General features: G+C 40.3%; 1 protein-coding gene across 2 annotated transcripts; it reads right to left on the bottom strand.

The window, feature by feature from the left end:
* Positions 1–57,210: 57,210 nt before the first annotated feature.
* On the bottom strand, positions 57,211–143,096 carry CEP152 (centrosomal protein 152). Of its 2 annotated transcripts, XM_084884788.1 has the most exons (28): positions 142,973–143,084; positions 142,543–142,767; positions 136,448–136,541; positions 124,054–124,157; positions 123,757–123,829; positions 123,397–123,675; positions 121,966–122,131; positions 118,117–118,257; positions 116,672–116,811; positions 112,384–112,584; positions 108,079–108,226; positions 104,243–104,334; positions 103,440–103,603; positions 97,086–97,290; positions 91,529–91,657; positions 90,845–90,954; positions 89,962–90,090; positions 89,674–89,806; positions 83,505–83,786; positions 81,309–81,440; positions 75,133–75,783; positions 69,891–70,005; positions 66,835–67,002; positions 65,430–65,526; positions 63,859–63,962; positions 61,653–61,809; positions 61,311–61,414; positions 57,211–58,534 (listed from the first exon to the last, which is right to left on the bottom strand). In XM_084884788.1, the coding sequence occupies exons 2-28, from the start codon at positions 142,563–142,565 to the stop codon at positions 57,507–57,509; spliced, it is 5,169 nt and encodes a 1,722-aa protein (XP_084740914.1). In that variant the 5' UTR covers positions 142,566–142,767; positions 142,973–143,084; the 3' UTR covers positions 57,211–57,506. The 2 variants fall into 2 exon arrangements, with proteins under 2 accessions (XP_084740914.1, XP_084740915.1); XM_084884789.1 differs by lacking the exon at positions 142,543–142,767 and having other exon boundaries at positions 142,973–143,096.
* Positions 143,097–144,179: the final 1,083 nt, after the last annotated feature.

Here is a 144,179-nt window from a genome sequence, read left to right as displayed (position 1 = left end):
TTCTCTTGGGGAAATGTGGGGTGGGGTAGAGTCTACTTAAATACAATCAACCAAAAAGCTTAAGCTCAAAAGCTTAGACATGAAATTGTATCAGACTGTATCATAGTGTAGTACAGTGTGGTATAGTGGAGTAAAATAGAGTATATCTTTTACAGTAGATAGTCTATAGTTCCTGGCCAAGGGGCTTTGATTTATTTGGGGAGATGGGGTTGATATGTGAAACAATGAACAAATCATTAATGACTAATGTAAATGATTGCTAAACACTACAGACAAACTTTAGACCTGAGGAAGTTCACAGGGGGGTTCTGAGTTGGTCAGTGAGTCTATGTGGAGGATATGGCACTATACTCTAAGTGATTGATACATGATCTACGTAAGCCAGAGGAAGAATAGGCTGCCAGGCTGAGGAGGAAAAGCATGAGCATACACAGAATGAGCTCTGTGCGTCTGAGGGACATTGAGAGACTTACCTGACTAATAGCAGAGTGTATGTGTAGAGGAAAATGGAAAAAGCTGTTGGTAATGTAGAGGGAAGTCAGACCATGGAGGGCCTTGGAAACCTGGCAAAGGATTTATGTTTGATAGGAGGGAGTGGTAAGATGAAAGCAATGTTTAAGGAACATTCATCTGGTGTCCACGTGCAGGGTAGATTAGAGCAGGGGAAGCTGAAGTCAGGGAGGTTCCCTGGGAAGTTGATGTACTGATCCAAGAGTGAGCTGGAGAGGAGCTGGGGCTGGGGGTGCAGGGCAGTTACAACAGGGAGACAGAAACAGACGTAAGGAACAAGATGAAAGAAGTCAGAGAGCTGACTGAGGATCAGAGATATCAGAAGTGACTAAAGACACGTTTTCAAACTTAGAAAATTGGAGAAAAAAATATGTTGATAACAGAGATATCAAAACCAGGATAGATAGATGGTTGTGGAAAAACCAGTTCATTTATGAACATCGCAATTGTTCATGTGGACATCCAAGAAGTATTATTAAACTCTATATATAAATCAGGGTGTTAACAAACAGATTGTCAAATTACAGCAGGAAGGCTGGGGAGAGTTGGGGAGGGGGGAAAAGGAGATCAACCAAAGGACTTGTATGCATGCATATAAGCACAACCAATGGACACAAGACACTGGGGGGTGGGGAGGATGAGGGCATGTGGCAGGGGGTAGGGGAAGCTGGGGGAAGGTCTATGGCAGGGGGAGATATATGTACTACTATATGTAATACTTTAAACAATAAAATTAAATTTAAAATAAAATAGATAAATAAAAATTAATCAGGGTGTTAAAATCCTACCTTTGGCATTCAGAAGTCAAGAGTGAAAGTTAAGACTATGATAGTCAAGCATTGAGGTTCTCTAATGGTTATAGGATTGGAGGAAGACAATGAGCCATAGAATCTCGGAAATCATATTTTTGTTCTTTGCAATCATTGTGGGTGTGAGAAGAAAAGTGAGTGGTTGCATTTGACTCTTAGTATCCTTTAAAATGCCATCCAAGAGACTGTCAGGCAACTAAGAAGATATTCATAAAACTTTAGATCCTTTTAAGATCCATACAAACTTGTCATCTATTGCATAAATAGAACATGTGAGCATAAGATATCTTTTTCTTGATCTGTTCATTCATGTATGCTAAGCACCAGAATAATGTCAGTACATAGTAGATCCTCAATAAATATTAGTTGAGAAACAGGAGTAAATGAATAAATGAAGAGATCAGGAAGATGATACACGATAGAACTGATGTTTTGTTGCTTGGACCACACAGGTCCTTTGACAGAGCAAACCATGCAAATCACATTTCCACTGCTTAGGAACAAGAAGTATACCCTTTTTGGATCCAAGGCCAGTATCCTGTGGGCAGGGGGCCAGCGGAGCTAGAGAAAGAGCTTCATTCTTCAGGGCAGGGGAAAGGCTCCCAGGGATATTTGAAATCATTGCTTTTTCTAACTCCCCTGTTATAGATAACAGGCTGTGTGAAGAAAGCCCAGCACAGCCGGGGTGATCTCATACTTAGTAAAATTCCCTAAAGCATGCATAGTCATTGTTTCATTCGAGGCCAATATCTGCAGCCAACATCGCTCCTCCCAGCACTAAGCTTCAGATTGGATCCACTGGGACGCCGCCATCCCAGAAAACATGGGGTTGCAGCTTTCTGCATGTGTGATGAAGGGGTCTCCCCGAAAGGGTGAGATGTAGCTTCAAGGGGGCTTTCATTCCAAAGCCTAAAGGGGTGAGCCCTCTTGATCTTGCTGGGTGGCTGTCTACGAGTTAAATTTAATAAGCTGAGGCTGTCTTTAGTCAGACTTTGGCCTCTCTGGGTTAAGATGACTAAACTTTTGTAATTTTTCACTTCTCTCTGATTTGATGGGTGGTATTTCTGCCAGAAAGGGACAAAGTCAGACCAAAGGATTCTCTTTTCCCATCAGAAATCCTGTCTGCTTGTCTAAAGTGTGAGGGGAGAAGACTCGGGATCAGACACAGTTAGAAGGGATCTTAGAGATCATGTGGTCTAGGGTCCTAAATGCACGAGAAGAAGGGCCAGGCAGATGACAAAAAAATAGTGAAGGGGAGTCACGGGGTATGTGTCAAACTGGGGATGTAATAACCCACCCCAAGGACTCACACTGAAGGACTTTACAACCCCATGCTGGCCAGACCAAGCACATCTATGCACTGGTTAGGCCCCTGACCTAACTCAATCCCTTATTTTATAGATGAGATAGCTAAGGCCCAGATAAGGAGCAAGAACATTTTGTGGTAGAAACACTGACCCAAGAATCATGAGGCCTGAGGTTCTAGACCTGACTCCACATACCAAATGACCTTGAATTAAGGTTGACCTCTTAGAATCTCCTTTTCTTATCTATAAAATGAAGAATTTCCCTATGACCTTGTGCTCTAAAATTCTAGAAGTCCCTAAGGATACCCAGTTAGTTAGTGCTCATGGCTTGTGCAGGTTGTGAAAAAGGAAAGGGAGACTCAGAACACCTTGGAGTCACGTGTGGCTTCTCATGCTTACTGAAACATCTCTGAGTGTCCACTTATCCCGAGCAGGCCTTTGAAGATGGGGTCTCAGAAGATCTGAGTGTATCTGCTCCTTCCAAATGGATGGATCCAGCTGGGAAGAGACATGGATCTCCTTGTTTTGTTTTCGTTTGAGAGAACTTCCTACCCTGTTGGGCAGTGGAGAAGTACTAAAGAACTATTTGTGAACCTCTGCTAAAGCCCAAGGCAAATCCTCTCTCACTTCCACTGTCTGTTCTTATCCCTTTTATTTTTCTATGTAAGGAGGTCCGTATTAGAAGAAATTATCTTATTTGTCTATTTTTGCTAGCACCCTTTTGAATGTGAGTTTGATGAGAACAGAGACTCTGTCTACCTTGTTTGCTATCATATTCTCAGTGTACCAAACAGTGCCTGGTCCATAGTGAGCTAGAATAAATATTTGATGGATAAATTACTGCTCCAATTTTCATAGATAATTAGTGGAGGAATCAGGTTTTATACCAAAGTCACCCAATTTTCAATTCTTTTCCCTAAACTACTAGGCCTCAGAGAAGTAGGTTCGTCAGTGAAGTTTCAGTGAAAGGAGGTACTAGATCTGGGCACCAGGACAGCATGAGAGAAGGAAGAGCCAGTTTACCAAAATTCTAGTCCAAGCTCTGCCACCAATCATACAATGTTAACTTTAGATTAGATCTTAGAGATCACCCGATCCAAAGACTTTAAACATGGTTAAGGCATCAGAAACCTTTTTTTTGAAATACCTTACACAGAACCCCAATATATAAATCAGATAAAACAGTGCTATTCTGGTAAAAGCAAAGGAGGGTCCAGGCCTCTACTTAACCCATTCAGATCACCTCTAAAGCAACTCCATAAAACACAATTTGAAAACCACTGAGTTAGTCCAGCCGCTATGGCTCAGTGGTTGAGCGTTGACCTATGAACCAGGAGGTCACAGTTCAACTCCCAGTCAAGTAGCATGCCCAGGATGTGAGTTTGAGATCCAGTGAGGTGCATGCAGAAGGCAGGTGATCAATGGTTCTCTCTCATCATTGATGTTTTTATTTCTCTCTCTCTCTCTTTCTCTCTGAAATCAATATATATATATATATATATATATATATATATATATATATATATATATATAGTTTTTAAACAACTGAGTTAGTCCAGTTGCCCACCAGTTCAAGAATCCTTAGAATCAGGGCATTAGTTTCATCAGCAAAGCCCATTCTATCGTTTCAACCATTATGAAGAAGTACAACATCTTATTAGCCCAAAATATCCATTTAACAAAAACAAAAGCTACCCCTCTTCAGTTCTATGTCCACTCTCAAAAGAGTTGGGGAGGGAGGGAAAGATATACATAGTCTCTGTCTTGAATAAGACATACCTGAGTTTGAAGAACAGCTACAAGCTGCTTATCTTATCTAGCCTTAAAGTACCTCGTTTGTAGGTTGGGGGATGATATTTGACCCATGGTAAAGACTATGGTAAACATTAAGGACAGTGATGTGAAATAATTAATACAATGTCTGATACAGGTAAGAACTCAATAAATTTTAGCTCTTTTTGTCTGGATCATCATCTTTGTCATTATCTATGACTACCTCACCCCTTGCCGCCGCCACCACCACCACCACCACTATTACTTCTCAGGAATATACAGGCTGCTTGAGGAAGTGGCTTAGTACTAAGTAAGATGAAGTTCATCTTGGTCAGTTATATTATGGAAGTCTTAACCAAATTTTTTTTTAAATATTAGCCTATAGCATCAAGGATACTAACTGAGCAAACATATGATGTCCACTTATTTTCCAGTATGCCTTGAAACAGTCTCATTTTTCCTAACCACACTATTTGGAATCATTAGTGCCCTATAAGATCTTATCACACATTTCAGCATCAGTATCCTCTGGAAACTCATTGGAAATGCTCCACTCTGAACCTATCATAGCAGAATCTGCATGTCAATGGAAGCTCCATTTGTTTTATAGGTACATTAAAATTTGAGAGGTACCACAGGGTTCAATTTCTTCATCTGTGAGATGGAGAGACAACTATTTGCTCTGCCTACCTCATGAAAGAACTGAATGGGGTGCACAAAAACACTTTAGCACAAAATCAACTGTGAATTCCTTAGAGCCTACCAGATTCCTTTACAAATAGAACTTGTCCAACACTAATTGACTTATGGAAGGACTATGTCAGCAGGCCATGCTATTTGACCTCTATATCAATTATTAAATAGCTGAACCTTCATACTATTTTTGTCTTGTAAACTACATATGTTCTCTGTGAACCTCAGGAAATTCCATTAAAATGATTTCTGTCTCAGACTATATCCATGTTCTTGAGCCTTCCTGGTCCCTGTGTGGTCATCTTTCAGAATTCAATTTGACCTACAGTTATTACTCCCACTCTATTTTATGGAACACTTTCAGCCAGCGACATGATTTAATGGTTTTAAACACATCATTATTGCCATTATTTCATAGCTCACATGCCTAAAATAATACATGACACATTTTTAAATGCATCTGAAGACATTTTAAAATTTTATTATCTAGGAATTAATCAAATATACTTATTAAATTTTGCCACCCAGGATTTCTAAGTCTTGGTTCTAATTGCAATTGGGTGGTCAAAAAAAATTTAAGGGGGATTTACTCTGAGGTATCATGAGAAGACTTGAAGCCAGACCCCACAGGGGAAAGTGAAAATTTAGACATCAGTATAGCCAATGCCCTCTTAGGTGGCCCAACATAAAAACAAATGATTCAACAGTGCAAAGCCCCCAACTGATTTCACAGAAGTGACCAATGAAGGCATTTAGTATAAAATGTTCCTCAAATTCTCTAGAGGGCCAATTATGAGTTGTGTATTAATAGAGAAATATGAGGAAGTGGGAAGGATCCAAGGCAAAGTCTCATAAAGTCAGAATAAGAGGCCATCCCTACAGGCACTTAGACTGGCTCTCACCACCCCCTCCGGCCTTCCCTTCATTATAAAGTGCTGCAGAAATAAAAGCAATTACATAAATACCAGAAAACCATGGGGAAATGTGCCATGTTAGGGTCACCCAAATGATCATCTTCCCATGGTCTAGGGATCCTCTGATCTATTACAACATACCCCCTTGCCTCTGATCACTTCCTAGAATGGATAATTCTACCTGCCGTTTCACAGCTAGCCTTGTCCTGGGGCCTTTGGCCACCCTATTTGAGGCATGGTGGGGTTGTTGTCAGTAGTAACTTATCTCTGTGGAGACACTGCAAATATTCTGGCTCTGTTGTGACCAGAGTGGTACCTAGCTCTCTGTGGCCTGGTACTCAGAAGATGGAAAGCAAAAGTTGGACTGAGGAGCTGCTGGCCTACAGTCTCCTCCTCTTGAGCTGTTCTATCTATTATCTTACAGTCCCTATAGCTGGACAGGATGTAGAGTTCATTTAGTTCAAACTCTCATTCACATATAGCTTACTCTCTGGGGTCCACAAATGTGTCATGTCTGCAATCTTATGTTTCTGAACTCTGTAACTTCACAGAAAGCTCAAAATTCTCCTTATCATCAGCCATTATGCAGATTCTGAACAAGCAAAGCAATCCTTTCTTTATATAAAAGTTTCCTTTGCCTCTGGGTTTGCTGTAACTCTAATGAGAAACTTTTACATTGTTTTTAATATTATGGAGTATCAGGAAACCAATGATGTAATGGTAGTATAACACAAATTATCCAGTTAGACAAGAATATAACAATGATTTTTATGCAAATTGTAAATCCTACTAGAGGCCAGGTGCATGAAATTCGTGCATGGGGGGATGTGTCCCTCAGCCCAGCCTGCACCCTATCCAATCTGGCATCCCTCTCACAATCCAGGACTGATGGCTCCCAACTGCTCTCCTGCCTGCCTTCCTGATTGCCCCTAACCACTTCTGCCTACCAGCCTGATCACCCCCTAACCACTCCCCTGCCAGCCTGATTGATGCCTAACTGTTCCCCTGCTAGCCTGTTTGCCCCTAACTTCCCTCCCCTGTAGGACTGGTCACCCCTAACTGCCCCCCCTTTAGATCTGGTCTCCCGCAACTGTTCTCCCCTGTAGTCCTGGGTCCCCCAAAACTGCCCTCCCTTGCAGGCCTGATCCATCCCAACTGCACTCCCCTGCTGGCCATCTTGTGGTGGCCGTCTTCTCTCCACATGGGGGTAGACATCTTGTGTGTCGGTGTGATAGTCAATTTGCATATTACTCTTTTATTAGATGTGATAGAGGCCTGGTGCACAAGTGGAGGCCAGCTGGTTTGCCCTGAAAGGTGTCCCAGATCAAGGTGGAGGTTCCCCTGGGTGTGGGGCGGCCTGGGTGAGGGGCCTGTGGTGGTTTGCAGGCTGGCCATGCCCCCTAGCAACCCAAACAGAGGCCCTGGTATCTGGGATTTATTTATCTTCTATAACTAAAACGTTTTAGCCTTGAGCAGAGCCAAGCCTCCTGCTCGCTCTGTGGCCACAGCCATATTTGTTGGAATTTATTTATCTTCTATAATTGAAACTTTGTAGCCTTGAGTGGAGGCCTGGGCTGGCCAGGGTGTACGGAAAGCTTGGCTTCCTCCATTGCCAGGGAAACCCAAGCCTCCTGCTTGCTCCGTGGCCTCAGACATCTTGGTTGGGTTAATTTGCATACTTGCTCCTGATTGGCTGGTGGGCAGGGCTTGTCGGTATAGCAGAGTGGTGATTAATTTGCATATTGCCCTTTTATTAGATAGGATATCCCTGTGGAAACCATAATAAAAGCTCTTGTCAACAATGCCTCCCTTTCCCTCTGCCTCTTAAATGATCCTGGTGCTTCCACATGTGTCCCCCAACCCCTGCTGTAATGTGGTTCACCCCCTCTTCTTGGGAATATAAGTACATAATAAACTACCTTCTCAATGGTAATCACTTTCTGATGTGTTGGTCTTTTATATCCCCAATTTTTTATTAGTATGTTATATTCTTAAATTTTTTTTATTGATTTCAGAGAGAAAGGGAGACGTTGAAACATCAATAATGAGAGAGAATCATTGATTAGCTGCCTCCTGCACTCCTCCCACTAGGGATCAAGCGTACAACCTAGGCATGCGCCCTGACCAGATATCAAACTTTGAATTCCTGGTTCATAAGTCTCTGCTCAACCACTGAGCTACACCAGCCAGGCTAGTATGCTGTATTTTTTAATATAGGTCAAATTTGAGCCCAAGTTTGATTGCAAATAAAAGGACTTACCTAAGGAAAGGAGTAGTTAGTCCTGCCTACACCTCTCCTGGCAAGGTGCTGAGAAAGGTGCCGACCTGAAGAAGGTCCATAATGCCCATCAGGTCACCTGCTGTTGTGTTGCCATTTCCCTGGTCCCCCATATTGGACCCGGGCTCCAGAAGCAGGCTGCTGCAATAGGTGTTCCCTCCTGGGCCCTGGCTGACTCATGCTCCGAAATGAGATTTCATTCAGAGTGTAAGGATCTGGGCCATGTTGGGTGGAATCTTCCAGGACCAGAAACCATTCCTAAAAGAGAAGTGTGCGGGGATGAGGTAGACCAGCAGGAAAAGTGAATATTGAGGATCTGATCCAGGAGCATAAGCCTGGGCTTGTTGTGGAAAAATGGTTCAGACCACACCCCTCCCAAAGCACACACATACACACACACAACTATTTCTCTTCCCTGTAAGAAAACTTCACCATGGTTTGAAAATGGGTGGCAGCGGCCCATTTGGCTTTCTCAGACCTTTCTCATTGTTACTACCTTCATAAAGTCAGGGTCAAGAAGCCTAGATTATACCCCCCCCCCCAACTATTTTGAAAACCAGAGATGTAGTATCGCCTTTAGGCAAGTCATCTTGCTTTCTAGGTCACTAACTCCTCATCCACATGTACATGGTGCAGCAGCTGCGTAAGAGCAGACAGCAGGAAGTCAGGCAGCACCATCTCTTAGAGCCTTCTGTGAGCAGCATGAAGTGTTTGGGAAGATTCTTATATGGAATTGGGGGCATGCTTCTTTTTATTTTGAAATCGTTTTAAACATTACACAATGTAAGAATAGTAACAAAACAGCCATATACATTAGCTCTGCCAATTATTAACATTTTGACTAATATGCCTTATCATTTTCTCCTTATCCCCCCCATCCCCTAATATAGAAGAGTCCTATCAAAAAAAAAAAAAATCAGGAGCAAACCCAGAGATAATGAAAACTTTATGTAAAGATAGAATGGCTATGACCACTCACAATCTGCATATCAGCCCCACTTCTGTCCATCCTCTCCTAGTTAAGTTAGAATGGATCTAAAATCAGCAAACAGCCAGACAGGTAGGGTATAACCCTTTAGAAGCAAGAACATAATGGCGAAAGGTAGGGTTGTCCTCCTCTGTGTTGAATTTAAAATATTTAACTTAGAATTTTTGAGGTTTGGCCAGACCATGGGCTATGTGGAATATCAGCTTTCAAGGAAGAAGAAAGAGGTTGCAGACTTGACGAGGACAAATATTTATATGTGTTGAGGGAAACTGTGTTTCTACATTGTATTTTCAAGTCAATGCGCTTTAGCCATTTTTATATGGAAGGTAAATTTTGTAAGAAGGAAGGCCCTTTAGATCAGGGGTATAGTCTTTTTATACTGGTGGAGTTAATTTATACAGTAAACCAGTCAAAGCATAAAATTAGCCTCATAAGACATGGCTATCATTTTAACTGAACAGTTTTCCACATACACATTTTAACAAGTGTAGTTCCTATAACAAGCATTCATAGTCACAATTCAATAGTCCTAAAGAATTACAACAAAAATACTTTTGCAAACAGATTTAAATAGAAACTTGGCCTTATGATAACAAGATATAGATTTACAATAAATTAAATTTTAAGGTAATTAGTATATAAATATTCACTATCTTTTCTCTTTAAAAAATCTAATTACTAACCTAGTGTTTTAATTTTTTTTTAATGATTAAGGTATTACATATGTGTCCTTATCGCCCTATTGCCCCCTCCCCCTACTAATGCCTCTACCCCCCTGTTGTGATTATTTTTTTATTACAACTTTTTTTTTTTAATTTAATAAATCTTTATTGTTCAGATTATTACAATTGTTCCTCTTTTTCCCCCCCAAAGCTCCCCTCCACCCGGTTCCCACCCCACCCTCTGCCCTAACCATCCCTCACTGTCATCCATAGGCGTACGATTTTTGCCCAGTCTCTTCCCGCACCCCGCACTCCCCTTTTCCCCAGAGAATTGTCAGTCCACTCCCTTTCTATGCCCCTGATTCTATTATATTCACCAGTTTATTCTGTTCATTAGATTTTTTATTCACTTGATTTTTAGATTCACTTGTTGATAGATATGTATTTGTTGTTCATAATTTTTATCTTTTTTCTTCTTCTTCCTCTTCTTAAAAGCATACCTTTCAGCATTTCATATAATACTGGTTTGGTGGTGATGAACTCCTTTAGCTTTTTCTTATCTGTGAAGCTCTTTATCTGCCCTTCAATTCTGAATGGTAACTTTGCTGGGTAGAGTAATCTTGGTTGGAGGTACTAACCATTCATCACTTTGAATATTTCTTGCCACTCCCATCTGGCCTGCATAGTTTCTGCTGAGAAATCAGCTGACAGTCCTATGGGTGCTCCCTTATAGGTAACTAATTGTTTGTCTCTTGCCGCTTGTAAGATTCTCTTTTTGTCTTTTGCCTTTGGTATTTTAATTATGATGTGTCTTGGTGTTGTCCTCTTTGGATTACTTTTGTATGGGGTTCTGTGCACTTCCTGGACTTGTAACTCTATTTTTTTCACCAAGTGGGGGAAGTTTTCTGACATTATTTCTTCAAATAGGTTTTCAGTATCTTGCTCTCTCTCACTTCTTCTGGCACCCCCATAATTCGGATGTTGGTATGCCTGAAGTTGTCCCAGACGCTTCTTACACTATCTTCAACTTTCTGGATTCTCTTCTCATCTTGCTTCTCCTTTGCCTCTTTGTATTCCAAATCTTTGACTTTATTCTTGTGTTTATTACAACTTTTTTAAAGAGAAGTTTTAGGTTCACAGCAAATTGAGGAAGAAGTCAAGAAATTTCCCAATACCCCTTCTGGCTCATGCATAGCCTCCCACTATTAGCCAACACACACACACACCCCATGGTATCTTTGTTTCTATATCACAGTTTATTCTTGATGTTGTATGTTCTGTGGGTTTGAACAAATGTATAGTGAATATATAGCCATTATTATGATATCATATAAAGTATTTTCACTGCCCTAAAAATCCTCTGTGCTCCACTTATTTGTCACCTGTCCCACTGTCAGCCACCAACCTTTCCACTATCTCCATAGTTTCCCTTTGTCCAGAATGTCATGCTTTGAGTTTTTTTAAGCATGTTGCTTCTTAGTCTTAAAGTTTTTTCCTTGAAATATATATGGCTCTCGCTTTAATTTTAATCAAAGCTGAATTAAAGATATTTGGAACTTTTAAAAATGTATTTGTGTAAGAGGTTTCTATATGCAAAATTCTAATCTAGACATCTTATATATTCTGAAGACAGACATCATCCCTGATTTAGGAGGGAACAAACTAAGATTTGGGAAGGCCAAGGAACTTGTCCCAAATCACACTACTTGCAAACAAGTCATTTTTTTTTTTTTTTTTTTTTTACTCCAAAGCTCATAATTGTTTGCTACATGCCCTTAGCTTCTCAGGAGTGCATTCACCAGATAAACAGTCCATGAGGTCTAAGGCGATGTGATTTGTTCCACACGAACCTGCCGAAGTGTATAACAGCAACTTGGGTTAGTGGTAGTCAGCTTGTCTTGGAAACATACTCCAGGAGAAATGTATTCTTCCCCGGTAACCACTTGTGGGCTCTCTCTGGGCCACCTCCATTCCTCTCAGCAAGGAGTCTGAATCAACTGCCACGGATGTGTCTCTTCCTCTTGAGTCTGAGATAATAGGTTCCCATAAACTGTCAATACCTGGGAAGGAATCTTAATAGTTTGGAGCAAGAGTGGCTGCTGCTGCTTCATTTCTGGGTGTTCTCTCTCTCTGGACCCAGCTTCTCTGATCTGTATACATTTGTGATGTTATCTCTTTTCTTCTTTTCTTCCTTTCACATCCCCTTGACATATTTCCAACTTCCAAGTTCTTTATCAAGAATTTCTATCTCCTCCTGCCCCAATCTTCTTACTCTGAGTATTTGATCTCTTCTAAGAATCTCTTCATATCTTCAAATAAGCCAGAATATTGGTTGTATCCTAAACCTTACCATGTTATCTTCTAGTTCTATCCCTACATAACTAGTAATTTCCTCAGGCACAAAAACAAACACAACACAGATTACTAAGGAAGTGTTTTATGTGTGTCCAGACTTCTTGAACTGTAATGTATCATCATGTCTTCCCTTAAAAATGTCTACTAAAAACTAACAATAAAACTGCCTGTTTACTGCTAAACTAACCATGCAGGGACTTCTAGCGAGTGTCCTAATTAACATTGCCCAGATATTTAACAACACTTTCTATAAATGTATTATGAATATTGGTATTCATAATCTTTTAAAGTTATCTTAATACAATTTCTCAAAAATATTTTAGTAAGATATTTTTGTGGCAAACTATTAATATCCATGGAACATCAATTTAGGAACTGTTACTCTAATTGTATGAAAACAGTACATTAAAATGTGGGAAATATTTTAAATGTCTTCCTGGGAATTTGGAGTTATCATATTTTACAATGATAATTTACAAAGATAAACATGTGATGGACCTTTGAAGGCAAATGAACTAACCAGTATTTGTTGAGTGGAAAATAAAGGCAGATCCTATTTTTTGCCTAACAGTCATTCTTGGAATCCCTAGGAAAATTTGAACAGTGAAAACTGGAACTTCTGTCACTCAGGAATGTTGTAACCCTAAGCAATCATCTCTCAGTACTAGAGAGCACAGTTACTGTCATCAAGTTAAATGCTAATTCTATAAAAGGCATGAACAATGAATCTAATTTGGTGACAAATCTGAGTGAATCACGTGCATATTTTAAAGTGACAAAATAAGCATATGTTAATTTTACAGTCAAAGTTTATTGAGAATTTTAGTAGAGAAAGATGGGTGGAAAGGCATCAGGGAAAGGTATGCCTGATGAGAAAAAGCATGGAGATCTTTCTGAAGGCCATTCCCTTGTGAGAGTCCCTTCACTTCCTCTATATAAATCCCATTATGTCAATTGACTTTGTTTATCCAATGACTACTTATTAGGTCGATATCAAATCTTAAAGCTTTATGGCATGTGCCTTATAGCAAAACTGAGATTTGATCAATGCACCTGGAAATTAGACTGTTCCAGTGGGGAAGGCAGGCAGCCAGAACTTGCTTATTATTCTTATGAGTTAACAATGTCATGGAATTCTAAAATATAAATCATTTCCCCAAGGGTTTATTGTCATTGCTATATATATTAGCTTTGTGGATAATTGAGTGAGACATCTTTGTTGTAAAGGCAGGAGTGACAACTTCTAAGCTTTTATATTCACAGCTAAAGCTGCAATGGAAGCTTCATTTTGACAAGTACATCAGAGAGCCAACAGATACCATCTGAAGAAATACCAGACTTTTTCAAGCATCTTTCTCACTTTGAGACCAATTAACAAACACTTGGAAGAAGTTGATTATAAATAACTTACCTTGGTTAGTCTGTAAAACAAAATCCCTGAAGAGCATTTCTAAGCAGCCCTGATTCAATATCTCTGAAACAAGTTTGGAATTTTTTATCCTCACCAGAGCATATGTTTTTATTGATTTTTAGAGAGGAAGTAAGAGAGAGAAAAAAAATGAGAAACATCAATGTGTAAGAGAAACACTGATCTCTTGTCCCCTGCCCATGATCCAACCAGGGATGGAACCCACAACCTTTTGGTGTATGGGATGACACTGCAACCAACTGAGCCACACTGGCCAGGGCACAAGTTTCTTTAATATTCTGCAATTTAAACTTTTTACTCTTTCTGAATTGTCTTTTCCACCATTTGCTTTCACTTAGTGATGACAGTGAAGATTTAATTGAAAAGATGTATGTGTCTGCTAACATTTGCCTGGACAAATATTCAAAGAGCATTCAAAGAAATGAAACATTTAGTACTTTAGCTATTCTTTTTACAGTTTAAAAAATGTGTACAGATGGTAGTAGAAATCACACACACATAGAAATTCAAGAGTCAGATGGTCAAGCCAAATGAAAGCATTATTAATCTGATACTATCTTCATAAAACATTCAGTTCTTACTGTACATAGCCCTGTAGTTGTGTTATACAAACTTGATTTCATTATTTGCCCTCTAAGCTATTGATGGAAAGAAAAATCTGCCATTTCAACCTTGCTTATAAGAGAAAAAACATCAAACCAAACCACAAAGACAGTAAAATTTTTACATCATGTTTAAACCTAGAAGTGTATAAGGGTAAGAGGAAGTTCAGTTTGGAAAACCCAATCATACCTCATAAAAGAGTAATATGCAAATTAACCATCACTCTGCTACACCCACCAGCCACGCCCAGCAGCCATGCCTACTGGCCCATCAGAGCGAGTATGCAAATAAACCCACCCAAGATGGCTACACCTACAGAGAACAAGAGGGAGGCTTGGGTTTCCCAGGCAATGGAGGAAGCCAAGCTTTCTGCCTGCCCTTGCCCGCCTAAGCCTCAACTCAGGCTACAAAGTTTCAATTATAGAAGGTAAACAAATCCAAACAGAAATGGGGGCAGCCACAGAGCTGGAGAAAGTAGGCTAGGGTTGCCCCTGGCAATGGAGGAAGCAAAACTTTCCACACATCCTGGCTGGCCCACTTTTCTACAAAACTTCAAGAAAGAGCTACCTATACCTGCTATCTTCAGAACTTCTTTCATTCGTTCAATGCCATTACTCCCCTAAACAGCTCTTACCATAAGTGTCAACATTTTCAACAACATCAAATCTATTGGTTAATTCTCAGTTATCCAACCCATCCTGTCAATCTCTAGCAGTATTTGATGTAGTTGACCTCTCACTCTTGGTTGCGGGCACATTCCCAGTGGGAGGTGTGCAGGAGGCAGCTGATCAATGTTTCTCTCTCATCAATGTTTCCAGCTTTCTATCCTTCTCCCTTCCTCTTTGTAAAAAAGCAATAAAATATATTTAAATAAATAAATAAATAAATATCAATGGAAAATATCCACAGATGAGGATTTAAAATAAATAATAATCTTCATAAAAATAAAAAGAAAATCAGATCATATAACTCCTTTGATAAGCGCTCTATAATGTCTCACTTTGAATAAAGGTAAAGTCCTTATCAGAGCCCATAAGCCCCTGTAGCTTCTTGCCCTTCTCTTTACCATTTTCCCCTCACTCACTTCATTTCACTTACATGGGCCTCCTTACTGTTTCTCAAAGAAGCCAAGTGCACTTCTACCTCAGGGCCTTTATACCTGTTGGTCGTCAACCTGGAAAGTGTTACCCTGCATTCCCATAGGTCTTTCTCTCTCTCTCCCTCTCTCTCTCTCTCTCTCTCTCCCTCTCTCTCTCTCTCTCTCTGTGTCTCTCTCTCTCTTTCTCTGTTTTTATGTCCTTGCTCAAATGCCATCCTATCATAAAAGTCTTTCCTAATCACCCTAGAGAAAATAAGTTACACACTCACATACATATACAGCTGTCACTATTTCCCATTTTTGCTTTTATTGTTGTACTTAATTCCACTTTTCATATTATATACTAGTGACCTGGTGCGCAAAATCTGTGCACATTAAAAGGGAATTAGAGAAAATATTTTAATATTTTCTTTATAATAGACTAGAGGCCCAGTGCACAAAATTTGTGCACAAGTTGGGGGGTCCCTCAGTCCAACCTGCACCCTCTCCAATCTGGAAGCCCTCAAGGAATGTCCTACTGATGGCTTAGACCACTCCCCATGGTTCTCTGCTCTCTGCAGGGCCTGCCTGCTCCACAGCACGTGGTGCAAGAAGGCCCTGCTGGGTGCTGTCTGCAGGCCTGCTTGCCTGCTCTCGGGTCACCACAGTTAAGGCCAAGTAGACTCTACTGTCTGCTGTCAGGCTGCATGGCCACCCTCACCTCCTAGGGCCAGCGATGGTCCCAGGAAGCTGTGGGCTTGGCGCCTGTGTCCAGGACCCAGGCTACTTGGTGCCACCCCATCCTTGGCCACTTGGTGCCTGCGTATGTACATTTACCCACCATCTTTGTTGGGTTAATTTGCATACTTGCATACTTGCTCCTGATTGGCTGGTGGGTGTTGCAGGGGTATGGTCAATTTGCATATATTTTATTAGTGCAAAAGTGTCAGAGATGAAAGAAAATTGGTAAAATGTATATGAAAATTTCCCTCCTGTCAGAGTGTGCCACAGGACCCAGAGTCAAGTCCCTGCCTTGAAATCATGCAAGACCCAGACACAGCTGGCCCCACCCCATCAAGTCCTTTAGGGCAGGGGGCACAGCTTCAGGTCACCAGCCCTGGCGTGAGGGCGGGAGGGTGTGACAACAATTTGCATATTAGCTCTTTATTATATAGGATGTCAAATATAAATTGAATTGTTTATCTCCTCTAATGAGAAGGGACTTGGTTAATATTCCCAATGCCTAGAATTCTGTGTGATACATAGCAAGTACTAAACAATTTCTTAAATAAATGAACAAGCAAACTAACGAGGAATACTTATGCATTCTAACCATAAATGAGCACTTAGAGAATAAGGCAAATGTTTCCAAGCAATTGCCATCTGAAGGGGAAGTTTTTCTTGGCCATCCACATAGGTTTTTTGCAATTATGGTATATGAACAGAGACCATCAACCACAGGAAAATTAAAATGAAGCTCAGGCCACAAAGAAGCAGAAAGCAGTAATTAAGGGCAAGGGGAAGGATTAGACAATTAGTCACCACTTGCCTTGCCAGAGTGGTTAAGAGCATGGTTCAGGAGTGAAACAAATCTGGGTTTGATTCCACACTAGCTCTACCACCTTGAGCAAGATAGTTACTCTCTCTGAGTCTGACTTTTCTGATCTATAAAATGTAGTTAAAACTTTGCAGAGTTATCCTAAGAATTATATGGCAAAATGTTCTTAGTTCAGTTCCCTGCTATATAATAAGATATGCCAGCTTTATTAATTTATTTTATTTTATAATTTATCTTTATTGTTAAAAGTCTTACAGATGCCCCCTTTTTTCTTCATTGACTCCCCTCTATTCCTCACCTGACACCACTTTACTACTGTCTGTTCCCAAGGATTATGCATATATGCATATAAATTCATTGGTTAATCTCTTCCCACACAAGCAATCTCCCACCCACCTTCCCTCAGAAATTTGTTAGCCTGTTCCATGCATCTATGTCTCTGGATCTATTATGTTCATCAGTTTATGTTGTTCACTAGATTCCACATATTAGTGAGATAATACGATACTTGTCTTTCTCTGACTGGTTCATTTCTCTTAGCATAATATTCTCCAGGTTGCTCCATGCTGTCTCAAAGGGTAAGAGAGCCTTCTTTTTTACAGCTGCATAGTATTCCATGGTGTAAATGTACCACAGCTTTTTAAAAATATATATTTATTGATTTCAGAGAGGAAGAAGAAGAGAGGAGAGAGAGAGAGAGAGAGAGAGAGAGAGAGAGAGAGAGAGAGAGAGAGAGAGAGAGAAATGATGAGAAAGAATCATTGATCAGCTGCCTCCTGCATGCCCCCCACTGGGGTTCGAGCCCACAACCCTGGCATGTGCCCTTGACTTGAATTGAACTTGGGACCTTTCGGTCCATAGGCCTATGCTCTATCCACTGAGCCAAACCAGCGAGGGCAACCACAGCGTTTTTATCCATTCATCTTTTGATGCCCACTTGGGCTGTTTCCAGATCTTACCTATTGTAAATACCACTGTTATGAACAGAGAGGTACGTACATTTTTTTTTTTTCTGATTAGTGTTTTGGGATTCTTAGGATATATTCCTACAAGTGGGATCACTGAGTCAAATGGCAGTCCCAATCTTAATTTTCTGAGGAAACTCCATACTGTTTTCCACAGTGGCTGCACTGATCTGCATTCCCACCAGCAGTGTACTAGGGTTCCCTTTTCTCCACATCCTCGCCAGCAGTTGTCATTTGTAGATTTGTTGATGGATAGCTATTTTGACAGGTGTGAGATGGTATCTTATTGTCATTTTAATTTATATCTCCCTGATGATTAGTTACTTGCAGCATTTTTTCATATGTCTCTTGGCCATCTGTATGTCCTCTTTGGAGAAGTATCTATTTAGTTCTCTGCCCATTTTTTTAGTTGGTTTGTCTTCCTTGTGTTGAGTTGTATAGGTACTTTATATATTTTGGAAGTTAACCCCTTATCAGATGTATCATTGGCAAATATGTTCTCCCATATAGTGGGTTCCCTGTTCATTTTATATTGGCTTCTTTTGCTGTTCAGAAGCTTTTTAATTTGACATAGCCCATTTGTTTATTTTTTCCTTTGTTTCTCTTGCCCTAGGGCCATGGTTGGCAAACTGCTGCTCAAGAGACACATGGAGCTCTTTGGCCCCTTGAGTATGGCTCTTCCATAAAATACCACGGCCTGGGGGAGTCTATTTTGAAGAAGTAGCATTAAAAGAAGTTTAAGTTTAAAAACTTTGGCTCTCAAAAGAAATTTCAATCGTTGTACTGTTGATATTTGGCTCTGTTGACTAATGAGTTTGCCGACCACTGCCCTAGGAATGCATCAGTGAAAATTTGGATTTGTGAGATGTCTAATATTTTGCTGCCTACATTTTCTTCTAGGATTTTTAAGGTTTCACAACTTACATTTTAGGTATTTTGTCCATTTTGAATTTATTTTTGTGTGTGGTGTAAGTTGTGGTCTAGTTTCATTTATTTATTTATTTATTTATTTATTTATTTATTTATTTTGCGTGTACTTGTCCAATTTTCCCAATACCATTTATTGAATAAACTGTCTTTACTCCACTCTATACTCTTGCCTCCTTTGTCAAATATCAATGAGCATAATCACTTGGGTCAATTTCTGGGGTCTCTGTTCTGTCCATTGATCTATATGTCTGTTCTTGTGCCAGTACCAGGCAGTTTTGATTACAGTGGCTTTATAGTATAACTTGATATAAGTATTGTGATTCCTCCAACTTTGTTCTCCTTTCTCAAGATTGCTGTGACTATTTGGGGTATTTGTTCTAGATCTGCAAAATATGCCATTGGTATTTTAATAGGGACTGCATGGAGTCTATAGATTGCTTTGGGTAGTATGGACATTTTAACAATGTTAATTCTACCAATCTATAAATGTGGTATATTCTTCCATTTATTTATATCTTTTTCTATCTCTTTTTCAACATCCTGTAGTCTTTTACTTCCTTGGTTAAGTTTATTTCTAAATATCTTAACTTTTTTGTTGCAATGGTAAATTAGATTTTTTTGTAGTTTCTCTTTCTGAGAGTTCATTATTGATGTATAAAAGTGTTATCGATTCCTGTGTTTTAATTTTGTTTCCTGCTACATTGCTGAATTCATTTATGAAATCTAGTAGTTTTTTGGTGGAGTCTTTATGGTTTTCTATGTACAATATAATGTCATCTACAAATAATGACAGTTTTACTTCCTCCTTTCAATTTGGCTGCTTTTTTATTTTTCTTCTTGTCTTATTGCTGCAAGTAGGACTTTCAGTACTATGTTGAATAAAAGTGGTGAAAATGGACATCCATCTTGTTCCCGTTCTGAGGGGAAACAGTTTTAGTTTTTGCCCAATGAATGTGATGTTGGCTGTAGATTTGTCATACATGGCCTTTATTATGTTGAGATATGATCCCTCTGTTCCCACTTTGTTTTGAGTTTCTATAAAAAAAAAAAAAAATGGGTGTTGTTGCCAAAAACGGTTTGGCTCAGTGGATAGAGCATCGGCCTGTGGACTGAAAGGTTCCGGGTTCAATTCCGGTCAAGGGCATGTATCATGGTTGAGGGCACATCCCCAGTAGGGGGTGTGCAAGAGGCAGCTGATGGATGATTCTCTCTCATCGATGTTTCTGTCTATCCCTCTCTCTTCTTCTCTGTAAAAAGCCAATAAAATATATATTTTTAAAAATGGGTGTTGGATTTTGTCTAATGCTTTTCTGCATCTATTGATATGATCGTGTGATTTTGAGCTTTTAATTTGTTTATGTGATTAACTCATTTATTGATTTGTGTATATTGTACCAGCTTTGCATCCCTAGAATGAATCCCAGTTGGTCATGGTGTATGACCTTTTTAATGTATTGCTGGATCAAATTTGCTAATATTTTGTTGAGGATTTTAGCATCTATGTTCATCAGAGATATTGTCCTATAATTCTCTTTCTTTGCAATGTCTTTATCTGATTTTCGAATTAGGATAATGCTGGTCTTATAAACAAAACTTGGAAGTTTTCCTTCCTCTTGGGTTTTTGGAAAAGTTTGAGAAGGAGAGGTGTTCTTTAAATGTTTGGTAAAACTCCCCTGTGAAGGCATCCGGACCAGGGCTTTTATATGCTGGGAGTTCTTTAATTATTATTATTACTGATTTGATTTCATCAGTTGTTGTTGGCTTAGTCAGGTATTCTAATTCTTCCTGATCCAGTGTTGGATGATTGTATGTTTCTAGGAATTTGTCCATTTTGTCCAGATTGTCCAATTTGTTGGCATATAGTTGTTTGTAATATTTTCTTAAAATTCTTTGTATTTTTTTGGTGTCAATTGTTACTTCTTCTCATTCATTTCTGATTTTCTTTATTTGGGACCTCTATCTTTTTTTCTTCATGAGTCTGGTTAAAGGTTTGTCAGTCTTTTTTATCAGCTGTTAGTTTCATTGATCTTTTGTATTCTTTTAAACTCTAGCTTGTTTATTTCTGCTCTGATCCTTATTAGTTCCTTTCTTCTACCCACTTTGGGATTTGTTTGTTTTTCTTTTCCAGATCCCTCTAAGTGGAAAGTTAGATTGTTTGTTTGGGATTTTTCTTGTTTCTTAAAGTAGCCTGTAATGAATTTCCCTCTTAGGGCTGTGTTCATTGTGTCGCATAGATTTTAGATTGTTGTGGTTGCATTTTCACTTGTTTCAAGGTAACTTTTGATTTCTTCCTTAATCTCTTCATTGTTTTGTAGCATGTGAGTTAGCCACTTTGTCTTGGTTTGTTTTTCAGCTTTTTTTCTTATGACTAATTTCTAGTTTTATACCATCGTGGTCAGAAAAGATGCTTGATAAGATTTTAATCTTAGATTTATTGAGACTTGTTTATGTCCTAACATAATGATCCTACAAAATTTTACATGTGTACTTGAAAATATGTGTATTTTTCCCCTTTGGGGTAAAATGCTCTGAAGATATCAGTGAAATTCATCTGATCCAGTGTGTCATTTAAAGCCACTGTTTCTGTCTGGAAAATCACGTATTGATATCAATGGGGTGTTAAAATCTCCTACAGTTCCAACTTTCTAATGATGATACTGTAGCTAACTTGCATAACCTATCTCAAATGTAAAAACTTAGCTGTAAAGAAGACTGGGAAATGTAGTTTTTACTTCCTAATCCTAGAACAGAAAGGCACCGAAAAGATGTTTGCAAATATAATAGATAAGCAGAACCGAAGGATGAGAAGAATGAATTAACATGCATTCATTCCAGGACTTTGTACATTGTGTTTTGGAATATGTGTCTGCTAGTCTTAGTTCCTACTCTAGTAGACATTTACCAGCAAAGAAAACAAAGTATAAAAAAATAAAATAGAAAAATAAATGTTGTTTTACAAAATATATGTTTTGGTTGTGTGTGTGTGTGTGTGTGTGTGTGTGTGTGTGTTGTACTCTAAATTGTATTTCTTAGCGTAGGTCATAGTAAAAATGGTCAAAAAATGTTTCCTCACAAGTAACTCCCTCAATTCCCTGGTATTTTAAGTCTGGCTGTGGTACTTCTGTGTATTGAAGAGAACTCTGTAATTCACTCCTTATAATTCCACACACGTTCAATATCTGTGCTCCTCATTAGACTTTGGCTCCCAGAGGAGAAGTCAGATACTGTGTTGGTCTTGCTTTCTGTTACCTTGCCATGAGGTCTGTCATGTAGTAGCTTTTTTTTTTTTTTCACATTTGTTGAATGAATAAAGGAGAAATTTTTTTTTATGGACTTTTGTGTTGCTTTGCTGTTCCTAGGACTAATGCGTAGACTAGAGACTTTGAAAAAGTGCATAAACTCAAAATAAGGTTTGCAACAGGAAACTTAAGCAAAGAAAAGATATCCTAGCACAATCAACCAGTAATAGTACAAGAGCATCATGGAACCTGAAGAGAAATTTTGACCTGATTAGCATAGAGACTCCCCACTTGGCCTCGGGGCAAAGACTTGTCACTAACTCCTTAGTGAAGCAGAATAGGAAGCATATAAGACACACATTCCAAGTAAATATGTGTAGTTTACTGAAATGATATATATTCTAAGTTTGGGTTCAGTTATTTTACATGCTCCTTAGTAAGTGTGAATTAAGAACCTCTTAATGCCATTGTATGTAGATTTCTGTGCTGAATGTACCTACATAATCATAGGTAATCTTGTGAGTAAAGCTAAACTGTCCCCTACTCTAGGAATAAATTTAACCAATGATATAAAAGACCTGTACTCAGAAAATTATAAGACACTGAAAGAAGAAACTGAAGAAATTGCCAATAAGTGGAAGTATATACCATGTTCATAAGTAGAAAAAATTAACATCATTAAAATGTCCATACTACCCAAAGCAATTTATAAATTTAATGCAAGTTCTATCAAGATACCAATGGCATATTTCATGTAACTAGAAGAAATATTCCAAAAATTTATATGGGATCACAAAAAAAAAAACAACAAATAGCTATAACAATATTGAGAAAGAACAAAGTTGGAGAAATCATACTAACTCACATTAAACTATACTACCAGGCCATAGTAATCATGACAGCATAGTACTGGCATAAAACCAGACATTTAGATTAGTGAAACAGAATAGAGAGACCAGAAATAAATCTATGTCTTTATGGTCAATTAATATTTGATAAAATGAGGTAAGAACATATAATAAGGTAAATATAGTCTATTTAAAAATGGTATTTGGAAAGTTGAACAGATAAATGCAACCAAAAAAAAATGAAACTAGGCCACCTTTTATACTATTTACAAGAATAAACTCAAAATGGATTAAAGGCATAGATGTTACACTTGAAACCATAAAAATAATAGAAGAAAACATGCAGTAAAATATTGGCATTTTTTATAGCAATATTTATTTCTGATATATCTCCTCAGGCAAGGGAAACAACAACAAAAAATAAACAAATGGGACTACATCAAACTAAAAATGGCCAAGGCCAGTTTGGCTCAGTGGTAGAGCGTCGGTCTGCGGACTGAAAGGTCCCAGGTTCGATTCCGGTCAAGGGCATGTACATTGGTTGTGGGCACATCCCCCAAGAGGCAGCTGGTCGATGTTTCTCTCTCATCAATGTTTCTAGCTCTCTATCCCTCGCTCCTCCTCTCTGTAAAAAATCAATAAAATATATTTAAAAAAAAAACCCACAAAACTAAAAATGCTTTTGCACAGCAAAAGAAACCATCAACAAAATGAAAAGACAACCTTTCGAATGGGAGAACATATTCACCAATGTTACATCTGAGAAGGGGTTAACATGTAAAATTTATAAAGAATTTACAAAACTCAACACCAAAAAAAAAAAAATCAAAACAATCTAATTAAAAAAGTGGGTAAAGGATATGAATAGGCACTTCTCCAAAGAAGATATTCAGATGCCCATATACATATGAAAAGATGCTCAATGCCACTAATCATCAGATAAATGCAAATTAAAACCACAATGAGATATTGCCTCACACCTGTCAGAATTGTTACCATCAACAAATCAACAAACAACAAGTGCTAGGGAGGCTTTGGAGAAAAGGGAACCCTCCTGCACTGTTGGTGGGAATGCATATCAGTGCAGCCACCATGGAGAGCAGTTGGAGTTTCCTCAAAAAATTAAAAATGGAGCTCCCATTTGATTCAGCAATTCTAGTTCTGGAAATATATCAGAAGAAACCCAAAACATTAATTCAAAATAATATATGCACCCCTATGCTCATTGCACTGTTATTAACAATAACCAAGATTTAGAAGCAGCCCAAATGTCCATCAGTAGAAATTTGGAAGCAGCTCAAATGTCTGCCAGTAGACAAAAAAGCAGTGATACATTTACACAATGGAATACTACTTGGCCTTTAAAAAGAAGGAAATCTTACCTTCTTACCATGACAGCATGGATGAACCTGGAGAGTATTTTGGTATATGAAATAAGCCAGTTAGAGAAAGACAAGTACCATATGATTTCATTCGTATATGGAATCTAATGAACAAAAACTAACAAACAAAATAGAAATAGACTTATACGTAAAGAGAATAGACTGACAGCTGTCAGAGGGTAAAGGTGATGGGGAACTGGGTGAAAAAATTGAAAAGATTAAGGGGAAGAAAACAACTCATAGACACAGACAACAGTGTGGTGATTACCAGGGGGAAAGGAGAGCTGGGGGAGGTAGAAGAGAGCAAAGGGGGGATAAATGGTCTTGCAAGGAGGCTTGACTTGGGGAGGCGAACACACACAGTACAATATATAGATGATGTATTACAGAACTATACACCTGAATCTGTATACTATTATTAACCAACTAGAGGCCCAATACACACAGATTCCCTCCAGAATGGGCCTTCCTTCCTTTGGCTGCCAGCACCACCTTCGCTCTGGCCAGAGCCGCCTTTCTGCCTTCCCACACTGCCAGAGGTCTGGAACTTCTGGGGTTGTGCGGAATGCCCCATCTGTGGCCGCTCAGGGCCTGCATATGCAAATTAACCTGTCATCTTCGTTGGGTTAATTTGCGTACTCACTCCTGATTGGCTGGTAGGCGTCGCAAAGGTACAGTCAATTAGCTAATTTAATAAAAATTGTAATAAAGTTGAAATTGAATTGGATACCACTTGCTCTAGATTTTGGATGGGCCCAACTAGAAGCAAGGTCTTAAGCATATGTGTCTCCTGATATGGGCCAGGCCTGGTGTTCTAGCCACTGGCTTTGACTGTGGAGAGGCAATTGTGCTCATCATGGCAGCAGCTTCCCTGGATTGTGACTGTGGTAGTACAGCCTGAAACTCAGTGACAGCCTCTGATTCCTGCTTCCTTTCAGTAATTCTGAAAGCACCTGGTTCTCTGTGTTAAACCTATTTCTTCTTAAAATACTCAGAGATGCCTTGAGTCATGTTTACCTGAAGCAGACCCTGATAGAAGGATTACCTGAAGCAGACCATGATAGTGCATGTGATTTATTAAGGAAGCGGTTGCCAGAGAAACCATGAAGGGAGTGATGGAGGTGGAACTGGGAAAGGGAAGAAGCCAAGTGAGGGTGCAATTTTAGTCATAGTTCCAGCCTCATCCAGATCCCACAGAAGTGCTTACCACAGGAAAAATTAATTTACCTCAGGAAGCTAGTTACACCTCAGAGGTTGACCTAAGTTGAGACAAGGGAGCTGGGCCTTCAAAACTTCCCACCATCTTCCACTGGCTGTAGGCCACACCTTCAGGATATGGGAATCCCCTGTGCTCACAGACAACGTGGCTCAGGAATCCCAGGGCAGTTTTCTGGAAAGAAAAAAAAGTGGTTAAAAGCAAAGGCCTATACAAACTGGGGGGAGGGCGCACAGAAATATTAAAAGAGGTCCTCAGAGGAACAAGGAGGACTGGGTCCTCTACTTATGCCAAACCCTGACAGATAAGATCAGCAACAAAGTTCTCAAGGTGCTGGTTGCTCCCTGGGCAGGTAGTTACGATTACCCACACTAACAATGCTATTCAAGTTGAACCTGTGACTAAAATGGGTTTCCAGATTGCCATCATATATGTAACTGTTATTAACCATAGGCCAAGGTTCAGCTCTTTAGACTTCAGATTTTCTACCTCAGACATAAAATATTTTTTGAAATGTATTGGCTTTCTCTCTCATTTTCATAGACATTTAGCCAGAAAGGAAAAAAAGAAAGTGGCCTCTGCAGTTGAATGGGAGCTTGGCTTCCCACCACAGAGTGGAAGGGATGCAGCCATATTAATCTCGACTCCAATTACCAAGCCTGCACACCACCAGGACCACTGGTGGCTTCCTCCATGAATATGCAATGAACTAATTCTCAGAGAGAGATGGGAAAGTAGGGGGAGGAAAGAGGAAGAGGGAGAGGGAGACAGAGGAGAAGAAAGGGGAGAAGGGGGAGGAGAGAGAGAGGGGAGGGGGGAGGGGGAGACGGAGAGAGAGAGATCTGAATAATTTTACTTTCTGTTCATTTATTTCAGATTCTAGTGAGGATTTATTTACTGTCCCACAATACTTATTTCTCTCAAAGCACTTTCCCTTCTTCAAATCTTCAATTTGACAAGCATGGTTTGCCACAGGCCATTAATAAGCCATTACTAATTCTCTTCCCTTCTCCAAACCTTTCATTTTAAAACCCAGCAAAATTGGATAAAATGTGTTTTGAAATATCAGCGGTAACAAAAAGAGAGGATTTGTATTATTGATAGTGGGAAGGACTGAAGTTCTTTTTTTATTTTCTGATGGACATTTCACACCCAGTCTTTAGCTAACAAAGATGGGACTAGCAGCAAAAATATCCACTGGGACCAGAGCAACATATACCAAGAAGGTAACGTGGATAGAATGCAGTAGTTTGAATGTACGCATGGGTATCTTGTTGACTACTGGTTATGTCATTAGAAAGGGTTGTTGGGTTATTTGTGCCTAAGCCTCTCCTGAGAAGCCATGACTTTCCAGTTAGCCACTTAATAGGGGAACTGTTTAGCTCTCTGCCCAGCACAGCCTCGGTGATAGACCCACAAATCCCACACACAACTGTTATACCTATTGATACCTGATGGTTAAATTGCTGTCTTTCCCCAAGTGATAAATACCAGTACTATCTTCCTTATATTCCCATGGATAGGGATGAAGGGATGAGTAGGGGTGGGGACTGGAACAACATTCAAGGAGTCTTTGTTTTCTGTGTAAAAGCCCATTCAGAAAGAAAAGAAAAAGAAAAAGGAGCCTGCTCTTGCTCTCTTCTTTAACTAAACTAAAACATTAAGGCAACATTATCGACCAAGACGGACGCTCCCCGGCCTTCTTTTCCCTTTCTGCTTATCCTGGCAATTCCATCAGCATTTCTTGAACTGATTTCCTATGATCCCTTTCTAGTTTTATGATTCTCCTCTATAATATTATAGTGAGTCCTCAAAGTATTACTGAAACCCAACCTATAAAAATTCTCACATTTTACTAATCCATAAGGCTAATATGCTTTTGATTGAAAGTCAAGGGGTTTATTTTCAGAAAGTAATACTATCCCAGGCCACACAAAAAAAAATAAAAATCTCAAGTTCTCAAAATTGTAAAGACCATATTCTCTAACCACAGTGCCATAAAATTGGAAGTTTATAACTAAAGGACAGGTAGAAAAGAAGTCAAAGACACTTAAAAGCTAAGAATTTATTTTGCCCTGACCAGTGGTTAGAGGGTTGACCCAAGCACTGAAGAATCACAGGTTTGATTCCCAGTCAAGGGCACATACTGGGTTGCAGGTTTGATCCCCAGCCCTGGTCGAAGCCCGTACCAGAGACAACCAATCGATATGTCTCTCTCATATTGATGTCTCTCTCTCTCTCTCTCTCTCTCTCTCTCTCTCTCTCTCTCTCTCTCTCTCTCTCTCTCTCCTCTTTTTCTTCCTCCCTCCCTCCTTTTCACTCTCTCTAAAAATCAATGGAAAAAATCCTCAAGTGAGAATTAACCAAAAAACTTAAAAATTAAAATAAAAACTGCGAATTCATTTTTAGCCCTAACCGGTTTGGCTCAGTAGATAGAGCATCGGCCTGCGGACTGAAAGGTCCCAGGTTCGATTCTAGTCAAGGGCATGTACCTTGGTTGTGGGCACATCCCCAGTAGGAGGTGTGCAGGAGGCAGCTGATCAATGTTTCTCTTTCATAGATGCTTCTAACTCTCTATCCCTGTCCTTTCCTCTCTGTAAATATCAATAAAATACATATTTTTTAAAAGAATTCATTTTTATGTAAAGTTTAACACAATGAGTGTCCAGCCTGTCTTACAAATGGAAAGTATAGTGTCAGTCACCGGTGAGTGTCTGGGTGCTTAGGTGTTAATGAAAACAGAAAAAAAAGTGGCTAAAGCTACCAATTTAAATGTAACAAGATGCAACAAAATGACAATGTCATTCCTTATAATGTGAGTTTCTGGCAAAGCTGAATCCAGGGTAAAGGTAAAATCTTAACGCATTTTTCAAATGTTTTTTATTGATTTTAGAGAGAGAGAGAAGAAGAGCTAGAAACATTGATGAGAGAGAAATATTGATTGGCTGCCTCCTGCACACTGCCTACTGGGGATTGAGCCAGCAACCCAGGCATGTGCCCTCACTGGGAATCAAACTGGTGACCTCTTAGTGCATGGGTCAATGCTTAACCACTAAGCCACACATTTTTTTATTAAATTAAAAAATAACACAAATAAAAAAGGAAATATGTTTTTAATATAAAATGGCCACTCAGTGTATATCCTATATAATAAAAAGCTAATATGCAAATTGTCCCCTCAACCAGGAGTTTGACCAGCATGCAGGCAGGCCAACAACCCATGTCCCCTCCCCCTGGCCAGGCTGGCTGGACCCCACCCATGCACGAATTCATGCATCAGGCCTCTGATACATATACTGACTGGCCAGATTATTATGCGTTCAGAGATCATAATAATCTGGCCACTCAGTGCATATGTAAAGTATTTAGGAGGGGATTATTTGAAAGTACCAATAAAGGAGACAAAACTGACTAAAACACAGACTCATACACAAAGGCAACAAGTAAACACATTAAAATTAATAAAGCAGGTAATGGCCGAAACCGGGTTGGCTCAGTGGATAGAGCATCGGCCTGTGGACTGAAAGGTCCCAGGTTCGATTCCGGTCAAGAGCATGTACCTTGGTTGTGGGCACATACCCAGTAGGGGGTTTGCAGGAGGCAGCTGGTCGATGTATCTCTCTCATCGATGTTTCTAACTCTCTATCCCTCTCCCTTCCTTTCTGTAAAATATCAATAAAATATATTAAGGAAAAAAATGTATGTTACAATATTGTTTATAATAGCAATAACATGCATACACATATCATGGACTATCATACACCCATTAAACATCATTATATAGCTCTACCTTACCCGGCTGCACATCAAAAACATCAGGGGAGGCTTCCAAAAATGTGCATCTTGGACTCATTTCTTGAGAGTCCTACTAATTCAGTAAATCTGGTGTGTGCCTGGGAATCAGAACTTTTCAAAACTTCCTAGGTCATTCTGGCAAAGAGTTTCCCTACTGGACACAGGTTTATTTCGAAGTTACCTAAATTATAACAGTGCATGATATTGGTACCAGAACTATAGACACTAATGGAACAGAATAAACTGTCCTGAAACACTTACATTTAAGAAATTACTCTGGGAATTGGGTAGGGTTTTATACCTTTGGAGAAATGATGGTTTATTCAATATAAACCACTATGACCACTGCCTGACTACTTGGAAATATTTCCAAGGACCAAAGATTAAATGTGAAGATAAAACCTTAAGAGTGCTAAAAGAACACACACACACACAGACACAGAAAAATAGTTACATAAACTTGGAGGAAGATCACTGCTTAGAACCTCTTCCTAATGAAAAAAAAAAATCATCCTATGTACATCTGAATTCCCAGAGAATTTATATATATAATTTAAAACTTTAAAATAATGCCTTTAAAATATTATACAATTTCTTCATTTTGTTCAAAATGTATTTTTTTAAGTTAAAATGCAAGTGGGCAAACTTCCTTGGGTTATAGGGTTGGAAAGGCCTCTTTTTTCCAACTTAAAGTATTCAACCTGAAAGACTAGCATAGTAGATAATAATTTATAACTTTCTTTCCTTGTACCTTCTGAGGGAAAGAAAGCTGATTAATTCCAAATAAGTCTGTCTGTTCAACTACCTTCTTGCATTTCTCCACAATCATCCCAAAGAAGCAGAAAATATCTGAAATACTTACTGTTTAATTGTAAAAAATGTAAAGATGGCTTTCAACAGTGCTCTGATGACAGAATACCTTCCAGGTTCCCAGAATAAAAACATCTCTGTATGCTCTGGATAAATGGTCTTTTATCCAGAGAATGGGATTTTCATATATAGGTAAAACAAAAGCAACCAGTGTAATCACCTCCATCCTTCTAAGCCTAGTGGTAAAGAAAAAAGGAGAAATAGCCAAGTGGGGGCCCAGTGGGTCACAGTTTCTAGCACTTCTTACAGGGCATATGCTGATCAGATGTAGCGGTGGAGTTGGCTAATAGTCTATGCATCCTCAAGGAAACCAATTTTCGCCAGTTTTGTCAGTGGTGTGAAATATGTATAAAAATGGAAAGTACTTCCAATGTTCCTGACACATCCACAGGAATCCATAGAAATCGCTAGGCACATGAGCGGAAGTATCATGGACCAGGTTCATGTCTTGAGGCTTCCTCTGTCTAAGGGACCAGCTGGGTACAACCTGGACCCTTCTCAAGAGTAGCCAGGATCCTACAATATTTACTTTAACATTTCAAACATACTCAAAGTCACACTAGTGTATTACAACCTAGTTGCATCAGCCAGCTTTATAGTCACAAACCAAAGTCCTCATTTAGGGGATGGTGAGATTACTAATTTCTCCTGGTGAAATCTCAAATCTCAAAAGGAGTTGTCTATGGGTCCCCACCAAAACGCATCTTAGAACTTGTAGGTTAGCTTTGTCACTTTATTCCAGCCTCGATTTAGGATTTTTCATAGCGTGGGATGTCTTTACAGATTTATAGCCAGCTAACGATCCCCAAAAATTCTGATCTCACTCTCCTCAAAACCATTTAGAGTATCTTTCCATCTCAGTGAGTAAGCAATCCCTCTCAGAGGTAAATCCGATCAACACAGCCTGTTTTCTATCAGCCAAGACAACAATAAGAGTATTTTAAACCGGAGGGTTTATCTCAGTGTTCTCCACATGACATATTTCCCAATATTGCTGACCAACAAACAAGAGGTGAGCCCACCTAACAGTGTTCTCTACCTTATTAAGGCCAAGTCATTACTATTCTGAGAATTCCATGAGTTTCATTTTCTAGGACAGTAGTTACTAGGTGGAAAATATGTTAAGACCCAAAGTCCCCAAATTACTATATTTGCTTCCCCTTCACTCTAATTTTAACCAGAGGTCATTCTCATTAAAAAGCCTCCGGGGTCTTTGATAAAATGTAAGTTGTCCCCTCGCTGAGAGCTCTGTGGCCCCTTCCTGTGGCTGCAGGCATGCCAGTCATCCAGCTGCTCTCAATTAACATTCCATCCGCTCCCCTGTCAGCGCGGGTTAGACCTGATTGAGTCACAGGTACAGTCTGCTTGGCAGCATTTCTATCTCATGGTGTGCTTACCATCGACGAGCTAGAATCCTTATAGAAGTTGCGCTCAAAAACCAAAACATTTATTGACCACTATTCTATGAAAGGCACTATAATTTGACCTCATTCCAATGACATAGACTCCTTGTCCAAATTAGTGTTGGCTAACCTAATTTTTATAAAAGAGGTCATTAAACAATTATTCTAAGTGAGACCAAGAATAATCTTTTGGCCCTTGTTGGGAAAGTACATGAACGATAGAAAGAAAAAGTAGAGGAAATGAACTGGGGGGTGGAGGGGAGGAGAGAATAAAACAAAGGAAAAAAAAAAGGAAAAGAAACATAACAATAAAGAGACAAGAATGTGAAAAGAAATAAAATGGCCAAGGACAAGTGAAAAGAAAAATAGAATGACCAAAAAAAATGGAATAGTGAAAATGAATAAAAACAAGAAAGTCAACAGAGTAGACAGAGAGGGAAAGAGGAAGGGAAATTTTTTAAAAAGTCAATAATGAAAGGAAGCAAAGTATTTCTATTTTTTTCAATATGCTGAATTAAATAGCCAGCAATTTTCTCCTAGTAGAGGACACTTCAAAATATCAGATAAAAAGCATATACGTATGTTTTAAATACAGTAGGAGGTCTTTACAGATGTACAGCCAACTAATGACCCACACAAACTCCGATCTTATTCCCTCAAACCCAGTTAGAGTATCTTTCAATTCCAGTGAGTAAGCAATCCCTCGAGTCATTAAATAAATAGTTTATGTGGCAAGAAAGTTAGGAAAATCCTCAGAAGCCCCGAATCACAAGAAAGCATGAATTGAGAGAGTGAGCCAGCAGTGAAGTCAAAGGTTGCAGTAAAAATATTTGTCAATCCCTGGCGGCCTCTGGGAAAAGGGGGCACAGGAGAAACAGCACAGCGCCCACGCAGGGAGTCCGATCAGATCCCCCACATAAAGCGAGACCCCTGCAGGGTAACACTCTCAGTGGGCAAAATGGAGAACAAAGAAACAAAAGCCCCATTGAAAGACATTTGCCTATCTCAGACTGGCCTCAGAGGAAATAAAATTTATCTCCTGAAATTTCTAAAATTACAGCATGGAGTTAAATTTCTTTTTTCTTTTTTTAGTTAGTCCTCACTAGAGGAAATGTTTCCATTGATTTTTAGAGAGAGTGAAAAGGAGAGGGAGAGCCAAAGAGAAACATCCATGTGACAGAGGCACATCGATGGGTTGCCTCCTGCACAGCACCCTGACCAGGTGCATGCCCTTGACCGAACTGAACCCAGAACCCTTCAATCCACGGGCTGACACTCTCTCCACTGAGCCAAAAAGTCTAAAGCCAAAAACTTTTTCTTTTTTTTTCATTTAAAGGATTCTCAAGTTGTAAAGGCCCTATACATGCTGCAGAAGCAAAAACAGTTCTTTGCTGGTAGCACACTTTAATTAAACCAGGATTCAGTGAATCCCAAGAATAAAGTTTCAAAGCACTTGAGTTCCTCCTAAAAGAAAGAAAGAAAAAAAAAAGTCACCAAACTTGACGAAAGAATATACTTTAAAATTAAACCTACAAAAAGTGGATACGTTAGAATATTTTTTTAAATAAATATAAACTATCTTTGCTTACAATGTTTTAAAACTATCAGAAATATGTCAAGGAATAAGTGTTTATCAAAAATAGCAAGAAATGATTTCTTGAAAAGTACATAAAATGTTTAGAAATTAAAATTAGAAATTCAATGACAGATGAAACAGCAGATCAGATGTAGCTGAAAAGAGACTTTGCAAAGTGAATAATAGGGCTAAAGGAATAACTAGAATACAAGTCAATAAATACAGACATTAAAAATGTGAAATAGAACATGGATTGAGAAATTTGAACTACAGTTAATCCAAGTCCTAGTGAAGGAGGTAATAAGGAGAGGCAATATTTTGGAGAAATTATAGCTGAGATTTTTCCAGAATCTATTAAATTCATGAATCTTCAGATCCAGGAACTATAGTGAATCCCAAGCAAAATGGATACAAACAAATCTTGACTAGACATATTATAATGACAATAAAACATCAAGTTAAAAAGATGATGATCTTAAAAGTACACTACACTTTCCCTTAAAAGTACACTACACTTTCCCCTAAAAAGAGCAGCCAGGAAATAAAACAACAGATCATTTTCAAGGAAACATCAATTAGCCAAAACTGGTTTGGCTCAGTGGTAGAGCATCGGTCTGCAGACTGAAGGGTCCCAGGTTCGATTCTGGTCAAGGGCATGTACATCGGTTGCGGCCACATCCCCGGTAGGGGGTGTACAAGAGGCAGCTGGTCGGTGTTTCTCTCTCATTGACATTTCTAGCTCTCTATCTTTCTCCCTTCCTCTCTGTAAAAAAATCAATAAAATATATTTTTTTTTTTAAAAAAAAAGGAAACATCAATTAGACAAAAGCTGATTTCTCACCAAGAAAAGCATGACAATGGGATAATGTCTCAAAGCACTGAATGAAATTGTCAATTTATAAATCTGGACCACATGTTGTCTATTAACATTGAAGTAAAAAAGAATTTTTAAAAAAATTTTCAGACAAACTAAAATAATTATTTCCAATATTTACCAAAGGAACTTCTAAAGCAAAAAAAAAAGTCTCAAAAGGAAAGTCTGAAGTACACGAGGAAATACTAGTGAGAAAAATAATAAGAATTTGGATAAATTTCAACAAACAATAACTGCATATAACAAAAATAATATATAACTTGTGGGATTACTTTTTAAGTGAACTAAAATTCTGCACAACAAAAGCATAAAATATAAAGGTTGAAAGTAGAAGGATGAAAATGATATACCAGTCAAATACTAATGAAAAAGGAATCTGGCATTGTTATATAAACTTTAAATGGAAGGTGAACACTTCACAAAAGATAATGAAGGCCACTAGGTAGATTTTTTTTTTCTTACATTTTAGTAAACCAAGAAGAAATATTAGTTCTAAATGTATATGAACATAAGATAGCTACAAAAATATATAAAGAAATTTTAAGACCACAAGGACAAATCGATGCATTCACTGTCTTCATGAGAGATTTCACATACCTCTTAAAATAACTGACAGACTGAGTGAATAAGAAATTCTAAGGGCATAGAAAATTTAAACAAATGCATTTGTCAAGCTTAATCAAATGACCACATATAAAACAAGGGCCTCCAAAATAGATAACATGCATTATTTTAAAACACACAAGGAATATTTGAAGGGAAATGGGAAGATACTGAGTATAACTCAACACTGACAGAAAAAGTAAAATCATTGCCTCCTCTTCCTGGGTTCTAATCCTTACTTACTAGTAAATAGTAGCCTGTAGTCATTCTACAAATGGAATTCCTTCATAGAACCTCAGGGTAGAGCACTTCAGAATTGCCTACTCCCACCCTATACCTAATTGAAAAGTCCCAACAACCTTCCCTAAAACAGTAATCTAGTTTCTATTTAAATGTATTCATGATGCTTGGCCAGTGTGGCTCAATGGCTGAGAGTCAACTGACCTATGAACCAGGAGGTCAAGGTTTAATTCTCAGGGCACATGCCTGGGTGGCAGGCTCAATCCCAAGTGTGGGATGTGCAGGAGGCAGCCCATCAATGATTCTCTCTCATCATTGATGTTTCTGTCTATCTCTCCCCTCTTCCTTCCTCTCTGAAATCAATAAACAAAATATATTTTAAAAAATAAAATAAGCCCTAACTGGTTTGGCTCAGTGGGTAGAGCGTCGGCCTGCAGACTCAAGGGTCCCAGGTTCAATTCTGGTCAAGGGCATGTACCTTGGTTGCAGGCACATCACCAGTAGTGGGTGTGCAGAAAGCAGCTGATCAATGTTTCTCTCTTGTCGATGTTTCTAACTCTCTATCCCTTCCTCTATGTAAAAGGAAAAAAAAAATCAATAGATATATTTTTAAAATAATAATAATAATAAGTAAATAAAATAAAATGAATAAATAAATGTATCCATGATGGGGAACTGTGGTTCCCCCTGTCATGCCCAGCCCCTCCCAGATTTTAACCAGTTGGCATGCCTGCAAGTTAGTCATTCTTTCACAGCAGCAATTCAACTGTACCTCTGAGATAACCAGTCATTATCTTAGAGTCTGTCATAAGATGAGTCTGTTAATGATGTAAGAAATTCTACCCAGAATCCAAATATTATACCTAGGTGACATGGCTTACTGAAAGCAGTTTTATAACCAGGCAAGGCAATTATGTGGAATGTCAGAACAATGTGGTTGGGCTTTGTAAGCCCTATTCAGAGCTTCCTACAACCTGGACTAGCAAAATACATACACTTCTCCCATTAAGAGTTCTAAAATTTATAATAAAAAAATAAATGTAATAAAATCCTGCCCTATCTTTCCCTACTCCCAATTCTTGTCCCCCAGTGGCAACAACTTTCAATTCTTTTGTCTGTGTTTTCTTAAAATTCTTAATAATGTGTTTATGTTAATTTTTCTTAAATTTTTTAGTTTTATGTTTTATTTCTACTATCTATATATAGAAAAGCCTAACCGATTGAACAACCAGTGGACCAGTCACTATGATGTGCACTGATCACCAGGGAGCAGATGCTCAATGCAAGAGCTGCCCCCTGGTGGTCAGTGTGCTCTCAAAGCCAACTTCTGCAGCTGGCCAACCTCCCATGGTCCCTCCCCAGCCAGCCAGAGGGATCCCACCTGTGCACGAATTTGTGCACCAGGCCTCTAGTATTTAAAAAACAAAACAAAACAAAAAAAAACACTTAACTCTTATAAACCCAATCTGCACCCTATCCAATCTGGGATCCCTAGGGAGATGTCTGACTGCCTGTTTAGGCCCAATTCCACAGGGATCCACAGATGGACATCCCTTTCACAATTCAGGACTGCTGGCTCCCAACTGCTTACCTGACTGCCTGATTGCCCCTAACCACTCCCCTGCCAGCCTGATTGACACCTAACTGTTCCCTGGCCGGGATCATCCCAAACTGCCCTCTCCTGACAGCCCGGTCACCCCCAAATACCCTCTTCTCCATATTTCCTCTTTATTAGATAGGGTTATTTCTTTAACATATTGGACAGTGTGCCTGCCGTGGTCTTGACAAACCAGTAAAAATGTAAACCCAAACTAAAAGTGTCATAAAATAAATTCCTTAAACAGGAATTTCATGGGACCTTAGAAAGGTGATATCATGTGTTTGTTGGGCTTATATTGGTAAAAGTAGAAGGTTTATAGGTGATTTCACACTTTTTTATATTTTCTAAAAGTTTCCTTTTCTTTTATAAACTATACACATGTAATCAACTGTTCATCTTTCCCTCCAAAAATTATTTTGAAAGGGAAAAGTCAATTGGAACCAAGTCTGTTAAGTAATGTAGATGTCAAGATGGAAGGCTTTTTCACACAGAGGTCTACTAACTCTGTACTTACCCATTTTCTCACAAACTTTTGGCCCATTTTTCCCCTTCTGCTAGAAATACTCCTTCCAAGATGCCTTTCTCCTCTTACTAATCTCAATCCTCTCTTCCTATGAAAGATCTACTGGGCCCTTTGAGGGTTGGCCAAGTCTCTGTGGCCCTCTTCCCATCCTTGCAGCCAGATCTGCCTGCTCCTTCACAGTGTTCCCACAGTGCCATGGGCACAGCTCCAGCACAGTCCACACATGCAACCAGTTGTCACCATTTTCCGGGAACGTCCTGTCCTCTTCCCTTCCCTTTACAGGAGTTTTGCAGGTTGGGAAGAAGCTGGCAGCGGCTGAAAGCGGAATGTGCCTAGAGGGGTGCAGATGCCTCCCAGCCAACAGGCTTACTGCCTGGGCCATGGCTGGGAGTGAGAGGCGCACCCACAGCCCTGATCACAGCTGGGAACAGATCGCACTGGAGAGGCGCGGCTGCCTCCCAGGCCCACAGCCATGGCCATGGCTGGAAGCAAACCGTGCTGAGAGGGGCACGGGCACCTCCCAGCTGACAGGCCTATAACCTGGGTCACTGTTGGGAGCAGATAGTGCCAGAGGATGCAGATGCCTCGCAGGCCCATGGCCAGGGGCCAGGGCTGGAAGCGGATCTTGGGAGGGGGGTGTAGGGGTGCAGGAGCCTCCCAGGTGGACGGTCAGGGCTGCGACTGGGAGCAGATAGCACCAGGGATGCACAGGCCGAGGCTAGTAGCAGATGGTGCCCGGGTGTGACCACCTCCCAGGCCTACAGCCTGGGCCGTGCTGCCAGCTCTTATCGGCAGCCCTCCCTGAAACTGGGGGTTTCCAGTGGGCCTGAGAGGACTTAGCATCACCATCTTGTATCTATGGGCACCACCATTTTATCACGGAGTGATTGTTAATTTGCATATTTCTCTATTATTAGATAGGATACATATGTGTGTGTGTGTGTGTATGTATGTATGTATGTGTGTGTGTGTGTGTGTGTATATATATATATATATATATATATATATGTATGTATATCCCTGATTATTACAATATAGCTTTTTACTCTTTTTGCTTAAATCAGTATAAAGTACTTACATTATTATAATACAATTAATATTATTCATGATTGAGCCTATAGTATACAATGATAAGGTTTCTTTCCATATGCAACTTTTCTTTTCTAGAGGAAATACTGCCTTTTTATTTCCTCAACTTTTTATATACTTACTAATGACTTAGTGCGCGAAATCACACGAGACCCAGACCCATGGGAAATCACACGAGACCTGGGACCCCAGACCCCACCGTACTGTGGGACTCTGAGTCCCGCCACACTGCGAGAGCAAGAGTCAAGTCCCTGCCCACCCACATGTGCCTCGCCACACACACAGCCTCCTGGTGACTGGTCTTTGGTTGTTATGGCATTAGGGCCACTGGGTTTTTATTATATAGATCTCTTATTACTTCATCCATAATTCTTCAACTAAACTAAAAATATTCTCTCAAGTTCAAACTCTACAAGGTATTCTATAAGTTTTCTTTTTCTTTAAGAACTCACTCTCTTGGGTATCTCCATCCTTTTCCATTAATCTAGACTGATTGCACTGCAGATCTGTTGTACTGTTGGGACTTCTCTTCACAGCCATCCTGGGAATTTCCTTCCTTTTCCACTGTGTTCCATTGGGTCCTTGTTCCCTGGATCCTGTGTTTTCCACATTTCTTTGTCACCTTGTTTTGGCAATGCACATCCCATAATTGTTTCTTAAAAAAATGAGTAAATTTTAAAAGATATTGCAACGTACATCTTATTGACAGGATGAGTTTTGAATTATGAACTGAAAATTTTTTCCATCAGAATTTTAAAGGCACTGACTTCTAATTTTGTCAATTGCTATAAAAAGGTCTCATGTCCATTTGATTATTGATTATTATTCTATGACCTCTTTTTCAAAAATATGTTTTTATTGATTTTTAGAGAGAGAGGAAGGGAGAGGGAGAGAGACAGAAATTTCAATCAGCTGCCTCCTGTATACCCACCACTGGGAATGAGCCCACAATCTGGGCATGTGTCCTGATTGGGAATCAAATAGGGGACCTCTATGGGACTGTGCTTAATCCACTGAGCCACATGGACCAGGTTCTACGATCTCTTTTTATGTGAGCATTTATGTGAAAATTCAAAATCAAGGTATGTATGTCAAGTAATAGATGTTATTAATTTTGGTATCTTCATATAATTTAGCCATTAATTATATGAAGATACCAAAATTAATATCTATTACTTGACATACATTCATTGTTTGTCACAAATATTTAATGTCATAATAAAATAACCATAATAGAAAAGATAATATATTAATGTTTTTAAAAACTAAAAGATAACTCACCAAAGTATTAAAAGTAGCACTGCTGGCCGAAACCGGTTTGACTCAGTGGTAGAGCGTCGGTCTACGGACTGAAAGATCCCAGGTTCGATTCCTGTCAAGGGCATGTACCTGAGTTGTGGGCACATCCCCAGTAGGGGGTGTGCAAGAGGCAGCTGGTCGATGTTTCTCTCTCATCGACGTTTCTATCTCTCTATATCTCTCCCTTCCTCTCTGTAAAAAATCAATAAAATATATATATATATTTTTAAAAAGTGGTACTGCTGTATGACAAAATTTTGGGTTCCCTTTTTTAGTAACTTTTTGTTATAGACTAATGAATGGTTGTGTCCCCTGACCCTGAATTTAAAATTGAAGCCCTAAACTCACAATGTGATTGTATTTGTGGCTGGGGTCTTGGGAGGTAATAGGTGTAGATGAGGTCTTGGGGGTGCAGCTCCCGGGATGGAATGAGTGTCCTTTTAAGGAGAGGTAAAGACACTAGAGCACTCTTTCTCTTCACGGCCATGTGAGAACATGAGAGAAGGCAGCCGTCTGCAAAGCAAGAAAAGGATTCTCACCAGGAACCAAATAGTCCAACACTTTAATCTTGACTTCCCAGTCTCCAGAACTGTGACAAATTGATGTCTCTTGTTTAAGCCACCTTGATATAGCAACTGAAGCTGATTAAAACACTTCTATACTAAATAAATGTATGGAACCTGTATTTTTAGTATATGTAATTGGGTTTTAAAAAGTGTTCTAATGTCATGTTAAAAATCCTCTTTCAACCAGAAATAAATATCATTATTACTTTGGAAAAACCAATAAAGGAGCATAGTAATAAAAATATTTGCAATTATAATTTTAATCTCCTATTTCCAACATCTTATAATAAACATTTTTAACACATAGCAAAGTTAAAAGAATTTGTCAGTTAACAACTGTATTCTGACTGCCTAGATTATAGCAATAACATTTTGCTATATATGTTTTATCACATATCTATCCACCTATCCATTTCTAGACATACATTAATCTCTCTTACTTTTTATGTATTTCAAAATGAAATATAATAGTTCTCTTTAAATGTTTCAGTATGCATATTATTAACTCGAGTTCAATATTATTTATAGTAATTTTGGTTAGAAATAATCCTATATAATAAAGAGGTAATATGTAAATTGACCTTCACACCCTCACATCACAAGATGGCTGCCCCCACATCATCACAAGATGGCCACCCCCACATTGTCACAAGATAGCTGGCAGGGGAAGGCAGTTGGAGGGGACCAGGACTGCAAGGGAAGGCAGTTGGAGGTGATCAGGCCAGCAGGGGAGCAGTTAGGTGTCAATCAGACCAGCAGGGCAGTGGTTAAGGGGTTATCAGGCAGGCAGGCAGGCAGGCAGGCAAGCGGTTAGGAGCCAGCAGTCCAGGATTGTGAGAGGGATGTCTGACTGCCAGGCCTATACCGGCAGTCAACATTCCCCAAGAGGTTCCAGATTAGAGAGGATGCAGGTCGGGCTGAGGGACACTCCCCTCCCCCACCCCCCGCCGCCCAGTGCACAAATTTTGTGCACTGGGCCTCTAGTTTTTATATAAAGTAAAATATACAAATATGAAATATAAATTCACTGAGTTTGGGTAAATGTATATATCTGTGTAACTCAAACTAATATCAAGATATATAACTGTATCACTCCATGTAAAAAGTAAAACCCTTTCAACTATATAGGTCCACTTATCAGCCACCTCCAGCCTTTATGCTGTAATTGTCATATGCATTATATCTATATACATTTTAAACTCATGAGACAATGTTACAAGGGTTCCTTTAAACTGTCACATATTTTATTTTATTAAAAATATATTTTATTGATTTTTTACAGGGAGGAAGGGAGAGAGATAGAGAGATAGAAACGTCAATGAGAGAGAACCATTGACCAGCTGCCTCCTGCACATCCCCCACTGGGGATGTGCCCACAATCAATGTACATGCCCTTGACCGGAATTGAACCCGGGACCTTTCAGTCCACAGACCGACACTCTACCATTGAGCCAAACCGGTTTTGGCAAACTGTCACATATTTTAAAGAAATTAAGAAAAAAGTAATATTTTATTTTTACTAGTTCAGATGTTCTTTCTTCCTTTTTCCCTACTTCTCTCTTTCCCTCTTTTTCTGAAGAACCAGGTTTCCATCTGGCCTTACTTTCCATCAGCCTGAACTTTATTCAACATATCTTCAGTGTAGTTCTGTTTAAAATAAGTTCTCTGAATTTTTTAAATCTGAAAATGTCTTTATTTGCCTTCATTTCTTTTTTTTAAAATATATTTTATTGATTTTTTACAGAGAGGAAGGGAGAGAGATAGAGAGCCAGAAACGTCGATGAGAGAGAAACATCGACAAGCTGCCTCCTGCACACCCCGCAACCCAGATACATGCCCTTGATCGGAATCGAACCTCGGACCTTTCAGTCCACAGACCGATGCTCTACCACTGAGCCAAACCGGTTTCGGCTGCCTTCATTTCTTAAACAACATTTTTGTTGATATAAAAATTTTAATATAGTTTTGGGCAAACAGGTATTTTTCCCCTCTCTTATAGTTCTTTAAAGATGTTGGTTAGCTGTCTTCTATCTTCATTGTTTCTGAGAATTTTTAATACCAAAGTATTAAAAGTGGCACTGCTGTATGATAAAATTTGAACTTATTCAAATTATTTTACTCTTATATGTAATGCATTGCTTGGTTTTTCCTGGCTGCTATCTAGATTTACTTTTTATACTTAATTTTAAGCAGTTTTACTGTACTCTGATTTGGGGCTTGCTAAGCTTTTATAAACCGTAAACTTATAATTTACAAAAAATTGGGGTATTTTGGCCATTATATTTTAAAATGTTTCTTTGTGTTGTATTTGCTTTTTCTTCTTACTTCTGAACCTCCAATTATACATATGTAAATGTTTTGATATTGTACCACAAATCCATGAGATACCATTTCTTTGTTTTTAAAGTGTTTTTGCTCACTGTACTTCAGATTTGATAATTCTGTTGATTTATCTTCAAATCCAGTGGTTCTTTCTCTGTCTTCTCCTTTCTGTTGTTAAATTTTATATTTCATGTAATTTAATTTTTAGTTCAAGAATTTGTTTGGTTCTTTTCATGTTTTGTTTTGTTTTTCTTGCTGAAATTTCCTATCTTTTCATTCATTTTAAGCATTTTTTTCCCTTTACATAATTGTGCATAGTTATAATAACTGCTTTAAAATCCTTTGACTGATAATTACAAAAGCTGGCTCATATCAGGTTTCATCTTTTTTATTGTCATTCTTCTCAAAAGTATATCATATTTTTTTGTTTCTATTATGTTAAATAAATTTGGATTGTATCCTTGATATTGTGAACCTTATCTAGGGAGACTGGATTACATTACATTCCTCTGAAGAATATTACTTTTTGTTTTGTTTTTTATTATTGTTGTTTTGGTTTGGTTTAGCAGATAAATAACTTAATTTAAACTGCAAATTTTTGTCTCTTGGGCACTTGCCCAAATCTGTTATTTTATCCTGAGCTAAGCTACTTAAAATCTGACCCACCCTTAATGAGTACACAGAATTTTTGGTTCCTCTCTTAGGATTTGTCATTGCCAGAATTCCTCCCTCACTTCCCAGAGGCCATGAGAGCCTTAAGCTCTGCTCTCTGAGCCTTCAGGCTAGAAAGACTATTGGTTTTCTACAGGTATTTTAGCTGCCCCATGTATTCAACTATAAAAAAACAAAAAACAAGCAAATAAACAAACAAAAAAATCCTCTCCATCATCTGTTTAACTCTGTTCAGCCTTCATGGCTTTCAGGAAGTCTTTGTTTGTTCGTTTTCCCATTTTTTATAGTTGCTATCTCTGAGAGGGGCATTCTAGAAGTAATCAAGAGTTTCTTTTATAATCAAAGAACTTATTTTTTATTATATAACTATCCTATATAATAAAACCCTAATATGCAAATCGACAGAATGATGGAACAACAGGATGAATGACCAGTCGCTATGATGCTCACTGACCACCAGGGGGGCAGATGCTCAGTGCAGGAGCTGCTCCCTGGTGATCAGTGCGCTCCACTGACGAGCGCAGTGATGGTGGCAGGAGCCTCTCCCGCCTCCGCTGCAGGTGAGCAGTAAGGAGCAAGGGGTCCCGAACTGTGAGAGCCCCAGACTGCGAGAGGAATGTCAAACTGCTGGCTTGATCGGGCCTAAGCCAGCAGGCGGACATCCCCTGAGGAGTCCCCAACTGCGAGAGCCCCAGCAGTGTTTCCCGAAGTGTGGTACGCGTACCCCCAGGGATACGGGAAGAGTTTGGTGGCGGTACACATTGCACCGGAGTTTGGTGGGGATATGCACTGCACCGTGCTTAGCTGCACCTAATTCTACGTTCTCATGAGTATGAGGGGTACTCAGCGTTACGAAAATTATAGAAGGGGTACACATATGTCAAAAGTTTGGGAAACACTGTAGCTAGAGGAATGTCTGACTGCCGACTTGATCCGACCTAAGCCAGCAGGCGTCCACTGAAGTGTCTCCAACTGTGAGAGGGTACAGGCCAGCCTGAGGAACCCACCCAATGCGCAAATTTCATGCACTGGGCCTCTAGTTGTATCATAAGCAAAAACTTTCCATTAAAACAAAAACAAAAAAAAAGAAAGAAACTTTACATTTATATAGAGAACAATGGGAAGTAGACTTTGGAGAATGATAGCAAAAATTTTAGGAGAATGAAGCAGAGCTAAAAATTACACAGCAAGAATTCGAACTGTGAAATAGGAAAGTCTCTAAGACAAAGGATACCTCAGTGCAGGTTTAGCACCCATCAACGTTAGCAAGGAGAAAGGAAAACCAGAGCTTACTTGGTCAGTATTTTCATCTCCAGGTATCCTTGTTAACAGTTACTTTTCCCTTCCTGGTGTAAGCCTCTCTCACCCCAGAGTGACCAGAGTCCATAATGCATTTACTGAATTTGATTTCCAACTTCCTCCAAAGCATACGTCTCTCCTCAGTTGAGGAGCACCTGAGTGGACAGGTATAAACTTTCTAGTCCCATGGAAACCATACATTTATATGATCGATATCATCATTTGTGATGAGATCTGATTGAAACCAACTATGTGATCTTGAGTGAGTCATTTCCCCTTCCTGCCTTAATTTCTTCACTTACAAAATGAGCAGTAAACTAATAGCACTTCAAGTTCAATTTTTTTTAATCTTTAAATTCTATAGAATTAGACAGAAGGTCTATAAAACACAAATACGCTTTAAATATATTTTTAAGTTATTTTTTCCCCTCTAAAATCTGCTATCCTATATAAAAAGCCACTAGAGGGGAGTAAAACATTAGATGAGGACATACCACAATTCAACTTGGGTATCTTGTATAAAATGTATTTGCAACTGTTGCCTAACATGTGTTGTTTCAATCAATCATATTTGATTGCTTTAACATACAAAGATGTGAGGGTGTCACCATGTCCGTGTGGAGATCTTCTGCTTTACGGAATACAGCCCCAAGCCCTGTACTCTTTAAAGTCACTGGTTAATGGAACAAGATCAGTTCTTTAGAACAAGCATGCCCATTCCATTTCTAGTTTTCTATTTATTTACAACTGAGTTACAGCAACCAAAAAGATCCCCCAATCCTTATGAAATAAGAGACACTTCATCCTAACAACTAATTCTTACTGAGAGGCAGGAACACCAGTGTTCCCAGCCCTTGAGTGTTTAAAGAGACCGCAGAACCTTGTCTGCGTTCCAAGTTCTTTGCACCCAAAGCCTGAAAGACCCTTTAGGTGGAATTTCTCTCACATTAACATGATTAGAGACCCATGGCCTCGTATTTTAATACTTTTACTTTGAAGAAATACAATCTTAATATCAGTTTCTAATCTTCTCTTTCAAAGTTAGGTTTTAAAAGGAGAAGGAGGCCTGAGCCCCTGGTTTTTCTCCGGGAACCAGCCTCAGAGGAAAAAAAGAGCAGAAGCAGAAATAGCAAGATGGTGCCCTAGTGGGGCTTCACTGGGAAATCAGGCAGAGGACTCGGAATGTACATACTGGTTCTTTGAATTCTACTTGGGGGGGGGGAGGGGGGGGAGTCTTAATGTCTTTGTTTCCCAGTAGTTGCTGATGATAAAGTAGAGAGAGCATTCATTTTGGAGTCACTTGGACAAATTCTAGGTTGATGAACTGACTTCTGTGTGACCTGGAGCTATTTACATAACCTTTTCTGCACAATATGTGAAGCAGGACTCTTGGTTACAATGAACATTAATCAAATTCAAATTAGGTTATCTATATAGACAATGTCATCAGGTCTCTCTCTCTCTCTCTCTCTCTCTCTCTCTCTCTCTCTCTCTCTCCTTTCTCTTTCCCTCTATTTTTCTTTATATTTTTATTCTAGAGTTCCTGAATTTAATTCTAATAGTATTGCCTACTTTATTTAACTAATGGAAAAGGATCTAAAAAATGACATCCACCCCAGAAAGAGTCTTTCTTTCAACAGTCATATATACAATCCTAGAGACAGGCTGATTGCCTAGCTTGAGTCTTGTGCCCATCTCTGTGCTAACTCATGTACCTAAGATTAATCAATATACCAACAATGTAGCCACTAAGATTAATGACGAGGGTTGCCAGAGAAAATAAAGGATTCCTTATTAACTCTGAATATTAGATGAACAAATAATTTTTTTAACAAGTCCCATGTAACTTCGGACATACTTACATTAAAGGAGTATTTGTTGTTTACCAGAAATTCAAAGTTAAATTCTAATAGTCCCTTATGATGTTTAGAGCATTCTTACCTGACCTGCATGTGAGCTAATGTAGGAATATTTAGGAGCTCCCATGTATGTCAAATAAGCTTCTGCTTGACATTCTGATGCCTACATGGTTTATGCCCCGCCAACATCCTGGGGCCTACACTTCCTTTGCATATTGTTCGAGAGAGCAGCTGAGTGTGCTGCCTTGTACTGCTGATGTCCGAAGAGGCTCCTGTGAATCAGCTTTCAGTGATTACATGTAACCGCACAGTCCCCACTAGAAGGTCACCCCCACTCCAGTTATAAATATCTGTAGAGGATCACCCCATACTTATAAGTGACTGATCTTTTTTTATCCAGTTTTCACTATTTTCAGGTTTTCATTATTTTGTAGCAATAGAGGCTATTTATATGCACATGTGTACATAGACTCGGAGTAATCGATTCTGCTTCGAAGATGCAAAATGGGGGGCCTGGGGATCAGAGCTGGGAAGGAGGCTTTTCACTATACATCTTCTTGCAATGTTAAACTTAACATCTAGAAGTTTCGCTTACTATTCAAGTTTAACTTACCATTAATAATTTTAAAAACAATATAAACTCGGTTGTGAACAATTTTTACGTATAGATCGATCATTCTGTCTGCTGCACTTAAAACACAAGTCTGCACGGAGCAGCCAGCCACTGCTGTCCTCATCTCTTCCCCTCGCTTCCCCAGAGCCCAGCCTGCTGGGACCTCAGAGAACTACTCCACATGCCCCTCTTCTTCCTCGGCAAGCACGTGACTGTGCCCGTTAACTGCATGGGCTGTAGTGACCACGCTCACCATTGGTACAGCCACCCACGCATGTGCTTTGTGGGAAAAGGAGAAACCCCAATAACATATAGTAACAACCAAGATTTCCCAACTAACATTAGTGAAAACTGTGGAGCAAAACAAATACGTGTGAACCCATTTAATGCTTAGGATGGGAATCTTGATTAAGAAAACAAAGCCACGCCCACCACGGAGGAGGCAGTACATGTGAGATACAGCACGGAGGGGGCTCTCTTGCTCTCTTTTTTCACTAATAGGAACTTGCATTTGTGGGTTTGGCCTTAAACAATGATCTGTAGTCTCTAAAACTGTGGCAGTAGAGGGGAACCCACATCAACCTATTTTGTGTTTTTAAAAAACCCACAGCGAAGCTTTGTGTGATTACAAAGCCACGAATACGAAATGAGAGAGAGATTTGCCAGCTGGAGCCACGGGGAAAGGGCTCTTCGTGGTAAAGCTACTACGTGTCTAGAGAAAACAACCAGCATGTGTTGCAGGCCCAGTGGAATGTGTTTAATAAGTTGCACATTTGTCATTGTAGGTCAGTTCTTTGGATGCCAGAAGACATAACTTCTCATTATATAATGAAATATTTGTCCCTGCTGGAAAATGAGCGCCGTAGAACTTCTATCACTCAGCCGTTTCCAAAAGCCTTTCTCTGGCCAATTGGGTGTTTTGCATTCCGCATGGAGCCCATCATAGGGGAGGTTTTGAAAGCTATGCCTGGCCTTGGGCTTTGGCTCCTCTGCCACTCATCTCTGCACCTACTCGGGGAGGCTGGCCTGGCCTCTCTAAATAGGCTGATGGGAAAGGGGAGGAGAGAAGCAAGTGGAAGGTCAGAGGTTTTCAGCTTACAGGTTTCTATATATTTGGCCATAGATTTTGTCAGCTACGGAAATATCTTAATTACTCTGAAGGACTTGTGAGACATTTCATTTTTTGAGGTCTTTTTTCATCTTATAGTCCCCATATCCTATGTGTTTGGCTCTAAAATCTTTGAGCTCTGGCCGGTAGCTCAGTTGGATAAAGGGTATTCCCCATATGCCAAGATTGCAAATCCAATCTCCGGTAAGGGCACAAACAAGGATCAATCAATGAATGCATAAATAAGTGGAATAACAAATCTATGTCTCTCTCTTTTTTTCTCCCAAAATTCAATTAAAAAATAAATAACATAAAAATTTTGAAGACTTCTTCCAAGAACAACAAGACTTTTCATTTATCCTAAGGAAACCTTTGGTTAATCTTACATTTTTTTAAAAAATATTTTTTATTGATTTTTTACAGAGAGGAAGAGAAAGGAATAGAGAGTTGGAAACATCAATGAGAGAGAATCATCGACGAGCTGCCTCTTGCACACTGCCTACTGGGAATGTGCCCGCAACTAAGGCACCTGCCCCGGACCGGAATTGAACCCGGGACCCCTCAGTCTGCAGGCCGACGCTCTATCTACTGAGCCAAACTGGCCTTGGCTAATCTTATATATTTTGATTTTGAGCCAGTTCAGAATTTCTTCTTTCGTCTGTTTTTGCTTCAGTTGGACAAATCCTATCTAATAAAAGAGTGATATGCAAATTAGCCATCACTCTGCCACACCCACAAGCCATACCCACCAGCTAATCAGGAGCAAGTATGCAAATTAACCCAACCAAGATGTCTATGGCCATGGAGTGAACAGGAGGCTTGGGTTTCTCCAGCAATGGAGGAAGCCAAGCTTTCTGCACATCCTGGCCAGCCCAGGCCTCCACTCAAGGCTACAAAGTTTCAATTATAGAAGATAAATAAATCCCAGTTACCAGGGCCTCTGCTTGGGTTGCAGAGGCGGGGGGGGGGGGGGGGGGGGGGGGGGGGGGGGCGCGCCAGCCTGCAAACCACCACAGGCCCCCTGCCCAGGCTGCCCCATGCCCCAAGGGAACCCCCACCCTGATCTGGGACACCCTTCAGGGCAAACCAGCTGGCCCCCACCTGTCACCAGGCCTCTATCCTATCTAATAAAAGAGTAATATGTTAATTGACCATCACTCCAATACACAAGATGGCTGCCCCCATGTGGTCAAAGATGGCTGCCCCCATTGTGGACACAAGATGGCTGCCACAAGATGGCCAGCAGGGGAGGGCAGTTGGAAGGTACCAGGCCTGTAAGGGAGGGCAGAGGGGGGCGATCAAACTTGTAGGGGAGGGCAGTTAGGGATGATCAGACTGGCAGAGGAGGAAAGTTGGGGACGACCAGGCCTGCAGGGAAGAGTAGTTGGGGGTCAGGGGAGGACCCAGGCCAGCAGTGGAGAGCAGTTGGGGGGGACAAGGTCTGCAGGGGATGGCAGTTAGGGGCAAACAGGCTGGCAGGGGAGCAGTTAGGCATCAATCGGGCTGGCAGGAAAGTGGTTAGGGGGTGATCAAGCTGACAGGCAGAAGTGGTTAGGGGTAATCAGGAAAGTAGGCAGGCGAGCAGTTGGGAGCCAGCAGTCCTGGATTGTGAGAGGGATGTCCCAAATTGGATAGGGTGCAGGCTGGGCTGAGGGACACACACACCCATGCATGAATTTTGTGCACAGGGCCTCTAGTACATGTAAATAATTAGATGTGCTCCAGAGAAAAGACCTTTCAGAGTAAACTTCCTACAATATTTATTCAGGTGACTTGAAGAAGATAATTTGCTTCCAATAGGTAAGACATCGAGGAAGTGGATCTCACCACCAATCTAGTAGTTATACATTTGTCATTATAGATCAGTTCTCCTTTCCAATGAGGAAGGACATGCAGTTAGGAACATTTTCCAGAAGCTCTCCAGCCCTTCCCTTCCATCAGTGTCCCACAAAACTGAGCCGTATGTCCACCCCTAAACCAATCCCTGGCAGCTGGAATTGGGACCACTGTGATTAGCTCATGCCAACCAGGAGTCAGCTCTGCAGGTGGGACTGAGTCATAAGGGAAGGAACAGACACACCTGCCTCCTTACTCTGCCAACAAGAACTAGGTAATCATGTTGGGTACACAAGCAACAGTGTCAGCCACATATCCCCACCTTCCAGATGTGGGGTGTAGGTTCACTGGTAAGTGATGGAATAAAAATACAAACCATATTTGATTCCAAAGTTCTGATCCCAATCACTACCTCAGTGTCTAACTGGAGAAAAGTCTGCTTTGTACTAACTGGATATGAGCTTACAGCACACACCTAATCTAATTTTAGGGAGGTTTTTTTGTTTTTGATTTTTAAGGAAAGTGCAGCAACTCTTAACTGTCTTTAGTATGAAGACTTCTTATTAATGATACAGTAGCATGCACATGTATTGTTTCTGCGAGGGAAGCAATATCAATGCTAGAAATGTATGGCTTTGGGTTAAAGACGATGTTCGCTGAGCATATGGGTTCATATCCACCTTCGCATTTATGGCCACTGTGGTTACCTGCTCAGCCACAAAGTCCCTGTGCAACCCATATGCTCACCTTTCAAGCCTTCCTCATCTGTCAAATGAGCATAAGAAGATGTACTTTGAAGGGCTGTGGAAAGGATTAGGACAAAATATGTTTATGGAGCTTAATATGATGACTGCTCCATTACAGGTATCCAAAAAAGCATATATCATTATTTTGTGTTTATACCCAGGCTGAACTTTAAGAAACATAACAGGTGAGAATTTTGGTTTGGGTGGTGGGCACATGGTGCAATGTACAGATCTTGTAACATAGAAAGCCACACCTGAAACCTATATGTTCATGTTGACCAATGTCATCCCAATAAATTTAATTTTTTAAAAAAAAGAATTTTGGGAAATTTTTAGCCAATTAAAACAGAAACCTGAATTCATGGAAAAGTCAGAAATAACTTAGAATCAAAGAATCAAAGTAACTAACAATAATCAAAGCCTTGTAGACTTTGCAGATAAATTGTGAAATTGAACCACATTTTCAAAAATCTCCAGAAAACTCATTGGCAGCCAATAAAACAACTAATACCTATAGGCATTATGCATAATGTGATCATGCATAAAGTGGGTTCACTCTATCTCCTTATACAAACGAACTATGACTCTAGGAAGCACCGGAGGAGAATTTGGTCAGTATACTATGTACACAATATGATTAATAAAATTGTGAAATCAAACTTATTCTGAGAAAACAAAATCTTTCCAACAAGGACTATGCCTGAATCCAAGCAAGATACTTTTAAAAACCACATTTTTTTGTTGGTTCTATTTGACTTACTCATCAGACATTTCTAAGAGCACAAGATTTAACAGGTATACCAGTTAATAATGTGGATTTTTTTCAATAGATGGAGTTACACATATGTTTATATGCGATTTGATATGTATCCTATTTTGTTGTATTGACAGCAAGCTTCAAAATTTCATGTCAAATTTTCTGAAGGTGTTAACATCACAGATATTTTTACGCTTAAAAATGTCAAATTTCATGCCCAAAAATGAGCATTTGCAGGAAGTTTTAATTTATTACTTTATTTTGGAGAAAAGTGCTGCTGAAAGTTATCATATACTTCAGAAAGCTATGGTGAACCTGCTCCATCTCAAGATACTTGTGAGCTCTATTTTTTTGTGTTTTTTTTCTCTCCAGATTTTTAAAAATTATTTTATTGATTACGGTATTACATGTGTCCTCATTCCCCCCCCCCAATACTTCCCCCAACCCCCTTACTCATACCCTCACCCCCCTATTGTCTGTGTCCATTGGTTAGGCATATATGCATGCATACAAGTCCTTTGGTTGATCTCTCGCCCTTACCCCACCCTCCCCTACCTTCCCTCTGAGGTTTGACCGTCTGATCAATGCTTCTGTGTCTCTGGATCTGTTTCTGTCCATCAGGAGAGTATTATACTAAATGAAATAAGCCAGTCAGAGAAAGATAAATATCACAAAAAAAAAAAAAAAAAAAAAAAGCGCTGGTTTAAATGCTTTAAAAGTGATGATTTCCATGTGAAAGACAAAGAATATCCAGGTCAACTGATAAAGTTTGAAGATCAATGATTACAGGCATTATTGGATGAAGATGTGTGTCAAACTCAAAAACAACTTGCAGAAAGACTAAACGTTGCTCAGCAAACAATTTCCGAATGTTTACAAGCAATGGGGAAGATTTTAAAGGAAGTAAAATAGGTGCCACATCAACTAAAAGAAATGGGAAACCGAAAAGTCATCAGTAAAATGTTGCTTCAATGGCAAAACAAGGAAGTCTTTTTTGCATCGAATTGTGACTGGCGATGAAAAGTGGATTTATTTTGAGAATCCCAAATGCACAAAATCATGGGTTGATCCAGATCAATCATCAACATCAATTGCAAGGCCAAATCGCTTTTGAAAGAAGACAATGCTCTGCATTTGGTGAGGTCAGGAAGGTGTGGTGTATTATGAGCTTATAAAACCAGCTGATTATTACCAACAACAAATAATCAATTTAAACCATGCTTTGATGGTAAAACTAGAATGGGCCAGAAGACACGGCAAAGTAATTTTACTTCATGATGACACACCATCACACACTTCAAAACCAATTAAAGACACATTAAAAGATCTTGCCTGGGAAGTATTAACCCATCTGCCATATTCACCAGACCTTGCTCCTTCAGATTACCACTTTTTCCGATCAATGGCACACGCACTTTCTGGGCAGCACTTCAAAACATACGAAAAAGTGGAAATTGGGTCTTTGAATGGTTTGCCTCAAAACAAGAAAAATTCTATTGGGATGGTATCCACAAATTACCTGAAAGATGGGGAAGTGTATAGCTAGTAATGGACATTACTTTGAATGAAGAAGCACTTTTGATGTTTCTTTTGAAATTATTGTGTTTCGATGACAAAAATCCGCATTATTAACCAATACATGTAGTAACTCAATCTGAGTTTTCATATTATTGTTGAACTTTATGAAAGAATTCCTTCAGTTTATGCTCCTTTTGCAAATGAAGTTTCTCTTTAATGTATTACTATTCTGATTTCCAATTAATTTCCTGTTCTGGTCCTTAAGGAAAAATGTTGTTATAATAATATCAAGAAGCTTTAGAATGGCGTATTTACTGCTAGGAAATTTCTAAATGTCTTTTATTTTTTCTTTTTAGATGAACCATATTGGTTGAATTTTAAGATTACAAAAGATGATTCTAGTATATTATAGATTTTCCAGTTGTGTTTGTAAATTCTGAGTTGCAACACAACCTCCACATGTCATATTCCATAAATCTCCACTAAAGAGTAAGATCTTTCTTTTCCCCTATATTCTACCAAGAAGGCAAGTTAAAAGGATTTCACATGTGGAAAAGCCTGCTGAACTCATTTTCCTTCTCAGGAGCAGTGGAAGGAGAGGAAAAAGGAAAGAACTCCCCTTTTAAAGTGAATTCCAGCTCACCTAAAGCCAAGCCAAATAGACAGGATAGGGATTAAGACCATGGGCTCTGAAGGGGGGGGGGGGGGGGGAGACGTCGGTGAAATTGGTTCCTTAGTTGTGGCAAATACATCACAGTGATGTAAGATGCTAACAATAGGGGAGTCTGGGTGAGATACATTTGGAGGCTCTCTGTAATATCTTCTAACTCTTTTGTAAACCTAGTACTATTTTAAGTGAAACGTTTATTTAAAAAAAGAAAAGAAAAGAAAAAAAGACCTGGGTGTGATTTCTGGCTCTGCCCAAGTAGTGTTAGCTGTGTTAGCTTTGAGCAAATTATTTAACCCCTCTAAGCCTCAATTTCATTCATCCAAAAAGTGTCATATGGAGCCTGCTTCAAAGACTGCTGTGTGTATTAAATGAGCTAATGAAGTACTTGGCACAATGCTCTGCCTGCAGTGAAGTGTCTGTAAATTAGTTCTAACATGTGTGTGTGGCCACCAAAGCACCAGGCGTTGTCGTAGTGAACGGAAGGTACGTCCAGTTAAATTCACCAGGTCCCATGTTCTTCCTGACTTCCCAGTCTCTGTTGATGAACAGCACAGTGATCTTCACAATCATTCCAGTCCTCATCCTCTTCGGATGCTGCTTCTGCTCCGGACCTTGTATTCAGTCAGGCGGCAGGTCCTGTTCAGCTCAGAGCTGTGATATTCTCCTTCTTTCCTACCATTGCCACCCTGGCTCTGGCCTTGTTCCTGCCTAACTGACCCAGGACACTGCCCTCCTGGCTTCCCTGCCTGCTTCCCCTGATCAGCATGGGAAGCCCCCCTGCAGCATTGTCTCACTTGAAAGGAGAAATTTTCACATTTTTTATAATTAACAGAATAGGCACAAATCAGCAAAGCTATCACAGACTTGAACACCACTATCAACCAATGACTTGATCTGACCTTTTTTCTTTTTTTTTTTTAATCCTCACCCAACCACATTTTTCTATTGATTTTTATAGAGAGTGGAAGAAAAAGGGAAAGACAGAGAGAAACACCAATGTGAGAGAAACACATCCACATCGATTGGTGGCCTCCTGCACAGGCCCAGGCCAGGGAGGAGTCTGCAACCGAGGTACATGCCCTTGACCAGAATCAAACCCAGGACCCTTCAGTCTGCAGGCCGATGCTCTATCTACTGAGCCAAACCACTAGGGCCTAATTAACAGTTTTTAATACTCCATCAAACAAGAGTATACTATACATATGCTTCTCAGATGTAACCATTCTCCAAGATAAACTAAATACCAGGCCATAAAACAAGTCTCAAGAAATGTAAAGGGATTTAAATCATTCAAAGTATATTCTCCAATGACAAAAAAATAAACAGGAAATTTTGAAAATCCTTAATACTTAGAAATAAAGTTATATATATCTATATAATCCATGGGTCAAATAAATCACAAGGGAAATTAGAAAATATTTTGAACTAAATGGAAAAAAAAAAAAAAAGCACAACATATCAAAATTTACATGACTTAAATAGTACTTAGAGGTTTAAATAGCTATAGTAGCCGAAACCGGTTTGGCTCAGTGGATAGAGCATCGGCCTGCCGACTGAAAGGTCCCAGGTTCGATTCCGGTCAAGGGCATGTACATTGGTTGCGGGCACATCCCTGGTAGGGGTTGTGCAGGAGGCAGCTGGTCGACGTTTTTCTCTCATCGACGTTTCTGGCTCTCTATCTCTCTCCCTTCCTCTCTGTAAAAAATCAATAAAATATATATTTTTTAAAAACGTAAATAGCTATAGTAGAAAAGGTATCACATCAATACTCTAAGCTTCCATTTTAAGGACAAATAAGAGTAAATTAAACCTAAAGCAAGTATTAGAAAGAAAATAATGATCAAAGGGGAGAAAAATCAATTAAATAGGAAATAGAAAAATAGCAGGGGGATGGGTGTGTCAAAGAAATCAAAATTTCACATAGTAATCTATCCAGTATTTAACAAATAATACCAATTCTATACAAATTCTTTCAGAAATCAGAGGCAGGAAAACACCCTCCAACCCATTCTATGAGACCAGTATTGCCTTTTTACCAAAGCAAGACAAAATTATCACAAGAAAACTAGAGACTGACACCCTTTGTGAGCATACACATGGAAGTCCCTAACACAATATTAGCAAACAGAACCCAGCAACACATAAAAAAGATTAAACACTATGATGAAGCTAAATGTATGTGACAGTGTCATCCATGGAGCTCCTGTGTCCTTTCTGTTCTGACTTCATCCTTCAGATGCAAATCACTGTGCTGGTTTGGCTGTGCAGTCCCTTCATTTGCACAGCTGTCTGTGCATACCTTCCTTGGTGGTTGTGTGTAAGGTGTTTGAAATAAAGTTACTTAATCCTATTGAATAGAATGAAATATGGGTATAAAAAATTAAGTTGAGCCAACACCGGTTTGGCTCAATGGATAGAGCGTTGGTCTGCGAACTGAAAGGTCCCGGGTTCGATTCCGGTCAAGGGCATGTGCCTTGGTTGTGGGCACATCCCCAGTAGGGGGTGTGCAAGAGGCAGCTGATCAATGATTCTCTTTCATTGATGTTTCTAACTCTCTATCCCTCTCTCTTCCTCTCTGTAAAATATCAATAAAATATTTTTTAAAAATTAAGTTGAAATTATGATATCAAAAGAGATCAGACACCATAAAAGAAGCAGAAAGCATGATCTCCAATGTCAATCTTGATGCTGAGGATGTCAATACCTGACAAGGTTTTACAACAAACAAAAGATGAAAAGGTAGGTGAGCAATGAGCTAGAATTCTCAGTTCAGTTACACACAGGGCTTCAATGGATCAATCACCAGCCAGACCCACAAATTCAGATGGTTTAGGAGTTTTCCTAGAGTCAGAAATTCCAGCCAAACTATTAGACAAGGGACACTGATCCTTGGGAACAGAAGTGAGACTTGGAAGAGATGCCGTGTTCCTACCCCTAACTGCCTGTCAACACAGCACTGAAATCCCGGCTAGTTTTCAGGCTTCTCCCTCTACATCCGCTCAGCAGTTGAGATGACATAGCTTTCCAAACTCCAGAAGGTTCCGTTCCAGGTTCTTGCTTTTAAAGATGATTCACAGCAGGAGGAGGATGCATTTGCCACCCATCCCACCAACACCCATGTTAGCCTGGTTCTGGGTGGAAACTATAGTGAATATCCTGTCCAGAACATGGTGGAGGGTGAGAGGTTTGAGAGAAGCACCTGCATACACCTAACACCTTCATACGCAGCTCTAAGAATCTGCAAAACAATCTCTCTAAAAACAATAGTATTCAGGTGGTCATTCATTTCTGCATGGTTTAAAGTTATGACCTTTGACACATAGCATTAATAACTTAGCCAATTTCTATTCTATAAATAAACATAAAAATCTAATAGCTAAAAATTATTTGCTACATCAGAAGGCCTATCATTTCCTTTTTTTAAAAAAGTGGTATTTTAACTAAAAGCAAGACTAAGAAACCAAAAAGGAGACAAAGAAAGTCTCTGGATGTCCTAGGAGACATGAAATAATGCGAATGCCAAGTAAAAAATGTATACTATTATTCTAAACAATAAAACCAGGACACTGCTACATATTTTGTGGCGATCCTTACAAAACCTCTTCTACAAGTTGAAAGCAAGAATAGATATTTTGAGAAGATACGTCCAGGAAAGGTATGTGTAGAGTGAGTATATAGCCTCATTAAATATTGCCAATTTTAAAAACTGAATTTGGCTGATCATACACACAGATCATCGAAGTTTACATTTTTTTTTCCTAGATGAATTTCAAACACAAAGTCAATATAACATTTCTATATCACGAGCTCCAAAATAATTCGTAACAACTCTATATATCGACCATATGCAAGTTTTATTTAAATAATTTAACAGTGCCCAGATAGCTAATTTATAAGTATAAAAAAATAGATGGTTTAGCAATCAAATATAAACACCACACGGAAACAGATTACACAGACACTATCAGGCCTTTGGGAGATTAAGGCGACATTAATATCTCAAGTACTTTTATGGGAATACTTTACTCATAGCATAGATGTTATGAAAACATCTCCAAATATTTTTCAGTGTGAAGTCTTCCCTTCCAGTTTTCTTGTCAATATACTCTTCTTAAATACTGTACAACAATTTCAGTCAAGATTGACGAAGGGGCTGTCAAAGCCGCTGTCCTGCTGGCTGGACGGAGGAGCCACCGGCCTCCTCGCAGGCTGCCGCTGCTCCGCGCCGCCCAGCTTTCTGAAATCCGACCCATCAGCCTTAGGAGGGGCTGGGTGTCCAGGAGTCAGGCTGACCTTCCCCGGCTGGGGACACAAGGCTTCTTCGAACAGGCCTGGGATGCGACCGGTCCGACATTTCATCGGCTGAGAATGCTTAGGATGTCTCTCTTTATGGGAAAGGCAATCGGCTGTGAAGATCTGCTTGAAATGCCCAGCCTCGGAGAGCACATCCAGGGTCTCTCCGCGGAGGAGGGACGCCTCCCGGCCGCCGCAGGACGGGGTGGCACCGCAGGGCAGGGTGGCACCACTGGACCAACTTTCCAGGGAGGCGCCCGGGTCTGTGCCGTCCTGGACCGGAGCTTCCTGCACCCCCTGGTGCTCCCTCTTCTCCATCGTGGCGTCCTCACCTTCACGGAGGGGGACACGCGTGTACACATGGAAGCCCGGTCTCTCATGGGGACTCCAACAGGCTGCGTGTGCAGATCCGGGTTCGGAGGGACCGGGGCCATGTCTCGAGGAGGATTTGCTCCCGAAGGGGCCTCCGGGGAAGGGGTACTCGGCTGCATGCGGACAGTGTTCCGGGACGAAGCCGGCGTCACCCGGGAGGTCCTTCTGGTGCAGCCCGAAGCCCCCTCCGCCTTCCCAAGGAGAGAACGCGGGGGAGACGGTCCGTGGCGCCCCGTCCAGATGCTTGCGGTCCTCACCCTGGGAGTCCGGATGCGACCCTTTGGGACCCGCGCGCTCTGGGTCCCCGAGCTCCGCCTCCGCCAGCCGCCTCCGCAGGTCGCAGGCAGCCCTCCCCTTGGGGACCGGGTCGCACAAACTTCTGGGGAGAGTTTTCATACCGTTTGCTTTGCTTTCTGTGTGGCCCGGGAGAGTCTGCTTCACGTCATGACTTTTTGATTTTTCAACACCAATGACCTCTGAAGTCGGGGGCAGTGCTGCAAGATACAAGAAAACGCAAAATTAGCGGAACGTAAAAGTCGGAGAAAATTAACATTGAAAGAGAGGGGCAGAAACTGCATTTTTATGTATTCCCAAAGAAGGCGTATTTATTTTAACCACTCTCAAAAATACATCAATGTCAACATGTTAAAATCCTTTTTTTTACAGCCCAAACCAGTTTGGCTCAGTGGATAGAGCATCAGCCTGCAGACTGAAGGGTCCCAGGTATGTTGGTTGCGGGCACATCTCCAGTGGGGGGTGTGCACGAGGCAGCTGATCGATGTTTCTCTCTCATAGATGTTTTCTATCCCTCTCTCTTCCTCTCTGTAAAAACTCAGTAAAAAAAAAAAAAAAATATATATATATATATATATATATATATATATAAAATTTTTTTTAAATCTTCTTTTATATTTTATATATATCCATTAGAAAAAGGCAGGCAATTTTTGTTATTGAAATCTGATACATTACTATTGCTACCCACCGGGTCTATTATTTTCTGCAACAGATGTTATGGCATTTTAAGAGCCAATTACCACGTTTCCAGTCCTGTTCTGATAGGGAGTTTCTGGTGAAGAAAATTGACTGGAAGAACCCCACTGCCCAACACTTATGCCATCCCCTCCCCACCACCACACACACACACACACACACACACACACACACACAGCACAAACTAGTCGGAGTCTCTCATTTAATCAGCGAAGGCGTTAAATCTGACCTGAGGCAAAGGAGCCACAGGGCACAGCATCAGAGGCCGCCAGCCTCAGAAGAGTCCAGCATGGTCCCCTCAGGCCCTGAAAGGGGCTGTGACTGGGAGGGGACACTGTTTGCACACTGTTGCTCCAAACCCAGACAAATCTTTTCTTATTATATGCCACTGCCCTTTTCTACCCAAGGTTCACGTTACCATCCCAAAATGTACCCAAATAATCACACCTACCAACATCAGACTCAGCTTCCTCAACAATTTCTGCCTGAAGCTTCCCAGAGTCCAAATCCGCCCCCCTGCCACCCATGTGGAATTTATATAGTAGAAAAAGAAACCATTTATATAGCTTCTTGGAAGGCAACTCCTTTATCATGACCTTTGATTCCTTTTAATGCTAGAACTCTGTAATTTACCTAACATTGCATTTAATTCTATAATTTTTCTAATATCAGCACTGCATTTACTAGGTATGTCACCCTCCATCCCTTTACTTTGAATTTTAAATGTTCTTCCTTGAAAAGGACATATGTCTGGATTTTTAAAAAACTATTTGCAAGCTGTGGTCTCTTAGTGAGTTTAAGCTATTCACATTTGGTGTGATTGCTGATATTTCAACCAATTATTGTTTCCTACTTACCCATGCTTACTAGTTGTCTTTTTCCTCTTCTTGATTTTGTGAGATTAAAAACATCTCCTTCCAAGTTTTTCCCCTAGCAGTTTGAAAGTTACATACTCTATTTCTATTTTTCTATTAGTTATCCTTCAATTTCAATACACATACTTAAACCTATATTTTTCTAGCAATGGCTAGAATTACCAGTATCTATATCCTCTCCTTAAAAATAATAAAAATCTTAGCATACTGTTAGTTTCCGCTATAACCTTCTCTTACATTTTTCTGAGAATACTATACTTTTCTAACATTCTCAGATCCTGCTGTTTTGTTCTATGAATTCTATTTCCTTAGGTATAAGTTCTGTTTTTTTGTTTTGAGTTTGGTGCCTTTTTTCATGGTACTGGCTTTCTATGAATATGGGATGGCTTACCTTTTGCTGTTGGCTCAAAGGAGTTGGGAATGGAATGGGAAGAAATGAGCTGCAGGGTAGAAAGACCTAAAACCTGGTACCCTGGCCCTGGCTGGTTGGAGCACTGTTCTCTACACCGAAAGGTTGCAATTTGATTCCTAGTCAGGGCATATACCTAGGTCATGGGTTTGATCCCCAATAGGAGTGCATTTGGAAGGCAACTGATCAATGGTTCTCTCTCACATCAATGTTTCTCTCTTTCTCTCTCTCTTCTTCTCTCTCAAATCAATAAACATATCCACTATTAAAACATTAAATTAAAACATTAAATTAAAAAGTACAAAAGCTGGTCCCCTGAGTATGTGGGCTCCCACCCTGCGCCTTGGTGTGGTGGCCACCCAGAACGCTGCCCGGGTTCCAGGCCCTTCTTCCTGTTGCTCTGGCCCAGCCCAGCCCAATACTGGGGTTGGAGAAGGAAGAGAAGAAAGAAAGAGGGTGCCCCCTCCTGGCTCCTGCTGTCCTAGAACCCCCACGGGCTTTCTGGTTGGGATCACCCAGGCTTACTTCTCCTGCAACACAACCACCTCCGCCTGCGGGACAGTCTGACACTGCTCCTATGGCGGCTGGCAGCTCTGGCAGTTCTGAACTGAGGCTCTCTCCTCAGTCTTCTCCTGTCTTCTTTCTTTTAAGATTTCTCATGGCTTCCGGCCTACCCATCACACTTTTCTAAGCCCAGTTATTATTTCTTCTTTATAGTTGCTGTTTACAATCTTTTCTATCATTTCTAGGGATGGAAGCAGCAACAAGAAGCGGATGGGTTTGCTGAGTCTGCCTACTTGAGCTGGAAACAACACTGTTTTGCACATTTCCAGTTTAAGTAAAAAACACAAAGAAGTTAATAAATTACCTCTCAATCTCTACATTACCTGTTGTGTGGGTTTTTTGTTTGTTTTTTTTCATTTGAAAAATATTAAGTATCAAAAGGGAAAAAAAAGAGTGAGAAAACCCCTCAAGTGACTCATGTTGACATACCTGATGCTGTGGTTTTGCTCTGGGATCTGTTTGCAATAGGCGTTTCCAGCAGCTTTGCCATTGTAGCAAGTTTGCTAGCAGCATTCATAATCTTTTTCTCAGCTCTGTGGGAATTCCAGAACATTAAATTAATATAGTTTAAAGGAAAAAATGAGTTTCCTTCACCCCAGGGCTTCTGTTTTCCTATTAGCTCTGCCAACATTAGGGCAGCACAGCCTTTGGGCCTCTCTTAACCCACAATGGCTGATCACGTAGAAACAGTTAACAGCGTGATTAAGCAAAATGCTTAGGAAACAACATGCGTCATGGCACTCTAAGGACATGATGTTTGTTTAAACTTACCCCTCCTGTTTCCCATTATCCTGCAGGATCTGCTGAAGGCAGGTCAAATAGTACGTGCGCATCTTACGGATGGTTTCTTGACGTTCTCGCAACACCTCTGCCTTGACCATTTCCGCAGCTCTCTCCTTACTCTCCCGGATGTACCGCAGCATGTCACCTGCGGGAAGGGGTGGAGGATGTGTGTGTGCGTGTGTGTGCAAGCGCAGAGAAATCCCCACAGTAGCACGTTTGTTACCAATTCTTTAAAAACAAGAGAGGCAGACTTCAGACCAATATTCTAAGAGATGAACTGATTACAGGTATAATTTAAATGCTACTTTTCCACAGTCACTGAAATGGAATATTTCCGATGACTATTTTGGTAGACTCAAAGGCTAAGAAATCTAAAAGTCTTTCCAGAATGATGACAGCCACATATGGGAAGGACACAGAGCACATTCCCCAGGGAGGCTCTGTCCTCTTCTGAAACACTGAGGTAAGAAAAAGACCATAAACACAGGGTGGGGCAAAAAGTAGGCTTACAGTTGTTCGTATGGAAAATGCAATCATTCAGAAATAATAATGCAAAGATAAACTGTCACATACAACTGCAAACCTACTTTTGCTCCACCCTTATCTATTAGGTCTCATTAAAAGAGAGAGAAAAAGAGGCAGCTGATTGATGATTCTCTCTCATCGATGTTTCTAACTCTCTATCCCTCTCTCTTCCTCTCTGAAAAATCAATAAAATATCTTTTAAAAAGAGAGAGAGAGAGAGAGAGAGAGAGAGAGAGAGAGAGAGAGAGAGAGAGAGAGAGAGAATATACAGGAAAGGGGAGCCAAAAAGGAGAAGATAGCAGATACAGAAGGAGGCAAAAGGCACTGAAGAGACTCATTCTTCTGTTTACTTGTGCTCTGAAAATCCATGTCTCATCATATATTCGATCCTTTCAGCACCGGTGAGCCTCCAACTACATGGAATCTCACCAACCACGAGAGAGAGGTGCACAGTGCTATTGCAGGGAAAGGAATGGGACTCACATTGCCTTCTGAAATTCACATTTAAAATAGTCCACAAGCTTTCGAAATCTCTTTTTATCTTTAACTGGGCACGCTTTGATTGGGAATGCCTTTAGCTAAGGTTGACTTTGTTACCAAGCCCAGGCCTGCATCCTCCATCTAGAATATCACCACCCCTGTTATATTAAGGATTCCAGAGAATTAGGAATTATATTGTTATAATTAAGAATTATAATGTTATATTAAGAATTACAGAGAACAGTAAACTTGTCCTGAAAATCACATGTTCTCTGAAAAATACTGATAGATTACTTTCCACTATCTGAAGTGGGGAAAATGAAAACAAAGTACATGTCAACAAAAAATTTCCAACTAACTTCTAAAATGTAAACACACGCACACACAAGTTATATTAAAATGTCACTTCCCAATTAATATGATTGGTAACAAAAATTGCCTGGTTTGTAGTAATAGAGCCTCTGTTAACATAAGTGGTAATAGAGAAGCAAATCCACTTAAACTGATACTAAATGGGCTTTTCAACATCTATACATGATTCTCATGATCTACCAATTATATTCGGATCTTAAGACCTGCTCCACTCCTTTTGTTAAAAATAAATGCAATATCAGGACGCAGAAATACATTTCTTCTATATAAGTGCTGGTTATTATTCTGGGACACACACATTCTATGCAATATTTACTGTAATTAAAAACCTGGAGATACCCGTGCTACTGGGAAAACATGACTGAAGAAACACTCTGTGGGGTGCGCTGCACCACCTAGGACACATTGGCAAACAAATGTGTGTCTACAACTTAGTCAAAATAATGAAAACAGGAGAACGACTCCTAACTACATCTGTCTTCCATGGTCCTTAAAAGTTGATGGTAGTAAAAAATCATTTAACACTCAGGTGACTGTTTCTTTGCTACCAGTTAAAATATTATAACATTTTTAATTTCATATCAGTGTCCAAAAAAGAAACAAGATAACCAACAATATAAAAACTCTATCCTCATATGTCACCTCCAAAAGAAATTACTTGGGCAAAATGATCCATTACTGTTTAATTAGGAAAGGTATCAAAGTTGTCCTATACAAGCTGGTAAGAGTCTAGGATAAAGTAGTTAGAAAAATTCCCCAAAATTCCTACTGCTAGTAACAAAAAGGCCCAGACCACTTGAAAAGCGTGGGGACTTACGCTTGATTTTTTTCACTGCTTTAATGTACTGCTCACGCAGCTCTTCCAAGGCCTCCTGACCGCACGGCAGGCAAGTATGTTCAATGGCCCCTTCTGACAATGACCTACACACAAACGGAAGGTTGCAAAAGCATAGGTTGTAAGTGAAAGACTTCAGTCTATACTTTCCAATAAAACAAACTGAAATGTGCTTAAAAGTTCACATAGGAGAATCTTTATTATATAGTTATTTAAAATAGGAGAAAAACAAAAACAACTGAAATGTTATTGTTACTTAAGTAAACTGTAGTACACCCACATAATGAAAATCTATGCAGCATATTATAGAGTATATGATGAGGTGGGGAAATGTTAATAAAGATTACAAAACAGCTTTTACAATATTCTCAATTTTTAAAACATGTGCACATGGTATGTGTACACAAAGGAGCCTAGATGATATAAAACAATAGGTTAAAAGAGGGTATCCCAGGGATAGGATTTTGGAAGATTGTCTTCTTTTTTTAATACTTTGTGCCACATAGTTATGCACCACTTAATGATCAGGGTAAGTTCTGGAAAAAGTGTCATAGGGCAATTTTATCATTGTGCAAGCATCGCAGAGTGACCTTCCACAAACCCAGATGGTACAGCCTACACACACGTAGGCTCTATGGCGTAGCCTATTGCTCCTAGGCTACAAGCCTGTACACCCGTCACTGTACGAAACAACATGAGATCAAATCAAGCACAAGAAATAATGATGCAGCCAGGAAACATAATAAACATAAACCAGTAACACAGTTATTATCATGACCAAAGTATTATGCACTGTACATAATTGTATGTATTATATGGTTTGTTTACACTAGCATCTCCACAAACACGTGAGTAAAGTGTTGCATTTCAACAGCTATGAGGTCACTAGGAAGAGGAATTGCTCAGCTCCATTATAATCTAATGGGGGCTACTATCATATATGAAGTCTATCATTAAGCAAAATGTTGTTACATGGCATAGGAATATATAACAATGACAATAATTGATTTTCTTTTCTTTTTTTTTTTAAATATATTTCTTTATTGATTTCAGAGAAGAAGGTAGAAGGAGAGAGAGAAACATCAATGATGAGAGAGAATCATTGATCAGCCGCCTCCTACACGCCCCCTACTGGGGATCGAGCTGGCAACCCAGGCATATGCCCTTGGCCAGAATCGAACCTGGGACCCTTCAGTCTACAGGCCGATGCTCTATCCACTGAGCCAAGCCGGCAAGGTCAGTGGTTGGCAAACTGTGGCTCGCAAAGTCACCTATGGCTCTTTGGCCTCTTAAGTGTGGCTCTTCCACAAAATACCATAGCCTGGGCGAGTCTATTTTGAAGAAGTGGTATTAGAAGAAGTTTAAGTTTAAAATTTTTGGCTCTCAAATGTCAATCGTTGTACTGTTGATATTTGGCTCTGTTGACTAATGAGTTTGCCGACCACTGGACTAGGGCAATAATTGATTTTCCTGGTATATTATCGACACGATTGATGTAAATAATTTAAAGATACCTAGAAATAAACAATTTCTTTAAAATAGTAAAAGTATACCTTGGTGGAAAGTTATGAAAGGTTTTCAGTGCTTCCAATTTATTCTTCATGTCATTGTTTTCTTCTATTAATTCTTCAACAACTTTACTGTTCTCTTCTAAAAAAGAAGTTGATAGCATATTGATCAATTAATCTTTTTTTCTCAGCCTCCTGTTCCCTTATGTTCACAACCCACATGGTTATAGAGGAAACTACAGGATTTCCAGTTGCTCCCTGTGCCATTCATTCCCTGATGAGCCCTAACCTGACCACTCCCATTCTGTTTTCTCAGCACATTTTTCTAAGTATCTGTATTTCACATTGAGGACCACATCCAGCCCCTGCTGGGCTTTAAGAGTGTGGTGATCCAATTTACTTTGTAAAAAATTGCTCTTAGCTACCTGAAGAGAACATATAAGAGGGACAAGAGTGGAAGCAGAAAGACTCAGGAAGTGACTGTGGTTGCCCACGCAAACAAGAGGTGAATGTAGAAAAAAACAAAGTAAGTCTATCCACCTGGTCTTTTATGGATGATGCAATTATTTGGAGCCCATGGATTGAGGCTTTCATTCATTCAGACATTTACTATTGTCTGGTATGTAGTGGGCACCAGGACAAGGGTGAATAAGACAAAACATTCCTTATCCTCAGGGTACTTACAGCAGTAAAAGAAAATTCCTGACCAGTTCAGGAATCTGAGCTATTTCAGATGTAAAGAATACAGGGCATGGAATGTGAGTGAGTAGTGAAAGGTAAGAGGGTGCACCCTCATAAGCTCAATAGCTTCCTTTCTTACAAGGGCAATAGGAAATGGCAGAAATGCCCCTTTTAATAATTTCCCCGAAAACACTGGGAAAAATGGACTGGAAGGCGACCAAGTCAGACCCAGGCACCTTTGTTCATGCCTTTGCCCTCTGCCTAGAATGCTGTTCTCTTTGGCAAAGACCTTCACCTTAACTCAAAACAGGAGAAAGAGTTAATGAATATCTTTTCTTCCGAGTTGGCACAAACATACTGCCTGTAGCACTCAATGCTGCAATTATTGATTTTTTTTTTTTCAATTCTCCTCACTTGATAAGAAGCTTCTTGAAGGGAAAGAACAGTCTTGCACATCTCCATCTAAACTGGAATTCTGCCTGACGCACTTGCTGTGGTATCGATAGTGCCTACAATGCTGCCTGACACGTCATGGGCACTCAATATCTCTTTGGTCAAAAAAAGAAGAAAGGAATGTGACCTTTTCATCAGGGCTCCAATTTTCCCCTTTTGAGTTCAGTAATAATTTGGTTAGTAAAAAAAAGGTCCAAATTAGTTTACATGAACTCCCAAAGAGAATCAGTGCCTGTTAACTGAAATGTCACATCTGAACATTTCAACAAGGATCAGAGAGATTTCCACTGGTAGCAGTGCTACCTTAAATGCCTACCTCCGATTTTTTCCACTACCGCTTTGTGCTTCCTTTCTAAATGCTGAAGATGCCTGCAGCATTTCTCCAGCTTTCTTTTCAGATCTTGACATTCCTGCTTTGCCTTTTCAAGCTCTTGGAAGCTGTGTCCACAGCAAGAACCTTTAATTTCAGGGATCTTTTTCTTATCTGCAAAAATTAAATAGTAGCAAACCTTTATATCAATTTAGACTAAGAACTACAAGGGAGAGTTTGAGGGAAGGAGGGAAGGACGGAGAGGGGAGGAGGGAAAAAGGAGAACAAATGACATAACTAAAAGGCCTAGGGGTCTTCAAACTACGGCCCGCGGGCCACATGCAGCCCCCAGGGGAGTCTGATCCTGCCCGCCAGGTTTTTTGGGCAGTGAGCGCAGCCAAGGTGTTACAGTAGGAATTAGTAGTTCATATAGTCCGGCCCTCCAGCTCTCTGAGGGACCGTGATCTGGCCCCCACTTTAAAAAGTTTGAAGACCCCTGAGCTACAGTATAACTAGGAAAAGTATGATGCTTAAGGGAAAGACCTGGGTTTAAGTCCTATTTCCACTATTTACTGGCTGTGTGACTCGGAGAATATTACTTCACTTCTCTGAGACTTAGTATTTAAATGTGCAAAATTGAATAAAACCATCTATTTTAAATTGCTATGAAAAATAATGCTCAGACTTTAGTATTGAATATCATTCCCCATTAAAAAGGACCTGAAATCTTCAAGAAATGGCTGACTCTAGTACTGGGAGCAGGTATATACAAGATGAGGCTAGAGTATTTTGCTATACCAGAAAGTAAGAAATTACTCAAATATATAGCATGTCACGAGGACATGAGAGCCAATTTGAAGAGGCTCCATTAGCTGAATTTGAACACCAAATATAATAATGAATTATAAAATATATTTTAGCCCAGCTGGTGTAGCTCAACGGTTGAGCATCAACCCAGGAACCAAGAGGTCACCTGGCACATGCCCAGGTTGTAGGTCCATTCACAGTATGGGGCATGCAGGAGGCAGCTAATTGATGATGGTCCTCTCTCATCAATATTTCTATCTCTCTCCCTTCCTCTCTCTCTAAAAAGTCAATAAAACATTTTTAAAATATATATGTTTTTAAAAATATGAATTCATGATTCATACCAGTAATCCTACCAAAAATGGAATAGATGGATGGTGGATGGATGGATGGATGGATGGATGGATGGATAGATGGACGGACAGATAGGTAGGCAAGTTGGTAAGTAGATAAGCAGATGGACGGGTTGACAGACAAATAAACAAATATATAAATAACTACACAAACTGGAGGGGAGCAGTCTTTAACAATATTGGTAATGTTCTATTTCTTAAGTCTTAAAGTCGGTTCCTGGTTGTCAGCCCTCATTACTTATAGAAGCATTACATGTACTTTTTGTATGGTGTCAAGTATTTAATAATTAATGTTTAAATTACTCTTAAAAATAATGAGATGTTAGAAGACTATAACCAAACAGTCAACAGGAGCACTCTGGGAGAGGGATGTAAAGGACTTTATCTCTTACTATATGTTTTGGATTATTTAAGCCTTTCTAATGAATTTGTTAATGTGTTTGTTTTTAGGGGAAAAGACTGAAGAAAGAAAAATAAATTTGTTTATAGTCTGATTTGACTTAGGCCAATTTCTCTCATATTGGCAGGATTTCCCAAAGCCAAACTACTCATTTCACACACAAAAATATGATTCTCAGGCCATTCCAAATATAACAACAGACATATAATGACACTGAAAAATAAGAAGCAAGATATAAATTAAGGTGGTATTACCATGCACCTAATTAGCAATTAGATATTCTCAACCATCTAGAACCTTGAAGTAAGAGGAAAAGATCTAGGCACAATGAGAAAAAAGATCTGTTGACTGACTTCTTAGGCAAGGCAAAGGTTCTCTAAGGTTCCTGGTAATACTGCCTACTGAATTAGAAACGTGTGGAAACTAAGGTTATTGGCTTAGTACGTATGATTTGCTCTGGCAATTCTTAGTTCTTCTCAGGTTACAGAGAGAGTGTGCATGTGTTGTGTGTGTGTGTGTGTGTGTGTGTGTGTGTGTGTGTGTGTGTGTTTGGGGGGGGGGGGCAGGGGGAGGAGCAGGCTGCAAGGAGTCAATCTCCTATAAGGGATGAAAGCTACTAAAAGACATGCCAAGCCTAGCTCCAAAGCTCAGTGAATATAAGCCCTGTGACCTCTGAAAACTTCAAGGGGCTGCAGTACAGCACATTAATTCTTTTTCATAATGACAATTCTAAGTCATTAAGGAAAAGTCAAACTGTCAATTCTCAAGAAAAGCAAATTCTGTGTCATTCACTCTGTGTTGGGGAGGAAGAGATAAAAACACTGGCCCTGCCCACAAGAAACTCACAAATAAATCAGCAAAATCCTAATCAGGAACATTTCCATTAAAAAAATGGTTGAGCCCTAGCTGCTTTGGCTTAGTGAATAGAGTGTTGGCCTGTGGACTGAAGAGTCCTGGGGTCGATTCCAATCAAGGGCACATGTGCAGGCTCGATCCCCAACAGGGGTGGGAGGGGAGGGCTGCAGGAGGCAGCCAGTCAATGATTCTCTCTCATCACTGATGTTTCTACCTCTCCCTCTCTGAAATCAATAAAAATATATTTTTAAAAAAGAAAAAAATGGTTAAAATAAACCAGTAATGTGAATGAAAAACTATCCAGTATTTGTCAATGTTCTTATGTGAAAACCTTGATTTCTCAATAAAGACAGGGAATAAAAAAACATGAAAGTGCCATTAAAATTCTCATTATTCTCCTTCTGAACAGAATCACTTCTGAATGGAGGGGAAGCCATGAAAAATAGATGTAAGAGGGCCTACGGCAACTTTGTCTTCTAAATGCAAAATGAAATTTAGGGGGAGGTCACAGATCAAGTAGGAGTAACATTACACATTTGTTCACTCAAAAACTATATACATCTTTGCTCTCCTTTTATCTTCAAAGCAACCCTCTGGAACTATGGTTACGGATGTTACAAAGATCAGTAGAAATCAAACCCCATTACCAGCTTCTGCTTCTGTTTGTTTTGAGGCCGAGGTCTGAGCATGGTGTCCAGACGTGGGTGCAGGAAGGTCAATGAGGGTTCCAAAGTCTCCTCGCCCAGTGACACCCATGTTTCTCTGAAACAAATTAGCTTTATAGTTAATGCCTGCTAAAAGTCTTCACACAACTCTCTATTTAACATGCTAATATTAAAACACATACACATACACATCACCCTGAAACAAATCTTGCCTATACTATCACCAATATTTTTCAATTGTGTTAATGTGAATACTGTCATTACTACAAACTATCTCTCTAATTTTACAAATTAGATACAGGGATCCTCTAACTTTTTAAAGTGGGGGCCAGATCACGGTCCCTCAGAGAGCTGGAGGGCCGGACTATATGGACTACTAATTCCTACTGTAACACCTCAGCTGCGCTCACTGCCCAAAAAACCTGGCGGGCCGGATCAGACTCCTCTGCGGGCCGCATGTGGCCCGCAGGCCGTAGTTTGAAGACCCCTGAATATTATCTGGCAGAGGACTGGTAGCCAACTATGAGACAGATAGGAGATACAGATGAATTTGAAGTATTTTAATAGTTTATGGACAGACTAGGTGAAATCAAAATTGCTCTTGAAAATCCAGAACATTTTCACTGCAGCAGGAATCAAATTCATTAGAAACTACAACACTGATCTTTTGCCTTCCATGAATTAAGTAAAATAACAACAGTAAAAAAAAGTTTTTTTTTTAACTTACATAAATATGCTATGTTTCTAAATATGCTAATACATGCAGCCATTTTGAAAGGAAGGCCAGCTAAATCCCAATGTTAAAAAGAGAAACTGAGGCTCTCCTAAATGAAGCACCTTGCACAAGACCATTTCCTCACTAATATGTATTGCACACTTTCTGCATTCTAATCCAGTTACAGGCAATACAGCCACTAAATTAATTCGTGGTGAGACATTCTTTTAAGGTAGTACTTTCAGATTTTGGACAACTACTAAATCCCAAAGAATGATTTTGAGAGGGCTATCTTGTTTAATTACTTAAAACACATTATACTATTATAGTATATGCTTGATACTAGAAGCCTTTATTTTGATGATGAGAAACTCATTTAACTGACTGTCAGGAAACCTACCTAAGATGCCCACCACGAGCAGGGATCAGCAAGTAAAGAGAAGAGGCAAATTCCAAGCATTCAAGAGGACACAGATGAGGCTGAGGCCAAAAGGAGTAATAAAAGTGGAGCCCCCAGTCAATGTTCCCAGTTTCAAAAGTGGAGAAAAGCTAAGATAACAAAAAAAAAAAAATTTAGGAAGCACTTTTTGGTCTTACCTTTGATTTGACTTTGGTGGAAAGAAAAAATAGAATGCACATCCTTAAGTCTGTTTGAAATTTTTATTCCAATTGATATTTCTCTTTTCTTTTATCAACTATGAAATGTTGTGTTAATATATTTTGATATGTGCATTTCCTTGAACACTTGATTTTTAATTCATTTCATCCTTTCCATTGTATTTATTTATTTATTTATTTTGTTTTTAAACATTTTTATTGATTTCAGAGAGGAAGGAAGATAGAGGAGAGACACAAACATCAATGATGAGAATCATTGATCAGCTGTCTTCTGCATGCCCCCTACTGGGGATCAAGCCTACAACCAGGGCATTTGCCCCTGACTGGAATCAAACCTGGGACCCTTCAGTCTGCAGGCCGATGCTCTATCCACTGACCCAAACCAACTAAGGCCATCCTTTCCATTTTAAAAAAAACCCTTTGATCATCTAAATTATTTTTAATGAGGCTTATTTAATATATACCTGTTGATCAGTGTTCCTATTTTACTTTTCATGAACAGCTCTAAAAACTATAAATCACCAATCACAGCTCTTCACATTTATGGCACCTATACTGCAAATTTATAATCACTGCTTTACCTCAAGGTTCTGAAATGAGTTAGCTTTAAAAGAGCAAAAGTCATTATTACTCTGTGACAAACGCCAGATTAGGCATTTCAAAGCCACCCTTTTCTTGGGAATGGAATCTGATCCCACCCAACTAAAGCCGCAAAAGTCTAAGTTCTTAGCCAAATTACGTGATTCTGTCTCCAGAGACATGTTAGCCACATTGAGTCATACAAATGATCTTACACTGTTTGCACAATTATAAGCCCTATAAAGAGACCCCGGGTTTGATTTCATATTAATGGTAGAAGAAAGGTGTTACATTTTCTTGGGGGAAGGAGTCTCACCCAATTATTCTTAAATTAAAAGCAACTAGTAGGTAATAACATCTTTTGAAATCAGTAATTTAAAATATCAGATTTGAGCTATAGAGAGGATGGTGGCTTAAGTAAACATGGTACTCACCACCTCCCACAACCCATCAGAATTACAACTAAAATATAGAACCACCATCATTCAGAAATGCCTAAAATCTGACTGAATGAAAGGCCTCCAACTAGAAAACTTAAAGAAACCACACTGAGACTGGTAGATGGGGCAGAGGTGCAGAACGGCTGGTCCAATGCGTGTTTTCAATTGGGATGGAGATCTTGGCTGAGAAGGCCTCCTGTGAGGAGCAAGGGGTCCCAGCTCCACATCAAAGCTGTCAGCCCAGGGTTCCAGTGCAGGGAAGAGAAGTCCCCATAACTCTGGTTTGTAAAAACCAGCAGGAATTGTGGCTAAGTGACACAGCACAGACAGAGAAGCAGGGAAATTAGCCTCTCTCTCTTCCAGAGGTCAGCAGTTCAGCAGCTGGCCAGCAGCCTGGGGTGCCTGCTGATCAGCCCCGCCTCTATGATCAGGCCCGGAGATGCTGACTGGCATAGAAAATGACCAATCAGATTCAAATCTGGGTGAACTGCAAGGAGCCAGTGGCTGCCTAGGAGGTGGAGCTTTTGATACTGACTGGCATAGAAACGGACCAATCAGAACCAAATCTGGGTCAACTGTGAGGAATCAATGGCTGCCTAGGAGGCAGAGTTTTTGACACTGAATGGCATAGAAATGGACCAATCAGAACCAAATTGGCTGGCAGAGGAGGGCAGTTAGGGGTGATCAGGCAGGCAGAGGCACTTAGGGGCAATTAGGCCTGCAGGGAAGGGCAGTTGGGGGCGAGATCAGGCCAGCAGGGGAGGGCAGTTAGGAGCCAACAGGCCGGCAGGGGAGGGCAGTTGGGGGTGATTGGGCCAGCAGAGGAGAAGTTAGGTGTTAATCAGGCCAGCAGAGAAGCAGTTAGGGGGTGATCAGGCTGGCAGGCAGAAGCAGTTAGGGTAAGGTGACCAGACATCTTGCTTTTGGTGGGACAGTCCCGATTTTTAACAATTTGTCCCTCGTCCCATGGTGTTTTAAAAAATCGGGACTGCTTTAAAACGCCGTGGGACACAGGACAAATTGTCAAAAATCGGGACTGTCCCACCAAAAGCAGGACGTCTGGTCACCTTAGGTTAGGGGCAATCAGGCAGGCAGGCAGGCAGGCAGGCAAAAGGTTAGGAGCCAGCAATCCCAGATTGTGAGAGGGATGTCTGACAATTCCTGGGGGACTGGGTCTAAACTGGCAGTCAGACATCTCCTGAAGGGTCCCAGATTGGAGAGGGTGCAGGCTGGGCTGAGGGACACGCCCCCCCCCACCCCACCCTGCACAAATTTTGTGCACCAGGCCTCTAGTAGTAAAAGAATTAAAAATATCAACTGGAGCCTGGCTGGTATGACTCAGTAGTTTAGTGTTGACCTATGCACCCGGAAATCATTGGTTTGATTCCTGGTCAGGGCGACATCCCCATGTTGCAAGCTCAAACCCCAGTGGGGTGCATGCAGGAGACAGCCAATCAATGATGATGTTTCTCTCTCATCAATGTTTTTAACTCTCTCTCCCTCTCCCTTCCTTTCTGTCTAAAATCAATAAAAACGCATTTAAAAGAAAAAACAAAAACAAAAAAATGACAGGAGTGAAATGGGGACTGATCTCTCGGGTTTCTTCAGCTCTACAATTCTGGAATGCAGAAAGGCTGAGCTGCACCCAAGGGATCTGCACTTTCTTTTTCAGGTGATAAACAATACTATATGATTACCCAAGATAATAAGTTAGTTATCCCCATGCAGGGGACTGGAATTCAGATTTCTTTTCCTAGCTTATGTCTCTTTCCAGGAGGTATTAATACCAAATGTTCAATTCTTGCCTTGAAAATATTTAATCACGCTATATGACAGAATTAGCTTATATCTCAACTCTTCTATCAGACAAACCTTATAATACTGGTTTGTTTTTTCTTCCTCTAAGTACAAATGTTGAAACTGGCTGATCACAATGCCTAGAATATTATTCTGAATTTTTCACTCATACCAAATTTCTTCAATCATAAGGGAGCAAGACTGTGATTTTATCACCTGTTCCCACAAACTCAAAGCTGGTGTCAGAGAGTACTTACACAGTGAGAAGGATACGATGATTCCATTACACAGTACACCAGCCAAACTGGGCTTCCGAGTGTGTGTGAGCAAGCCATGCCCCCACTGGCTTGTTTCTACATTAATATTCTTTATACCTGTTTGGCACTTTTTTGCCTACATGAGATATAAATCCCTTGAGGGCAAGAAATAGGTTTCTAAACTCTTTAGAAGCTCTTAAGAAACCCTACTTTATTTATTTTTTTTAAAATATATTTTATTGATTTTGTACAGTGAGGAAGGGAGAGAGATAGAGAGTTATTAATAGAAACATCGATGAGAGAGAGTCATCGATCAGCTGCCTCCTGCACACCCCCCCACCGGGGATATGCCCACAACCAAGGTACATGCCCTTGACCAGAATCGAACCCAGGACCCTTTGGTTCCCAAGCCGACGCTCTATCCATTGAGCCAAACCGGTCTCGGCAAGAAACCCTACTTTAATATGATGCATATTTCTTGGAGTGGCAATGCCGAAAAAACAAAATAGGAATGAGAGTTATTCAGTTTCTGAAATCTCAGGCCCTTACAAAGAATAACATATATTTTTTTTTAGGAAAAAAAGATGTCTGGGGGTTAAAACTCTGCCTTATATTTATGGCACTATGAAGAAGTAATATTATTTTTTGGGGGGGGGAAAGGATGCAATGCTTTGGATTTGTTACAAAAAGTTTTTAAACCACTGGTTAAAAAACACACAAGTATTTATTACACCTGTAAAATGAAAGGAAAAAATACCGTATGCAACTTCTACAATCACCCTTGGTTTAACAGCTCTTTTCACTTCCTGGGCACATACCTTTTCCCATCCTGAGTTGGCATTTTCCGTAAGTAGGGAGAGCATATCTTGAAGTGCTTTCTGAATGCAGGCCTTTAGTTTTTCAAAATATCGCACGGACGCCCACTTTGAAGAACACGTCGACACGAGTTCTGAGAGTTGCTTGTCCTCTGAACCGGAGGCTTGCTCCTTTGGGGTATCCTTTAGCAGAAGCTCAAGGGCAGTCAGAATGTCCTCCTCATACTGACAGATTTCCTGCTGGACCCGCCTGGCTTCCTGCACAGTCCACTCCCTGCGACTCTGGTCTAGACAGGTTTGCAATTCTGTCTCCTTCTGGAGCAGCAGTTCGGCTTTCTGTTTCAGAAAGTCGTCTTTAGCTGCTGCAAGCACCTCATTAATTTTATTTCGATGATCATCTAAAAATTGTCTGTAATCTTGCTCATTTTGTTCTTGAATTCTGTGGATTTCTTCTTGCTTTTCTTTGTTCCATTCACTCCGGGCCTTTGCCAACTCGGCCCTGACAACCACAGGGACTTCCTCGTCCTTCAGTTCCAGCTCTCTCTGAAGAGAATGAATCTTCTCCTCCAATTCCTTTCCAGGCGTTACATTTTTCTTCATATTTTCAAGCTCGCTTTTCCATTTCTCTTTAGCTTCAGAAACAGCAAACAATATCTAAAGGACATAATGTACATTTAAAAACCTTTAAGACTCTCCTCATTAATAAAAACAAATGAAAGTAATTATTTGGGTTAACCTTTGAACTTAGTAAGAGATTTAGAATCAAAATTAAGGGGAAACAGTGAATTTAGATATTATTCCTAAAACATTCTTACAATATACTTAAGGATCTTTTCCTTCATTTTAAGACACCTAACATTTTATCTTACATTATTTAAAAAAACAAAATATCTGGCCTGGCTAGCACAGCTCAGAGGTCAGATCATCGGCCTGCACACCATAGGGTCAGGGGTTTTATTCCTGGTCTAGGGCACATACCTGGGTTTCAGGTTCAATTTCTGGCCCTGGTCTGGGTACTTGCAGGAATTAGCCAATTGATGTGTCTCTCTTATATCATGTTTCTCTCTCTCTCTCTCTCTGTCCCTCTCCTCCCTTATCTTTCATGCTCTCTAAATAATCAATGGAGCCCAGTAGTTGAGCATCAACCTATGAACCAGAAGGTCACGGTTCAATTCCCAGTCGGGACACATACCCAGGATTACAGGCTCAATTCCCAGTGTGGAGCAATGATTCTCTCTCATAATTGATGTTTCTATCTCTCCCTCTCCCTCTCCCTTCCTGTCCGAAATCAATCAATATATATATAAAAGGAATCAATGGAAAAAATGTCCTCCGGTGAGGATTAACAAAAAACAAAAACTAAACTAAGCACAGTTTCTTTATGAAGAATTAGAACTTTAAACTGACCAAAAATATGCATTTGTAATTGTTTACTCAAAATCAATTTTAGGAAAATTCTAATTGACTGCTAATTTTTAGGAAAAATTCCATATCACTTGTTTTATACAGATGCAGTCTCAAATTTTATTTAAACCCCCAAAACAAATTAAGCATCATTTACATAAAGCAAAAGCAGCCTCATAAGGAAATCTTATTGTTATTTAGGAATATAACACATACCTGCATAATTACTTGCTGACAAACATAATTGTATTTGAATGCAATTTTAATGGTAATGCAGTTCATTAAATGACAATAGCAAACAGAAAAGATTAGCCGCCCCCCCTCCTCTTTTGGTTAATTTTCTTTTGTAACAGAACAGAAATAGTAGATAACAGAAAATAGAGTGTGTAACCAAAAGGTAACAGCAAATCAAAGCGCCTCAGCTCTAGCTCTGATCCTGCCCAGTACAGCAGAGTGCTTATCAGAAGGGGCTCTGAGGCCAACTGCCGCGGGATCTCAGGAATTGGCTTTGGGACCTTAGGCCCATTCCTCAACTTCTTAGAGCCTCAGTTTCCTCAGCAATAAAATCAGGATAGCCTTGGCCGGGCTGCTCAAGTGATTGGAGTGTGATTCCAACACATCAAAAGGTTGTGGCTTCGATTCCCAGTCAGGGCATATACAGGAGGCAACCAGTCCATGTTTCTTGGTGAGCATTACAAGCTAGCTAGCTAGCTAGCTAGCTAGCTAGCTAGCTAGCTAGATAGATAGATAGATAGATAGATAGATAAACAAAATGGGACCCTTCAGTCTGCAGGCCAACACTCTATCCACTGAGCCAAACTGGTTGGGGCATATTCCCTCATTTTAGATAGGATAGCAAACATTATAAACCCATTATATATCTTTATTCAATTGTATGCTCTTAAATAGTTGCATATGATAATTTAAAATTTTGAAGTCATTGCATTTGAATTACTTTACTAAAAGGAACCCACAAAGAATTCACAGTAAAATTCTTCTGCTACCAGCAGAATGGTTCAGTTGTGTATGAAACATGTTTAAAGAATGCTTTAGAGAAAACAGGTCATGTCACAATGGATGCTTGGAAATCACTGCCAGGTGGCAGGGGAAGGTAGTGGATCCTACGGAATGTGGGTAGCCGGCCCAAGCTCACTAAAAGCACACATCCTCTCACAGGAAGTTTTACAAGGAGCATCGGACAGCATTTGTTGACTCAGTGGTTCCCAACTTTGCTGCATATTTGAGTCACCTAAGCACCTTCTAAAATCCCCGACGCCTGAGCCACACCCCATACCAAGTAGAACATAAAGTGTGGGAGTGGGAGCCAGGCAACAATATATTTTTTTAAAATCCTCAAGGTTTTCCAATGTGCAGCAAAGTGTGGGGACCGCCAAACCAACCTGACTACTTCTTGACTCTGGGAAATGGCTTTAAATTTCCACACAGTTGATGAACACTCTAATCCTGCAAAAACTTGCCTCTCTAGCCAGTGCTAGGAAACTGGACCTTGCCTGCCCCCTGTGGTTTGAGGATGGATGCCCAACACACTAACATTGTTCTGTGGCTGAATAATTATCTCAATCGAGCAACTTCCACCCACGTGTGGTCCAAAGACCAGCAGTGTCATGTTAGTGGGGAGCCTGTCTGAAATGCAAATTCTCAAGTCTCACTCGAGACCCTCCAAATCAGATTTCCAGGAGAAGAGCCCAGGAATCTGCTTTAACAAACCCTCCAGGTGACTCTTGTGCCTGCTCAAGTTTGAGAAGCAACACACTGTCCTCTCGTCTCTATATTTCTGCATCCACATATGTGCAGGGCTCTGCGTTCTTAAGGAATGACCTCTTTTCTGATTTCTATATTCTACCCAACTTTATTACTCTTCAGCTATGAGACACATATGCATAATATCCTATTACTTCCTCTTTCTCTCTGCCTCCTAAATTTCCTTTCGAACTATTTCAACAAAGTGAAAAGTATAGAGAATAATGTAACAAGCACCCAGGTACTGCCACATGACTTAAAGCTAGATTAAAACATCTTATTTATGTTGGATTATTTCCTTAAGGAATTCATGGAATAAGATTGCAAATACAATGTGTGAATCATTTATAATGTCTGTCATGCACATTATTATCCAAAGTGGTTGTGACATTGGAACAGTAGCACATGCTTGATACTACAATCCGTGATGTTTTGTGTATTACAGCTAAGAAGAGAGGATCTATACACTTGGCACAAAATGGCACCTGAAGTTTGGCTTAGTTTGCATGTTTCCAATCTTGTGGGTATGAATGTTTTTTCCATTGGTTTTTGCTGTTTGGAATTCTCAAGAAAATGATTTGTTCACTGGAGATCCAGTGCACGAAATTTGTGCATGGGAGGGGTGGGGGTGTCCCTCAGCCCAGCCTGCACCCTCTCCAATCTGGGACCCCTCGAGAGATGTCCGGCTGCCCAGTGTGATTGGGCCTAAACAGGCAATTGGACATCTCTCTCATGATCCAGTACTGCTGGCTCCCAACCGCTCACCTGCCTGATTGCCCCTAACCGCTTCTGCCTGCTAGCCTTATCCCCCACTAACCACTCCCCTGCCAGACTGTTCCATGCCTAACTGCCCTCCCCTGCCAGCCTGGTCACCCTAACTACCCTTTCCTGTTGGCTCGGTCACCCCTAACTTCCCTCCCTTGCCAATCTGGTTGCCCCTAACTGCCCTTCCTGCCAGCTTGGTCACCCCTAACTGCCTTCCCCTGCCGGCCTGGTTGCCCCTAATTATCCTCCCTTGTAGGCCTGGTCGCCCCCAACTGTCCCCCTCTTGCTGCTCCAATCACCCCTAACTTCCCTCCCTTGCCAGCCTGGTTACCTCTAACTGCCCTCTCCTACCAGCCCAATTGCCCTTAACTGCCCTCCCCTGCCGGCCTGGTCGCTCCTAAATACCCTTCCCTGCCGGCCTCTTGTGGTGGCCATCTTGTATCTACTTGGGGGCAGCCATCTTTAACCACATGGAGGTGGCCATCTTGTGTGATGGTCAATTTGCATATACCTCTTTATTATATAGGATTATCTTTGGCACACTTATTCATGGATGCTTTTTTTCTTAACATATACTATTATAGTAATAATGCTGCTCCTGTTTGATTCATTTATTTTCCTCATTTTTTATCATCTTTTTTGTTATTTTTTATTACAAGTAAAAATGTTTTAAAGGTTTGCACGTATTTTATCCTATTTGTCTTTGTTACTGAGTCTGTTGCCTCAAATTTTATTATGATACTTATCTAAAATATCTGATTTAATTTTTAAAAATAACTCCTTACCCCTGGCTGGCATTGCTCAGTGGTTAGGCCTGAAAACCAAAGGGTCCCAATAAAGGGAATGTACCTGGGTTGCAGGTTTCATACCTGCTCCCAGTTGGGGTGTGTACAGGAAGCAATCAATCTATGTGCCCTCTCTCACATCGATGTTCCTCTTTCTTTCTCTCTTTCTCTCTCTTTTCCTCTCATCTACCCTCTCTAAAAAGCAATGGAAGGCTTGGGGGGTAACAGGTGTGGAGTGGAGGGATCAATGGGGAAAAATAGGAGACATCTCTAGTACTTTCAACAATAAATATAAATTTTTAAAAATCAATGGAAAATAAAAAAACAAAACTCTTTAATCAACCTAGATTTTATGGTAATGCAGGGTGTAGGTAAACTTAACTTTTCCCAAGTGTTATCTGGCTGTCAGAAGAGTATTTATTATAATATTATTTATCATTCTGTTGTTTTTGAAATAATTTACTTATGTTTTATTCACAGTTGGGCCTAACTCTGAAGTCTGTATTTTACTAAATGAAAAAGAATGTTGTATTTGTGACACTTTACTATCAGAATTATTGCTTTCCAATATATTCTATGTTAGGGTTGGACTACTATTTCTTTTCTAGAACATTAAAAAAATATATCTGGTCCTTTTAGTTTTCCAATAAATGTTAGAATCATAGGGTCAAATTTCAAGACTATGTTCAGTTTGATGGCATTTTGATAAGAACTGATTTACACTAGGAAAATACAAATTATTACAGTGAAGGAACATGAGATCTTTGAAAAGGAGAGTTAGATTGACTGTTTATCAAGAAGAACCCTATATAATAAAAGGGTAATATGAAAATCAACCGACGACAGAATGACCAGTCACTATGATGAGCACTGACTACCAGGGGGCAGCTGCTCAGTGCAGGAGCTGCCCCGTGGTGGTCAATGCACTCCCACCCACAAGCTGGACTGACAGCTGGCAAGCGCAGCGGCCGTGGTGGGAGCCTCTCCCGCCTCTGCAGCAGCACTAAGGATGTCCAACTGCAGTTTAGGCCCACTCCCCTCAAGCAGGGCTAAGGGACCACCCCCCCCCTTCCCCAGTGCACGAATCTCATACACCGAGCCTCTAGTATGTTATAAGAAGACTACTACTTATACAGAAAAATAAATAAATAAATAAATCTTTAAGCAGGTGAAAGGACTTTGAATAGCTAGTAAACAAATAAACACCTGTCCTCAATTTCTCCTAAAGATCTGGCAAGACAGAGTGCAACTGAGTTTCACAGGTAAAACTTCCTGATTCTATGAGTTTAAAGATTTCCTAAATACATTCCCTCTCCCTGAGCAACTTGATGACAAGGAGAACAGGGACCATTCAACATGCATTATCTCATTTAACCCTCCAACAACCCTGTGACTCGGCACCAATTTCCAGGGCTGAGATGAGAGAACAGGGCAGGAGGGGCCCTTCCCAGGAGGAGTTCTTACCCGTTTGGCCACGAAGACCTCTTGCTGTTCTTCCCACCTCTTCTGTTCCGCTCTGACACGTGCTTTATACTCTGCAAGCTCAGGCAGTTCTTCCAGCCATCGATGGCGAGCATTTTGCACAGCTGTTTCTACCTGCAGGATATTGCAAGAGAAAGAGGTTAAAGGGGGTTATAAAACTTCAAAAGGACCCCATTTGCAAATAGCAACTATGATGGCATGTGTATGTTACACTGCACTGTACTACATCACAGTTACAACTGGCTTCAAGTACCTCCCCTAACTCCAAAGAGAGGAGTCTAATCCATCTGTTCTAAACTTCCCGTACTGTCCCATGCAGATGCCACAACAGGAAGTGAGGGCCTATACATGTTTGGTGGCCAGTACTATTTTAGAAAGCTCTATACAAAGTACCAATTGCCATTTCCCTATGTATCTTAGGAAAAGGAGAAGACAGACAGAAGGGCTGCTTGGTACTAGCTACTGTCCAATCAATACACCTACGCCCTTCTCAGTCCTCACACCATACACACACACACACACACACACACACACGCACACACACACGCAAACACCAATACAGTTTAGAGCCTTATACCTGGCATACTTTCCTGCAGTCAAGAATGAGTTTGTGACTAAAGAATAAGGGTAGTACATCAATTCAGGCAAAAATCTAAGACTTGATGAATTAGAAGGCTAATCTGCTTATAAATCTATTACAAGATCATTTATTAAATAAACATTCCTTATTCTTGTTTTGAAACACACAGATACACACACACATACAGTATATCCACACATACACACAAAAGTGCTCCTGATATAAGAAGCTGTATTCCTCACTAAAATGTCAAATACAGTTCTAGGTAAATTCCAAAGAGTTAAAAATATGGGGAAAAGGTAAAGTACCTATAGAAATTTATATTCCTTAAAAAGTTCATATGCAATTCCCTTTCTACTATACTATGCTATTTGCTTTTCTTGAGCTATACTTGAGCTTGATCTATAACTGAACCCTTAAACATGTCTCTTTGCTGACAGAGTATTTTCTTGCTCTGGTCAAGTCTTACAGTAAACATTTCAGAAAATTATTTTAACTGACGGAAGATATCCTTGATACCATTACATGTGTTTGCCTATGCTTCCAGGCTTTAAGGATGCCCTGCAACATCATGTAGAACAATTTATCAAGCAGACAGAATTTTCAAGTATTCAGAAAAAGCTGAATATGTTTTTCAAAATGTTACTTCAGGTTACTATCTTAAGACTTTTAATAATAGTTTTAAATAATAAATACACAATAAATAATCCTATCTAATAAAAAAGCAATATGCAGATTGACCATCACTCCAACATACAAGATGGCTGCCCCATGTGGTCAAAGATCCTGCCCCCATGTGGACACAAGATGGCCAGCAGGGGAGGGTTGTTGGGAGGGACCAGGCTTGCAAGGGAACACAGTTGAGAGGAACCAGCCCTGCAAGGGAGGGCAGTTGGGGGCGATCAACCCTGAAGGGGAGGGCAGTTAGGGGCGACCAGGTCAGCAGAGGAGGGAAGTAAAGGTAGCCTGGGACCAAAAAATTCAAGAAGTGCTGTGATTAATAAAACAAACAGCTCATCTTTATTCTGTGCACACAGAGCTGTCCTTTTCTTGGTATGACAGTTCTTGGAAATGAAGTGACCAGCCCCAGTTAACAGTGAAACAGTTTTCTGGGTGTGTCCCAGGGGAGGGAAGGGCACCACTCTGGGGCAGAAGATATGATTTGCAGACCACATCCCTGCTTATTTAACTCCACAAGTCTCAGCACAAACATGGTTAAACACTTTTCACTTTACGTTAGTTTATCTACAGCTACCTGGTGGAATGTTTTCTATACAGTTAGACAGGAAAGATGCATAATTAAATTGTGTTTAATTCAGCTGAAAAAAACAGCGTGTTTAACCTTAGCTTTCTGAATGCTCAGAGTAACCTCAGAGGAGCAAACATTTTGTCAACAGAAAGAATATAGAGAAACATTGAGGGGTAACAGTTTTTATAACAGAAACATCATGAGGACAATTTTAGGAACCGCATAGGTATTCACTACCCTAGAATGCACAAACATTTAAAAGTATATGAACAGGTGCAGTGATAGCATTTGATAGGCTTTTGCTAATAGACAAGCAGTTCCAATAATTGTACTAAAATAAACCTATTACCTGTTTGGCAACATTTTCACAATATTTGAGTTCCAATTCAACCTCGAGTTTCTTCAGGGCTGCCTTGATAGCTCTGTCCTTTTCCTGCTCTAGACCCTGCTGGGCCCCCTGCTCCTGTACTTTTGTCACCATCACCATCTCTTCTTGGGAAACAGCATCTTTGGCAGCTACCTGGTCCGTCTGACTGTAACAGTCAGAGGTTGTTTTTTTCATTGGTTTTGCAGTCTGAGCCAGCTTAGCCTGCCACTCCTTTTCAATCTGTTGAAAAAGTTCTTCTTTCATCTGTTTTCAAAAGAAAAATATTCAAATCATTATTAGTAAAAACTAGAATAGATAGCCAAAAAAGGCAGCCACAGCTGTGTTTGAAAACCATCTAGACATTGTTGTGATAATTACATGAGGTTTGGAAATGAAGTCTGTGGAAATATGTTCTCAAGTAATTCCTGAAAATTATTCTTTGACCTTATCTACGTGACATAAATCACATGGAAAATTTAAGTACGTCAGGCTTTCTTGCTCTCAAGATGCAACCTGCTGGAGGCTTTGGCATTGCTGATACCAAGATGGCATGATAGGAAGAAAGGAATAAGAAGAGAAATAAAAGAGAGGGAGAGAAGCAGAGAGGGAGAGAGGGAAAGAGAAGAGGAGGAGATGAGAGGGGGAAGAAGGGAGGGAAGGAAAGAGAAGGGGAAGGGAAAAACTTTTGCTATTAATATGTGTTTCCCATCAACACAAGGCTTTCCACAAAGCAGGCACTCTGCACGCTAATTAATAAGCCTAATTTTACTCACTAGAACACATGAGAATTTTGTTTGTTATATTAAACTAGAGGCCCGGTGCATGAAATTCATGCACAGGGGTTGGGGGAAGAGGTGTCCCTCAGCCCAGCCTGCACCCTCTCCAATCTGGAACTCTCGAGGGATGTCCAACTGCCTGTTTAGGCCCGATCCCCCTGGGCCTATCCAGGCAGTCGGACATCCCTCTCACAATCCAGGACTGCTGGCTCCCAACCACTCGCCTGCTTGCATTCCTGATTGCCTCTAACTGCTTCTGCCTGCTAGCCTGATCACCCCCTAACCACTCCCTGTGGTTAGCCTGATCAATGCCTAACTGCTCCCCTGTTGACCTGATTGCCCCTAACTGCCCTCCCCTGCCACCTGTCCTCCCCTGATGACATAGTCACCCCCAATTGCCCTCCCCTGCTGGTCATCTTGTGGTGGCCATCTTGTGGTGGTCCACATGGGGACGGCCATCTTGTGTGTTGAAGTGCACCCAAATTGGAGAGGGTGCAGGCTGGGCTGAGGGACACCCCTGACCCCCGTGCACGAATTTCACCGGGCCTCTAGTTTTTTAAAATAAAATTGGTCTAAGCTACTAATAGCCCAATTCTGAAAAGTATAATGAGTTATTATATATTTGTCAATGAAAAGTTCAGGACATGTTTGTTCAGGAAAAATTCTCAAAAGTTAATACTACATTTTTCAAACACGGTGACTAGAAAGAAATTTTAACCTACACCTCTTTCTGTTTCTTATCTGTGTGCTTTGGCTAACATCACTTCATTTTAACCTGCTGTTCAATATCACTTTCCTGTTTTTTTGGCCACTTGTTTGTTTTTTCTGTAATAAGGGTATCTTGATACTTTTCTACAAGTTCCACCTGCAATTTGCTTATATATTCTTCTCTTTCTTTTAATAACTGTCTCTTTAAACAAAAATCCAAGTAAATATCTCTGTATAGCACTAATATTCTCAAGTTAAATTTATAAAATAATGGTTACATGTATGCAATAGAGAACAGCAACAGAAACAAATGACCTTTCTAAATGCCAAGTCAATTGGCTGAATAAGTTGCTTGTAAAAAGCCGGCATGCATCTCAATATTGGATTAAAAAAATCATGATGGCTCTATCAACAGAAAAACACCTAATATATAAATACAGTCCCAGAAGACAAAATACTCTTTTTAAAAAATAAAACTGAAATATACATTTACATCCCACCATCATGGGATTCATCAGATATCTTAGCCCAGAAAAAATTTACATTTCTGAAAGCCTTACATTTCGAGATGAGCCAAAAATCACTGCTCCATACTAAGCTAAGCATCCTGTGATAAATCCTAACTGGGTGTTTTTCATTGTCAACGACAAAATGTTTCTATCAAGACTAGCTAAAGCATTAGCAGATACGAAATGTCAGGTGTCAGTTTTTGAACTATTCATACAACATTCTCTATTCACTCTAGGAACCCAGTGTATCTGAAAATGGGAATCCCTTGCAAGATGTTACATCATTGCAAATAAGATGCCTCACAGGGGTCAAAATTATTTAAGAGCGTTTGTTTGAAAATGTTCAGAAACAGTCTTCCGGAGGATCACAGAAAGGCCGTGAGGAGTCACATACAGATGCCAACAAACCGCAGTGGCAGAGACGCACACTCCACACACCGACTGCCACGCAGCACCCAGCTTTTGCTCTGCCTCTCTCTTGGTATTATTTCTGACTCATGACTACCTGAGTTGTGGGATCATGCGAGGACAAAGCCCGATTCCCCCTTTCAGTCAGTTGAACGGTGTCCACCTGGCCAGCAGCCACAAGAAGCAGAGTGGCACATACTCAGGTGCTTTGTCCTTGACAGCCTACGAGTCTCACCAGACTCTCTGTCCTCGGCCTGCATGCAAGCCGTTCCATAAATGGCACCTGCCCCTCTCCTCTAGGTAAGCCCCTGCCTAACCCTGGGTGAGGGCGGGAACATTCCTGCCGTGGGGTCTTCTCCATGTGTAGGTAATAAAGGCTATATCCTTCCTCTCTGGTCCCCCGTGTGGTTTTTTTTTTGGACTCTCAAAGAAAGGACAGTGTGGCATTCCTGGGATTGGAGCTCTTCTGTCACACTGGTAGTCTGGGTCTTTTCTGGCTCACAGCTGACCTAGACTAGTTCCGTCTTAATTGCTATCTGATTCCTCCCCACCATGGCACATGCCAACTAGATGATCTCTATGTTCAGTGCTCTGTGATTTTGGAAATTCTCCAGTGAGCAAGAGACCTATTTCCTCACAATCAGGTCATGGGGACTGCAGCTGCACCAAATAGGTGAGAAAATTGCCACATAACACTGGTATTATATTTTTTGTTTGACTATAGAAGAAATCCGCAAGTTTTCCTCTCTGTGTATATGTCTATCCCTCAGGAGATTTTCCCCATTTGTACCTGCATTTCCTTTTGATTCACAGCAGAAAATTGCTACCAATTTTCTGTGTTTGTGGGTATATAAAGTTAATTTTGCTACCTCATAAACCAGCTAAAATTAAGTGATTTTAAAATAACAAACTTCTCTTATTTCTCATGAAACTGTGGGTCAGCCAGGGCTTGATTCTGGTCTAAGCCAATACAACTGGTCTCTGCAGGCAACTGGGGCTGCAGGGTCTAAGCTGGCCTCACACGTCCGGTAGTTAGCGCGGAGTCTGCAAGGACAATGGCGATGACGTGATCACATGTGTCATCATCCAACAGGTTATCCCAGATCACTCACATGGGGGTGGCCACAGGGTTCCTAAGAGCACCAACCTTCCAAAAGCCACAATGCATCAGTGCTTCCCAATGACCAAAGTCAGTCATGTGGCCAAGGGCAAACTCAAGGATGAGAGTCTCTGCCTCTTATTGAGAAGAACCACATCACGCCGCAAGGGGGCATGCATTCAGGGGTAGGAAAAAGGTCTGGCCATTTCTGCAATTCGCCACAGTGAGGAAACCCTTGTTCCCTCTCTTCACAGAGAAAAAAATAGTAAATTTATTGGGTATAGGGATCCGCCATCTGAAGATATTACAGAAATATCTATTCCGAAAGTTGTACCACTAAAGGGAAAGAAATATTTGGATAGTTTTAAAGCACTTGTTTTGCATGGCTCAAACTGCAAAAACCCCTCTATCTTGTAAGGACTTAGCATGTATTATAACTAAATATATGAGCCTTAATGTGTACAGGGATGGCATTATGAATGGGACTATTTAATATCTCCGCCTTGTTTATGAGTCTGAAGAGCTCTGTGTGCATGACTTTTTTCCCCTTTCTCTGAACAAGCCAGGTTAACATGAGGAAAGTTCTGTGTTAATAAAGCTTTAGAACTTGGAATTGAGCTCCTACTTAACCCCCAGCTGGATTCAATAACTGTTTCAGAACAGAGCACAGATGAAACAAATGAAACTTTGGACTCCTGGTTTTGACTGTCTTATAAATTCTGTATCCAGACTAAGTCCCTGACCTGAAGCTCAGCCACAGGAAATATGGCTTATGCCCAGCAGAGAAGGGCTACCCAAAAAGTTACTTAGTTTTTTCCAGAGTCTAATAACATTCTTCCATTGTATGTGTGTGAAATATATCATAGGCCCCAGCTGGTTTGGCTCAGTAGATAGAGCAGCAGCCCATGGATTGAAGGGTCCCAGGTTCAATTCCAGGCAAGGGCACATGCCCATGTTGTGGGCTCGATCCCTAGTAGGGAGCATGCAGGAGACAGCCAATCAATGATTCTCTTTCATCATTGATGTTTCTCTCTCTCTCTCTCCCTCTCCCTTCCTCTCTGAAATCAATAAAAATAGGGCAAACTATATATATATATTAGGAAAACAGTTTGGTATATCTTTACCTAGCTCTGGAGGATATGAAATAATTAAAGTCTCTTAAACTTAAAGAAATTCTGTCCTGACTGGCTTATAAAGACTCTTAAGCCATATAAAGGTCATACTACTCTCTCTCAGTCTCTCTCGATAGATAGATAGATAGATAGATAGATAGATAGATAGATATAGATATAGATAGATATAGAAAGAATTAAAAAAAGAAAGAATCACACTAGAGATCTATTTTAATTTTTATAACATTACTAAAAGCTAAGTTTTTAACTTCTAGGTAATTTAAGATCCCGTCTAACTTTTACACTTCCAGTACTATATTTAAACAGCTCCCTTTAGAATTATACATGACATGTTTTTTTTTGTGTGTTTTTTTTTTTTTTACCATATTAACCTACTCAAAAATAATCAAAATATTAAATGAAAGAATTCCTAACCTGCTCTTTACGATTCTCTTTAAGTCTGTGGTAGCAAGGCCTTGCTTTAATGTGACTTATTCAAAAACTGTTTAGAACATTTACTCAGGCCTTTAAAAATATTTTCTAATCTAGACGCAGGTGGCTTTCAAACTGGTCTGTACCTGGTCCAAGGTGGGAGTGAGAATCGTGTCTGGATGCGACGCTGAGGACAGGGAAGAAAAGAGGAGGTGCGCCTCTTTCCATGTGATCGGACTCTGGACACTCAGCAATTCCCGCTTGGAAGAGTCAGGAAGGGAGGAGCAGAGCACACGGTAGCCCCTCCCGTTTCCCTGAGAGGCCACACTGACACTGACCTTTCTCTCCACAGCCACCATGCCACCCTTCCCTGACATGAAACCCAAATTCATGTGACCACTGTGCCCCCCAGAATGCAACGATGCTCAGAAACTGGTGGAGAAATGGGCCGGAGAAAAATGCCCCTGAAGGAATACTCTGTACCGGGCTCAGAGGACTGAGCGGCCCACAAGCAAATGCAAAATGAGGATCCCGGGTTTCAGACTCAAAGTGAGTCGGGTCCACTCCTATTTTTATTTATTTATTTATTTATTTATTTATTTATTTATTTATTTATTTATTTATTTTAAATATATTTTATTGATTTTTCACAGAGAGGAAAGGAGAGGGATAGAGAGTTAGAAACATCGATGAGAGAGAAACATCGATTAGCTGCCTCCTGCACACAGCCCACTGGGGATGTGCCCGCAACCAAAGTGCCCTTGACTGGAATCGAACCTGGAACTCTTGAGTCCGTAGGCTCTATCCACTGAGCCAAACCAGTCAGGGCCCACTCCTATTTTTAGAACTCGTTTTTGCCTCTTAGGAAAGAATCGATACAGCAGAATTATTTTCTCCTATATGTAGGCCAATTTCTACTAAGGTTTTAATTATCATCTCAACACTTAAATGTATCAAGTGAGCTATATTAGTGTGAAATAGCCAGAAGAAAAGAGATTTCTATGTATGCCTTCCCCCTTGCACAGGAGAACAAGTGCGCTGGGTTCAATGACAACAGCGAGGCCCGGGGCAATCAGCTGAAGGACATGGCATTAGCTGGGGCTGTACCTTCTCCTGCGTTTGCTGCTCCCTTTCGATGGTCTTCCTGAGAGCCGATTCTAGGTCATCCTTCTCTCTGCACACTTCCAGGTAACTCTCCTGCACAGCGGCCATCTCCTTATTCATCTTATCCAGTTCAGACCTTGGATACACAAAACCAGTAGCTAAATGACCACGGGGGGGGGGGGGGGGGGGGGGGGTGTAAATACAAGAGCTGCAGCACAATGGTTGCTAAAACAGGAAATAGGAGAGCGTTGTCTTACAGCTTGGAAGACAGCTGAACTGTTTTATTCTCACCTAAGTTGCAAGCGAGTCCCCTCATAGGCCTCAAAGAGCTGATGCTTCTCCATAGCGTGCTTCGCTAGCAGGCTCTCGCGGATCTGGGCTTTCATGGCTTCGTGGTGCTGCTGGTAAGTCCTCTCACACCTGCGGACAAGGCGGCCGGCTGACCCTAAGGCAGGGCCCCGCTTCACAAGAAACCCCAGGGCCAACTGGTTTCCCCTCCTCCCTGCCCCCCACGCTTCTCCAATGCATGTGATAATTAAGGTAAGATTGGTTATCCCCACCCAAAAATGGTAATGATTAATTTTCACTGTAGCATAAGAATCTTCAAATTTTTCTTGCCTCAAATGTTTCTAGAAAAAGAATTAGAAACTTGGATTGAGGGTGTCCTTCACACAGAGAGAACAGTCTGTGTGAAGAACTTGTTTACGAAAAATGAATTGAAATAACTGAGGGTGTGTGTGGTTCCTAAATGGCAAGTCATCCATATTAAACACAAATACTTGGTAGTGCCGAACTCACACGTAAGTTATGTTCCAAAAGTCTGTTTCCATGTTTATGACTTGGTATTTGGAAGACATATTCTCTCACAGATTTCTTCCTTATATAGAATAGCCTTTAAAACAGCCTTAAGCTATATCATTTCAATGAACCACCGTTGACGGTGCTATAGAACCCAACACACCACCTCACACCACTTCTATGGAAAATGGGTTCCAAATTCTAATTTGAGAAGCCAGGGACTCGTCTTCTCCAAGCTAGGGTCTCAATAGGGAGGGGCCACGCCATCATTTCTCTCGAATCTTTTTTGGAGGTGTGGGAGGGGAGGAAGATGAGGGGAAAGTAAATGGTGAGGACGCCCAAGAGGCAGGCATTCTATAGACTTTATAGACTTTACCTATCAATAGTTTCTTGTTTATCACGGTCAAAATCTTGTACCATTTGTCTCATTTGATTACATAACTCCTGGTTTGTATTTCTCAGTTTTTCTTCTGTTTCTTTTAGTGCCTACATATAAAAGAATAAAGTGTTTGTTGGAAATAAGTATCATTTTCAATGACTAATCTCATTTTAAACATCATATTTTATCTCTACTCTGTAACTTTATCTGACATAGGATTTTCATAATTCCACAAAGGTCTCTCCATGTTTTGATAAGAGTACAGAATCATTTCTTTGACAAGGAGATTTCTGAAAGGAGTAAAAATTAAAATTTTGTATTTTGTTTGAAATACAAGAAATGAAAACACTTAACCAGAGAAGTATTGGGTAATTGATGCCTTAAAATAAGTCTTAGAATTAACAGTCTTCAGTAGCCTTTTAAATAAGCAAAGTTTTACTTTTTGGTCAAGGGCTGCTAAGGAGGAAAGGACACCTCTATTAGCCAAGCTACTGTAAACTGGATTTACACCAACTTACTTTCTAATGAAACTACTACCCTGTGACCAACACTAAAGGGAAATAGCTGGAATCCTTAATCACCTATTAATATCCTTGTCTACTAACTCACATTGCCTCTGTACTTTTGCATTTAATGAGGCCATGGAAATTCTCACAAAATATTTTTTAAATTTTTAATTACCTGATTTTGTTGTTGCAAAACTTGAATTTCATTTTCAAGTCGCATAATATCATCTTTGACAATCAATTCAGAAGTAGAAGAATCAGGCCATAACTGATTAGTTGGTTTCTCTGCAGCATCTGTTTTAGTCTAAATGTTAAAAAAAAAAAAAAGTCAAACATTTTTCAAGTTCTTAAAAAAGTCTAAGTACTTATCTATCTATTCAAAAGGCTAATATGTAAAGTGTCCCCTCGGGAGTTTGACCAGGAGACTGGGAGTTCCATCACTCACTATGATATGCGCTGACCACCAGAGGACGGCGCGGAACGTGGTGTGTGACCAGCGACAGCAGGGTGACATGTTGGTGGCGAGAGAAGGAGGAGGCAGGGAGGCAGGGGAATCACAGTGATGACACGCAGGTGGCAAGGGAAGGAGGAGGTGGGGAACCTGATTGGCCCAGATTGCTGGCCAGGCCTAGGGACCCTACCCATGAACAAATTTCATGCACCAGGTCTTTAGTTTTGAAATAATGCCATACAAAGAAATTGCAGAAACAGTACAAATGATTTCCATATACCTTTTACCATGTCCCCCAACATAACCACAGTACAATGATCAAAACCAGGATATTGACTAGGACACAATAGTATTAACTAATCTACAGACCTTATACAAAATTTTCTGATTTTCCTTTAATGTCCTTTTCTGGTTCAGAATCCAATCTATGATCCCCCATTGCACTTAGTTGTCACATCTCACTTGTCTTCTCCAGTCTAAGACAGCTCCTCAGTCTCTGTCTTTCAAACTCCTGATATTTTTGAGTACTAACCAATTATTTTGTAGCATGACCCTCCATTTATTTTCCTGATGTTACTTCATTAGTAAATTGAGGTTATGCATTTTTGGAATGAATGCCACAGAAATGATGCGCATGCATTTCGGGGAGACACGAAACCAATATGTCTCGTCTCATGATGATCAATTGATGGAGTGTCTGCAAGTACCTCCACTGAAAAGTTAGTATTTTTCTACTTACAATTAATACCTTATAAGAAGATACTTCAAGACTATGCAAATACTCTATTTTTCATCATACTTTCACCCACTAAATTTAGTGTTTATTTACTTATATAACCAGTATTAACTCATAGATACATATTTTACTCAATAGGTACAATTTTTAAGGCTTATGATAGACTTTGGCAAATTTTTTCCAGAGAACTTGTACAAATGTATACTCTCATGAATTTTTCCAATTCTCTTTAGCTCCAATGGCAGTGACTATCTTTAAATAATGGTTGTATTTGATGGGGGAGAGGGTATCCAACAATGGCTTCCATTGGCATTCCTTGTATTGCCATCAGAGTGGAACCTCCTACATACCTTCATTGTTCATTTATTTTACATCATCCCAAGTTTGTCTGTTTATATAACTGCACATTTTCCTCTCACTATCTAAATGTCTTCCATATTTATTTTTGTGAGTTCTTTTTCTAATGTTTTTTTTTAAATTTCAGAGAAGAAGGGAAGGGAGAGTCAGAAACATCGATGAGAAAGAAACATCCATTGGCTACCTCCTGCACTGGCAATCGAGCCTACAACTCAGGCATGTGCCCTGACTGGGAATGGAACTGGCGACCTCCTGGTGCATGGAATGACACTCAACCACCTGAGCCACACCAGCCAGGCTATTTATGACTTTTTTATTCACTGAGGGATACACAGATTGAAAAAATAAAATAAAACCTACATTATTAGGCTTGTTGGTTTATGTATTTACCTTAAAAACATTGTGTACCAAGGTTCATTCTAGTCCTAGGGGTGGGGAAGGTATGTGTATCTCATTCCCAGGTGGGGTGACAAAACACCAAGGCTTTGGCTCAGTCTTCCAATTCATAGAGCCTTCACTTTCAGAGGGAAACTGCTCCAGTTGCTGACTTTCCCCTTTTCAACTGCCATCATTTCCCAGAAGCCATTGCCCCTATCCCAGTTGGCAGAGAAAATAGCTAAGACTGCTTATTCTGTTAGCTTCTCTCCAGATTTGGGGATACTAATAACACTTGAAAAGATCTCTGACTTAAGAGAATGGCTTTCATTTTTTTACTGGGCCTCCACTTTTTTTTTTTTTAAGATACATTTATTTTTTTTATTGATTTGAGAGAGAAACATCGATGTGAGAAAGAAACATTGATCTGTTGCCTCCTGAATGCACCCAAACCAGGGATTGAACCTACAACCTGGGTTATATGCCCTGACCAGGAATTGAACCCACGTCCTTTGGTTGTAAGGTGAAGATGCTCCAACCAACCAAGCTACCCGGCCAAGGCTGGCCTCTACTTTTAAAATTTTGATAATCATTTGTGCTTCCTTCTCCACTGGCAAGTTTTTATTATTATAAACAAAATTAATAGGCAGATACACTAAAAAAAATTATTTCATAGCTAGCTATTACTCAGTTTTGACCTATTTTCACACTGCAGGCACACAGGGCCTAGATACCTGTACTTGTCAGCACAAAACCCTTACAAACATCTTGAAAAAGAGAAGGACCACATAAATGGCACAATCAAGTTTCTTTCTAAAGGTGGTATTCTGAAGACATCGTCTTCAAGAAAATAAGAATTATAATATTACATCAACTCTCATACTATCTTCCTAGTTCCTAAAAGATTCTAACGAGGAACCTTCTAGGTTGGCTACAGAACACTGTCTCTCAAATACCTTGGAATCAAAGTACGGCTTTCACCACAACATGTGGTGAGGTGACAGTCTCTATTGAGTGTCAGACACAGAAAGGCCTCTATGTTTCACTTATCATGCTTACAAAACGTTAAGTGCAGATGCAGACCCTGACGGTTAGTGAGTAGTTTTAGGAAATCTGGTTTCCTAAAGCCTCGACCACATTCTACCTTAACAGCCCAGTTTTCAACTGGAACGATCAGCAACGTATCGGATCCATTCCCAATCATTACACAGTGCTATTCAAGGACAGACTCCTCATTTTCATCACACATTATCCTAGGATTGACAGAAAACAGCACCGCTTTGAACAGTCATATGATTTGAAAGCAAAATACCGATTCTGTATCATAATATTAATTTGTTATATATGAGGGATATAAATTAACATAAAATGTAGTACAAGGCATGTATAATGCAATAAATATATCAATATCTTTATAATGTTCATTTTTAAAAAATGCCAAATAAGACTACATACATTGCCCTGGCCAGGTAGGCTCAGTTGGTTAGAGCATTGTCCTGATACACCAAGGTTGTCGGTTCAATCCCTGCATGGGGGGTGTTTTGTTATCCTGCACATACAAGAATCAACCAATAAATGCATAAATAAGCGGAACAACAAATCAACGTTTTTCTCTCTCTCAAATCAAGAAATTAAAAAAAAAAAAACTTTTTTAAAGACTACATATATAAATATTTTTTTCTGACTTCCTTAATTCTTACAAAAGCTTTTAGGAGAGAATTTTGATGACCTAGTTATCTTTAAAAACACATCCACACACGTTTAAATTGATGTTATTTCTCGTAACATCCCAATAGCAAGAAAAGGAGTTCAACATTATATCCCGGATATAACCATTCTTTCTGAAAATCAATGAGACACCTAAATGGTTTTAGTCTTATTAAAAATTTCAGAGAGGCCCTAATTAGTTTAGCTCAATGGATAGAGTATCTGCCTGTGGACTGAAAGGTCCCCGGTTTGATTCCAATCAAGGGCACATGACTGGATTGCAGGCTCAATCCCCAGTAGGGGGCATGCAGGAGGCAGCCGGTCAATGATTATCTCTCATCATTGATGTGTCTATCTCTCTCTTCCTCACCCTTCCTCTCTGAAGTCAATAAAAATATTTCTTTTAATTTTTTTTCAGAAAGACTGAACTTACACAATATGGATTTTGTGTAATTCCTTCCGTAGCCAATTCCTTCTCCTGGCACTGTAACCAGTACCACCCTTATTAACACAGAGTTATAGGTGCCCATCCACTGCAAAGTTGCACTGCTGAACGTGCAGCCGCTAACCCACGTGTGCTTATGGACACGGGTGCTTATAGCCACTGGCCAGTGGCTGGTCCAGACTGAAATGTGCAGTTAACTAAAAAATACAGGTTTCAAGGACTTAGCACAGACACAAAAAAATGCAGACCACCTTACAACAATTTTATACTGATTAATATTGAGAATATTTTACAAACGTGGGGTTAAATAAAATATATTATTAAAATTAACTTCACTTATTACTTTTACTTTAATGGCAGCACTAGATTTTAAGTTATATATATGACTATATAATTTTAATATAAAACAAAGAAAGCACCAAGATACCTGAGCTCAGGTTCAGACTCATAAACAGGTTCCTACTCTCCTAAACGTTAGGATACTCTCACCAAAAAGTGTAAACTAACTCACTCTGATCTAACACAATTTGAGACACCAACTTTCACTCCCTTCCTTTTTAAGAAACATATGAAAACAGTTTAAACAGCTTGATTTAAAGACGCTGTATGTGCTGCAGAGAAGGGGGTAACAGGTGGTCGTTGACACTGAAATCAATGTTGTACTCATCAAATACAGTTACTCAGAAGAAGGAACCCAACTGGGCAGGCCTTTAACAGTAAGAACACTATTATTTTGGGGAAGTAAATTAGACCCAATTAAATTCCCACAATAATAAGGCACCATAGAACATCCTGCGAACTGTGTGTTAGTTGGACTGTTTTAATGAACACAATTCCTAGTTTAATGGATCAGGAGGTAAAACAGTACTAACATAGGAAGTAAGAGAAGCTTTCTATCCAGGAGGAAAAAAGAATACACCACCTACGTTAATCTTCCTCTTTCCCTTTCCTGTTAGTTGCTAAATCTCTCCGCCTTATTTCCTACTGGGAGTACACAGGGGCTTGCATTTGTAAAATGTGAAAAAGGCAGCTGTTCATGGAGGGCAACCCTAAAGACCTCCGTGAGAGCACGATCTTGGGGAAATAACCTTCACCTATTCGTCATTCAAGTGTTTTAATTTCATTTTGCTTCGAGGTTGACTCTGTCACCTCAGAAGGGTCACAAACTGCTCCAGCTTCCTTTCCTCATCTATAAAGGAAAGAAACTGAAAGATATAAAGACAGATCAATGACTCCAACAAAACCTGATTCTGTGCCTCTTGCCCTGTAACACATAATCCATTTCCTTATACAGAAGGGCTTTCATTACAGAAATATGGGCCAGAAATCTGATGGCCACCATGCTAAGTGGGGAACCACTTAAGATGTTGGTACATGATGGTACAAGCCAATCTAGAGGAAATGTAGATACTGTGTTACAGAGGTTGGATGCTTCCTTGGATTTGTGATTAAAAAAAGAAAAAAAAATTATCTCATTTACTAGGTGCCGAGAGTAACCAGAAAATGTATTCCTTTAAGTGGCATTCCCTTCTCTAAAATTTACTTCTAATAAAGTCAAATGAACCCCTGAAAGCCAGAGATTTAGTTAACTGTGAAAAAGTGTAAGCATTTTCTTTGCTGAGCTCTTTAAAAATGGCATTGTAGCTCTAAGAACTACGAACCTCGACCGCGATGCTCTTTACATCCTTCTCCACTTGCTGTAGGTCCTCGATTTTCTTCCGACAGCCTTGGAGGTCACTCTGCAGCTGAGACACCAGGCGGCGCTTCACAGAGTTGCTGCCCAGCAGACGCTGCACTTGTGCTTTCAGCCTCAGGATCACCTCCTCCGTGGAAAACTCTTTATCTGGGTCTTCTTGTTGGACCATGCTAATGGAGAAATGGCCACATTTAAAATCAAATAACAGCTACGAACTGCAACGGTGGCCATGTGTTTGCCTATACAACCCTATGCCAGGATTTCAAAAGCAATTTTAACACGTTAAGCGCCCACTCAGTCACCGGTGACTGACACTACACTTTCCCTCCGGAAGACAAAACGGACTGGGCCCTTAACATGTTAACCTTTGTCAGACACAAAGACATCCCTTTGGCTACATCCCCATGTACAGGAATACATTTATTCCTAGGCGGACCACTCCTAAGCTTCGTCCTGCTGCTCCATCGAAAGGTCAGCCACCGGGACTTCAATATGGCACATGCTTTTGTTTTTGATAAGCTGCACGATGTATATGCATATATATGTGTGTCCTTTATAACTTCGGGAGAAATACAACAAAACAAAGGAGGGAAAAATAGTAAACACAAGTCATCCTAATCTACAATTTCTGTATTTCTTTTACTAAAACACAAGTCTAAGTGGATATCAGAGCAACTGGGGGGAAAAATAACAAAAATAAGAGCCATTTCATCCCAATTTTAGTTTCAATAAATTTCAAAACTGCAATGAAAATTTATGCTCCTTCTCGTAATGGGTTAAAAGAACCAGTTCATCTTCCCGCCTTAAAAAACTGGAAAACCAAATAAAATATCTGAAACACTGATTTTCGTTGTGTTTAGTGGTTTTTCGTACAGTCACGGAGTTGTGTACTATCAATATTTTAGTATATAATTTTTAAAAATATATTTTATTGATATTTTATAGAGAGGAAAGGAGAGAGATGGTGCCCACAGCAGCATAGCACAGTGATCCCTGAGAAAAGAAGAACGAACGGGAGTCCTCGGCTGCCACAGCTCCCTGCCTGCTTTCTCCAGGTGGAGCCCAGGGAGAGGACACCCAAACAGGACCCAGCAATCTCAGGTGCAAAGACCTCAGTATGGGGAGGACAAAATGGCTAGAATTTGAGGAGGAAAAAAAAGCCACACAGAAAGCAGCTCGAGAGCTCTATGTATGAAAGTGAGGAAGTTACCTCAAGGCCAGGAAAAGAACAGAGTGGGAAGTATTTGCATGCCAATGAGCCACAGTGGGAAGACCTCCTAGTTCAGAGCATCAAATACTGCCTGAGTAATGGGGCCAAATAAGCCCCAGCTTAGAGGCTGCTCTAAACCCAATCTCACAAAACCTACAAAGTAGCCTCAAAAGGATGAAGTGAATTCCAGGTAACTTAACTGTGTCACAGGAAAAAACAAACAAACTGTATTTTAAAATATACAGTAAAATCCAACTTCTACAATACAAAATTTTAAGTGTCCAGCACCCAATCAAAATTTACCAGGAAAGAAAATAACTAGGAGATCAATCAATCAATAGACTGAACCAGAAATGCCACCATACGTTTAAGAAGGTAGAAAAAAATCAAACATAATGAGGATAGAAATGGAAGACATAAAAAAGATCCAAATTGGACTTACAGAGACAAAAAATGACAATATGGTTGCCTAGAGCTGTGTGGGCAGGAAGGGGTAATGGAGAATAACTGGTAATGGGATGGGGTTTTTGAGGGGGAACATTAAAATGTTCTAAAATTCGGTTGTGGTGATGGTTGCACAACTCCGTGACGGTACGAAAAACCACTGAACGGTACTCTTAAAATGGGTCAATTTTATGGTTGTGAAATATATAAACAAAGCTGTAGAAGAAAACAAACAAGCACAAACACTATATGAGTTCCATTCGTATGAAGGCAAACCCAATCTATAGTGTTTAGGGATGAATATTAGGTCTTGAAAGGATAACAACAATAAACAGAAACAAAATGATTGCCATAACAGTCAGAACAGCAATTACTCTGAGGGTGTGACTGGAAAGAGGAATATGGGCAATTTCTTGATCTGAGCAGTGGTTCCATGGGTATTCATGTTAAAATCATTCATTCAGTTTATGCTTCACGCACTTTTCTTTATGTGTTGTATTTCACAATTTTTAAAAGTTAAAAAAAAAACAAAAAAACTAGACTATAAAAACACTAGAAAAATACTGCCAACAAAATTTTAAACAGGAAAGATGATAACTTTCAACCCTGGCTAGGTACATAGAAATAGGTACCTATTTCCCAGTCAGGATGTGGGAAATAATGCAAAATACAGAGCTACTTAGCAACATGTATCAAAAGCTTCACATAATGTGCAAATCCTTTAGCAAGAATATTCCTCCATATCTTAAGGAAATAATCAAAGATGTGAATAAAGACTTGGCTATAAGGATGCTTGTAATAATAATGTATTATTTACAATTTCAAATTTTTTGAACAGTGTGTCACTAACTAAAATATATTACACTCATCCACAAATCCATTAGTAAATACCCTATATAATAAAAGCCTAATATGCAAATCAACCAAACAGCAGAAAGACCAGTGGAATGACCGGTTGCTATGACGTGCACTGACCACCAGAGGGGCAGACACTCAATGCAGGAGCTTCCCCCAGCCTTCAGGCCCCAGATCAGCCAACATGGGTGCCAGTGGGGGCCCCCCAATCACTCCACCAGTCGCCCCACAGATCAACCCTGATCACCGGCCAGGCCTAGGGACCCTACCCGTGAACCAGGCCTCTAATATATAACAATATCTACTGACTAAAGATTTCAGAATGTATTAAGGCACATTATAAAACTATATTTTACATTATTTTATCTCTTAGAAACATCAAACCAGATGTGGACATTATATACCAAAATGTGCCGTGGCCAGTGTGGCTCAGTTGGTTGAGCATCGTCCCAGGCACTGAAAGGTCGCCAGTTGGATTCTCATTCAGGGCACATGCCCAGGTTTCAGGTTTGATCCCAAGTTGGAGTCATTTGGGAGGCAACCAATCTAGGTTTCTCTCTTACATCAATGTTTTTCTCTCTCCCTCTCCCTTCTTCTCATTCTCTAAAATCAATAAAAACATATTTTTAAAATAGAAATTATATATTAAAATGTTAATAGTGGTTTTCTTCATGGGAATTTAAGTAAGATTATAGGTGCTTTTAATTTTCTTGTTTTCTCAATCTGTATTTTCCTTTTTCTTCCATAATAAAGGAGAAAGTTACTTCTAAGAAAAATAAATATTGATAGTATGTACCCTTAAAATGATGCTAACAAAATGGAACCTCATTGCTGAGTTTCCCTCAAAAAAATGCAAAAGGAAAACATAATTGTGAGATAAATAGCAAATTCCAACAGAGGGGCTTCCTAGAAAATAGTTGACAAATATTTCTCAAAACTGTCACGGTCTTCAAAAAGAAGGAAATCCAAGAGGAGCCTAAGGAAATATGACTCTAAGTATAATGTTGTATCCTGGATGTAATCCTGGGACAGAAAAGGGACATCAAGTAAAAACGAAGACCATCTAAATCAACCATGGATATATCAGTCAATGATGCTAAATCAATATTATTTTATTAATTGTAACAAAGAACCGTGCTGATGTCGGATGTTAAGGGGAAAATGGGTGCAGAGTATACAGAACTCTTTGTATTATACTAATTTTGTTTAAACCTAAAACTGTTCTAAAAGACTAACATTTATTTCTTAAAAAAAAAAAAAAAAAGAAAGAAAGAAAGAAAGAAAGAAAGAAAGAAATAGTATCTGAGTTAAAATTTTTACTGTTTTCAGTTTCAAATGATTCCAAAGGAAACGTTAGTGTATAGGCTACATGTACACACACTCATGCATACTCATGCATACAGAGAGAGAATTAAGAACATATATAGTTTTAACATAATAAAAGGAGCTCCTTCCAATATGCTACATACTTATCAATATACTGTTCATATGTGATATATATGTATCACAGTGTATATATATATATATGCCTGCATATATAGATCTCACCTATTTTAACCACTTATAGAATATGTGAATGTAACAGAAATAGACTTATATAAGAGATAGAATATAAAACATATTGAATGCATCTGCCCATGCTGTGAGACATGGTGAACTGACTTTAAGCAGAACACTTATTTTGCTCAGTTAACAAATTATGCACCCCTCATTTCTTTCCTCACTGACTGCTGACCACTGAAACAGCACATCATGTACTCCTGGAGGGAGCCAAGTCAGAGAGCAGAGAAAGTACTTGCTAAAATAATTTTCTCTTCTTTCCCAAAAGGGAAAAAGTCAACGGGGGTGACCAGCCCTGCATAAGGCTCACTACTGAGCCCTGTGGAAGTTGGTTCCCCTGAATCCAAATAAACTGTAGTCCCTTGTGAAGCCTGCTGAGAAGACCAAAGGGAAAAGGCATTCCACTTGTTAAATGTTTATTATTTGAGCTTCGCAGCCAACTATAATAAGGGAGAGGAGAAGCTGTGTGCAAGCCACATGCAGATTCAGTTACTCAAATTCCACGAATGTGAAACAGAACACTGAGGCTAAACCCTCCACATTTACCAGGCGGTAGCTGGAGGGATGTAGTAGCTGGGGATGAAAGCGTGGAGCCGCTAATAATTGGGGCTGTGATTTGAAAGCAGCTCAAGTCAACAAAGAACTAAAATTCTCGACACTGGGAAAACCGTTGCTTCCTCTTGTTCTAAGAATCACAGGCCAGCAGAGGAAGAGCACCAATCTTCTCTCCTATTGCAACTCTCACGCCGATCTTAGACTTTCTCCTCTAAACCGAATTCTCATCTATTAAACTGCGGCTGGGTGGGATGACTGTGGCTGAACCTTTCTTCACATAGCCTGTGTTTCATCGGATTCTTCTCGCTGCGCCCCAAAGGCTGCCCACTCCGTGTTCGTTACTCTCCACTGTCCCAGGTGCACATGGCTGGCACTCCCTTTCCCACGACAGAGACGTGATGTCTCAGATTTATTCTCTATGGGAATGGGCTTTAGATTACTAGAAGATTTGGGCTATGAGTATTACTTAAGTAGAAAGAGCAAAAGTAGAATACATTTTAGTAGACAGTGTGAAGTCAGTCTACTTGAAAAAAATATATATATGATATATTATATAATATATATATTATTATTTACCCAATTTTCAAGCTAATTATAGCATAAATTAAAGCAATAATACACTGGAAAGAAAGCTTTTCTGGCGTGAACTAAATATTTAAAATAAATGACATAAAGAATGACGTTTAAGGCCAAATGGTTTGCCTCATGTAAACACAGAACAACAGGTTTACGTGACAGTGCAGTTTGGGATTCAAGTATTGGCTCTGCTGATAATGGCCCACTTTCTTGGGCAGAAGAGGTTAGCTCTTTGAACTCTGATTTTCCCAATTCTAATGTGTTTAGTAATAACGGATCTATTGCTTTTCTCAAGGTTGAGATGTGGATCAAGGACCTTTTGTAAAGAATGTGTTGAGTAAGAAGTGGATTGATATAAGGTCTGATCAGTGGTGTATTTTAACTAATCATCTATTAAACATTAATAGTAACACCTACCATTGATTAAGTGCCTCATGTGGTATAACATATTACATAAGGTCCTTTTTTGGAAAAGGACCATCCTCTCCTCCATTCATCTTTTAAGTGTGCATCCTCTCCTCCATTCATCTTTTAAGTGTTTACTGTAATGATTCCTAAATATACTCCCTCCTCTAACACCACGTGTCCGCCGCCGTCAGTTCCAGGGAGGGACAATAAAACAATCTCTTTCATAGGACTGCTAAAATAGCTGTTAAAAATCCCTATTTTTAGACAAAATCCCTAATTTAAAAGTAAGACCACAGTAAGATTCCTAGGGAAAATTAACGCTTATTTTCTCATAGACTACTGATAAATGCCAGATGCCTGCCTTCAACAGTGTTAATATAATAAAAATAATATGCTTCGCCTTAATAGTAAAACAGATCCATAACCTCAACTGTAGAATTTACTTTGTATATTTTAGCTAGATTAGTCATTTTTTAATCTTACTAAAACTGATGTGCCTATTGGTGCTGAAGTGAGCGCAATATCAGTTCTTGAGGTTTCTGTTCATTTTGATATCAGACATTTGCAATTCACCAGATATTACTAAGCATACTGCCCTACATTCAAGGACCCCTTATAAGCTCGTCGCCTCATGCCTGGTGCCACTTGTTTACTAAGCCTCATCAGTATGATTAATGTAGACTCTTCCACAGTACACTATTTTCTCCATACCTCTTCACTTTGGATTTTTCCCAGTTGGCTTTTTTAATACCCAAATCCACGTATGATTCCATGAGTTCTGCGTTTAACTCTCCTTCTGAGTCACTTGGAAGTACTCCTAGTCTTGCAGCAGATTCATAGAGGGAAATTTCATCTTTTAGTTGTGTTAATTCTTCCTACAACACAAAATTACTAGAAGTTATTTTCCTATAAGAAGGAATCAGGCATTCTGTCTATGCTTCAGATTCATTTTAATAGTCAAGAGAAGGCAGAAACGCTACTTCAAACACACGTTAGCGCACGTTAAATATAACTTTACAGAGGCCAGCGCGGATCAGGTTTTCCAATAAACTGAATGGAGGAGCGAATGCAGGAGGAAGCACATGCAAGCAGCTCCTCTCACACGTCCCTCACACTCTGTTCTCCTCCATGAAAAGTATCCCTGCAGCTGAGGTACCGGTGGCAGCACTTTTTGGCTCACTAGAGCGGGAGACAGAGTAGACTGGTTTCCCAGCAACAGCTGTACTTTATAGTTTGCCAGTGGCGAAATGGCAAACCGCCTCTTTCCAGTGGAGACACCAGCAGGAAATGTCAGCAGCGCCGGAGGAGGAGGAGGAGGTAGGTTTCCCACGCCCATAGGTAACCTTTTCTCTGAAGCACACACCCAGACAGGCCCCGGGCTTGACCACCCAGCCATGGGGGCGAGACTGAGCACAACTCTGATGGGCTGCTTTGGAGATGGTCCACTGCCTCTTTGATATAGAGAAATCCGAGGTGATATAACCCAGCCATCTCTTCCGAGGGGCCACGCTCACCTGCAAAGCCCTGTTCATGTTTTCGCTCATAGAATGTGCCTTCTGCGCTTGCTGCAGCTGGAGCCGGAGCTGAGCCACCTCCTGGACTGAGCCTGGTGGGGGAGGTCACAGAACACACCAAACGTAAATGGCCAAAGCACCATGGGGTACAGAAGACATGAATCCACTGAGGCTACAGAAAGTGGGATTCTGCTTTATAACGTTTTATTATCTCCTCAGGTGCATACAGGAATAGCCAGGGGAACCCAGAAGGCATAGGCCCAGGGTTTAATATGGCTCCCCGTATGTCTTCGGGAAGTTAAAAACTGTGACTTTGCTGTGAATCAAATCACGTCTCCACACCTGAACACTCCAGAAGTCCTTTAATAGGAGCATACCCTCCCAACTCATAGAAAGCCAGAGTGGAAATTCTTTGGAACCCGTTTCTGCCCTCGAACAAGAAAACGACATCTGGTTGCCTTCAGCTTCTTTCTAAATGTTTTTATTTCCGCCACTCTGACCTCCACAAGTGAAAGAAGCCTATTAGAATTACGCCTCTGGAACTTTAGTAACCCAGTATTGTAAATGAAACATGGGCGGTTCCCATTTAATTGTTTTCTTGTTTCTCTTACTCTTTTTTTTTTTTTAAGCTTTTATTAATTTGAAAGAGGAAGGGGGATAGAAAGATAGACGCATCGATGTGAGAGAGACATCAACCCGCACACACCCACCCCTCCCCCACTGGAGATTGAGCCCACCACCCAGACACGTGCCCTAACCAGGAATGGAATCCACACCCCCTGGTTCAACCACTGAGCCACACTCACATGGAGTCAAATGAGGCAGTGTGGGGGGAAGAGGATTTCATTTACAAGGAACTTTATTGGGTTTCCTCAAAAGAAAATGAGCATCTGGGAAATGTTTAAGCAAAGTAATGATGACATATTATGCAACTAAAAAAAAATCGTATTTTCAAATCCTTTAATGGCAAGGAAAAAGGCTCCTAGTTTATGACATGGGAAACAAAAGGATACAAAACTAAACAGAGAGGGGAGACCTAAATAGAGCATGGTCCAAATTTTGATCGAAGCACACACATTTAGACAATCGTTGACATTAGTACTTTTGACTTGTTTTGCTTTGTGTTTTTAGAGAGTGGGGAAGGGAGAGAAGAACATCGATGTGAGAGTGAAACATCAAAGGTTGCCCTTGCATGTGTCCCAAATAGGCTGGGGATTGAACCTGTAACCTAACTGCTTGGTGTTTTTTTTATAAGAGAAAGCTTCTTTAGAAAGTTACCGAGGTAGATGATGTGAGCTTCAGAAGAACTGGGCTCAGGACACCAGGCAGAGAGGAAAAAGAAGGGCCCTTGGAAATCAGAGAAAGAAAGCAAACTCCACTAAAAAGAAGAGCCCAATGGGCGTGCTCTAGGGAGCAAAAGAATGAGCTAGGTGCTCTGTCCTGAGGGTTTTAAAGGTGGGGATCTTAGGGGAAGTCTTAGCGGCAGATCCCAATGGAGTATTCATCAGCTTTCCAGGTATGTCCTTTCAGGGCTGTGGTCTCCACTGATCGGTGGGCACCTGGACAGGGGACCATTAGTCACTGCAGCTCGTCCTGATGTCAGCCCAGCATGCAACTGAGGCCTACCATTATCTCTAAGGACTCAGTGCTGAAGGGAGTGGCTGTGCAAGGGCCTGCATGGGAGCCAAACGAGACCATTCTTCAGCCCTTTGTCCCTCCTCTAAGGAGGTCTATCACGTGACCAGCGGCATGCCAGGGGAGGAAAGGTCAGGGGAGGGTCCGACCCGCATGACCATCAATGTGAAGGGTCAGGAAGTCTAAACCCATGACCAGAAACACTCTAGGGGAGGAAAGGTCACCCGGAGGCAGGTCCTTGTTTTCCTAGTTTTGCCCATTGCCAGGTACTTGGGATTTCTGTCCAGGGGAACTTTGTACCTGGCCCATCGTCCTTGCTCTGCTCATGTCTACCACATTCCCCACTCCAGGGTCATGACTGATTGATTTTTGAATGGCCCACTCATATACACATTGTACCAATAGTCAGAATTGACTCAACATGCCAAAGTGTAACTTTCATATATAGTATGTTAACTAATAACCTCTGAGCTATTTCCACAGCATGGAAAATAAAAAATTTAATTATTATTGCCTTTTACTCTAATATCATTTTATAAAAATGAATAGGAAATCTAAAGATGTTGAAACTAATAATAGGAAGCATATTCTCAAACTTAATAGCATGGAGACCATAGGAGAAATCTTAAGCATGACAATCCTGGACGGTGTACTCAGTGGCTCTAGTGTCTGCCCCTGCACCAAAGGGACATGAGTTCGAAATCGGATCAAGGGTACATAATGGGTTGCAGGTTCAACCCCTAGTCCCCCTCCTACCCCTTTCCCCCGCCTCCGGGCCCATGCAGGAGGCAACCAATCAATGTGTCTCTCTCACATCAATGTTTTTCTCTCTCTCTCTCTCTCTCTCTCTCTCTCGTTCTCTCTCTCTCTCCCTCCCTCCCTCTTTCTTTCCCCTCCCTCCTTCCTTTCCACTCTCTATCCATGGAGCCTGCCTGGTGTGGTTCAGTGGTTGAACAATGACCTATAAACCAGGAGGTCACTGTTCAATTCCCAGTTGGGGCACATGCCCAGGTTACGGGTTCGATCTCCAGTGTGGGGCGTGTAGGAGGCTTCTGACCAGGGCCCAGGCCAGACGTAACCAATTGATGTGTTTCTGTCTTTCCCTCTCTCTTCCATTCTCTCTAAAAACCAATGGAAAAATTGGGTGAGGATTGATTTAAGAAAAAAAAAAAGCATCACTGGCTTCAAATTACCAGGTAAGTGGCTATATTCCATTGTGAGAAGGAAAAGTAATTTTAAAAGTTACACAAAATGACAGAACTACATGATCAGTGATAAATTCTAAACAGCAAAATATAGCAGGATTTCATATCATTTTCAGCTTTCAGAGATAGAATCTACATTATAACATGTAACTTATTATCTAATTTTTGAACATTCAGCTTTGGTACATTTTCAAAAGCAGGGAATTGTCTATGTGGTCTTCATTTCACTTAAAAGAAAGACATTCAAATGTCTACTGCAGTTCCCTCTGTGCAGTAGAATTATTGGTTATTTTTATTTTCTACTTTATATTGTCTATGTTTTCCAAATTAGTTACTAGCAATAAATATGCACAAGCTCTGACACATGTATAATAACTATGTTTAAAAAACTGTCACTAGCCGAAACTGTTTTTGGCTCAGTGGTAGAGCGTCTGTCTGCGGACTGAAAGGTCCCAGGATCGATTCCGGTCAAGGGCATGTACATTGGTTGCGGGCACATCCCCGATAGGGGGTGTGCAAGAGGCAGCTGGTCGATGCTTCTCTCTCATCGACATTTCTAGCTCTCTATCTCTCTCCTTCCTCTCTGTAAAAAAATCAATAAAAAATATATATTTTTTTAAAAATTGTCACCAGTTTGGCTCAGTAAATAGAGCGTTGACCTGCAGACTGAAGGGTTCTGGGTTTGATTCCAGTCAAGGGCATGTACCTTGGTTGCAGACACATCCCCAGTAGAGGGCGTGCAGGAGGCAGCTGATTGATGTTTCTCTCTCATTGATGTTTCCCTCTCATCGATGTTTCTCTCTATCCCTCTCCCTTCCTCTCTGTAAAAAAATCAATAAAATGTATTTTTATAAATAAATAAGTAATAAAAATAAATAAAAAATTGTCACCAATGATCTTGATTGTCTTTTCTGGGTTTTTATAATTCAAGGCTCCTATGTCCTCTCTGCCACACTCCCCAGCCTTCGGGGAGACCACAGTGCCTCAGACACCTACCTGAGTGCAATAAGTTGGCACACTGCGTTTGACTCTCCTCTAGACTTCTGGACAACCTGTTAATGATCTCCGTCTTTTCTAATTTGGTTGCTTCTTGATCCCTTTCCAGTTGTTTCACCTTATCTTTCAAATGACAGCAAATGTCTTCCTAAATAGAAAAAGTGTTCGAGAAGTCACTCTTATGATCCATTATTAAGTATTAAACTATCAGTTATCATTCATGATTGGGTTTTAAGTCAACTATAAAGTCATCACATGGCAGCATCACTCTTCTACAAGGGTAAGTGCCTGGGGCTGGCAGTCAGGTGAACCAAGTCATGCATTCTTAGGTGAGTCATCAGCTTCTCAGTCTGCTTTTTCTTTTGGAATTTCACTAACAAAGGTTGAATTCCATGATTTCTAAAGTGCCTTCTGCTCTACATTCACAAGATACTGCTGTCCTAGAACGAGGCCCTATTTAGGCCCAAGGAAAGGCAGTACGTTCCTATTTGCCGTGTAAGTGTCCGTAGACACAGGCAGGCCACTCTGACTCCGAAGCGTGGAGTTTCTATCCCAAGACAGCAAGGACACAGATAAACACACAGAGACTCGCTCGGCTCTGAGCATCCAAAAGCTCATTCAGTTCTGAGCGGCCAAAAATAATCTCTCCGTTTTCTCAACGTCTTCTAAACTTGATCTGTTCCTCTCATGTTTTTCCTTCTACCTTTCACATGTCTTATTTCTCTTCATAGTCTCCTTGCAGGTGCCTGTACAGTGCCTTACACATAGTATGTACTACAAAAAAAAAAACTTAAAAATACATGACAAAGAACAACAAATAAGATGAATGTGTGCACACATGCATGTGTGTACCTGTATGGGGATGTACGTATAAATATACAGCATGTACACAATATTCAAGTTTCTTCAAAAAACAAAAAGGTGTTTGGGAGTAGTGAGTCAGGGAAGTGCCGGAGTGCCGGGCCCCTGTAGGGGAAATCATCACCTCTCATTCAAAAAGGGCTTCACAGGCTGAATTCCAGGCCAGCGGAGCATGAGAAAGCAGAGAGGTAAACCGGCTAAAGTTCCCTGGGAAAGCCTGAAGAAATGAATAGAAAGAGGGAAACCAAGGAAGGGCTTTAAAGCAGAAAGAAAGCACTAGGGCCTGCTCCATAGGAAAACCGGACGCCTAATAATGCCCTAAGGATACCACCCAAAGGCACACCTCAGAAGGAGACAGACAGTGCCCTAAGCAGAGGAAAGGGACTCTGAAGTCTCCTGTTTTGGCTTAACAATTCGTGTGAACTTTGTGTTCTAGTTCCTAATGTAGTCATTTTTGCTTTAAATTTTTTCTTCTGAATTTGTGGACAAAATGGAGCTCCTGGAAACTGTCCGTGTTTATCCAGCACTGCCAGCCTCTTGGCCACGCCGCCCAGCCCCAGGCCAGCTGGGAAAGCAGGGCTCTCAGGCTCCGGGCACCATGGCAAGCACAGTGAGCACCTAGAGTCAATGACCGTGTGAACGTGTGTGCAAGAGGAGTGGGGAGACCACTAACGTTTACGAGCTGAGGAGGTTATAAGAGATTTTACAAGAGACGCAAACTGGGGTGTTGTGTGTGTGTGTGTGTGTGTGTGTGTGTGTGTGTGTTTAAAGGTAGATATGGAAAAAAAAATTGTAAACAAAAGGCAGACCATGGCGATAATTTGACTACATGCATCCATCAATTAAATCACGCTTCCTGTTGACATGTTCAGGAAAACAGATTACTCATAAACTGTACAACTTAAACACCAAAAACAAATTAAACAAAAATGAATGGCTCCATCTTCTCCATGATTAGCTTGAGTGATGAGAACACTCAATTCAAGACATAGACAGACATCTTTTAAGATTGAAGGAGACAAGTGGGATCATAAAAAGAATAATAATTGCTGAACCCATGGAAGCAAATAAAACTGAACAGATTTCTATGGCACAGCCAAAATGAGGATTAGGGCAGATACACACACACACACACACACACACACACACACACACACACACACACTTCTGTGAGAGTCCTCAGCCAATAGGAGTTTAAACTTCTTATAGCATTAAAAGAAAGGCAGGAAAGGGATCACGTGAAAATCATGACACAGAAACCAGACACTGCCGAATGTATTCAAGTTCATTTACTGAATTATCCAGTCATTTATTCCTTGCTACTTACTTTCTAAGACTTGTTTTACTTTTCTTTGCAATCTGCTGAATAGAGTGTAGCAGATAAAGATTCACCTGAAAGGAAAATAAAATACAGCTCCCTCTTTAGTTACTCTTATGATTATGAAGAAGAAGCGGGCAAGGGGTAAAATGCAGTATGTACATATTGCTACCGGTTACGTAAGAAAACCTACATCGACCCTCTCCGTGTGGAACAGACTCAATGCATTTTCAGATGACAGGCGGGCACTGCCCTCGCTCCTGCTGGAGTTTTACAGCACCACTAGAGTCAATTTAGATTCTGAAATAATATAGACTGACCTTTCATTAAAAATACTACTGAGGCAACTGAGAGCAGATGGAGAGCACAAAGGGGCACCATAATGAAAGAAACAACGAGAAGCACTTTGGAATCAGCACTTCGCAAAGCAGTTGTGCAATTAAACACAGAGGCCGAGCTCTGCTATGCTATTTCAGAACAATAACAAAACAGTCACAGAATGTAACCGCGGAAAAAAGACCTTAATCAGCACCTTCAGGGTATGGTTCAGGGGTCCGAAGCCCATTCAGCACAGAGTCAAGAGTTTGTTCTCTCTCTAGTCTAAGGTTCTTCTAAGGACAGGGTCAGAGAATCGGATATGGACTGGGCTCAGGAGCTGAGCACACAGGAGTTCTCAGCCCACCCCGAAACTGAGCCTAAGGCAGCAGAGAATGGAGACAAGTAACCCTCGATGCAAAAGCTGCCAGATTCCACTCCTCTCATCATCCAAGGAGGCCCATTCTCCATGTCTAACATTAATGCTATTCCCCATACACAGCCAAAGTTAAACTATATTTCAAATTCCACTTGTTTATATATTATATAAAGTAAATTTTCAATAATTTGACATCGCCCTTGTCTTTCCCCACCCCAATAGATGCTCCACACTGGTCAAATTCATAATAAGTTTCTCTATAAAAAGAATAAACACATATTTAGGGAAATAAACATAATAAAAACTCATATAAATGTAGATAAAACTAAAATAAAATGGTATATAAACAATTATTATAGCCAATAATGCATCTTATTTAGCTCTATCTAAATAATGGAAAATGTTAGAATCAGCTATATAAATAGAAAATAAAAATCCAAATCAGAATAAATTTTAAGTGTAGTGGAATTTTCCATACCCACACATCTTATTTTTCTTCTTCTCTTCCTTTGGGTTAAATTAGTTCTGAAACTGCATTAAGGAAAATGAGCTCTTAAGTTTTATTCACCGAAATGATTACCTGGAGTTCTGGAGCTCAAGCAAACCCCCCACTTGACTCACCATCAGCTTACAACATCCTACTCCCTTTGGGGCAAAAGTAATAAAAACTGTGAAGTATGCTCAAGTCTCAAACCTCAATAATTTTAGATCAGACTACCTTCCCTCATTTATTATGCTACTAGAGGCCCGATGCATGAAGATTCATGCAAGAATGGGCCTTCCTTCCCCTGGCTGCCAGCACCGCCTTCACTCCAGCCCAGAGTCACCTTAGAGCAGCTGGGGCAGTGCAGAACACCTGTGTCGTTGCCATGTCACCTGCATATACAAATTAACTCGCCATCTTTGTTGAGTTACGGTAATTTGCATACTCATTCCTGATTTGGTGGTGGGCGTTGTGAAGCTATGGTCAATTTGCATCTTTCTCTTTTATTAGTGTAGCTTCTCAAAATGAAGTCTTCTCTCAAGAACCATTTCTAGACAGTCTTAACGATGGGCTCCTTACCAAATGCTGGGAGCCCCAAGAAAGGTGTTCTAGCGGTTAAGCTCCCAGGACCAGCCCTCAAGTGCACGCCGTCTCCCAGCACACTCATTCCTTCCAGTTTGGATTTATTCCAGGACAATATGTATAAATACTCTACAAGTCAATGACGAGCACTGTGAGAATCCATCCTACCACAGGAAGGGTTTCCAAAATCATGCCTGCCTTAGAGAATATGCATAAATAAAAAATATTTGTCTTTAAAATTTTACTTACAATAAAAAAACCTACTGCAAACATCCAAAATTTCTATATGAAGAACCACAAAATGTCATTACAAGACAGAATGGCTTTGCTCATTGATAACAGTTGCTCATTTGAAATCATCCCAACCTGTTCCTTAAGAGCAGCCACCGTAGCATCCAGCTTGTTCTGTAAGGACAGCACTTGCTCCTCGTACTTGCTGGTGAGGCCCGCCACGATGCTCTCGTGCTGCTCCCGGGCGCGCTGCAGGGACTCGGAGTGGTGCAGGTCCAGCAGCTGCTGCTTCAGGCTTTCCAGGGCCATTTCCGTCGTCCTGGACTTCTTAATCATCTAGCAGACACAAGACAGCCATGTTTATGGCATGTGATTCTGTGCTCTCTTTAAAAATGTTAACTCCCAAAATCAACCAGGCCTTAATGACAGGAGAGAAGGGTCTCCCCATGGTGGCTCTGGCTCCTTAAGACTTCCCTGTCTGGGACCCACCAGGCCCATAGGGGCTGCAAACATTATTCACTGAGGAGAAAAAAAAAACTAGAATTACCCGAGATGACAATGTGGGTACCAGACAAGGAACCTGTGGCTACTATATGGTCCCAGTGCTGTTTGCATTGCTCTGAGAGCCAAGTGTGGGGGGCAATCCGATTGTTAGGTCACAGAAAAATGATAACTATTTCTTTTTTTTTTTTTAAGTATTTTTTTAAAATATATTTTATTGATTTTTTACAGAGAGGAAGGGAGAGAGATAGAGAGCTAGCAACGTTGATGAGAGAGAAACATCGACCGGCTGCCTCTTGCACACCCCTTACCGGAATGTGCCTACAACCAATGTACATGCCCTTGACCAGAATCGAACCTGGGACCCTTCAGTCCACAGACCTACGCTCTACCACTGAGCCAAACCAGTTTCGGCGACAACTGTTTCTTGAAAGACTGATGAAACTTGTCAATGATCACTTACTAAAAACACTGTTTTGAAAGCTATAATTGTACAGTTACAAAATACTAGTAAGCTAAATACTGGCTCCCAAAAGATGTCCATATCCTAATTCCTGCAATTGTGAATAAATACCTTATGTTACACGGCAAGAGAAAATTCAGGTTGCGGACTGAACTGAAGTTGCTAAACTGATGGCCTTAAAATAAGGAGATTTCCCGGATTATCTGAGTGGGCCTAATGTATCCACATGGTCCTTACATGAGGAAAACTGTGACCTCTGGCTCTGAGGATGGAAATGGGTCATAAACCCTTTGCATGTAGCCATTCAAGGCTAGAAAAAGCAAAAAATGGATTATTCCATTAATACCCTTGTGAGTATGCAAATTAACCCAACAAAGATGGTAGGTTAATTTGCATAAGCAAGCACAGAGCAGCAGGGCGGGGCAGGATGCCTGCTATGAAGGGGAGGGCAGAGGAGGGTGGGGGCGGAGGGAGCTACAGGAGCAGTGCTCTCCCCAGAGAAACACTGAAGGCTCCAGCCTGGACAAAGGCAGAAGGTGGTGGCTGGAGCGAAGGCCTGGGTCCCAGGTGCCGGAGGAAAACCAGTGTCGGCAGTCAGGGGATGGAGGCCCTATTCTTGCACAAATCTTTGTGCAATAGGCCTCTAGTTACTAATAATAGGGAAGAAGGCAAAGGGAGGCCAAACATTACAAGCATGTCATATGGGCAGCTTCACCATGAAGCTGCAACTTCACACTCCCCAGGGAACTGCTGGCCCATTCCCTGCAGATTACTGGAGGAAGGGACTGAACAAAGGGAAGATGGGCACGTGGGCAGTGAAGTTGGGGTGACCTGGGGAAGGTGCCATCTGTCAAGCCTGGGAACAGAAACCACGGGACAAAGGAGGCAGGGCTACTGCAAGCCTGCAAAAGTTTGGGAATGCATAATCCCCTAGCCAAAGGAGCTCTCTGTCCTGGCTCTTGGCTCTCTAGTCCCTTTGGCTTTGCTCCTGCCCATGTTCCCTCCATAGCCATGTGGCCCTGGGGACGCCCTGTGCCATGGACTGCTGGACTGCAGCTGGAACACATACTAAGCTGGTTTAACGCTAGACTGGACACTGCTCCAACCTGGGATGAAAACTCTGGGCAATGGCTTTAGTTCTAGCCCTAATGAACTCACAGCTACACTTCTTCTATGACCTATGACGGGACAGCGGGAAACTCAGGGGTGTAACCCCACAGAAATAAAGCTTTCTACAATATCTCAGCTTCCCATGAGGACCTCCAGAAATTCTTATTCCATGGCACCCCAGGAAGCCCGCTTCCCCCAGCAACTGGTGGGGATGAGATCTCCCTGCCGCTGACACCATAGAGCCTCCAAAGAGCAACACAGCCCTGTTCACACCTTACTTCTAGCCCCGTGAGACCCACGTCAGACGCCGGACCCCTGGAACTGTAAGATAATAATCTGCGTTGTTTTAAACCACTGTGTTTTTGGTATTCTGTTATAACAGCAATAGGAAACCAAAACACCTGGTGATCCTGTTAGTTCTTTTTATTTTATTTTTATATTTATGCTACTTTATTTCTGATAAATGCAATTTCTAATTCAGAAGATTACAAAATTATAACCTTTTACTACATAAAAAAGAAATTCAACTGTTAATCTAATAATTTTATCACTTTTCAAAACTTTTTAAATACAAATAACCTACTGCAATATTGTGATTTCTAAGAAACATATATTTGGTCATTCGAATGGCCAAGGTATTCGGTCCTCCTCTGCAATCCCTGGATCACAGCTCCCAAAACCCTGGCATTTCCTAAGCACTGAGAGTGATAAAATGTCTCTTGTTGCGTGAATGTGGCTGACTTTTCACCTGAGGATGGGGACTGGTTGTGTTGGAACTTTCAGTCCCATCCCCTGACCTCCAAGGTGAGGAGAGGGGCTAGAGGTTGGTTTTAATCAACCATGCGAGGCAATGAAGTCTCCATAAAAACCCTATCAGACAGGGTTCTCAGAGCTTCTGGGGTGGTGGACACGTGGAGACGCAGGGAGAGGGTGTACTCAAAAGGACACGAAAGCTCCACGTCCTTTTCCCTCCCCTGCTCCATGCCTCTCTCCCCCTGGCTGTTCCTGAGTTATATCCTTTTATAATAAACCAACCAGAGGCCTGGTGCACAAAAATGTGTGCACAGGGTTGGGGGGGAGAGGGGTAGTCCCTCAGCCTGGTCTAAGCTCTCTCACAGTCTGGGAGCCCTTGGGGGATATCCAACTGACGGTTTAGGCCCACTCTCTATAGGGAACGGGCCTAAGCCACAGTCTGGCCTTTCCCTGTAGGAAGCAACCAGCAGGCCAATCGGGCAGCGGGCCCCACTCCTCAATTGCCCCTCCGCTGCTGCCGCCCCCCAATCATCATCCCCTCTCTCTGCCTGCCGTGGCTGGCCTGGCACAGCCCGCTCACCAGCCCCGCCCCCTGCCAACCAGTCGTTCCACAGTTTGGTCAATTTGCATATTAGGCTTTTATTATATAGAATGATCTAGTAAGTAAAATGTTTTTCTGAGTTCTGTGAGCCCCTCAAGACAATTAATGGGATCCAATGAGGGGGTCGAGGGAACCACTGATTTACAGCCAGTCCGTCAGAAGTACAGCTAACAACCTCACATTACAACTGGTATCTAACGTTGGTGCAGACAGTGTCCGAATTCATGAATTCCTGGACACCCAGCTTATGTCTGAGAATTGGTTGGTGTTGGTTTGGGGAAGGAAGCAGGAGAGACTTGGTGGGGGAAACAAAACCTGTGAGCAGGGGCTTGGTAATCAAGTAGCAGTGTGCTGTGAAAAGTTTTGTCCACGTACAAGTATCTAAAACAACAAACAGACTTGAGTGTGAGAGTTAGAGAAGAGACAGGCAAGGGAAAGACATAATCAGAACTGTACTTTGGAAAGAGTAACCAGATGGCCATAAGAGAGAATTTGAAGAAGGGATAAAAGTATAGAGACTAGTAAGAGACTTTGGCAATAGATAAAGTCCCAAATTCAGGACTTGTGAACAGAAATGAGGAGACTCAACAGAATGTAGCAGAAGAAGGGGAACAGAGAAGCTGGGGTTTCTTCCTGGTGTGTGACGTATAGATGGCTGGGTGGATGGGAGCACCGTGCTTCCAGAGTAAGGAAAAGAATAGCAGGCTAGCCGAAACTGGGCTGAAAGGTCCCAAGTTGGATTCTGGTAAAGGGCAAGTACCTTGGTTGTGGGCACATCCCCAGTAGGGAGTGTGCAAGAGGCAGCTGATCAATGTTTCTCTCTCATCGATGTTTCTAACTCTCTATCCCTCTCTCCTCCTTTCTGTGAAAAATCAATAAAATATATATTTTTAAAAAATAGCAGGCTTATGGTGGAAGAAAATATGAACTAAATTTAGTCCTACCATACCAAAAGTTAAGTAACTAAATTTTTCATCAATAGTTAAAATATTTACCTGTTCTTCCTTGACTTTTAATGCCTGTATTTGGGTCTCCAGTGCTTTGATTTGTGCTTCAAGCTGTATCTCTCTTTCCTTTCCATTCTGAAAGAGTGTCTGTGATTCTCGAAGGCTGAGGGCCAAACCATCCTTTTCATCTAGGACATTAAAAATGTTTACAGGAATAATATGTTACTGTGATGGGACCCCAATTGACACAATCTCTGTCAAATATCAGATCTAAATCACATATAAAAATTGTTGCATTCAACTTAATTCAGATAATGAACTTTAGCTGATTTAGATAAAACCAGAAAAGTTCCAAAAAAGAATGCCTGAGTGACACCAAAAAAATTTAGAGAACCAGAACCTCTTCCTTCAAAAATCTGATTGTATCCCTTTGGGGACCAAAAGATTTCCTAACAATGACTTCAGCTTCTATTTATTTGAGAAGCTCCACAGATGTGACAAAACCGTTAATCAGAACAGAAATCTGGGGGCCCAGCCAGTGTGCCTCAGTGGTTGAGCATCAACCTATAAACCAGGAGGTCATCGTTAGATTCCGGTCAGGGTTGGGCTGATCCCCAGTTAGGGCATGCAGGAGGCAGCCTAAAATGATTCTCTCTCATCACTGATGTTTCTATCTCTCTCTCCCTCTCCCTTCCTCTCTGAAATTTAAAAAAAAAAAAAAAAAAAATTTGAAAAGGAATCTGAAGACAAATTATATTCTATACATACTTGCAGTGAACTCTTAAATTCACCTAATCTTAAATTCTTCCCACATACTTTATATGATAGCCTACAAATTCTTCTCTCAAAATAAAATTTATGATCACTACAGAAAGATACCTTTATCACTATCAATTAAGTTTGAAATGAGCTGGAGTGCAGTCACAAAATTATTCTATAAATGAAAAGTTCAACATGGACCAAAACTACAGAAAGCACGAAGAGTAAGCAATTAAGACTCTGAATCTGTATTTACTCTGTGTGCTTCTCCCATGTGTGGCTCCATTTTCTCCTTGGCAGAACTGAAGGAGTTCAGGGTCACTGTCTCTTCCTTGGATTAAAACCTAATGCTAATTTGTAGGCTCAGAAAATATCTTGCACTAATCACAAGTCTCACTGGGTATTGTAACACTTCATCCAATATAAATTCATCAACAAATATTTAGGACAGGATACTATCAGCATAGTTAAATAATGTTCACTTATTCTAACAGCCTAACAGAAAGAAGAGGAGGGAGAAGTTAGAGAAAATGAGGACCTCAAAACAGCATGCTCTGGAGAGAAGTGATCCAAAGAAGGTGTCAAAGTCCTAGGTTCTAATTCCTTCTGACTGACTCGCTATGACCCCTCTGACCAAACCCGTCAACTCGCTAAGCTTCATATTTAAAATGAGGATCTTGGAAACAAGGCATCTAAGCTCTAGCATACCTCATAAAGGACAGTTGTCGTCTTACCTTTGATTATCAGAAGCTGGTGATTCAGATACCTGATTTGACGCTCACTTTCATTTAACTTTTCAACTAAATTGTCCAGCTGTCTTTCTTTTGCTTTGTTAAGAACCTGAAGTTGAATGATCTGCATATTTTCTGCAGAACCTGATTTGGAATGAAAGACAATTCGCTAGATAAAAGCATACCAAAATATAAATCTGTGGTCATTCAGGGCAGCGTTTCCCCAAACTGTGGGTACTACTCATCAGAGTATCAAGAAAACAATTCGGTGAATTCTGGCTAGCATTTCTTAAAGAAACAAAAAATATAGACTATAATAGAACATATCAGAGTCCATCATGTAGTACAAATGAGTACTATTTTGTGATTTTGTGGAACATATGTTTTAGTTACATACACTCATTTGCCTAGGTAAGTATTGTAGACCCCATCACAATGTACAAAATGCACTTCTTACTGTGCTCACTGCCAGAAAAGTTTGAAATGTCACTAGTGTATAGAGTATAACCCTTCATCACTACCATTTCGGCTAATTAAAAATAAATATATACGAATGTGAACGAAAATGTGTCAGGCTATACAATAAACCTGACAAGCTCAGGGGAACATATGGCAGGCTGACAAGCCCTGTGACCAAAAGTAACCACTCAGATGATCTGGTCACATCCTAACTGGGCAGGTCACAGTGGATAGTCACGTCCCAGGCCCATGGCATCATTGGCAGAGGCCAATCTTTACCTTAAGGAAACCCTGTCCATCGTTCTGATACATGGCTTTGAAATAACAAAGTAATTTTTTTTTTCCTACCCCTCAAAGGCACAAGTGCAGGCACCAGAGCACAAGACCACAGAACCCCTTATTGCTATCTTGTTCTCCACAGGCCATCTCTGTGTGATGTAAATGTAATCACCCTATACCCACCAAGGTAAAGGTATGTGTTTCCCCATTTTGCCTCTTATCCAATGCTACAGTTTTTCCTGCTGTGTTTTCTCCCGGCCCCTTAATCTACCAGCATTGGATTTCATCCACCTCCCTGACGTCTTCTCCCTTGATTCTATAAATAAGTTCTCAGAGCATATGTTCCCCAGCAGTGCCATCAGTTGGCTCAAATAAACCCATAAAAATTCTCTACAGGTTTGGACGTTTCTTACATTGACACAAATTTCAATAGCATAGAGTTCTATGATCTCATAAAATTGAAAATTAAGTACATCGGCTTCTATAAAAACCATTTTTTAAAAACATTTCTAGATATCCTCCTCAAAATATTTTATTAAAGCAGGAGTGGGGATTACATAGTATTCATGGTTTTTTGTTTAGTTTTTTGTTTTGTTTTGTTTTGTTTTTTGGGCTCTGGATGTGTATTTGAAAGCAATTGGCCTCCAAAGAGCAACAGTCTCCCCCACGCCACCCAGTTTGTTTTTTATTTCTTTATTGGTTAAGGTATCACATATTTGTCCTCAACCCCCCATTCGAATCCCCCACCCCCCACTCATGCCCCCATGGCTTTGAAATAACAAAGTAATTTTCTTTTCCTACCCCTCAAAGGCACAAGTGCAGGCATATACGAATGTGAACAACCATGCGTTAGGCTCATATGTGTACACATCAGTCCTTCAGTTGATCTCTCCCTTTTATCCCCACCCTCCCTCTGAGTTCCAACAGTTTGACCCATGGCTCTTTATCTCTGGGTCTGTTCTTGTTCATCAGTCTGTGTTGTTCACCATTTCCCCTAGATGAGTGAGATCATGTCCTACTGGAAATATACTTATAAGAATCAAAAATGAGACAAGCAATAATCATTATGCTGAAAGGCATATGAATTAGTCTGTAGAGAATTTCTTTCTGGGCCACCAGTTCTTTTGAAACCCAATTTCAATGTCAAACAGTTCCTTATATGTACATGTCAGCAATATTTATGCTGGCACAAAACAGCTGAATCAATAAAGTAATGAATAAATTAATTGGAGGCCAATTGCTTTCTTACATTGACACAAATTTCAATAGCATAGAGCAAATTTAGGCACTTGTGTAACTGATGTAAACAAAAAAGAGTTTTGAGGACTTCTTTCACAAATGATTAAAGTCACATTAGGGAACATTTAAAAATGATTGCGGGGAAGGGGTGAGAATTCAAAGGATGATAAACGACATAATGACGAATGCATTTTCTACTAGACCACTGCTCCTACTTGCTAGCAAACAAAGCAGGCCTCTTTTTAAAAAGCGATATGGTTAACCCAGCCCCTCCCCCCCCCCCCCCAAAAAAAAAAAAACTGAAGATAGAAAACTTTGTTAGAAGTTAACTTTCTCTCTGGCCTTAAGGAAGGAGTAAACACAGTGTACAAGCCACACCCCTCTCCCAGGTCATCTTTTTAGACTGTTTGTAGGAAGCCCTAATCACTAAATCTGGCACTGCCATTAAGTTACTCAGTTAACTTCCAAATGTCAAGTTTAGGCATAGGTGTAACTGATGTAAACAAAAAATAAATCAACCTGACAAAATGCAGATTAAGAAAATGATAAAAGGTTATATATGCAGAACGACCAACTGACCATGGGAACTGAAGCCACCCACGCCTCAGACTCCTGTGGTGGTGCTTATGGACGCCCCCCAAACCAGTTCTGCCACTCACTGTCCACTTCCTCATCGCTTTGGGCCACAGTAGCATAAACTAAGAGAGGCCACCCCCCTGTTTGCTTTGACTCCCGAGGGCCTGTGAGTCTGGAGCCTGAGTCTGTGGAGCTAGAGCCTGAAGGCCAGCTTTCTCCTTGGCTGTCGCCCAGGAAACCTAACAATATCCAACATGACTCCCTCCCCCTGCCGCCCATTTCTTAAATGTAAGGCAAACAAACAAAAAACTTGCTGTCACACCCTAGAATCACTATGGTTCTTTAATATGCACAATAATTACCTTTTTCACATGCCTGAGAGGAGACAATGCCAGTTGGATGTATGACAACACTAATTCATGTCAGTCTAAGTTTAGATTTTTTGGTTTTGGGTGTTTTATCTCCTCAAAATGCTCTCATAGCTACTTTTCTCATTTTCATATTTATACATATACAATCCAAAAAAAATTTTTGGTAAGTGCCACATGACTAAACCTGATAGGAGTCCAGTTTCAATTCTGAACATAAAGTAATTTATGTCAGAGTTGTCTAATTATTACATTAAAAGTCTAAAGATGATAATGGCTGATTTACTAAATTACATTTCTATATTACAAAAAATCTAGAATAAAGGGAAAACTATATTTCATTTTCCAAATTAGACTTCAGTTAGAAAAATATAAAACTAATGAAAAATCTGAACCAACTGCAATAACTCAAATGTACAGTTGAGAAATTTTTACTTTCGTTTTTATTATGGAAAATTTCAAATATATAGAAGGTAGAAAAAAGTGCACAATGAATCCCATCACTATATTATTTGAAGTAAATCCTAGACTTCATATCTGTTTATTTATAAGTACTTCAGCTATATCTCTAATAATAAGGGTTCTTTCAAAAAACCAGCCACAATACAATCACCATATTTAAAAAAGAAATAATTCTTGAACATGCTTAACATGTTTAAAATTCTCCAATCATTAAAAAATATAAACACGCCGAAACCAGTTGGGCTCAGTGGTAGAGCGTCGGTCTGCAGACTGAAAGGTCCCAGGTTCGATTCCGGTCAAGGGCATGTACATTGGTTGCGGGCACGTCCCCAGTAGGGGGTGTGCAAGAGGCAGCTGATCGATGATTCTCGCTCATCGGTGTTTCTAACTCTCTATCCCTCTCTCTTCCTCTCTGTAAAAAATCAATAAAATATATATTTTTTAAAATATATATAAACACGATACATACTTTCGTTAGCTCCTAAGAATTGTTGTTGCAGGCCTTCAAATGTGTCACTTCCTGCTATCTCCTGGGGTGGTGAGTCACTGTGCTGAGCAGGAGACTGGTAAGGTTGATATACCACTGTATATGGTTCCAACACTGGACAACTGGGAGCTTGCGGTGTACCAAATTGCTATTATAAGATGATAAATGAAATTGACAATTAGGATTTGGCCTTTTCCTCAAAAATTACCTTAATCATCTTAATTTTGTTACAAAACTTAATTGTGTATAATTAAAATTTCATACAGACATCTTTGCTTTAAAATAACTTACTGTAATTTAACACTATTTACTAAAAGTCTGTGAAATATAATTTCTCATATCTTAATTGGACTTTTGAGCTTATAATGGGCCAATCCCATAAGTAACATTCAAGAATTCTATCAAGACTGTACATAAATATTTAAGAATGATTTAGATGATGCCAACATCCTGGGAATACAAAAATACACATATCCAAGAACATGTTATACAATGCCTCATATGTAATATTCAGTAACTTTTGTGGAATGAATACTATTCTACAGAGACAGAAGAGAAAATTATCACTTTAAAAGAAAAAAAAATTATCCTGTCATTGGGGTTACAGAATAGTTACTGGCAAAATGAGGCATTCATTATCATTAAGAAAGTCTAAGAAACAGCTAACTGTATCCTAAGGTCTTACTTCATTAAACTCAGACAGGGTTAAGTTAAAAAAAAAAAAAGTGTTTCTTTCCTTAACATTCATCCCATCTACTGCCATTATTATCACAAAACAGGTATCAGCTTTGAAGTGTTTGACCTAAAATGTGTTATAAGGGTGGTGAACTAGAAAATCATGACAATTAAATAAATAGATTTACTGCTTTAAAACTGTATCAGCCTTGGCCAGGTAGCTCAGTTGGTAAGAGCATCATCCCAATATGACAAGGTTGTGGGTTCAATCCCTGGTCAGGGTACACTCAAGAATCGACCAATAAATGCATAAATAAGTGAAATAACAAATTGATGTCTTTCTTTCTCCGTTTCTCTCTCTAAAATCAATAAATTAAAAAAATAAAAAACTGTATCAAGATACCTAAACATAGCTTCTCACTAAAGCATAGTGAAGTGGTACAAGCCTGAAACAGCAGTAAATGAGGAGTGTTATTCTTTGACAAATTTAATTCTTAATGTTTAATTAACTGTCTCCATAAAGCCTCTATGATATTTTAAATTTCTGACTTGAAATCATGATTTCATTAGATTGTAAACAGAAACCAGCATGACTAATTCAGCATGAGCCTGAATAAATGCACTCTCAGAACTGTTTATACTTATAATAAATCTTATCATTCTACTTATATATATTCCTTAAAGACACATGTATGGGCACATATAAGCAAATTCTTAAAAGTCAAGTTCTTATAATACCTGAAAATGGTTCCTTTGAGGATCTGAAAATTTAATTACATTGGCTGGCAGATTATTAAATTCCTGCTTCTGACCATTAGTAAATGGCCTAAAGTCTTCAGGAAGGTGGTATAAATCAGTCTGTTCATATTTACTCGGAGGACTGTAACCCCTCCCGCCTTCATCGCCACCTTCTTCGGGATGGTACCCAGGATGCTGCTCTTCAGTCTTACTTGGATTCTCTTCCCAGCCATTGCTGATTTTCTCTCCCATGTATATATCCCGAATCTCATTATAGTCCTATTAGACAACAAGAGTAAGACAAAAGCACTAAGATCTACTCCCACCCTTGTCAAAATCATTTTCACACCAGATACTCACATTTGCACTTTTAGATTTAGGCAGCACCTGATGGTCATTCCAGTTCCTCTGCAATTGCTCAGAAGGATGAGGTCTTGAGAAAAATCAACACTTTCGATTTAGAGCCTATCATTTAGTTGGACGCAGCTATCACAAAGAACCCCAAGATTTTAACATGTTTCCCCTCCAACCTTCACCTACAGGCTTAAGAATTAGACCACAATTTTACAATCACATACATTATTGTAACCTGCAGGGAATCAAAAGATGGACACCTACAGAATGTGATACACGTGTGAAAATGATTCGCGCCCTTACCGTCCCGCTGTGTCGTCCTCGCTGCAGTCCGAAGAGTGGAGCTCGGGGGAGGACAGGTCGTCATCCAGCATATCATGGGGCAGGTCTGTGAGTAGCTGCTGCAACTGAGACAGGAGAGTGGGCGTCAATAACACACTGACTTAGAACGAGATGCCAAGCCACAGCTGCCCTGGAATGAAGAATCAACTGTAGAAGTCAAAGAAGTTCCTAATTTCTACGCTTAATAACGTCATCAATTCCACACCAAGTCCTTTCACCATTCCACTTGGGGAAAGGGGGATAGATCAGGTCAGGATTTATATGAGAAGGCTTTGTTTTTTTTCTACAAAGGCTTTAGATTTAAACACACATAACATTGCAATAGAACTTAAAAACTTCTCTCTGGAAACACAGCACGTCGTAATAATGGTACAATCACTGGATTATGTTATTGCAGGGTGAATGTGAGTCTCAGAATCCTATTCTACAAGAAACCAGGCCTTGGGGACTTGATAACCAGACTTCCTGCAGGAAATCTGAACTGCCAGACTGGCTTTGCCCAGGTGGTGAGAACAGCAGAAAAAGAAGCAGGTGGCCTAAAAAGCCCTTATTAAAAGCTCTAAAAATGTGACAAAAACCTCCTAGGGAGTGATTAACTAGTAGACAGCATGTAATTCCAGTGATGAAAAGATATGCAATATTCAGCTGTTGAGTGAAAAGAGATGTAAGATTTAGTTTTCCACAGGTGGCACTCTCAAAAGCATAACTCGAAAACTAACAATAAAAGCATCTGACTTAGATCTCCAATTTTTTTCTAGAAAACTCATACCTTTAGCATTCTCACTATAAAAACTATTATAGATATGGAATAAATTCATTTAAGTTTCCAGATAAACCGTGATAAAGAGATGAATGGTGTAATCTGTTGAATTTTAATATACATCAGTAAATGTTTTTCCTCAAATCTCAATACATTATCAAATCCCAAAATAACTGTAACTGATTTAAATACTCTCTTACTCAATAGTTAAAAGACTATTTATAATGCCTTCTCTTTCAAATTAAGCACCAGTTAAATAAATAAGTTAACTGAGGCCCTCCATAGCACATAAATCAATCCCATAAAGTTATGCAATGAGTGAAATTTAAAGATATTAAATACTCTGTGTAAAAATTTTCTTTCTGGAGGAAGAAAATGAAACATTTCTTAGCCTATGACAGATTTTCCCTACTTTATCATTATAATAAAAAATGAAATGTAGTTATGAAACATATTTGAGAATTACATTTATAATTTTAAAAGTTCATAAACAAAATACATATCGTAAAAGTTAAACAAAAATATTTTAAGAAAGGCCTGAAAGATCTGCTCCAATTGTTAACTTAAGTTTTGGTAAAATCAAACTTGGGAATGAAAAATAGGTGTGTGAGGTGGGAAGGGGGGTATACCTCCCCACTCCCTTATATATGTCTAATATTCACTGGATAACTTTAAAAAAAAAAAAAGATTTTCTCAATTCATTTTGTTCTTTTCAAATATTCTTTATATTAGAGAAAAATAATTCTACTCAATGACAAGTTATCTTCATCTCAAAATTTATTTGACACTAATATAAATAAGTCAGGCCTTGATCTATTAGCCACATGCTCATGCAAGGTAATTGAAAAATCATATTGAGAGTTAGCCATATCAGCATTGATCCAAAGATATAAAGAATAAAGAAACACAAAAGAGACAATACTAAACACCAAACAGAACATATCAAAATATTAGTATATTACCAGTGAGCCTCAAGTGAAAAATAAAGTGATTTTACAAAGACAAAATTTACTAAGAAGAAAAGAAAAACATCTATGAGGTATTTTAAAATAGTCTAACCCAGTAGTCAGCAAACTCATTAGTCAACAGAGCCAAATATCGACAGTGCAATGATTGAAATTTCTATCTTTTTTTAAATATTTTATTGATTGTTTTACAGAGAGGAAAGGAGAGGGAAAGAGAGCTAGAAACATTGATGAGAGAGAAACATTGATCAGCTGCCTCCTGCATACCCTCCACTGGGATGTGCCCACCACCAAGGCACAGGCCCCTGACCAGAATTGAACCTGGGACCTATTAGACCACAGGCTGATGCTCTATCCACTGAGCCAAACCGGTTTCGGCTGAAATTTCTTTTGAGAGCCGAATTTTTAAACTTAAACTTCTTCTAATGCTAGTCTATTCTTCAAAATAGACTCGCCCAGGCCATGGTATTTTGTGGAAAAGCCACACTCAAGGGGCCAAAGAACCGCATGTGTCTCGAGAGCTGCAGTTTGGCAACGACGGGTCTAACCTGTTATGTCTATAATTATGTATCACTGCTTTAAGGCAAAAGACTATGCCCACACATTATACAGGGGGGAAATAAGAAATATTTTATACTTACATCAAGTAAGGACTCCTGTACAGAAAGAATACTTTCTTCTAAATCTTCAGTGAGGTTCAAGTACATAGCCTTATAATTCAGGGGAAGTTTGACAGGGCCATCTGAACAGTACATTTTCCCCTCACAAAGACAGAAAAAGCTATGCAATAATTAAGCAGCTCTTGTAACTTTCTTTGTGACACCACAGGTGTAACTGAAAACACATTAACAAAATCGGTATCTATAAAGGAAATTTAATTGAGTATAAGCAGTAAGTTCTGAATGTTTCTGGATCCATAAGTAAACTTATCAGCAAAATCATCCCTGTAGTATTTAATGCCTTATAAACTATGTTTTTATATATGCTAACATTTGAAATCATTTCCTTCACCTTCAAAAACGTTCTTCATAAAGTTCTTTGGTATAGCTGGGCCACATTCCTTTGACTTCCATAACTTTCAGGGCAGAGAGAAGATAAATGAGGTGAGTCTCAGGAACAAAAGCCCACCCCCAAGGCTTCCATTTGCCCAGAATCAAAGTGTACTCTTCTTCTTACCAGGTGGACCCAGGCCAGATACAGGCAGTGCCTGACCTTGGCTTACATGAGAGCCCTACCCCAAGAGACCCCAGAACCAACACCTGGTGGCCAGCTTCAGACCACACCAGAGCACCACCCGATTAGTTCCACAAATGACATACCCAAAGGGGGACTTGGTGGGCACCAGAACCCCACTAAAGCAAATCCACAACAGCTTGTCCACTACAATTGTTGCCAGTCATCACAGCCAGCCAGCCTAAGCGTCAGTCCTATTCACTGATGTGCCAACAGCAATCAAGGTCAACTACAACAGGGGGGCACACACAACTGACTCAGGGAAAACCCTAGAGCACCCAGCTCAGGTAAATAGGGAGTTTGCATCACTCCTACATAAGGCCACTCTGCCAAGACTGAGAGATGTAGAATCTCTATCTAATAAACACAAACATAGACAGCCAAAATGAGACAAAAAGCACGTACCAAATAAAAGAACAGAACAAAACTAAAAAAAAAAAGGAGGCAAGTATTCTACCAGATGCAGAGTTTAAATCTACCAGATGCAGAGTTTAAAACACTGGTTATAAGGATGTTCAATGACCTTAGGGGAAGAATAGATGATCTCAGTGAAAACTTTAACAAAGAGATAGGGAATAAAAAATAACCAGTCAGAAGTGAAGAATAAAATAACTGAAATGAAGACTACATTACTTGGAGTCAACATCAAATTACATGAAGCAGAGGTTCAATTCAGTGATTTGGAAGCAGAAAAGACTCAATTGAAACAAACAAATAAACAAAAAAGCATTAAAAAAAAAAAAAAGAGGATAGTTTAAGAAACCTCTAGGACAACATCAAGTAACAACAATCACATAATGGAGGTATCAAAAGGAGAAGAGATAGGGCTAGGGATTGAAAATCTATTTGAAGAAAAAATGATAGAAAACTTCCCTAACCTGGCAAAGGAAAGAGACATACAAGTCCAGGAAGTAGAGAGAGTCATAAAGATACCCATACCAAGACACAGCTTAATTACCGGTAAAAACCCAAAGTTTAGAAACAAAGAGAATCTTAAAAGCAGCAAGAGAAAGGCAGTTGTTACCTACAAGGTAGCTCCCATAAAACTGATTTCTCAACAGAAACTTTGCAGGCTAGAAGAGATTAGCATGAAATATTCAAAGTGATGAGAAGAAACGCCTTAAACTAAGATTACTCTACCCAGAAAGGTTATCATTTAGAGATAAAGAACTTCCCAGACAAGAAAAGCCTGAAGGAATTTATCACTGCCAAACCAGTATTACAAGAATTGTTAAAGAGACTTTTTTAAGAAGAGAAAGGAAAAAAAAATCACAAATACAAATAAGAAAATAATGAGGGGAAAAATTCTCACTGACCCTAATAAAAGCAGTGGATCAACCAACATTAAAGCTAGTACAAAGGTTAAAAGGCAAAAGTGGGGAGATCATGCGTAATTACAACAGTAAATTTAGGGATGCATACACACAAATATAAACACACACAAAAGAAGTAAAAAAATAATGTCAAAAACATAAACATGGAAGGAGTAGAAAAAATGGTAGTGATTTTTAGAATGTGTTCAAACTTCAGCAGACATCAACTTAAAATAGACTGCTATATACATAGCATGGTATATATGCAGCACATTGTAACCACAAACCAAAAATCTACAAAAGATAAACAAGAAATAGAGATAAAGGAATTCAAAAACAACACTATAGAAAGTCATCAACATACAAGAGAAGAGAACAAGAGATTAAGAAATGAACAAAGAACTGCTGAAGCCTGTTTGGCTCAGTGGTAGAGCGTTGGTCTGTGGACTGAAAGGTCCCAGGTTCTATTCCGGTCAAGGGGCATGTACATTGGTTGTGGGCACATCCCTGGTAGGAGGTGTGCAAGAGGCAGCTGGTTGATGTTTCTCTCTCATCGGCGTTTCTAGCTCTCTATCCCTCTCCCTTCCTCTCTGTGAAATATCAATAAAATATATTTTATCAAAAAAAAAAAAGAAAGAAAGAAATGAGCAAAGAACTATAAAACCAATCAAAAAACAATTAATAAAATGACAATGACTATATATCTACCTAATAAAAGAGTAACATGCCAGTCAATCAGGAGTTAGTATGCAAATTAACCCACAAAGATGTTAGGTTAATTTGCATATGCAGGCGTCAAGCCGCTGGGGGCAGGGCAGGAGGCAGGCATTCCGCATCACCCCAGATGCTCCAGGCCTCTGAGCAGCATGGGAAGGCAGAAAGGCAGCTCCAGGTGGAGCGGAAAGGCGGCTCCGGCCAGAGCGAAGCAGCCAGGGGAAGGAAGGCCCATTCTTTTTTTTCTTTTTTTAATATATTTTATTGATTTTTACACAGAGAGGAATTGAGAGGGATAGAAAGTTAGAAACGTCAATGAGAGAGATACATCGACCAGCTGCCTCTTGCACACCCCCCACTGGGGATATGCCTGCAACCAAGGTACGTGCCCTTGACCGGAATCGAACCCGGGACCTTTCAGTCTGCAGGCCGACGCTCTATCCATTGAGCCAAACCAGTTTCGGCGGAAGGCCCATTCTTGCACAAATCTTCATGATCGATCCTCTAGTCTATCAATAATTATTTTAAATGCAAATAAATTAAGTACTCCAATCAAAGGATGAATGGATAAAGACATGGTGCATATATACAATGGAATATTACTCAACCATAAAAGATAATGAAATCTTTCCATTTGCCAAAACAATAGGGTATTATGCTAAGTGAAATAAGTCAGACAAAGACAAATACCATATGATAACCATATGATTTCACTTATATGTGGAATCTAAAGAACAAAATGAGCAAACAAAACAAAAACAAACTTATAGATATAGAAACAAAAACAAACTTATAGATACAGAGAAAAGACTGATGGTTGCCAGAGGGGAGAATGGTTGGGGGACTGGGTGAAAAGGGTGAAGGAATTAAGAAGTACAAATGGGCCCAGTTAGCATGGCTCAGTGATTACATATCCACCTATGAACCAGGAGGTCATGATTCCATTCCTGGTCAGGGCACATGCCCAGGTTTCGGGCTCGGTCCCCATGTGGGCGTGCAGGAGGCAGCCGATCAATAATTCTCTCTCATTACTGATGATTCTATCTCTCTCCTCCTCTCCCTTCCTCTCTGAAATCAGTAAAAATATTTTTTTTAAATGTACAAATTCTTGGCAGTTACAAAATAGCCATGGGGATGTCAAGTACAGCATGTGGAATATAGTCAATATTTACATATGCTGTCAGGTGGGTGTAAGACTTATGGGGGGGGTCACTTCATAAGTTATATAAATGTCTAACCACTAAGTTGTACAGCTGAAACCAATAAATATTGAAAGTCAACTGTAAATGAAAAAACTGGAAAAAAATGTTTTTTTAGGTGTGCTCTCCTCATATTCACTGTCAAATGGATTTTGCTTTTGGTCATGGAACCTTGTGCCATAAAACACAGAATTACCAGATCAACTTATGCATGTTGCCAAATTGAAAATTTTAGAAACTATAAAGTTTCCTCATTAAAGATCAACCCACTACCAAATAGATTCAAGGGCAAAGATAACAATCCTTATAAACGACAAGATTTAATTCCACTCATTACTTTCAAATACATCAAATTACGTTGTGGTAGAAAAATGCAATCTTCTCAGTGGGATATTACTGTGAATCAGCTGAGTTTAGTAATTAAAGAGGTGCCTTCCCTAGGAAAAAAATAAGGATAATTTGCTATTGCGAAGGCTTATAGTCAAGTGCATTTTAAAACATTCCATACACCTCTCTTCCTTTACTACTTCATACTGTTTCTTCCTTTAAAAGAGGGCATTTTACTCAAAAAACTTCAAAAAATCTTTACAATAACCCAATGTTATTGTACGTGTAGGGCGAACGTAAAACAGAGAACACATAAACCTTTTGTTAGGATTTTGAACTTAAATTAACTAAACAGACAGTATTCAGAGCCTATGATCCTTGATATGCATGAAAGCAAGACTTCTCAGCTTACAAACTGTACAATACATCTCCCCAGAGCAAAGCAGCAAATGGACTGACAACACTCGTGTGCCTTGTGAACAGGTTACCTCATAAGTATGCTGTAAAGATTCTGATCATTTACAAGATGAATTATTAAATAATACTTTTATGGATATATGCACTAAGCAGAATCTTCATTCTAACCTAAGAGCCAAGTTAAAAACATCTTTGAAAAGGCCCTCTATGGGCTTGATAACAAGCCAAATAGCTTGGCAGCTAAAACTTCAGTTTGACAAATTACATTCTGTGCAGGATACAAAAAAAAAAAAAAAAAAAAAAAAAAAAAATCCATTCCATGAGTTAAACTAAATTTTATAATGTTAGTGGGGAAGACTTTGTCTAGGTTGCCACATCTCTGAAAAAGAAATATGGCAACGTGAGACAAACACCGGCCGCACCACAGACGACACATAATAGATAGAACTTTATGCCTGGAAGGAGCACTGGAGCGCCTCCAAGCCAAACCTCTCCTCACAGTCAGCAAACAAGGCCCAGAGGCGGTATGGGGCAGGCACAGGAAAAGAGAGGATTACGGCCCCAGAGCTGACTGCATTTACTGACCCTCTCCATTGCCACACCTATTTTCTTCTAAGGGACATTTAATCATCACTGGGAGACACCCACTCCTACCTGTCTGTACACAAACTGCAGGCTGCCAGAGCCCAAAGTGTTTGTTCCCATTGCAGCCACCCCTGAAAAAATACCCGTATGGTATGGGAAACACTCAAAGGCCCAATCTAGATAAAGTATAAGAAGTTGCTAAAAAATATATGTCAGAAAAATATGAATACTCAACCATTTGTTTCTTTGATTTTCTTGGGTGATGACAAGAAATTTCCACTAAACAGGTCAAATAATATAAAATGTAAACAAATAGTAGCTTTACAACTCCCTCTACTGGGGACAAAATATCAAAATGCTTCCATAATTATATCAAATCAGGCAGTAAAAAGGAGAGAGAGAAAAAGTGAAAGAAAGGCGATACAATGGAAACCTTATCTCTAAAATGCACAATTCCAAGTTCAACTGAGCTTTCTTCTCCTATTAGAGGCATACCAGTGGAAAATCCAAAAGGGCCTCAAATCGGAATTGCCAGGTGCAAGTTTCTGTTGGCCATCTGCTACTTAAACCACCTATGATTTCTACTAGAGATCATTTTCCAAGTCCTGAATATTTCATCACTAAATGAACCAACATCAGCAAATATTATCTGGATGGCACAGATTACTAAGTACTGCTGCCCCAAGACCACCAGCTCCAAAATATGTACGCATACGTAACTTTATTATCAAGAACCAAGCAATGATCACAGAGCTGTTTCTGGTGACACTGCATAAAGCACCTGTATACGAGAAACGAGAAACGGGAGACCCCAAATGACAATCTGCCTGAAGCCAGGGCTTTCCCAATAACGTTAAAGTTTATAACAACCTTTCCCATCACAATATCAACTATATTTCTCTAAAATCTGACAGCGAAATCCCAAAGTAGAGTGACTTTGAGTGAAACGTATTTTGCAAAACCACAGTTGTCACATTAAGAATGAGTTCATGAAAGAACTTTTCAATTCCTCTTCTCTGGGCCAGCTTTTCCAGTAAAATTTCGCCTAACATGTTTTGGATGAGGTCTACTTAGTAGCAACAGAGAACTGTATCAGCAGTTCTCAAATGGTACAGCAAGAAAGTAATGAGCTCCAAAAAGCTGTAAGGAATGGGAGGGATATGACTACTGACGGACATAACACCACGGCTCCATGGTATCATCGCCCTCACTCACTGCACCCTCATCTGTCCTGTTTACTGGGTAGGAGATGGGAGTTTCCGGTGAAACACTGGGTGAGGCTCTGGGTTATGCATTTATCTGCTATGCCTTACCCCATAGTAGCCAAACGTTTACCAATATACCAATTAGAATGTAACAAGTTAGACACGATTACACTGCCTTTTCTGCAAAATTCTCAGAGCTTAAAAAAAAAGGGGGGGGTGGGGGTCTATTCATGGTGGGCTGTGACTTGAGATTCCACTGGTCTAAGTGTTCTCTGAATATTAAATCGCTTTACTAAATCCTCTGGTTTTCTGAAGATTAAATACATTTTCTCCATTTTCTCTTCAAAGCAAACAATGGAGGGAATAGAAATGAAAAAGACAAGTTAATGATCGTAGAGCTGCTAATTTAGGAGGGCATGGAGGTTGGAATTTGACTCTGGCTTATTCAGTGACTTATGGGAAAGTATAGACAAAAATCCCAACTGACCCAGAGCTCCAAAATTAAAACTCAACTTGGTAAAGCATCTTGTATTAGCAACTGACCAAAACCAGGATTATTCTGCCAAGAGAGGATCTCAAAATCCTTAGCAAGGTAGACTCTGAGTCAGATATGGCCTACAGCGTGTCCTCACTGACACAGGCATTCCGCCCACACAAGTGAGCTGAATTCGAAGGGATTCACTAAGGAGAGAAGCCATATGCCTTGGCCCACTGCTAACACTCACAACCCAGCCAGCAATCCCACAACTACCAACCAGGCAGGCAAGAAAAGGCCACAGCTGACATCTAACTGTTCTGCTACCGTAGGGTCAGAAGTGAGAAGGTTCGAAAAGGTTTTTGGATATGCAAGCAACTTAGGTCTGATCAGTCAACTTCTCCTTTTAACTTGCAGTGACAAAATGTACAGATAGCTGGATTTTTATGAATAATTCTGAAGTTTGTTGCTGAAAATCTTAAAGTCTCCATCCAATGGAAACCTTCTCCATTGTATAAACTTCATACCTTGAAGCAATTTTTAAAAAAGATAAAGCCACTGTTTATTAACATGAAACACTTTTTATTAACACAAACCATAATCATCACGTCAGTCATATCATCTATATGTTATTTTCTTCCACTCTGCCAGAAACAGTCATTCACAGATACTTCACCTCGAAAGAGCTTCTTTGCCTCTGGAAATTCCCTACCCCAGCACATCATCTATCAAGAAATGATTCTGCCCTAGCAGGTGTGGCTCAGGCAGATGTGGTATCATCCCATGTACCAAGAGGTTACGGTTAGATTCCCAGTCAGGACACATGGCCTGATTGTGGGCCCCATACCTATGAAGGAGGCAGCCCATCCATGTTTCTTTTTCTCCCTCTCCCTTCCTCTCTCTAAAATCAATAAAAACATTTTTTTTTTAAAAAAAAAAAAAGAGGTTATCCTAATGGCTATTTTGTATATTATCTAGAATTAATTGATTCCTTAACTAATACCAGTATCCCTTTAAAACTTGCACCACACAATACACGTGGCAGCAAATTCTCTCCAATACTCTCTCCATCTCTCTACTACTATATTTTCTGATAAAAAATCCTGTCAGTTTATTTTTTCCTCTTCTCTAAGGTCGACTATAGTAATTACTTAAATAATTACTTAAACGGATCCTCTCAAGAATCCCAGTAGCTAAATCTCAGCAAACTATGCAAAGCCATTGGGGCCATGAAAACCTCATGCTGTGAGTTCCCAAAGCAACAGAAAATCCCCATCCCTGTCCTTGCCACACTGCTGTGAAGGACCCTGTCAAAATCCAGCCGAAACCGGTTTGGCTCAGTGGATAGAGCGTCGGCTTGGGGACTGAAGGGTCCCTGGTTCGATTCCAGTCAAGGGCATGTACCTTGGTTGCGGGCACATCCCCAGTAGGGGGTGTGCAAGAGACAGCTGATCGATGACTATCTCTCATCGATGTTTCTAACTCTCTATCTCTCTCCCTTCCTCTCTGTACAAAATCAATAAAATATATTTTAAAAAATAAATAAATAAATAAATAAATAAATATAAATAAATAAAAATCCAAACATCCTAGCCAGGGTCGCAAAGCCTAGTCCCTCAGAGACCTGGCAGAGAATTTGTAAGAGCGAAGCTGGCAGGTCCAAGAGCGGAGCCCATGTCTGTGTGAGAGGTGGGGACCGTGGCCAGCGGGAAGGGAGAGCCACTGTTCAGCTCTAGCCCCCTTGCCACATGTGCAGACACAGGCCGCGTGTGGCCAGGGCTTAGGACATCTCAAGACAAACCAGAAAATCTGAACTGTTATATGACAATTTCCCACCTTTAAATATAGATTCGATATTTTAAAAATACCATACAACCAAATAACACATGTCTTTGGACAAAGCCCACTGAGCTGACAGTTTTGTATCTCTGCCCTAAATGTACTGCCAACCACAAGGGCAATTGACCCCATTCCTTGCTTCCTGTCAACACTAATGGGCCACTTAGCAAAGTGCCTTCTCAAGCACAGGCTCAATGCAGAAGAAACCTGCTATCACGGTCCAGTCAACCGAGAAATCTGACTCAAACTAAAAACAATTCCAACAAGTAAGCTGACTTGCACCAACTGCAACTATCACTATTGCCACTATTTACTACGTGCCAAGAATTCTAAGCACTATATATATAAAACCTTCTCCATGTACTCCTTTTCTCCTTTAGTCTATTCACCACACAGCATTTACATAGATCGTTCAAAAATATGATTACTTTCTTGCTTAAAATTCTCCACTGGCTTCCCATTGCTCCTAGAATAAACTACAAATGTCTCACCATGACATACTGAGATCTGGCCCAGCCCACCTCTTTGCCCCATCTCCACCACTCAGCTCTTGCTCACACAATCCCAACAGCTGTTTGACGGACACACGGGGTCTCTTTCGGACTTGAACACATGAACAGCCGTAGGCTATTCCCCAATCTGACAATGCTTCTTGTAGGAAACCCTACCCTTTGAAGTTTATGTTTCCACCTTGCCTTAGGAAAAATTGTGTTAATAAAAAGCAAGGGTTCCTAAGACAAAGAGAACTTAGAACTGAGCTCCTTTGGCTAAAGCTCCTCTGACCCCCAATGCCTTTCAAAATTATCTTTCATCTCTGGACTCCTACTTAATCTACTACTAAGTAAGCAGCCTTTCTCCAGACTGCTGAACCCTTCTTAATATTGAACAAGAACCCCAGCATTAATTGGCATCCCAAAATGGGGCTTCCTGAATCCTTGCAGCACCAAAGACTTCATTCATTTGTTTACTTATAGATGGTCTGCCCTCCACTAAGAAGTAAGCTAAGGACCTTGCCACACTTGGTCAACGCAATGTTCCAAGCAGTTAGATTCTAGGCCTCTGCCTCCAAAGCCAGCCACTACCTCCTAAATGAAACAGCCTAGAGAATCCAACCATTATCTAGTGGCATCATTCAAGGTTGTGTTCTATTCTCGTCTCAAAAAAAGGAAGCCTTCCACTCATCCACCTTTAGTCCAACTATTGATCAGGTCTCAGGGGGGATTATACACTCCTTCAACATGACACACAAGGACATAATTTTGATAAGGAAATAAAATGGTTTAAGATTGGGTTTGGAGTCTTTTTTTTTCCTGAGCAACTCACCTCTTTCTCCCTTTCATAATCTTCGTTGTCATATTCTTCATCTTCGTTTTGTGTCTGCAGTGCCACACTACCAAAGTCCAGTGACATGGTCCTCCTGTGGGACGAGAAAGATGTCTGGTTTCTAAATGTCCCAAAACTCCTGGCAAATCAGACCATACAGAAGATGCCATACACAAAGAAAACGTCTGCAACTCACGTGTGACCAATGGTTAGTATTCCCAATATAAAGGGAGTTCCTACAAATCAACTGTGATTCACAGAAAATAGCGGTATGACAGAAATTCACAGGGGGGAAAAAATGTGATAAACTGATGAACAGACCTTTCCAGTGTTCTGAAAAGTATAACTTAAAACAATAAGACTTCATAACCCATGGACACAGACAATAGTGTGGTGAAGGCCTGGGGCAGAGGGGCAGGAAGAAGAGGTCAATGGGGATGAAAGGGGACATATGTAATACTTCCAACAATAAAGATTTTTTTTTAAATATATTTTATTGATTTTGTACAGAGAGGAAGGGAGAGAGATAGAAAGCTAGAAACATTGATGAGAGAGAGTCATCGATCAGCTGCCTCTTGCACACCCCCTACTGGGGATATGCCCGCAACCAAGGTACATGCCCTTGACCAGAATCGAACCTGGGTCCCTTCAGTCCCCAAGCCGACGCTCTATCCACTGAGCCAAACCGGTCTCGGCAACAATAAAGATTTTTTTTTTTTAAAGTAAGATGTTAGTTCACATACAAAAAAATAAAAATAAAATAATAATAAACTAGAAATGTCCCAAAACATACATATCTTAAGAACATGCTCAAAGTTTCTAATTGGATGTATTCTATATGGCACAGGTAGTACCCTCTGCAACTGGCTCCCTCCTTTGAATGTCACAAATCCAAAGTTCATGTTGTACACAAAAAAATTAGGTTAATCGTTGGAACCTAAAACCCATTTTCAATCGGGTGGACTCCATACCGCACACAACTAAACTCTATAAGTGGTTAATGTCCTCCTCTTAAACCTGATCAAATCAGGTTCCGGGGGAAAAAAATACTCCGGAAAAACAGAAGCTGAGGCTGTGAAGTGGTACCACGGTGGAGCTCCCATTCCAAAGGCAACAGCCCGGGCCCCTGGAGAACGGTAGCCGCCGTGGCAGAAGCAGCAGCAGGAAATGGGTTTTCAAGCACTCGCACTGAAAAAAGCTGCCAATGATGTGAATTATACTTTGGGATCCTGACGCTGCCCAGAAGCGACCCGGATTTTCAAAGCTCTGAACAATCCTGACAGAGAAGGAGGCGGGCGCCATCCATCACCCGGCCCCTGCCCTCCACGCGGGCCCTCCCGTGGGCCAGTGGAAGGCACTCTGATGGGAGCCTGTGCCACAGCTCATTCGCTCCACGGTTCAGGCTCTAACATGTCATTAAACTGGAAGGGAAATAAGAAACACGGACCCAGCCGTCCAGAAGCATGTTGCCATAAAGAACTCCACTCCTTCGTGTGAACAGCTGGGAGCTCTGATCACAGGCTTTTACATAAGCCAACAGCTCCAAAGGAAAAGATATCCCACTTCATCAGATCTGAGGCCCCCTGGATGGTATGACACAGTTCCATGTGTACCACCAAGAGAAAGGGGTGGCCAATTAAATTATGACACATCATTAATTTTAAAATGCAGCCTGACTTTGCAGATGTTAAAATGTGCACTTTAAAGTAGGAGAAATATGGGATTACAGGTCAACACAAACAGGATTTTCAATGCTGAAATCCCCATGTGTCCCGTTTTTGTTTTCCAAGGTCTGAATTATGTTTCTTGGCCAGACTCTAATTTGCAGTCCACCTTTTTTATCCCTCCCTCTTGGACCCCTACACCCTGCCCATCACTTTCAACTCTATAGACTGTAAACCCGCCTGGGCCTGCCCTGCTCCTTGCTGCTCCTGTGCCAGGCCTAAGAGGAGGGGACATGTGTTCTCTTTCACTGAGAGGGAAAATATCTATGCTTGGGGAGCCTAACCCCTGTCTCTCCCTCCCCCTCTTCTTCCCCCCCCCCTCCCCCCCCCCCCCCCCAGCAGCTACAACACAGGTGGGGAACCTTTTTTCTGCCAAGCATCATTTGGATATATGTAACATCACCTACAGGCCATCCAAGATGATCAACTTAAAAACTAGCCTGCTATTTGGTCAAACACTTAATTAACTCACCCCTAATGCCTTGCCAGACCAAATGATTTCACGGGCCTTATATGGCCCATGGGCCAGACATTCCCCACCCCTGAGCTACAAGTCTATACTAGAGCTGAAGTGGAGAGGGGAAAGCATACAAGCTCACGTCCATGGTTTTTTTCACTACTGCTTGTGAACATCAAGTCTACACAATCTATAGATAAAGAAAATAGTAGGCCGTTTAAACCCTGGCTCCATAAAAAGAAATGAGATTCAGCTAGATCTTAAAGACTTCCCGAAAGTCTCCAGGCATAAATAATCTTTCCTGCTTTTGATTCTTATTCACCTCTTCCTGAATCTTATCATTAAAGCCAGAGGTGGAATTGGGTGCATTTCTTCTTTACTAGGTAAAAGAAGGGTAGTTGTTCTTTCACTAACATGCCAGTAATGTGTTGAACATTGAAGAAGAAAAAAAAGATTTATAGGAGCCTACTTTTTTCTCAGATAGCAAATAATGAATTCTCTAAGGTATTTTCATTTTTTATTATTTATTGAATTTAGAGAGTGAGGAAGGGGGAGAGGGGAGAGAGAGAATGAGAAAGAGAAAGAAACATCGATTTCTTGTTCCACTCATTGATGCATTCATCTGTTGCTTCTTGGATGTGCCCTGCCAGGCATTCAAACTCCCCAACCTTGGCATATGGGGACGTCATCACTTTAGTCAACTGACCTACCCAATCATGGCTGGTATTTTGATTTTTAAGTTAGAGAATGTAAAAGATCAAATAACATCTTTTTTTAAATTACATTTTAAATTCAAACCATCTCATTAAAGAAGAAATGTGAAAATATCTGAAAAGGCCAAAATCTAAATCATTGTAGAAGGAAAGATACAAACAAGTTTTCCTTCTGAAAAGTGAAATACCAGAGAGCTTAAGAACTATCACAGGCATAAAGGGGAATTTGATAAACTAACTGTGGTTAAGAAAAAGAAAAAAAAGACTAAAAAGATAATTAGTATTTTAATTAAAATTTAAAATAAATGCCAATGTTCTTCTTCAACGTATTAACCTCTACCAATTACCATTGCTATCAGAGACTTTACTATAATATTCAGAACAATAAAAGAGCCTGCTTTAGAAAAAGAATTAGCAAGATAATAAACCCAGAAGCCATAAAGGAAAAACTTGACAGAAATTAACCACACAAAAAGTTTTGTATAAAGCAAAACATAACATTAACAAGTTAAAAATTATGTAGGGAAAAATACATCACTAAAAATGTCCAAAGATAAAATAATAATAAGAAGAAGAAGAAGAAGAAGAAGAAGAAGAAGAAGAAGAAGAAGAAGAAGAAAATATTTGCAAAATACATGACAAAGTCCCAATATACAGTTCTCACACAAAATTGAGGGGGGGGAAATGCACATACACACACACACACACACACACACACACACACACACACAAAACAATTTAAAAATAGGCAGTTGACATGACAATTCTTTTTTTTTGTTTTTTTTTCTTTTGGTTTTTTTTTTTTGTTTTTTTGTTTTTTTGTTAACCTTCACCTAAGGATAATTTTTCCCCTGAGAGAGAGAAACACATCCATATGAGAAAGACACATCCATCGAGTGGTTGCTTCACAGGGGTAGGGAATGAACTTGCAACCCAGGTATGTGCCCTTGACTGGGAATCGAACCTGAAACCCTTCAGTATTCGGGCCTAAACTCTACCACTGAGCCACACCAGCCAGGGCTAGTAAACATATGTACTCTTGAATAAATTTGGCAATACTATGCCACTACTCAAAATTAAATATTTCTGTATTTATTTATTGGTCATTTAAAAATCAAGAGGCAGAATGTGTGTCCAGTATGCTTTTTTCATAGCAAGCTAGTTAATGCTTTCTTCCAGCTAGATAACTTTTCTGAACCTGTTATCAAGACTATGGTGTGCCCTTTCTCACACTCAAATTGGAAGGGCTCGGCCTCGATCCTCATTTTGTTGTCCCCAGTTACATTGTCTTTGCTCTCCTTGCAATGAGAAGGAAGACCAATGGGTGTTTAGTTAGACAAAACGGTAAGCTAAACTAAAACATCTTGTTGTTGCCTCATTTAAGAGTCTACAAGCATTCTGAAGGCAGAAATTAAATATATCTACCCTACCCTTTGGATATGGTAGGCACACAACGAGTCCTGGTTGAATGAATATAATGCATTCATGTTACCCTACATGGATTCATTATTATGATAAAACTTTACTGTACACCTACTGGGTGCCTGGTTACATCCCAGATGTATCCAAGACATAGTACCAGACGTGGGAAGCTAACAATTCCTCAGGGAAACAATGATATTAATTAATAGTTACAATGATACATTGTCTATTACTTTATAATAGAGAAAAGTAACAGCAAATATTAACTTTGAGAAGAAAAAAAGGCTGAGGGAAGTTTCACAGGACGACTTCTAATCAGAAATAGATGTTCAAGGACACAATACGGCTGGAAGTGAAGGATGAGGACACACATTCAGACAACTGGGGCTCAAACCTGGCTCTTCTACTTACCAGCTGCCCAACTTTGAGCAAATTGTTTCCATTTCTCCCTTAGTAAAATGAGGACAAAAGTAGTACCTACCTCCAAGATTGGTTATAAGGCTTCACAAGATAATGCATATTAAGTGCTTAGCATTGTGTAGCAACCAATACATTTTAGTAATTATTATGATATTAACGCTGAATAAGAGTAGGCCAGCTACAAAAGAGGTGGGACAGAGAGCATTTAGAATATTTGAGAAAAGGTAAACGTTAAACCTGTGGGAAACTTTTATATAACGCAACCCCTTCTGAGATAAAAATGCCACCTCCTTCAAAATGCCCTCCCTATCCTGTTCCCTGATGGAATTAGTCACTCTTTTTCCATTTTTGTTCTATATTTCTTATGCTTTTCTTATGGCTTCATTCCAGACAAAAGAAAATTCCAAGGCGCCCTAACTGGTTTGGCTCAGAGGATAGAGCATTGGCCTGCGGATTGAAGGGTCCCAGGCTTGATTCCTGTCAAGGGCATGTACCTTGGTTTCTGGCACCAAGTAGGGAGTGTGCAGAAGGCAGCTGATAGATGTTTCTCTCGCATTTATGTTTCTAATTCTTTATCCCTCTCCCTTCCTCTCTAAAAAAAATCAATAAAATATATATATTTTTTTAAAAGAAAATTCCGCCAAAACCGGTTTGGCTAAATGGATAGAGCGTCGGCTTGGGGACTGAAAGATCCCGGGTTCAATTCCGGTCAAGGGCCTGTACCTTGGTTGCGGGCATAAACCCAGTAGGGGGTATGCAAGAGGCAGCTGATCGATGACTCTCTCTCATCGATGTTTCTAACTCTATCTCTCTCCCTTCCTCTCTGTATAAAATCAATAAAATATATATTTTTTTAAATTTGCCTAATTTTAAAAAAAAAAGAAGAAAATTCCAAGGCAATTACTTGAATGCATTCACAAATCTAGGAAGTGCATAAATATTGTCACATATGGTGAAAGGATACCACGAAATTCAGCTTAAATCATACTATAAGTTCACGACTATAAGATAAAAAACGTTAGGTGCCACAAAAGAGGTTTATAAGAGCTCTGAGAGTTAGTAAATTCTACTTATTTGCTTACATGCCTGCTTCTCTTCTAGAATGCAAATAGCCGGAGCACACTAGCCTGCTTTAGGCTTGCAATATCAGGTTTAGGAGGTCTATTCATTCGTTCATTCAACCATGTACCAACCACTGCTCAAGATTACAAAACTTAACGGGGACTCGGTGGAAGAACATAAACATATAAACAAAAGATGACAATAACCTGTGATCCGTGCTAATGACAGCAGCTTAGACAAATCAAGTCAGGGATCCCAGAGGATGGAGCGAAGAAATGAATTCATCAGAAGCCTTACCCAGAAGCTGCGTCGTCTGGCATCAGCTATGGCACAGCAAGCAGGTTCCGCGAGGCAGAAGCTGCACAGAGCCCAGGATGCCCGGGGTGGCGGGCTTTGCCTGCCGGCGTCACATGCACTGGGTCCACACACACGTGCATAGACCACCCACTATGAGCCAGGCAGGGCGCCAGGGTGACCACGGAGGGGGTCCCCCGTGTAGAGGCTCAGGGTCACCCCAGCAGCCTAGAAGAGAAGAGGGCCTCCCAGAGGTCACAGCTGAGCAGAATGACACTTCAAAGTCAAAGGCTGAGCTCCCGCAGGGGGATGCACCTCCGCGGGATTTGGGGAGGGGGCGGGTCAGCCCTCCCGGAAGCCTCAGCCACAATCCGGAGGATCTCGCACCCCCTCTAACTGTAGCCCCCAAGCCCGGGGACTAATCGAAACTCACCAGAGGCCGAGGATGCTGTCACCGCGGGGAAACTCTCGCCCCGGCTGAAGTCCAACTTCCTAGCAAACCCCCAGACCCAGGCTCCAATCTGCTGGCTCCTTCCTAGTCACAACCGAACTCGGAGGTCTGAGGTTGTTGAGAGACAGCTGCCTCTTCCAATCGCCCACTAGAGGCTCCCCTGTGGGCGGGGCCATTCCGGGGTTGGGCGGGACCTGGCGGCGAAAGTCTCCGCCTTGCTCAAGGTTGGTTGAGGAGTCCGCCTGCAGTTGCTAAAGTCAGGCTGTTTAAAAGCGGGCGCCAGACGTGGCGGGAAAGCGCCTCCTGCGCGCCCATTGGTGAGTTCGCGAGCCAATGACAAAAGAGTTGGTTCTGGAGAGGGAAGGTTTACCGGTTGCCTAGAGATGTTCAAGCGCTTGGGCGAGGATGAGCTCCTGCGCTTGCCATTCCTAAACCTCAGCACACAGAATCCCTCGCTTTCCTGTCAAGCCCTTACCTTGCAGTTTGGCCTCCTGATTTTCCAAGGTGCCCCCCTCCCCATCAGCTAAACAGCTTAAATTTTTTTGGTTTTTTTTTATTTTATTATTTTGTCTTCCTGATTACTAGATCCCACCTTGTTTGAATGTGTGTTTCTTTCATTACTAATTGTACATTTTCCCACGTGTTTATGCACTACTTGAATTTCCTCTCGTGTGAAAGTTCTTGTCACTTACCAGTAGACGTTAACCTGTCCCTTAAGACAGCGCTGCCCAGTAAAGCCCCTTTATGTTCCTTCCGTGGTTAAAAGGCTTCCAGAGAATATCAAGACGTTGGTAGCAGCAGGCTCACATAGCCTTTGAACCCTTTCCCATAAATGGAGTAAAATGGTTGTTCATCTTCATAATCTGGCTAGTTTTCCTTTGCTACTGTTACAGAACTTGCTGCTTGGGGTGTTCTATTCCAGAACTAGACTGGTTGTCCCAAGGTAGTTTTTATTCACTTGCAGCAAAGAAAGGAGACAGGGGATTCACTTTCAATGCTTTGCCTCTGGGAAGGGATGCTTGGCCACTGTTCATATCTATGATTTGGTCAATTCATGTTGATCTCTTCGTTGCAGTTGACTACACCTATTTGGTGGCGTTCCTGTCAAGCTCATCCTGTGTACAACTGCATCTGCAAAATATTGTGCTACATTTAACATTTAGCAAGTTGACATTTTAGTAAGACCTGC

Source organism: Pipistrellus hanaki (assembly GCF_964339955.1).
Source record: "Pipistrellus hanaki genome assembly, chromosome: 1".
Classification (NCBI taxonomy): domain Eukaryota; kingdom Metazoa; phylum Chordata; class Mammalia; order Chiroptera; family Vespertilionidae; genus Pipistrellus; species Pipistrellus hanaki.
The sequence above is the reverse complement of the archived record's forward strand: the minus strand, read 5'-3'. Positions and strand labels throughout refer to the sequence as shown.

Excerpts from the sequence above, each read along its gene's own strand:
- CEP152 (XM_084884788.1), bottom strand. The coding sequence starts at position 142,565 with ATGCCAGACGACGCAGCTTCTGG. Across the intron at positions 123,830-124,053 it reads GAGGACGACACAGCGGGACG|ACCTCATCCTTCTGAGCAAT; the intron begins GTAAGGGCGCGA and ends ATTTTTCTCAAG. Across the intron at positions 91,658-97,085 it reads TAAAGAGCATCGCGGTCGAG|ACTAAAACAGATGCTGCAGA; the intron begins GTTCGTAGTTCT and ends TTTAACATTTAG.